The sequence below is a fragment of the Salvia splendens genome, chromosome 1, assembly GCF_004379255.2.
Source record: "Salvia splendens isolate huo1 chromosome 1, SspV2, whole genome shotgun sequence".
NCBI classification, from domain to species: Eukaryota; Viridiplantae; Streptophyta; class Magnoliopsida; order Lamiales; family Lamiaceae; genus Salvia; species Salvia splendens.
Genome location: NC_056032.1, coordinates 3,589,120 through 3,712,468, shown reverse-complemented (window position 1 = coordinate 3,712,468; position 123,349 = coordinate 3,589,120). Strand labels below are relative to the sequence as shown.

At 36.5% G+C, this 123,349-nt stretch overlaps 14 protein-coding genes, 1 long non-coding RNA gene and 2 pseudogenes across 23 annotated transcripts; 5 read left to right on the top strand and 12 right to left on the bottom strand.

Moving 5' to 3' along the window:
* Positions 1-10,128: 10,128 nt before the first annotated feature.
* Positions 10,129-12,800, bottom strand: LOC121808888 (annotated as a pseudogene).
* Positions 12,801-15,105: 2,305 nt separating this feature from the next.
* On the top strand, positions 15,106-15,610 carry LOC121808884 (annotated as a pseudogene).
* A 74-nt stretch (positions 15,611-15,684) lies between these two features.
* On the bottom strand, positions 15,685-22,757 carry LOC121808872 (dymeclin-like). Of its 2 annotated transcripts, XM_042209440.1 has the most exons (18): positions 22,419-22,757; positions 21,168-21,407; positions 20,372-20,435; positions 20,166-20,295; positions 19,945-20,089; positions 19,479-19,721; positions 19,294-19,378; positions 18,760-18,862; positions 18,158-18,283; positions 17,972-18,085; positions 17,206-17,324; positions 17,023-17,107; positions 16,845-16,937; positions 16,649-16,738; positions 16,376-16,495; positions 16,202-16,293; positions 16,038-16,089; positions 15,685-15,925 (listed from the first exon to the last, which is right to left on the bottom strand). In XM_042209440.1, the coding sequence occupies exons 1-18, from the start codon at positions 22,606-22,608 to the stop codon at positions 15,845-15,847; spliced, it is 2,172 nt and encodes a 723-aa protein (XP_042065374.1). In that variant the 5' UTR covers positions 22,609-22,757; the 3' UTR covers positions 15,685-15,844. The 2 variants fall into 2 exon arrangements, with proteins under 2 accessions (XP_042065374.1, XP_042065376.1); XM_042209442.1 differs by lacking the exon at positions 19,479-19,721.
* A 6,247-nt stretch (positions 22,758-29,004) lies between these two features.
* On the bottom strand, positions 29,005-30,497 carry LOC121800945 (heat stress transcription factor A-2b-like). Its single transcript, XM_042200435.1, has 2 exons — positions 30,173-30,497; positions 29,005-29,836 (listed from the first exon to the last, which is right to left on the bottom strand). Exons 1-2 carry the CDS (start codon positions 30,413-30,415, stop codon positions 29,126-29,128), a joined length of 954 nt encoding a protein of 317 aa, XP_042056369.1. The 5' UTR covers positions 30,416-30,497; the 3' UTR covers positions 29,005-29,125.
* Positions 30,498-35,551: 5,054 nt separating this feature from the next.
* Positions 35,552-38,434, bottom strand: LOC121794118 (1,2-dihydroxy-3-keto-5-methylthiopentene dioxygenase 2-like). The gene is made up of 7 exons (XM_042192143.1): positions 38,345-38,434; positions 36,992-37,103; positions 36,536-36,630; positions 36,339-36,453; positions 36,126-36,250; positions 35,934-36,004; positions 35,552-35,838 (listed from the first exon to the last, which is right to left on the bottom strand). The coding sequence occupies exons 1-7, from the start codon at positions 38,360-38,362 to the stop codon at positions 35,769-35,771; spliced, it is 606 nt and encodes a 201-aa protein (XP_042048077.1). The 5' UTR covers positions 38,363-38,434; the 3' UTR covers positions 35,552-35,768.
* A 603-nt stretch (positions 38,435-39,037) lies between these two features.
* LOC121804794 lies at positions 39,038-39,748 on the bottom strand. Its single transcript, XR_006051215.1, has 3 exons — positions 39,634-39,748; positions 39,355-39,541; positions 39,038-39,266 (listed from the first exon to the last, which is right to left on the bottom strand). It is a non-coding gene; the product is annotated as an uncharacterized LOC121804794 (long non-coding RNA).
* Positions 39,749-47,600: 7,852 nt separating this feature from the next.
* LOC121808860 (EPIDERMAL PATTERNING FACTOR-like protein 4) lies at positions 47,601-48,167 on the top strand. Its single transcript, XM_042209434.1, has 2 exons — positions 47,601-47,809; positions 47,882-48,167. Exons 1-2 carry the CDS (start codon positions 47,692-47,694, stop codon positions 48,064-48,066), a joined length of 303 nt encoding a protein of 100 aa, XP_042065368.1. The 5' UTR covers positions 47,601-47,691; the 3' UTR covers positions 48,067-48,167.
* A 506-nt stretch (positions 48,168-48,673) lies between these two features.
* LOC121808852 (putative E3 ubiquitin-protein ligase RING1a) lies at positions 48,674-51,448 on the bottom strand. Of its 2 annotated transcripts, none has more exons than XM_042209427.1 (5): positions 51,227-51,448; positions 50,547-51,066; positions 50,339-50,456; positions 50,115-50,267; positions 48,674-49,068 (listed from the first exon to the last, which is right to left on the bottom strand). In XM_042209427.1, the coding sequence occupies exons 2-5, from the start codon at positions 50,552-50,554 to the stop codon at positions 48,859-48,861; spliced, it is 489 nt and encodes a 162-aa protein (XP_042065361.1). In that variant the 5' UTR covers positions 50,555-51,066; positions 51,227-51,448; the 3' UTR covers positions 48,674-48,858. The 2 variants fall into 2 exon arrangements, with proteins under 2 accessions (XP_042065361.1, XP_042065359.1); XM_042209425.1 differs by having other exon boundaries at positions 50,547-50,915.
* A 4,768-nt stretch (positions 51,449-56,216) lies between these two features.
* On the top strand, positions 56,217-57,420 carry LOC121794108 (protein SLOW GREEN 1, chloroplastic-like). The gene has a single exon (XM_042192133.1). The coding sequence runs from the start codon at positions 56,258-56,260 to the stop codon at positions 57,245-57,247; it is 990 nt and encodes a 329-aa protein (XP_042048067.1). The 5' UTR covers positions 56,217-56,257; the 3' UTR covers positions 57,248-57,420.
* A 45-nt stretch (positions 57,421-57,465) lies between these two features.
* On the bottom strand, positions 57,466-59,279 carry LOC121804958 (slit homolog 2 protein-like). Of its 2 annotated transcripts, none has more exons than XM_042204693.1 (6): positions 59,153-59,279; positions 58,514-58,672; positions 58,154-58,237; positions 57,954-58,079; positions 57,761-57,871; positions 57,466-57,689 (listed from the first exon to the last, which is right to left on the bottom strand). In XM_042204693.1, the coding sequence occupies exons 1-6, from the start codon at positions 59,247-59,249 to the stop codon at positions 57,610-57,612; spliced, it is 657 nt and encodes a 218-aa protein (XP_042060627.1). In that variant the 5' UTR covers positions 59,250-59,279; the 3' UTR covers positions 57,466-57,609. The 2 variants fall into 2 exon arrangements, with proteins under 2 accessions (XP_042060627.1, XP_042060636.1); XM_042204702.1 differs by having other exon boundaries at positions 57,466-57,686.
* A 2,638-nt stretch (positions 59,280-61,917) lies between these two features.
* LOC121800977 (protein IQ-DOMAIN 19-like) lies at positions 61,918-64,129 on the bottom strand. The gene is made up of 4 exons (XM_042200462.1): positions 63,652-64,129; positions 63,291-63,533; positions 62,271-62,825; positions 61,918-62,188 (listed from the first exon to the last, which is right to left on the bottom strand). The coding sequence occupies exons 1-4, from the start codon at positions 63,958-63,960 to the stop codon at positions 62,168-62,170; spliced, it is 1,128 nt and encodes a 375-aa protein (XP_042056396.1). The 5' UTR covers positions 63,961-64,129; the 3' UTR covers positions 61,918-62,167.
* Positions 64,130-67,726: 3,597 nt separating this feature from the next.
* On the bottom strand, positions 67,727-69,592 carry LOC121757696 (the record flags this gene model as incomplete). The annotated part of the gene is made up of 1 exon (XM_042153202.1): positions 67,727-69,592. A coding segment is annotated over exon 1 (1,866 nt), but the record flags the coding sequence as incomplete, so codon positions are not given.
* Positions 69,593-78,877: 9,285 nt separating this feature from the next.
* LOC121808834 (sulfate transporter 3.1-like) lies at positions 78,878-82,060 on the top strand. The gene is made up of 12 exons (XM_042209411.1): positions 78,878-79,322; positions 79,399-79,606; positions 79,680-79,851; positions 79,932-79,997; positions 80,064-80,177; positions 80,260-80,382; positions 80,468-80,594; positions 80,685-80,971; positions 81,049-81,239; positions 81,331-81,416; positions 81,492-81,568; positions 81,651-82,060. The coding sequence occupies exons 1-12, from the start codon at positions 78,998-79,000 to the stop codon at positions 81,837-81,839; spliced, it is 1,965 nt and encodes a 654-aa protein (XP_042065345.1). The 5' UTR covers positions 78,878-78,997; the 3' UTR covers positions 81,840-82,060.
* A 919-nt stretch (positions 82,061-82,979) lies between these two features.
* LOC121808842 (serine/threonine-protein phosphatase 5-like) lies at positions 82,980-86,872 on the bottom strand. The gene is made up of 8 exons (XM_042209416.1): positions 86,619-86,872; positions 85,731-85,824; positions 85,592-85,642; positions 85,343-85,516; positions 84,835-85,014; positions 84,620-84,739; positions 83,894-84,027; positions 82,980-83,386 (listed from the first exon to the last, which is right to left on the bottom strand). The coding sequence occupies exons 1-8, from the start codon at positions 86,762-86,764 to the stop codon at positions 83,323-83,325; spliced, it is 963 nt and encodes a 320-aa protein (XP_042065350.1). The 5' UTR covers positions 86,765-86,872; the 3' UTR covers positions 82,980-83,322.
* A 4,500-nt stretch (positions 86,873-91,372) lies between these two features.
* LOC121801061 (leucine-rich repeat extensin-like protein 6) lies at positions 91,373-92,816 on the top strand. Its single transcript, XM_042200530.1, has one exon. It carries the CDS (start codon positions 91,436-91,438, stop codon positions 92,597-92,599), a length of 1,164 nt encoding a protein of 387 aa, XP_042056464.1. The 5' UTR covers positions 91,373-91,435; the 3' UTR covers positions 92,600-92,816.
* A 572-nt stretch (positions 92,817-93,388) lies between these two features.
* On the bottom strand, positions 93,389-100,518 carry LOC121808809 (protein NETWORKED 1A-like). 6 transcript variants are annotated; one of them, XM_042209395.1, is made up of 5 exons: positions 100,175-100,518; positions 99,359-99,427; positions 99,096-99,265; positions 94,879-98,879; positions 93,389-94,763 (listed from the first exon to the last, which is right to left on the bottom strand). In XM_042209395.1, the coding sequence occupies exons 3-5, from the start codon at positions 99,196-99,198 to the stop codon at positions 93,579-93,581; spliced, it is 5,289 nt and encodes a 1,762-aa protein (XP_042065329.1). In that variant the 5' UTR covers positions 99,199-99,265; positions 99,359-99,427; positions 100,175-100,518; the 3' UTR covers positions 93,389-93,578. The 6 variants fall into 6 exon arrangements, with proteins under 6 accessions (XP_042065329.1, XP_042065339.1, XP_042065320.1 ...); XM_042209405.1 differs by having other exon boundaries at positions 99,363-99,427; XM_042209386.1 differs by having other exon boundaries at positions 100,223-100,518.
* Positions 100,519-111,772: 11,254 nt separating this feature from the next.
* Positions 111,773-116,149, bottom strand: LOC121794104 (protein tesmin/TSO1-like CXC 2). Its single transcript, XM_042192121.1, has 10 exons — positions 115,828-116,149; positions 114,789-114,949; positions 114,063-114,702; positions 113,510-113,982; positions 113,361-113,435; positions 113,045-113,225; positions 112,869-112,964; positions 112,720-112,786; positions 112,470-112,635; positions 111,773-112,316 (listed from the first exon to the last, which is right to left on the bottom strand). Exons 1-10 carry the CDS (start codon positions 115,942-115,944, stop codon positions 111,971-111,973), a joined length of 2,322 nt encoding a protein of 773 aa, XP_042048055.1. The 5' UTR covers positions 115,945-116,149; the 3' UTR covers positions 111,773-111,970.
* Between the last annotated feature and the right edge of the window lie 7,200 nt (positions 116,150-123,349).

The following is a 123,349-nucleotide window of genomic DNA, read 5'->3' as shown; positions in this document are numbered from 1 at the left end:
TCCGAACTCTTGGAGGCACTTGTCGGCCTTCGCTGCCGAACCCGTAGGTTAGGAAGGGATTTGTCTTTGAAGGCGATCCTTAAATTCTTTCAATTTAAGAGGAAGGGGTCTTGGTTTTACTTGATCCCTTTACAGCCTTTTAGGGCCTTTTGTAAAACGAAGTGGCCGAAGTGGCAAAATCGCTTCTTTTACTATAATAGGACCGCGGCTCCTAGTTTTCCCTGGAGAGGGCCGGAGTCCGTTATCCGTCACCCCGGCCTGGCCTGACCGTTGGACGAGCTCGACGGCGAGCTCAACAAGATTCCCATAGTTAGGAAACAATACACGGAGTCTGAGCTCGTCAAGGGCGACGTCGTGTTCGACAATCTCGTCTTCGGACGAAGAGGCCGAGGGTGAGGATTTCTCTTTTCTCTTTAGCTCTACTGCTTTAACGAAGAAAATCTGACTTTGCTTTCTTGCTTTTTGGCAGTGTTCATGTTGAATAAGGCTATCAGAAAGTCCTCCGAGCTTGTGAGCGGAGAGAGAGAGGCTACCAGCTCGGCGCCTGATGCCGAGAAGAATCCGAAGAGGCAAAAGACCTCTTCGGGTCAAAGAAGCCGGAGTCGACTTCGGCAAATAGGAAGGGGAAGACCCAGAAGCCCCCGAGAGCGCCAGAGAAAGACATGGTCTTGGCGCCTCCTTCGGAGCATATCTGTGAGCCATTTCTATGGCCCACGGACTTCGCCGAGGTGAATTGTCTTCTTGATTCCTTGGCTTGGCTTCTGTCCTGTATTTTTGGTGCCCTCTGTTAACTTTTTCCTTATCCATTTTCAGAGGAATGATATGCTCTCCAAGCTCGTCGCCGTCGAACTCTCCAAAGCGTCCAACGACTATGCCGAGATGCAGAGGAATTGGCGGCTGCTTGTCACCGGGCCGAGCAGGCTGAGGCAAACTTTGAGAAAGCCAGGGCTGCTAGGATTTCGGCCCAGGATGAAGCTCAGTTTGCCAAAAACCAGCTCGTCATCCAGCGAGAGCAGACGAAACAGAGGGATGCTGCGCCGTGGTTGCCCAAGGAGAGGTCTCCGTGCCTACACGGAGAGACTCTTTTTGAGCAGCCAGTTCTCGGCCTTTGTCGGTAGTCTGGTAAGGCTAATTGCCGATAAGGGCGAGCAGGGGGCCGACGTCGTGCTGCCTCTGTCAGCCGCCGAGAGATAGCTCTCGGCTTCAGAATCTGCCGCTCCTTGAGGAGCTCGCTTCATCTTCGGTCCTGCTTTCTGCAGACCGAGTCCGGAGTTGTCGAGCTGATCGGGACGAGAACCTGGAGGCTATCTTTGCCTCCGTGGGACCCGTTTCACCCGCTTCGACTTACAACGGAGAGGGTGAGGCGAGCCGCTGGAGCGGAGGCCGAAGTCGATCAGGCCGGCATCCGGAGAAGGAAGCCGAGTCGAGCGGGCCGGGCATCCGGAGAAGGAGGCCGATCAGGAGGCGGAGGCGAGGCCGGCAGGAGGCGAGGCTGAGGCTGAGGTAGCCCAGGAGAAAGAAGCTGTACCAGACCGAGGAGCCGGAGACGAAGCTGGCGGAGTATGATTTCGTCTCCCTTCTCTTAGTCTAGTTTCTTCCTTGTAAAATGGCCTTGAAGCCTCCTAGTGTAAAAATTTTCCTTGTGAATGAAAAATTCTCTACACTTGTCTTCGTATAGCTTTTCGTACTCGCCTTTATTCCTGTTGTATTTTACTATCTGCTCGGTACAACTGCCGAACTAATATAGCTGCTTTGTACCCAAGGAGATGGAGATACTTCACTGGAAACGGCTGTACTCTTCGGCTTGGACGAAGCTGAGAGAAGAGCTATAGCCGATCAGACGAAGAATGACGAGCTTCTGGCTCGTTTAGTGAAGCTGGAGGCCGATATCAAGGACTTAGAGTCCGATAAGAAAGATCTGGAGGCCGAGCTGAATACGACCATTGCTGAGAGGACTGCGTACGAGGATTACATCCGTGTGCGCGGGGGATTGACCATATCAGATGTTCAGAGTCGAGTTGACGAACTGTGGGAGGAATATCTTGTACTCCGGAGGAACAATGCGCTGGAGAGCTCGGCTTGCCAACAAGTTGTGAAATCACTACGGCGTTGGGCTTCTCGGTACAACATTGTTCTTTCTCGGCGCCCCTCCATAGAAAGATTCCTTCGGCATATCGTGCCAACAGATGCTCGCACTCCAGATCAAACCTCTGGTTCCCTTGTTCAAAATCCTACTCCAAGTCAACAACGAACTCCGGAACAGCCGGAAACGTCTAGACGAGAACGGGCTCAGGAGCAACCGGAATCGTCAAGACAGGGACGGACTGAAATTCGCCGAGGAGTTGTGACTATGAGCGAGCAAGATCAGCAGATGCTTATTGCAGAGACTCTTCATCGCCGAGGTGTTAGGACTTCTCGGGCTCGGGGAAGAGGCGTTGGGTCGAGGATAGCATCTCGTCGACCTGCTTATTCTTCATCTGCTCGGAACGACCGAACTCGGCTTCCAGAGGATTTTGTGAATAGGTGGCTCAACTTTAGCAACCCCGGACAGTAGAATAGTCCTTTGTAATAGTAGGGTAGCGGAGTTGTATGCTGAACAAGATTTGAAAAATGAAATTTTGTTTCCACCTCTAACACTGTATTTACAGCTTAGCGAAAAAATTTCATCGTACTTGTCCTCGGTCTTATGAAGTATACTTCTTTGATCGGACTTGGTCCTTGGTCTTATGAAATAAACTTCTTTGACCGGACTCGTCATTGGTCTGATGAAATAAACATCTTTGACCGGACTCGTCTTTGGTCTGATGAAATAAACATCTTTGACCGGACTCGTCTTTGGTCTGATGAAATAAACATCTTTGACCGGACTTGGTTTGTGTTCTAATTTGGCGATTTTTGTCGCCGGGATCGAACTTTCCCTTGTCCTAATTCGGCGAGTTTTATCGCGTGGATCGGACTTTCCCAGTTAACCGAAGTGGTCTTATGCAGTAAACCTCTTTGACTAGACATGGTCGTCTCCGGTCTTATGAGGTAAACTTCTTTGACCGAACTTGGTCGTCCTAATTCGGCGAGGTTTATCGCGTGGATCGGACTTTCCCTTATTGCAGTTCGTTTCAGACGAAGTGCTTATTAAGCTGAATTGCGGTCTTGTATCCTCCTTGGAAGCTTGGACGCACAATCGTTGGCTTATTGCAGTTCGTTTCAGACGGACTGCTTGTTAAGCTGAATTGTGGTCTTATATCCTCCTTAGAAGCTTGACTCACAATAGTCTTTAATAATCGATCTAAAAAGGGGATCAGTCTTTAAAGAACGATATACCTTGGTACCATTTGTAAGAGACGACAAGCACATAGAGACAAAACACATAGAAAAAAATGAAAAAGACGAAAAAAAAAAAAAAAAACTTTAAACTTTTATAAAACGACAAGTAAAAGATACAAGTAAAAAAAACAACAAATAAAAACATGTACCCCTATGACCGAACTAGACACAAGACAGACTGACCGGACTTTGTCTCTTACAAGTGGAACTTCTTGAGGTTGGAGACGTGCCATGTTCGGGGTACTTGTTCTCCTGACATGTGAGTCAATTTATAAGACCCTTTGCCGAGGACTTCTGACACCCGATATGGACCCTCCCATGTGGGCTCGAGTTTGCCCAGCTTTTCTGCTCGGCTTACTTCGTTGTTTCTCAAGACGAGATCTCCCACTTGAAATTGAAGCTTTTTCACCCTTTGGTTATAATACCGGGCTACTTGCTCCTTATACTTGGCTGCTTTTATGCACGCCAATTCTCTTCTTTCTTCGGCGAGATCTAGTTCTGCTCTCAGTCCGTCGTCATTCATTTCTGAGGAGAAATTTAGAGTTCGGGGACTGGGTACGCCGATCTCCACCGGAATTACGGCTTCAGTGCCGTACACCAGACTATACGGAGTTTCACCGTTGGAGGTTTTGGGTGTAGTTCGGTAGGACCATAGGACTTGAGGGAGATTTTCTACCCATTGTCCTTTGGCTTGTTCTAACCGAGCTTTTAACCCTTTCACCAGAATCCGGTTCGTTACTTCCGTTTGTCCGTTTGCTTGGGGATGGGAGACCGAAGTGAACCGCTGTTGAATGTTCAGCTCTTGGCACCAATTCTTGAACGTCTTGTCGGTGAACTGAGTCCCATTATCCGAGATGAGGATGTGGGGTATGCCAAATCGGCACACTATGTTCTTCCAGACGAAGTCCAATGCCTTTGAGCTCGTTATCGTAGCTAATGGTTCAGCCTCCACCCACTTCGTGAAGTAGTCCACGGCAACGATAAGGAATTTCAGTTGCCGAGGAGCTTGAGGAAGTGGGCCCACTTATGTCTATGCCCCATTGCATGAAGAGGCCAAGGGCTTTGCATAGTGTACAGATCGTCTGGCGGCATCCTTGGGACATTTGCATGAATTTGTGCACTTCGTACACTTCTTGACGAGCTGCACTGCCTCTTGTACCATGGTTGGCCAATAATATCCCCATCTCAGAACTTTTTTAGCTAAAGCTCTGGCTCCGATGTGGCTACCGCACGATCCTTCATGAACTTCTCTGAGGATGTAGTCCGTCTCTTCTGGTCCTACGCACCGCAATAACGGCTGGAGGTAAGACTTTCTAAAGAGGACTCCTTCATGAAGTTCGTACCGAAGAGCTCGGCACGTGATCTTCCGAGCTTCTCTCTTATCCTCGGGCAATTGTCCTTGATCCAGATACTGCAAGATCGGCGTCATCCAGTTCGGCGAGCTGGATACTGAATGTACCTCGGCTTCATCAATGCTTCGATGCATTAATTCTTCCGCCTTTGAGCTCGGATCTGAGGCCAACTTACTTAAGATATCTGCTCGGCTATTTTCCGCTCTGGGAATACGGATTATCCGAAAATAGGAGAAACTTCTTCGGCTGATGCTTTGCGCTTTGTCCAAATACTTCTTCATTCTCTCGTCGTCACGGGCTCACTTGTACCCAACATGTGATTTACTATGACTTGTGAATCACAATGGACTTTGAGAGATTTGACGAGCAGACTTTGCGCTAACTGGAGTCCGGCCAGGAGGGCTTCGTACTCGGCTTCATTATTAGTAGTGGGGAATAGGAACCGAAGTGAGTAGGTTACCTCGTGTCCGTCGGGAGCGACAAGTAGAATACCAGCTCCACTTCCCATCTTGTTTGAAGCTCCATCTTACGAATCCGCTCCAGCAGTCAGCTGCGGTTCTACTTCGGATTCCAAGGGCTGTGCTAGTTCGGCATTGGCAGAATTCTTCTGTTCGGCAATAACAGGACTTGCTTGATCGAACTTGCTTCTGCAAGAAAATCTGCCAAGGCTTGTCCCTTGATGGCTTCCGAGGTAGATATTCAATTGTGTGCTCTCCCAACTCTATAGCCCACTTGGCGATTCTGCCTGATGCTTCCGGTTTGGTCAACACTTGCCGAAGTGGCAGATCAGTTAAGACGCATACCTTGTGAGCATAGAAGTATGGCCGCAGTCTCCTTGCCTGCATTTACTAATGCCAGAGCAATCTTTTCCAGTGGTTGATACCCTTGTTTCTGGACCTCTTAATGCTCGGCTTGTAAAGTAGATGGGAAGCTGCTTTAGGCCTTCTTCTCGTACAAGCACCGCGCTGATGGTTTGATCCGATGCCGCTAAGTATAGAATATTACTACTTCGGCTTCGGTTGGAGCAGAGAGCATAGGAAGCTCGGCTAGATAACTTTTGAGCTCGTCAAAGGCCTTTTTCTGCTCGGCTCCCCACTCGAACTTTGGTGCCTTTTTCAACACCGTGAAGAACGGCAGTTGCTTTTCGGCTGCTTGAGAAAGGAATCGATTCAGTGCGGCTAGGCATCCGGTTAGCCTTTGCACGTCATGTATGGACTTCGGCATTGCCATGTTTTTGAACAACTTGAACTTTTGAGGGGTTTGCCTTGAGTCCGTCCTTTGAAACCCAACAACCCAGAAACTTTCCCGAATCTACCAAAAGGTACACTTTTGGGGATTAAGTTGAGGGTTGGCTTTCTTGAGCAACGTTGAGAGTGGACTTGAGGTTGTGCTCGTACTCCGAAGTGCTTTTGCTTTTGACGACTATATCGTCAACATACACTTCGACCTCCTTTCCAATCAGGTGCCGAAAAAGCTTGTCTACCATCCTTTGATAAGTGGCTCCGGCATTCTTTAAAACCGAATGGCATCTTTTTTATAAGCGAAAATGCCGAAATCAGTAATGAAGGCCGTTTTTGGAAGCGTCAATCTCATCCATTAAAACTTTGATGGTATCCTTTGTACAGATCAGAAAACAAAAAATTTCAAAGCCTATCAAAGCTTCTACTTTTTTATCTATGTTCGGAAGGGGATAAGCAATCTTTGGGACAGTGCTTATTTAGATCGGTGAAATCTATGCACATCCGCCATCCTCCTTCCTTTTCTTGATCATGACAGGATTGGCTACCCACGAAGGGTACTTCACTTCGAATAACACATCCGCCTTCAATAATTGACGGACTTTCGTCATGGATGACTTGATTTCGTTCTGCCGCAAAGAGTCTTTGCTTCTGTTTAATATCGGCCGGACTGAAGGATCAATATTTAATACCGATGAGTGATTACTTCGGGGGGCACTCCGGTCATGTCCACGGAGACCATGCAAAGACGTCTTTAACTCCTTGAGGAGCTGGATGGTTTTTTTCCCGAAGTAGGGGGCGTTCCGCGAAGCCGATCTAACCGTTCGGGATGGATCTTCTTCGTACAGCTGAACTGTCATCGAGTTCGGCTCCGGTATGACTTCGGTCATCGCCTCTGACTCCGGCTGGCTGTGATTGCTTATGCTTGGTGGTGCCGATCTGACTGCTCGGCACTTCTAATCGCAATTTGCAGTACATTCCTTTGCTCTCTTTTGGTCACCTCGGATGACCGCTATCCCTCCTTAGTGGGGATCTTGATGGTGAGGTGATAGGTGGAGCAAAACGGCCCGAGACTGTGTTGAGCCAGTCTCTTCCCCAGGATGACGTTGTACGGGGACCGGCTTTCAAACCACGAAAAATACTCCAATCAGCGTACTGGAGCTAGTAGGCGCTTTCCCCACCGGGATCGGAAGGCTGATAATACCTTCAGGGCCGGTGTCCTCCTGGGTGAAGCTCTTCAGGGGAAGCGGAGCCGGACTGAGCCGAAGCTGGGTCCCTTCTATTGTCGAAGCACTCTTTAAAAAGAATGCTAACCGACGCTCCTGTACTCCACAAACACCACCCTGTGGATCAGTTTGGTTTGCCACTCCGGCTTGGATGACAATGGCGTCTTGGTGAGGAGAGATGGCCGGGACGGGATCAGCAGCCGAGAACGTAATCACTTCGTCCTGCTTCACGCCTTTTAATTTGCGTTGTGCTCCTCTCGATGGGAGCCTCTGGCGTTCTGACTTTAGGGGACGACTTGGTCTTCCCGGCAGGGGAGCGCGTCAATAGTCTGGATTACTCCATCATATTGCGGCTCGTCATCGTCTTCGGGATCCGGCTGCCTTTCGGATCCTGAGGGGCGCAGTTCGCACCACTCTGCTTTTTATTCTTCTTTGGCTGCTTACTTCGGTATTTTTTTCAATGTCCCTGCCTTCACAAGAACATCGATACCTGCAGCCAAGTTTCTGCACTCCTCAGTATCGTGACCGTGGTCTTGATGGTAGGAGCAGTAGTTATCCTGTGGTCGGCGCGCGGCTGATTTCGTCATCCGCTTTGGCTTTTCGAATAGGTCAGAGTGCAGTTCGAAAATTTCCGCTCTCGGCTTGTTCAGCGGTACGAACTGAGCGGGCGGCTTCTCGGGATTGAGACGAGGTCCCAATCTGTCTTGCAACCGGAGCCCTTTGAATTCTTTCAAATGGAGTCCGGCGAGGATGCCCCTGATCGCTATGATCGGGCTTCCTTCTGTCTCCTCGGGACGATGAGCTGTCTAACGACCGTTTACGACGGTCTGCCTCATCGGCCCGGGAGTACTGGTCCGCAATGTCCCACATTTCCTGAGCTGTCTGCGGACCGCACTCAACGAGCTTCCTGTAGAGAGCTCCGGGCAGGATTCCATTTTGGAATGCCGAGATGACAAGCAGATCGTTGAGATCGTCTACTTGCAGGCATTCCTTGTGGAATCTTGTCATAAAGTCGCTAATTTTTTCGTCGCGACCTTGACGAATGGAAAGCAGCTGAGCCGAAGTGATTCGGGCTTCCGCTTTCTGAAAGAACCTCCTGTGGAAGGCATCCATTAGATCTCGGTAAGATCTGATGCTGCCCTGGGGGAGGCTATCGAACCACCTTCTCGCGTTCCCGATGAGCAGCTCGGGAAACAGCTTGCACATGTGGACCTCGTTGAGACCCTGGTTCGCCATGTTATATTGATAGCGCCCCAAGAAATCGTGAGGGTCCACGAGCCCGTCGTAAGTCATCGACGGAGTTCGGTAGTTCTGTGGTAGGGGAGTTCGGGTGATGTCGTCCGAGAACGGAGTCTTCAGTGCTCCGTACACGGCGAATCCGATATCTCGTCGGTATGGAGGAGATTGAGTTCTCCTGTGATTCCGGTACCGAGGAGGAGCTGGAATATGTCGGGGTTGAGGATTCTTTCTCCTGGGAGATGCGACACTACTGCGGTAGTGACTTTCTTGTGCGGAGGGAGAAGGAGAATCCGTCGTTTTCGTCTCCGGCTGCTTTTGGCTTTTCGCAGGAAGGTTAAGAATTCCTCCTGCTTTTCAGCCAAAAACTGCTTAACAGCCTCATTCAAATCGGGCTGCTGGGAAGACTCAGTGGGACGATTTTTGGAGCGGCTTGTTCCTTCGCCATGAGAACTGGTGGTGGATTTATCCCTAGGCTGTTTTCCCGACCTATGGGATGGATTGGCTTCCTCCTGGTTCTCACGGGCTGGAATACGGGTATTCTGCGATCTGGTATGCATTTTTGGGTGGAAAAAATGGATCAAAAATTCGCTTTATCACAAATTTTGTTCTCTGTTTCCCACAGACGGCGCCAGTGATGGATCCGCGAATTATTGATGTTAGTAAATGCTGGTAGAGAATTATGACACAATGAATTTACGTGGTTCGATTTACTGAGGTAAATCTACGTCCACGGGGAGAAATGAGGGCAGGGTTTGTATTGCTTGATCTGCGAAAATACAGCTTACAACACAGACTTGCTATATGCTATTTTATCTCTAGAGAGCTTAACCCTTTTCTATCAGATCTAAGTTCTATTTATACATTGAACTAGGATCGTGGTTTGCAGCCCACTAACAAGATCGTGGGTGAGCAATAACTGCTCAATAACTGCTTCATACCACTAAATAGATCGTGGGTATAGTGGAGGTCGTGGAGGCCTTTCGTGAGTCCACCAACTCCTAGTTCGGTCGAATGCTGAGACCGAACTGCTGGACTTTACCGATCAGCTCTTGCCGATCTGAGAGGAGAGCTTGACTGGTCGGCTTTTACCGAGCTGTAGGCCTGAGTCCGAACTCTTTGGTCGTGCCGAACTCTTTGGTCGTGCCGAACTCTTTGGTGCCGAACAGATACTCTTTCTTGGGCTCTGGGCTGATGGGCCGTCACTGTTATTGGGCTTGCCATTAGGGTTTAGTTCGTACCCCAAATATTATAAATTTAAATTTTACTATAAGAATCGAACGTGTTTCTTCCTTAATTAAAACGAAGGCTAATTATAATAAATGCGAATTTGCTTAAAATGGAGTAAATCTTTCACACTACGCTATAAATAAAATGATAAAATTATCCAATTATGTGTGATAAAATCATTACTCTACTTTGTCTTGATCCTTGATTGTAACAGTGGAAAAGGAAATACATGATAAAAAATATAATGTGTCACGCAGAAGTTGGTGGTTTTGTCAAGATCTCAGTATAACTGCTTCACTACAGTATAGGACAAACAACAATCATTCGGCAACTAAATAAAATAAATTACATTAATAAAGATCCTCTAACCAAATCACGTATAACTAACGAGTTTGCTCAGTGATTTCAAACAACAAGGGCAGTTAAATAAAAAGACCATTTCTGTTATACAAGCCTCACTAATCACCATCTTCTTCCCCAGCTCAACAATCAAACCAGATTTGAGGAGAGGAAAGTAGTTTAGCGGTTTGATCAAACACGGTTGTATGCAACAGATTTACTGAACAATTGACGTATGTAGACGACCTGAAGTCCGCTTACTAGTGCAAGCAAGAGGTATTCCGCAACCGTGTAAATATAACACGTCTTCTCGTGCTCTCATTTGCTGCAGGAGGAACACAGACCGTATTATGCATAGAAAGTAGGCATAAGAACACAGTTGGGATTCACAAAAACACGATAAGTTCCACAATAAGTTATCCCATAAAGACCTCTAAGAAGGAAGCTTATGCAATTACTACTATAGTTTGTTCCACATTTGAGTATCGAAAATATGGCGTGTAATGATATGACTTTAAGGACTTCGGCAAGGGGTGATTTTTTTGGTTTATTTCATAAATTTAAAGGAAAACATTGAGACACGTGCCAAAAAAAAAACACAAACACACAAAAGGAAAGCAAGCATCCTAAGATAGATAAGATTTTATTGCTGCTATTGTCTCTATATTTTCAGTAGCATGGCCCAAACACTATCACCACCAAATTTTAGTGAATTACACAGTTACTAGGCATTTGTTAATTATCTGAAAAGTTCAGCAGAGTTTTAATCACTAGGGATAAAAAGAAAGCAGGAGAAAAATAAATAAGTAGTTTAAAAATAATAGAAGAATCATACTATGGCGATGGCGAGTATCACGAGCTTTCAAATACTTCTGCTCCGCAGTCACAGATTCCAAAGCTTCCTTTAGTTCAGCAAGTTTGACATTGATGGGATCCAAATGTTCTGTTAAGATTAGGGGAAAGGAGAAGGAACAATAAGGTGATTGAAAGTAAAGAGGAACTACCAATAGTGTGAAACTAATATATAAAGTTAAGTAAGATCAGACAAACCATCCTTCGCAAGGTCATGTTCAGTGGGAATATGGCCAACATGAATGTAGAAAGAGACTGTCTCTGGTGTAGAATAGGGATTGTGGAAACAAAATTTGTACATTCCACTTTTAGGGGCCTTAAACTCAAACTTGTCCCCAGATGTTCCTTTCAAAGTGTGCACAATATTACCTGCTGGTGATGTTGCCTACATCAAGAAGCATCATCAATATTGTGCACCTGATGTCGAGTACTTATTTATTAAAAGCTTCCACCAACATTCCTCTAAGAAAAACATCCACGTTCATTTAATGTGTTCATGAGTGAAGCTATGCAATAACCTTAAAACATGGCTATGCAATACATAGTAGTAGTTCTCTACGGATATGGAGTCCCAAATAAAACAGAAATCCACAATCTTACTGAATAAGCAATTCAAACTAACAAAATTATTTTTTCATATTCAAGCCCATCTTAGAGTATAACCACTTTTGTCTTTATTCAGTTTACTTACTCCTCTATGCCAATGAGCGAATACGATTTTAAACAATTGGAACACACTACACAGTGGCAGAATTTCGATAGAACCGATTAAGATCCATATGTAAGCCTTGTAATCTTCAAGTTCATGATTTTGTTAAGAATGTTGCTTTACTTGCTTATACTTTTGGTTAAATACCATCAGTCATGGTCGTGTAAGGGTTGAAAAGAGTTGAAAGTTGGTATCTTTTTTTTATAAACTTTTCTAGGTTGTCAAGTGACAGTGTCCAATGTTAACAGCCAGTGTAGGACTCTAGAGGCCTCCAAGTAACAAGAATGGGAAAGAACTTTTACTTCCCAGACACAGACCTAACAAAGATTGCTCAAGCATTACCAAACAAATTAATCATCTTCTTCATAATTAGGGACATGAGATCAAGTTGAGAGTGACTTATAGTATACAAAATGAAGTCGACTTTCATAGAATCATAGTCAATAATAGAACTGGATCTAGAACTCTACTTGATGGCAGCTCAACTAACAAGCAGGAAACGCTCAAAGAATGTTACTAGATTTTATCAAGTCTCAAACTTTTTCTATACTTGTAATTAATGCAGGCCAGGTTATTGAGATCGCATTTATAGAAAATCATAGAAAAATTAATCACTACGACATAATGGAAAATAACCAAAACACAATCATAGAAAGATTAATCACAAATTAATGTTAGCAAACACAATTTTAATATCTGAATCAATGAAAATCTTCAATCATTTGTTAAGGCTTCACTATACTAGGACTAATCACTACTTACATAATGGAAAATAACCAAAATAACAAAATCAAAGCTCCAACTGCCACCTCCAATTCACTCAAACGATGAACAACTACAACAACAATGAATAAAAATCCTTTCTTTCAGCACAAGTTTTCAAACCTAGATCGAAACTCCCACTATTGAATCCAATTTCACAGATCAACAGAAAAATTAGGGGAAATTAAAAAAAGCGTAAAATAATACCGTGAAGTCGATGCCGGGATGATCGGAGCTCCAGAAGATATCGTGATCGACGACGACGAAATTGCCGGAAACGGTGTCGCCTTCGTACAAGACGTACTCGTATATGCATTCGACGTCGTTTACGGTGACCGATAGCGCAGAGATACGGGTCAGTGTGGCGAGAAGAAGGAGGCCTAAAAGGGCGTAGGATGCCCCGCCGCACCTGATAATTCCTCCCGTCGTCTCCATTGAACTACGATCAAACGATTCGACCCTCGCTTTTAAGTTTTTGAATGCGATATTTTGACTCGACTCGCCTGAGTTGGAATAGTAATATTGGGGGAGATACTGATGCGTCGTCGTTTCAAGGAATACGTGGAGGAATGTTGTTTGATGGAACAACGCAGTGTCCAATTATTAGGTTCTTAATTAATAATTAGGGTGTCCACAGTGGTAATAGCCCAGCAATAGCCCAGTCATAGCCCAGCCACAAACTCCTCCTGCCACGTCATCAATACTAAAAATCCTCCTCCACATCAGAAATAGCCCAGCCATAGCCTAGCCATATCATAAATAACCCAGCCACATCACTAATAACACAATATACGGAATTTAATTTACGAGACATATACGGGAAACATTAATAATACTATTTTAATTTTAAAAAAAATACAATATATTAAAAAAGTACAATAAATTTAGAAAAGCACTAAAATTTTAAAAAAGTACATTAATAATAAAATTTACATTAGGGTTCAGTACAATATACGGATTGCCGCAGTGCACTTTTGAATTGGTGTGTGGCCGGGTTTGCCAGCAGCATCGTGCCTGAAGCGGAAATACAGATATCGCTGCTCCAAGGCGTTAACAATACGCATAAACATGGCTCTGCTCATCCTAAAACGTCGCCTGAAAATGTTGGCGTTGAACCGCGGCTCCTCTGCGAAGTAGTCTTCGTATAGGCGCTGATGTGCAGCTACGTGATCACGATCAATCGCTTGTCGGCGATGGACAACTGGCCGAGGTCGAGGTACCGCCGGCTGCAAGGCTCTTTGCATCCATTGGTCTATCCCGCGGTTGGTATATGCCTCAAACGCTTCGGCCATTCTACGTTCGTACTCCTCAGCGTCCCCCCACTACCTCCACTACCATCACCCGCGTTACTCATTTCTCGGTGTTGATCTTGTATAGAAATTAAGATAGAGAGAGTACTCGTTAATACAAGTGGTGCGAATGAAAATGAAGTGCAAATCGTGTATATATAGTGTCGGGAAAATTAAAAAAAAAAAAAACGTTGGGCGATCCCGACGCTGCAATGGCGCCGAGCGGATCGCCCAGCGCCCGTCGACCGCCTAGCGCTAGGCGATTTTTAATTCCGAAAAACCGCTCGGCGGTTTTCGGAGGCGCAATGGTTCGCCTAGCGACCGCCTAACGCCGGCGCTCGGCTAGGCGGTGCGCTAGGCGCCATTGTGGATAGCATTAGAGAACTGATTTTCAATTCTGGTGCATTAAATTGATTTTGTTTCACACTTGTGATTAGAAATCAGCGTGGAATTAATCATTGTCCAACTATTCCTAGTCTTTTTTTTCTTTTAATTACCGTGAATCAGTGACTATTTCTTGCGTTAATTTGTAGGCATCTAGGGGTGTGCATTCGGGTTTCGGTTCGGTTTTTTGCTAAAACCGAATCAAAACTGAAAAACCGAATTTAGTTCAAAATCAAAACCGAACCGAACCCGAAAAACCGAAACCGAAAAACCGAAAACCGAACTTAAAAAACCGAAAAACCCGAACAAAACCGAAAAACCTGAAAAAAAATAAATATAATATAAATATATATTTATATATGTATATTTTATTTTATTTTATATATACTAATAGAATATTTATATTTAATATAAAATTAATAATACATATAATATATATATATTATATAGTAGAATATATTAAATTAATAGAATATATATATAATTCGGTTTTTCGGTTTTTCGATTTTTTTCTTCGCCCAAACCGAACCGAAAAATCAAAAAAATTTTATTTTTAAAACCGAACCGAACCGAAAAATCGAAAAAACCGAAGTGTGAAATAATGATATAATTATGTGGATTATTCTTTTAATTGGTTGGTCCAATTGAATTAAAATGAGGCCCAACACTCGGCCAGTCCCATTACTTGCCTTGGAGTCGCCTAATTGAATTAAAATGAGGCCCATTACTCGGCCAGAAAGATTATATAGTAGTCGTAATAATGAATTAAGGAATGAGCATAGCAGCAGGCATCCAATTTAAGAGCGGGTGGTCCACTAAGTAATTAAAATTAAACCACAATAAGGATCTGACTACTACTAGTAAACTCAATTTGACTCCATCATTAGTTAACACTCGATTCGTGCAGTAAATTAGTCACATGACTCCTTCTCATGGTCTAGAAAGTTCCACCCCTCTCTCTTACTCTCTTCCCCCTCCATTTGCAGTAGAAGTGTCCTGGCCAAAAGCATCCACGTGAGTGACAAAAAATTGAACGGGCCATAGATGAATTACGTGGACGCTAAAATATCCACCCCTTTTGTCTTCTTCACATTCGCATGCACTATTTATAATTCCCATGCCAATGCAGTACTTCCTTCTACTACCATTCATTAATCCACCAACCCATATACTATATGTTCTATAGTGTCTGATTGGTTGGTCATATTTGTGCAGGTGAGCACGGACTTCTTCGACGTGTTGGCCTTTAGTGGACCGGGCCCAGAGCGGATCAACGGGCGGCTGGCGATGACCGGGTTTGTGGCGGCCATTGCGGTGGAGTTGGTTCGCGCAGGTGCACAACGGCGGATTCCCGTGGTTTGTCTTCACCAGCGCGCTACTCTCGGTGGCTTCCCTCGTCCCTTTGTTCAGCGGCCAGACGCCCGAATCCAAAGCCGAGGCTGTCATGACCTCCGACGCTGAGCTCTGGAATGGGAGGTTGTTCGCCATGCTCGGCCTCCTCGCTTTGGCCCTTACTGAGTATATCAAAGGTGGCGCCCTTGTGTCTCTCTAAGCTCATGTATCATTGTTGGTGTTACCAATATGTTATGTCATCATGTTTTGTACATACTTTATGTAATAGTATGATTTTAGATGCTTGCCAGTAATATGATGAATTTCATCCTGTTCTTCACTTCCTTGAATCATTACGAATCAAAATCACATGATTACTGAAAAAATAAATATAACATTTGTGAACAATGTGGATGAGTACTTTGTACAAAACGGGGTAGCATTAGAATTTAGAAGTATCCATTTTCAAAAAACATGAGATATATATACAAAGTGATTATATAAACAGCAATGGATTGAGATTCCTACAATTTTCATGTACACAAGTTTGTTCGAGCCTAGTTATAAAACTGGACTATACAAGTGTGTCAACTTGAAGGGCGTGTACCTTCAGCTCGTCGGTATGGGGCTTCTCCGCCTCCGGTGAATTTACATCCTGCAGTTCAATTTGCATAATCCATCAATATCATTACCTTAATTCCCAACTCTATAGTTCAATACCGAGTTTGAGCAGAATGGAGCTAAAAGAAGCAGGATAGTACGCTTACTTTGACAGGCACTGGGAATAAGTTTATGCTGCTTGCAGTAAAAGCGAATCCACTGCATACGAGATAGAACTAAACTCAATTCACAGAGAGGCAGGCGGAATGAAATGAAATGAAATTGATAAAGATCAATGATGGGACATCTTTATGATGTTGAGGAAATATACCTGTGAGATACAACCATTTGCCACACATATGGAATGAAGAATTCCTCAGGGTTACTCTCTTGTTCGTAGGTGAAACGTAATTGTGTAAATGTCTTTCAAGGAAAGAGGGTTATGTTAGACACACGGAAGTAACAACAAGAACTTTGAACTGATTACGGAAGTGTTCATTAATACCTTCATTCCATCACCTCTCCAAGCACGAGAGTAGTCTATTATGAGTTGAAGCACTTTTTCAACCGACCACTCTCCATCTAATTTCTGTGCATCAATGCGGCTATTAAAGAAATCCAAAACCTGGAACAAGAAAAGAATCATAATGTGATTGTAAGTTTGTAGATAACAGAAAGGACGAGAGCATAACACTTCCATCGTAGTAGATGATACAGTTTGTAAATCAGTTGAAGTACATTTGCTTATGTAAAGGAAAACGCTCTTTTCTGTACTTACATTGTATACGTTTTCCAACAGTTCATTAAAAGGTGGATGAGTTTTGAAAGGTAGAAAAACTTCCTGCCTGTGCATAATTGCATAAACAACCTGAAAGTAGCATTTAAAATAAGGACATGTAATGACAAAACACCCAGAAAAGTTGCAGTTTGGCAATAATTTGCTTGAGTAATCAATGACATTACAGATTTAGTACCTCGGGATTCCGGGGCAATGCATAAGTAAGGATTGCATTTAGTATTTCCAGCACAATCCTCAGGAAATCAGTATATATATGCAGTTCAACAGACTGCATAAAAAATGAAGGCACCGTAATCATAAAAAACTTTTGGAGGACTGCAATTGCAAAAATAATCGAGGATGGGTTTTCTTACAGGATCCTCTGCAAGGCTGTCTCCTCTTAGAGCACCATCTCCTGAATTTATCTTTTCATTTGTAATCTCGGCTAATTTATTGTACCTAAAGAATTAGATGAAATCAAATATCATATCCAAAACCTTCATTATTAATGACCGAAAACAATCAAATACGACAATAACAAATAACATGAGACATACTTGCGTGAAAGCATATCAAAAAGGCTAACCAACCGCTGCGATGCATACGCACTCAGTTTGTAAACATGTGGTGCCATATTTGCCAAAGTTGCAAGACAATTTGTATGGAGATAGACATCCTGTTTCCAAGAGAAAGTGAAAATATTAAATAACCAAGCAAAACTTCGTAGTAGTAAGTATATTATGGTTCATGTAATCTGACAAGATATACAAGTAGAAATGATGATCTATAATATTCCCTCCGTCCCGGAAACGTATGAACTATTTCCTTTTTAGTTCGTCCCGGAAAAGTAGTATGAGCCTTCTAATTTTGGAAACTCCTTTCTCTCTAATGAGGTGAGACCCATTATCTACTAACAATACTTTGAAAACTTTTTCTTTCTCTCTCTTACTTTTCCAATTATGCATACAACCCGTGCCGAACCAAATGTTCATACTCTTTGGGGACGGAGGGAGTATAAAAAAGCGGATGTATTTGTGGCACAAGCAGAATTTATAATTCATCATCGTGATGTATCATTTGATCTGTTAATGAAAAGATGTCAAAATGGGATGTTTTCGTGGCACAAGTTAGTAGTTTTCTGCAGTTTTTTAATTGGCACATAAGGCAGCAATTTTGCACTTCGAGATTCCAGGAATCTCATTAAAGCACATTTCAGTAACATTTCATGAATTCACAAGCACTGGTGAGCATCTTGGAGGAAATTACAGAACAGAGAAACATAATGGAAAAGAAAAGGCACCATAGAAAAACATCAAATCTTACCCGTAGCTTAGAGAGATTGTATTTCACGGTTCTAATTAAAATAACCACCATGAGAGATCCAAGTGAAGATTGATTCAGGATACGCTCTTTATACCAGGGAACATTAGGAAGCATCTGGAAGAATAAATAATAATCAACTGCCACTCAAAGTAATTAACAGAAGATACAGATCAATAAAATCATTACCAGTCTGTGGATGCTGGCATTAAAAGTGGAATCTTGACTTAGTATGAGAAAGATAACAAGGACCATATAGATATGATTTGATGTCCTGTTCGAAGCATTGTATAGTGTCTCCAACATAGGCATTAACTGCCAATCACAACATGTCATCATCAAATATCAAAAGGAATAAGAAATAGAACTGGGGGGAAATACTAGAGACAAAAAAATTAAAATAAAGAAGTAAGAAGATCAATGACCAGAAAAATATCAATAGTCTATCACAAACAAGTAGTTACACTCATATTTTACTAAAGAGGAATTGGTGAAATTAGTCAGGTGCTTTCAACCTTTCTAATGCAAAAACACCAGGGACATCTTCTTTCATAATTCTAACGAGCATAAAAAATAAAATGAAACAAAACCTCATTTCACATCTAATTTTATCAATGCATCTCCTCTAGTGAGTGCACTACAAATTTCTTTATTAAGTGGATGACCTGACAAAGGCTTCATGAGCCAATATTCATTGCTGATAATTCCTAGATCTTTGGGCTTTGATTATCTAGGATTAGAGACATTACAAAGAAAGCTGGGGTTATCAAGTGAAAGATTCTGATATCTACCAGTGTATCAGCATCTGTTCGCACCAATACATACTCCAAAAACTTCGAATTTCCGTGCACCAAAGAATAAAGCAACAAGACAGAAGCTTCATTAGCCAAGCTCCTGGGAGAAAAGAACACATTACATGTGAGAGTGTGCATATATGTATTTGTGTGTGTGTCCAACTGTGAGTGTCTGTGTGTGTGTGTGTGAGAGAGAGAGAGAGATTAAGTTATGACAACCTACAAAACGGATATTATGTAAAAAAAAGAAATCAAAAGTTCACAAAATAGAAACCTAAAATCATAAAAGGGCAGCAAAGCCCTTTTATCCTTACGTGTTGATATTGTGAATCTCTTACTAGTTACAGCTAAATAAACAGATTAACAATAATGCCATTGAAACCACATACTATAAGTCTTTCAAATTGATTCGATTTCTAGCAGAGCAGTTATTGTTTTAACTATAGCAGTTCGAGGATCCAAAAAGGATAAGCACTGTACAACAACACAACCCGTTTCCAGTATCACGCAGAAGGTAAAGAGAAGACTTACATTCCAAGAGTATCAAAAAGTGAAGCAAAAGGTAGTCTCGTGACTGGTTCACTGTGTGCATTCCCTTCAACATCAACACGATCAACTGCAGGCATACTTGTCAGACTTGAGCACTATTACTATTAGAGGATATGCAAACAAGCAAACAAACAAACAATAGATCTGGAATGCAGAAGATCTCATACATTCAACATCCATGACATTCTGTAATGCTTTGCAGAAAGGGTTTTCAGAAAAGTATGTTTCTTCCTTTTGAAGAGATTCTGAATTGTTATTAAGACTGTTATCCTTTGCATAGTCCACTGATACACATTTACGGTAATAACTGAGAATGAGTAGGACATGAAGACTGTCTTCTGCTAATGAACGTCTTGAGGCTTCACCAGTTGAGCTGACTAAATAATTGATGGGAAACAGCACCAAGCTTGCTGCAGGTTTGAATTATGTTTGAAGTTAGAAAAAAAAACCCATGTTTTTAAGAATTGCGAACCTATATTTCACAGGGAAAAAAGAAAGATGAAATCCATTTAAAAACTGTCATTTCCAAAAAAAGTTAAAGAGTGTAAAGTTCAAACAAATAAGAGAATACACTATATCTACACCACACAGATGACTTTTAAATTAGACTAAAGTGTGTAATAAAAGTGATACCTGCTGCAGAGCTAACTCTCCTTAGAACTCCTGGCTGATTTCCTTCCGAAAATAGTATAGAAGATGAAGTATTAACAGAAAACTGTGGGCGTGTAATGTAATTTAGCAACAACCTGTGCACGACCATATTGACCAAAGAGCTTTCCTGCAAAAGAGGCACCCTTTTAATCAGAAGAAGAAGTTGAGAACCTCATAGATACTAGAAAAAGTAACTTACTCACCTGTGTCATTGCTGCATCAGTGAATGGGTGTATATCATTTGGTCCTGGTGTTGGCCCAGAGAGAAGTTGAGTTGACGATGCTATCACTATGAAGTTAAGGACCTCCTGATGCAGATGGTCTGTTCCAGGTCTGTAGAGAAAAGAGGTTATGGACATGACTCTTTAAAGCAGAACATCAACCGGGTAACACACAACTCACTCCATACCTGACATCAACTTTGCCAATAAAATTGAGAGCACTGAACATGATTAAGCTTCCAACATGTTGACCTGTTTCATAATTGAAAGAAATGACACAAAAAATTAAGTAAATCAGTTTAATTGAGAATTACTACAACTAAGAGGGATAACAATCATGAGTAAATCAGCATGGTCTACACATGTACTTACAATAATCACTGGAGACTCTTGGAGGAAAAAGCTAAGTGCAGACGACTTGATGGGAAACTTACTACTTGACACTTAATAGTAACAAGGCCTATCATCTACTCTGTTGTTAGTTTGGTAAGCCATATTATGGATAAGCCTAAGTACCAGCGTGGCTAAGCTTATAGGCACCTTGAAACAACTTATAAGCTCGTGAAATGTGTTTGGCAAAAGAAGCTCCTAAACATTCTATAAGCTGTGAAAATAAGCTCGGGCTGCTTGTAAACTCCCCAAAAAAATACTTTTGCGGATTAGCCTAGATAGATAAAAATACTATAGTCTCCATTGTTTACTAGTAGCACTATTTTTAACCTATCTATGAATATATTCAGAAGTAAACGTCCTCCCATATTCATGCTCTATGCCAGAGATAGTAATGGAGACATAGGATACATTTTTACTAATCATTCAAAGCTACTCTATCTACTTTCCTGCATCTAACACAGCAATAATGTAACATTATTCCAAAAATTTGAAAGCAATAATTTGATTACACAAATAAAAAAGTACTACTACTAATTAACAACATCAAGGAAGAAAAGAAATAAAATCTGGTACAGACATAGCAAGTTGAACCTTTTGAGAAATTATTCGGCACAGGATCAGTTTCATCCAGCGACAGGTACAGTTCTTCAAAGTTGTCACTCCTAGTATTCTCAATGAGATACTTCAGGAAAACAGAAGATATGAATAATGCATTTGGAGCTTTTGAGAAAGCAGTGGACTCCATATCAGAGGCTGAAACACACTCTTGCAAACACCATGCCAGGTTAATCAAAATCTTCACGAGGTGCCTTGTCTTACAATTATTCATGGCTGCACACATATCGAAGAATAACTGGATCAGCCATAAGAAATGAACCTTAAAAATCTGGCAGATAGTATTTAATATTCACAGACATTTGTGTGAGTAAATTTCCCTAATTTGCAATCGTTCAATGGACATAAACCATCATCCTCGAGAAATAATGGATTGGTTGCTACTAGTTTTACTATGCAAAATTGAAAAGTATAAGATGAGAACTCTCGTGTTTCAGTTAACAGCACACTTTCTACAGTATTCTGGCTTCCAAAACCTAAATAACAACTCCAAAGCCTCTCAGAAGTACCAGAAATCATGATCTTGTAATATTTCAACTTTGCACTAGAATGATTTGCACCAGATTTCTTAAAAGATGCATCTTTGTGGGGGAAGCTACCAGAGACATACAAACTCTCATTAAGGAATGAGGATTGGCACTACACCATAAGTACATATTTACAAAAGATGTACTACTAAAAGATGCATAATCTTTATTGCTATAGAAGATATGCATAAATGCTCATACATCAAAAATATCTCAAGAGTCAATTTTATCACAGATGACTATGTAATGAAATATAAAGAGGACAACTCCGTCTTTCCATAACATGAATGTAGTGAGTAGTGACTTTGTGGAGGACACCATACGTATTCTGAACAAAGATCAGCTTGCAGAAATAGATGCACTCATTTCTAAAACGGTGTTCCTAAGACATCCACAAAGCCTTATTATTAAACTCATCACTCTCTCAAACTGCGTAAGTCTGGCTACAATTTAGGTTTGCGACACATCTCCGGATAAGACTCACTAGTTGCTGCATTTCTCTAAAACATTCTGTGGCGCTATCATCAAACCATAACTAGAAAGCGAAGAAACATAACAGAGGATAAATCACACTCGTGAGACCCAGTTCACACAATCTCTGAACAGATATTGGCAATGCAACCAACAAGGACGCGAAATAGTACACGAATAGCAAATTGCAGGCACGAGGAAAGCGTAGACAGATTGAGAATTTACAGACCGAAGAGCTGACAAGCTCGGCGAACGCGATGAGCAGGCCAGCGAAGATCGAGAGGAAGCTCGAGAAGCTTCTGCCAGTAATCGGAAGTGAGGGGAAACGACTTCTCACCAACGAATTCCCCAATTAAATACTCAGCCGTCTCCTGCGGCCGCGCTTCGCCGCCTCGCGGCGTGGATGGTAGTCCCCCCATCGATCGTTACGGAGATCTCCTAGCAGTGGAAATCACAGCAATTCTTCAATTGTGTGTGTGAGGGTTGAGGATTAACAATGTAAGTAGATCTGGAAACAGAAATAGTGCCTTGCTTATGAAGGTTTATAGCTGGAAATTTCTATGGGTGACTTTCGGATTTACGGTATTTATAGTTAGAACCAGCCAAAGACCAAAACAATTAAAATATGGCAGTAAGTTAGTAACAATAAATTATTTTATTTTCCATTATCTTACTTTATTTATAACGTCAATTGTGAGAACGTTGACCACTTTACGTTATAGTAACTATAATAATTATATTTTTGTTAAAACATATTGTATTTTGTTGGTGTTAAAATATTAGTATATCGTTAAAACATCTAATTATATGACTACTATATTTAGCAATCTAAAGAATAAATTCTTTTTTGGGTACATAACTGTGGGCAGCGCCCGAAAAGAGAAACTAACGAATATAAGAAACACCTGATCTATCATGAAGGAACCAACTGCTAATATCCACCCGTGGATTTTCTAAAACATGAACTCTTTTAGAAAAGCTATATGCATAGTGCGATAAAAAATCAGCTACAAAGTTACCTTCTATGTGCACATGACGGGGACCATAACAGACTCGGAATTTTGGAGTAGGTCCCGTACCTTGTGTACTATGGAGCGACAATTGACAGAAATATCAAAATTTCGTAGAACCAATCTGTATTCATTTTAAGAGTGTCATCACTCAATGGAGGTCTCCAACTTATCAATATATACTGAGCCATATTGATAATCTGTCTCATAATCACTTCTGGGCATACTTTTTCCTCTTTGAAAACAAATCCACATCGTTTCTTCCAGATATACCAGTAGCCAAGTACACCACTTAAGAATTTATTATATTAGAAAAGAAAATTAATTATCGAGAGGATTTTACTTATTTTGGACTGAAACACACGTTTTGAACGGATTTTGAGATTAAAATTTAAATAGTGTTATGTATTGTACCAAATAAGTTGGCGTTCGAGATTTGATTTGTATTAGAAATTTGGGAGAAAATTAATTTTTGGACTTTTCAACTAGTAATCATAGATAATTCACTTAACTTAATGATTTGATTTTGGGTGCAAGGAACCTTTATTAACTGTATTCTTCTTGTTTTATGGATTGTAATCGTTGGCCGATAAGAACGTAATCAAATCTTCCTTTGCGTTTAGATCACAAACTTTTTTATCGCTTAGTTACTTGCTTGCTATTTCTAACACTTAAACTACTACAATGTGGGTGAAGGAAAGATCGAAGATTATTGCAACTAGATGATGAAGCTGTCACAATTATGACAACGCTAAGCTCTGCTTTGCTTGATATGAGCTTGGGAACTTTACACAGGGCTTAGATCTAGGGCAATATATGGGTGAACTCAACTAGTAGAATCTTGATTTCCTTTTGGTTATGATGTTGTCAGATAGCTTGAAAGTTTGAGCATTTTGAGCGTCTGAAGTGCTTTTCGTTTGAATTTCCTTGTTTGTTGCCGACCTGATCACTTTTGCCGTCTACAGCCTTGTACGCGATCTCTACAAAACTATAGGCTGAAATATCAAACTATGAAATCCTTTTTTATTGTCTAATATTTAGTTTATTTTCATAATCTTGATCCTAGCTGTATATCCTTCGTCGTTTCTTTAAAGCTGTGTATTCAAAGACTGAGATACTATGTAGACTAGTTCTTTTGACTGAATCATTCTTAACTTAAGAAGACTTAACTTAGCATTTGAGTTATTACCTATTAGAGCGTCCGCTATCGTCCGCCCGATGCCTCGGGCGCGCCATCGTCCGCCCACTGTGGGTGCGCGGACGATGCCCGATGCATCGTCCGCGCCCTATAGATCGTCTGCGGACGATGCAACGCATTTTTGTTTTTTTTTTTTAATTCCGAAAAATTTATTTATATAAATACCCCCTACCCCACATTCATTTGTAACATTTCCATTCACTTTTCCACACTTAAATTACACTATAAAATGGATTCCAGTGAATACCCAAGTTCGAATAGTCTGATGTTTGGGGTGGTGCACGTTGGCCGGGTACAAACCCTGACGAATATCGACCGTTCGACTCCAACACGCAGTACGATCCCGAATTCAATACGGATTCGTACGGTCTGTCTAACATGGAGTCGTCTCCAACTCGCCCAGCCGCCCCCTCCGCCGCCGCCGCCCCCGCAAGAAAGAAGCGGAACCGGCACCGGGCGTACAAGGTGCCATCTCCGGAAACGAATGAAGAGTACGCCCCCGGGAGGACAAACTACCAACCGGATGAAACCCTCGTCTTGGCGAGGTGTTGAGTGGATATTTCGGAGGACCCGTTATTCGCGAACAACCAAAAGCAGGTTGCGTAATGGGAGCGCATCGCCGAGCGCTACAATGAGGCGAAGCCGCCGAGCGCGTACAAGCGCCATAGGGAGCAGCTCCGCAAGCAATGGGATCAGGTGAAGAAGCTAGTCAACCTGTTCTCGGCGGAGTACAAGAAGTTCTCGAGGGAGCAGGGAAGCGGCGAGAGCTTGAGCAATGTGCGCGATAGAGCGCTGTTGTCGTACCAGTCAATGTACGGCGACTTCAAGCATTTCAACATCTGGGCGCTCTTGAAGGACAAACAGAAGTTCCAGGGCAGGATTCTGCCATCGGCTGTGCCAAAGAGGACGAGGACTACCGAAGCCGGTGCTTACACAAGCAACGAAAGCGGCGCATATCCGGTGGACCTCAACCAGACGATGTATGGGGAAGAGGAGAGTTCCGGCACACCGGTGTCTTCCCGACGTCCCATTGGTGTCAAGGCTGCAAAGAACAAAGGGAAGGCGAAGGCGACATCCTCCTCGCAAGCCGCGGCCCGCCCCCTCGCCGATCCCGACCCCGACCCCGATCCCGGCGGCACTTGCCTACACGGAGTTGGCAGCGGCCGCCAACCGGATGACGTTGTTGGACACGCACAACGCCCTCATGAAATGTCAGGACCCAGCCAAAGCCGAATACCTCTAGGGGATGATAGATGAGCTGCGCCGCAAGTTGAGACTTTTGTAGAATAGTTAACTTTTTTTTTCATTTCTAACTCGTGTAAAACTTTTTTTTAATCAATGTAGGATTTGTCATTTTTAATTAATCGTGGTATTTTTTAATTATTTTGCATTGACATATTTGAAAACATTTAAATTAATTAACAAAACAATAGTGAAACCTAAAGGGCGGCCTTTAGGGTGGTTTATTAGGCGCCTCACTGCAGGTGGAAGGGTAGGAGGATAAAATGCTGACGTGACGGTGCGTAGGGCGGGCTTTAGGGCGCTCTTAGGGCGCCCCATTGCTAATTGCTCTTAGAGCATCCGCAATGGGGCGGACGATAGGCCGCCCGATGCATCGTTCGCGCCCTATAGATCGTCGGCGGACAATACGCGGACGATAGGGCATCGTCAGCGCCATCGTCCGCCCACTGTGGGCGACGCGGACGGTGCAATGTGTTTTTTTTTAATTCCGAAAAATTTATTTATATAAATACCTCCTACCCCATTGATACATGTCTTGTTGTTTGAACCGATCTTTGATATATGTCTTGTTTGAACCGATCTTTGATATATGTCTTGTTGTTTGAACCGATCTTTTCTTTATTACTTTTCATGATCTATAAGATATAGAATTGGGTATTTTAGTTTCTATTACCTTTTCAGTTGTATAGTGTAATTTAAGAAAATTTACCTCAAATGAAATGAATCATCAAGAGCCTTAGAATATTTCAGAACTTTCCTTTAAATAAAAAAAATTGGCATGTAGGAGAGTATCATTTTTATTTATCTAGACTAAACTAAAAAATAACTTTCAATAACAAGCGCTATAGATAAAATTACTTTTTCCACTCACAATCCATACTTTCCACACATCTAAAAGGAATTATAGGGACATGCCATTAATAAATTGCGTAAGAAAAAGTTAGCATAAATCAACACTATAATGATTTAAGTTATGGTAGTCGGTAGATACAATGTCACAATGATTCATTATATCAACACAAATAGAGGTGTCAAGTGGACTGGGCCGGGCCGTCACGGCCCGGGTCCCGTGAGACCCGACGAGATTTAGGCCCAGCCCAGCCCAGACCCATGTCTGTGCCGGGCCAGGGTTTTAGTTTACATAGTAGGCCTAGTCCGAGCACAGTTGCTAAGTGGGCCGGCCCGGGCCGGACCAAGTTCAAAATTTTTATATCCAAAGGAGATGGCACTATATGTACAAAGAAAACAAATGACATTTACATAAGTTCATATCCAAAGATTTACAAATTTGCGTATCATATAATTACACACATAGTATAACATATACACGCATAATTCCACAAAATTAGGAATTATATATCCTATAATTATGGAACAATTTTTAGTAGAGATAAATCAATGAACAACTAATATCTCTACTTATGCAAATCAATTAATGATTGATATCTATAATCATGCAAATCAAATGAAATTATGGAAATCAAATTTATTATAAGTTTTAATTTTGATTGAGTAATTGGATTAATAGAATATTTGTGCATCATATTATTATTAAAATCTATAATTATCTAGTACTATTATATTAGAAATGGATATGTATGAAATAATTTCCAATCTCCATACCCATGTACAAACACGTAAGCTTAGGATTAATGCATATATATAAAATTCATACACATACATAACTAATCCATCACTATATATAGAACTATTTATATAAATCAATAACTACTAATCTATCTCTATATGCAATCAAAGTAATTATAACACAATTAATTCTAGGTTATAGAAATACTATTTTAAAAAAAGAGAATTAGTTAACAATTAATCTCTATAATTATAGAAATTAAATTTATTGTAAGTTTTGATTTAGATTGATTAACTACATTCATTTAATGATAAATAAAAAGAATATTGATAATTTATATACATACATAAAATAAATTTATTAAAAATTTAAGAATATAGTAATACTAATTACATAAATGAGATTCTGCCAGGCCTGGTTTTATAACTACTTTTTGAGTATATATAATTTTTTGATAGGTTGTTTGGTTTGCAAATTTATTATTACATGAAAAAAGCTCGAGCCTAAGGTCGTTTCGAGGGCTCACAAAAAATTGTAACTTGCAAAATAAACACACGTGAAATCAATGTAAAAATTATTTTCTTGAAATAACTTGTAAAGTAACTAGAAAAAAAATTATTTATGTCCCGTTTTGCAAAATCTAACGACGGATTGATGAGATAATCTTGTCGGAACTTCGGTGAAAGGGTTTAAAAATTATGATTTTTTCCTAAAAAAATACTAGTATTTATTATACGTGATACGTATTCTAGTAAGTAGTACTCCGTAGTATATAATATAGACCTTGTGCATATAAAATAACATTAACTGGGCCTAAGCTGGGATGGACTTAGAGATACGTATAAAAAAGTTCGGCCCAACCCATTTCAGACGGGACCCTGGGATGGACCTCTGTGGGCTTGGGTTGGCCCAACTTATTTGACCACTATAGTTGAGGACACAAAATGCTTCCTAATGTTAAACATCATTATTAATCCCAGGTGGTTTAGTTAATTTCCAATGTAATTGCAATATGAAAGATTTGGCAAAGTGGGAAAAGTTAAGACTTATCTGAGTGACATAGCATGTGCAAAGTATTGCAGAGCTGACAGACATATAGCATCATCTCTTGTGATCTTTATTCAATTTCAAATCTAGCACTTTCCATTTTATCTGAAAATAGTCTTGTGAAAGACAATCTAGTTATAATCATAGTTCATATATATATTATAAAATATATGAGGGTTGAAATCACTTTTTTTTATTTCATTTGGTAAGTTGACAGTGAACTTAAGACAAGATTTCACTTTTATGAAATGGGTGCACAAACAATTGAGACGATATCAAATTATAGTCCCTTTCATTTTAATTAGAATATGATACCATACTCTATTTCTCATTTTAATCTTTCAAATTCTTTTTATGTACCAAAAATTGTACTCCTACGAGTGCTATTTTCTATAAGTTTGTTGTTCACGAGAAAGAAGACATTCTAGTGTTCAAGATGTATTATTTTTAATATTTCTTGTGCGTGATTATTTGGTGTACAACTCGCACCCCTAGATAAAAAATCTTTGATTCGTCATTACAACCTAGATTGATCCGATTCAAAACCAATGCCCCTTGAGTATATTGAATTGTGTCTCACTATCAAATTTAATAAGTATAATTAATTACTACTATATGGTGGAATCACAAATTCACGATGATCTTAGATTTGAACATCATTGGCATCCATATGCAGAAAAAATAAAGATGTTCTTGAACATGAAATAACAATCAAAGTCATGGCTCTTTAGCTTAAAGATAGTTCATTTTACACTTGAATTCAGTCGCACAAATTTCCAAGACTCCTTTAATCAATCTTGATCCATCAATCTGCAAATAATTAAACTCATCAATCATAACCACTTACTCATCTAAGGATCATCCAAAACAAAGTTATCAATCTCATCTTCAAATGCTCCATTGATCAAATCTCCCCAAAACCCTTCATCAAGTGGCTTCTCCACATCAAGATTATGATGATCATCATGATCATCTCTATATTGAATCTGTCCTTGCTCCATTGGCAAAGCCTCAAACTCCAAATCTTCAAATCCACCAAATTCTTGAGGCTCCAACTTCACATACAAGTTCTCATCAGCAACAAACTCACCACCAATATTATCAACCTGATCATCTAGGCCTAGCTCTTCGACTCCGAATGCTGCACCATCGATTCTCTTAACCTTCTTCATCTTCCTCTTACCCATTGCCTCCTTCATCTGCTGCAGGAAGGCGGGGCTCTTGATCGCCCTCACCAAGAAGGTCATCGTCTGCTGCTGCTTCGCCTCGTGCCCCTTGAGCCTCAGCTCCATCTCCCTAAGATTCGAGCTTGTCTGCTGCTGCAGCTGCCTCAGCTTCACCACCTCCATGCTCAACACATGCTTGTCCCTCTTCAACCGCTCGATCTCACCATCTAATCCGAAGCTTCCCACCTCCAAACAACTGCCAATGCTAGTGTTATTACTAGTACTAGTAGTTGTTGTTGTTTTCCTCCTCTTGATGTTCTTCAAGAGATGCCTTTGCCCCTTCAAAAACCCTTCATGGGCAAACTCCCACTTGTCTGGATCCACTTTTCTGAATCCCTGCAACAGATTTTAAATACACACCAACTTTTCACTAATAATTAGCCCTAAAAATAAAATCAAGATTTTGGTAGAAACCTCCAGAAAAAGGGCTGAGGCATTAATTAATGAGAACAGATGAATTCTCTAGAAAATGCAACAGACAAAAGCCCACAACTTGAGATAAATAAAGCTTTAACAAGTCTGCAACTTGACTGCCAATATACAAACAAAACAAAACTATTTTTCCACATAAAATAATGTAGAAAAATCTAGGGCATTCTAGCTAGATTCAACAAATCTTGATGATCCTATTTATTTCGTGTACACAAAACAAGAATTCAAACACACACTTACATAGGTATTGAGCTGCCTGACAAAGCTAGAGAAATTGTTGTGTTTGAAGCATCTGGGAAGAAGATTGACGGCAAAGGTCTGAGGATCCCAGACAATGAAACTGTTGTTACCTCGACTCCATGAAACTATCTCATTTGTGTCATTATCTTCTACCAAGTCGTAGGTTTTGCTCAGAAATGGTGGGGGCCCATTTTCATGAAGCCCCTCTATTGGTTGAGGAATTTCTGCTACATCTGAATACATTTAGTTTGGGCATACAGCTGCAAAAAATTCGAGGAAGAGAGCGTTTTCTTTTTTCTTTTCTTGGGAGATTTGGAGAAGAAGAAGCGAGAAAGAACATAGAAGAAGAAGAATAAGAAGAATAATAATAATAATAATAATAATAATAATAATAATAATAATAAGAATAATAATAATAATAATAATAATAATAATAATAATAATAATAAATAATAATAATAATAATAATAATAATAAGAATAATAATAAGAAGATAATAAGAAGAAGAATAATAAGAAGAAGAAGAAGAAGAAGAATAAGAAGAAGAAGAAGAAGAAGAAGAAGAAGAAGAAGAAGAAGAAGAAGAAGAAAGAAGAAGAAGAAGAAGAATAATAATAATAAAATAAGAATAAGAAGAAATAATAATAATAATAATAATAATAATAATAATAATAATAAGAAGAAGAAGAATAAGAATAATAAGAATAATAATAATAATATAAAATAAGAAGAAAATAATAAGAATAATAAAAATAAAAGAAGAAGAATAAGAATAAGAAGAAGAAGAAGAAGAAGAAGAAGAAGAAGAAATAATAAGAATAAGAAGAATAATAAGAAGAAATAATAAGAAGAAGAAGAAGAAGAGATAATAAGAAGAAGAAGAATAAGAAGAATAAGAAGAAGAAGAATAAGAAGAATAATAATAATAAGAATAATAATAAAATAATAAAAGAATAATAAAAATAAGAATAATAAGAAAATAATAAGAATAAGAAAAATAATAATAATAAAATAATAAAGAAGAATAAGAAAGAATAATAATAATAAGAATAAGAATAATAGAATAATAATAATAATAAGAATAATAAGAAGAATAATAATAAGAATAAGAATAAGAAGAATAATAAATAATAAGAATAATAATAATAAGAATAAAATAATAATAATAATAATAATAATAATAATAATAATAATAATAATAATAATAATAATAATAATAATAATAATAATAATATAATAATAATAATAATAATAATAATAATAATAATAATAATAATAATAATAATAATAATAATAATAAATAATAATAATAATAATAATAATAATAACAGTGGGTGATTGTGTGAGAGTGATGAGGCGTTTGTTAATAGAGGGACATGAGAAAATATTTTTTTATAGGTTGCGGAAGAAATTTATTGCAATCATAATGTTGGGTTTTGACTTTTGAGGAGGTGTAAAGTTGATGATGGAAGAGGGAAGTGGACATTATGGTGTGGTAATCAAAGATATTCCATTATTTTTCATTTTTTAATTTAGTTAGTAGTAACACATTTCTTATTTGCATTACGGTGTATCAAAGATATTGGTATCATAAGCATATTTATTCATATATTAGGATGAATTTGAACTAAGACAAATAAAGTTAAGTATACTAATTAAGTAGATTCAGCGTGATGGATTTGAATTAAAATGTGTAACACGAATCCTCCATGTACAAAATGATCTTTCTCGTCGGCTTAGCGGAAAAGTCACTTTAGTTATTTTATCATTCATGTTTTTGTTCTAAAATAATCTTTCATGTCTTTATTACAATTTTAAAAAGCATGCTTTAGCTGTTGACCAGTAAATGCGTTGAGTAACATTACCTATACGGCAATATACATATAATAGTATATTAGTAATATATAGTGTAAGTTTTTTATAAAATAATAAGTATTACATTAAATATAGTGTTCTGGAATGCAAAAATATTTACTGTTAGATTTATATAATACGTCGTATGAATATAATCTTGCAAGATTTGTTTGGACTTATTGCCTAATAAAAGGAGGTATAAACGTTATGGAGTTGGCCTTTTGTTTTAAATTATTAATTTAAATCATGAAACACATTCTTCCACGTCTTGAGATTAACATGTGGACATATGTGCATAGCAAGTGGGACAATCTTGATTATAAAATGGATTTCTAGGGTGCCCTTAATTTTTGGTCAACCACTTCAATTTCTTTAGATACATCATAGATCATACAAGTAAATGCTTGTGACATATAGTCATTATAAAGCACTGCAGTGCAGCACATATAGACGAGGAAATTTTTGCTATGGCGCCCGATGCCACTGTAATTTTTGCTAGGGCATCCGCGGCGGGGCGGACGATAGTCCGCCCGATGCCACTGTAGCCATGCGGACAATGACACATCCATCGTCCGCGGACGATAGGGCTTCGACCACGCATCATCCGCGGTATCGTCCACCCCACTGCGGGTCACGTGGACGATAACGCGGACGATGCAACGCGTTTTCCTTTTATTTTTTTAATTCTTCAAAATTTATTATATATATACAACCCAACTTCACTCTTCCATTCACTCCACTCTTCCATTCTCACTCTTCCATACACTAAAAATGAATCCAGGTGATTACCCAAGTCCGAATAGTCCGATGTTCAGTGGTGGTGCACGGTGGCCGGGTACAGACCCTGATGAATATCGGCCCATTTGACTCCAACCAATGGCGGACCCAGGAATAAAAAATCGTGGGGTCGAACGAGATAATAAATATAATATTTAAATATAATTTTTTAAATAAAAATACATTATAAATGAAATATATTTTTTTAATAAAAATATATTATAAATGAAATATATTTATCTTAGGTTAAACACGATATTTGGCTCTTATGAACAATTCAGAATATTTACATCAATAAACTTTCGTAATTTGAGATAACAATTAATTTCTTTTTCATCATTTCAATCTTGTTTGAATTATTATCAACTATCTCACGATCTTCTAGTCGCAATTCTTGTTCAACATTACCTAGAACAACTAACAATAATTTGACGTCTTTTCAAGAAAGTTTATCCATCAATCTAAATGGAAAGGTAATTTAAATCAAATAATAAAAAAATAAAAATAATGATCATATTAATTAAAATCAGGGAAAAAATATTACCAAGTATAATTTGATATATTGTTATGTTCGGTTTTTAAAATTCCAATTTCACAAAATAAAACAGTGGAACAAAATTTCAAAAATTTTACTTTAATCTGAAATTTGTAAGAAATTATTACAAATAATGCTCACATAAAATATAATCTCATACTGTATGTACTCCTTTTTTAATGCGTCGCATAGCATTATATTTATAAGATATTCAAGATATTCAAGAGTAGTAATTTATTTTATCTCTTTTGATAAATGCTCCTCTTCCCCTATTTTTAACGGAAGTCTAATTATATTAAGTAGAACACAAGGCCCAAGCCCAACTGTAGTCTTCTTCCCCAATTATCCCATTCTCATACGCGTATTACAAATTTACAGTCAATGGCAGAATTCCAGACACAGATTCACGAAATCAAGGGCCGAATGCCGATCACCGTGGGGTCGGGAACCAGTAAGAGGATTTTTCTGGCTATTCTCCGGGGACAGCGGTGGGGTCGGCCGACCCCATTCGACCCCACCTCCATCCGCCGCTGACTCCAACACCCAGTACCATCCCGATTTCAGTACGGATTCGTACGGGCTGTCAGACATGGAGCCGTCTCCCACCTGCGCCCACGCCCCACGCCGCGGGCTCCGCCACCAAGAAGAAGCGGAACAGGCAAAGGGCCCAGAAGTTGTCGCCTTCGGAGAAGAATGAAGAGTTCGCCCCAGAGAGGACGAACTACAACCCGGATGAAACCATCGTCTTGGTTAGGTGTTGGATTGATATTTCGGAGGACCCGGTGTTTGCCAACAACCAAAAACAAATCGCGTACCGGGAGCGCATCGCTGATCGCTACAACGAGGCCAAGCCTGCGGCCGCCTACAAGCGCCATAGGGAGCAGCTCCGCAAGCACTGGGATCAGGTGAAGAAGCAGGTCAATTTGTTCTCGGCTGAGTACGAGAAGTGCTTGAGGGAGCAGGGCAGCGGCGAGAGTTTGACTTATGTACGCGATAAAGTGCTTGCGTCGTACATTTCATTGTACGGCGATTTCAGGCATTACAACTCTTGGCTCTTCTTGAAGGATAAGCAGATGTTCCAACGAGGGATTATGCTCCTATCGGCTGCGGCAAAGAGGACGAAGAACACCGTCGCCGGTGATTATACGAGCAGCGACAGCGGCGCACCTCCGATGGACCTCAACCAGCTGATGTACGAGGATGAGAGTTCCGGCACACCGATGTCCTCCCGGCGTCCCATTGGCGTCAATGCTGCCAAGAACAAGGGCAAGGTGAAGGCGACATCCTCATAGACCGCGGCCCCGGACCCGACCCCGACCTCGATCGCGACCCCGGCCCCGACTTCGGCTGCAGGACATGCCTACGCGGAGTTGGTGGCGGCCGCCAACCGGAGGACGTTGTTGGACACGCACCACGTCCTCATGTAGTGCGAGGACCCGGGCAAAGCCGAATACCTCAAGTGGATGATCGATGATCTGCGCCGCAAACTGGGAATGAAGGATTAATAATGTAGGATTTAGTGAACTTGTTTTTTATTTCTAACTCTTGTAAAAAAAATTTAATTAGTAATGTAGGATTTGCCTTTAATCGTAGTGTTTTTTTTTTTTTTTTTTGCATGACATATTTGAAAACATAAAAAATTAATTAACAAAATAGTAGTGAAAACTATGAGGCTGACTTTAGGGCGTCCCACTGCAGTGGAAGGATAGGAGGATAGAATGCTGATGTGGCGGAGCATAGAACGCCCTATAGGGCGGACTTTAGGGTGCCCTACCGTGGATGTTGTTAAGAACAACTCTCACTAAGGATAAATTTTTAGCTGACTTAGTATTGGAGTACTAGTAGGAGTAATATTTAAGTGGGGCTTCATTGATGATCAACCAAATATTATACTGCAGTATTCCATAGCAATTCAAATTTTCTTAATTAGATATATACACATATTTATCCCATTAATCTAAACCTGATGTTTATCTCTTCAAATTTCCTATTGCAGCTACAATTATGGCATCAACAAACATGGGTGCACATATTCAAAATGGTGAATGCCAGTCTACTGACAAATCTCGCACGTGCATATCAGGTCAGGTCGTAATCGTGTCAACACAATAATAGACACGTACAAATTGTGTTAGTCCACATCATAAAGCGACCTTCATAAACCACAAATTGATCAAGTTATATAAATACTAGGATACACATGGCATTCCGTATGATAAATAACGTTTCATTTTATAGATGTTGCAAAACACACACAACAATTGTACAAACGCAGCATTCATATCCCTATGTAGGATCATCCACTCAACCATTCGTCTTCTTAAAAACTTTAGCCTCAGAATACATACCCCATTATTTCAAGCTCATTTATATCACATGAAAGCGATGGCAGAGCAACCACACATTCAAAGATTTAGACAGTTTGGGGTTTTAAGCTGCTGTAGCATCAACTGCTGGACCACAGCCAGCCTTGTTCACAAAGTTATCAACATATTCTTGCCTGCACATAAAAAGAGACAGTATTGCTTATATTTGGTACTAATGGTTAGAGCTGTACGACCCTTTATGATGGGCGGTTATAGGAACAAGGCGCACCTTGCAGGGAGATGATCGTGAGGTCGATTGAAAGGAGTCCATACAGGGTCACCAACAAATAGCCTCATTGCCTGCATACGCAGATTTTACGTTCAAGGGATGGGTATCAGTCAGTACTAGACAATTGCACAATATTATAGTGATAAAAATTTAAACAAGAAAGGGTGAATGTGACTGTTATTCTGAACCTACCTTGATGTAATTGTCTGAATCAAGAGTAAAGCGGTGATAAATTCCAGCTGGAAGGACAATCATTGCCCCCTTTTTTACCCAGACGCGGATCCAAGCTTCATCACGATCGCGCACATCAAAATAACCTTCATGACCAAGAATCTTTCTATTAGGCACTAGGGTAATCTAATAGAATAGAGTTACAAACCAGATGGAGTCGATCATAAAACTTACCGCTTCCAGCAACACAATAGCGGATCTCCTCATCAGTGTGGAGATGTTCTTCATAAAAGTTCTTGATTTTCTCTTCATAATTTGGCAGCTTTTCTGGGCAAACTTCACAAAAATCCTAAGCAAATTTTATTCTGTTATGCTAATGTTGAAAATGAGAAGTAACATACTGTAAGACATGACTATGAAACTAAAGATACCATATAAGAATATCCACGGTCTTCACGAATTTTCTTCAACTCTGGGTCAGTTTCATAATTATCAGCATCAAGCCTCCAGCTAAGCACTCCTAGCTCTGAAAATGACAATGAAACTATCTTAGAAGCTGAAAAAATGAGAAAACGGGTAACATAGAATGCATGGTGTACAGACTAAGCTAAAAAAATTATGCTGTAACTGTGAAACCTACTCGATAAGCTAGGTAGGGCAGATTAGAAGGCATGGTTTTAGATGAGCTGATACAGACTAAGCTAAAAAAATTACGCTGTAACTGTGAAACCTACTCGATAAACTAGGTAGGGAAAATTAGAAGGCATGGTTTTAGATGAGCTCTGTGAGACGATGTTTTGCAAAACATGGTAGCTATTAAACCTACTTATAACGGAAAGAGTGGTTGAACATCTAATTATATAGTGGGAAATGCAAAGACTGAATACCATCAAGTTTCTCAAATGACACAAATTCCTGTGGATCTCTGTGATGGGGAAGCCTCTGGTCTGCATCACTGTCATCCATGTACCATGCCTGAATAACCTCCTCCCTCGGATCCTGCATCAAATATATGTTTAGGAAGGTGAGCATACTTGGGGTGACTTGGTAATTTTTACTCTTTCAATATTCACACAGTCTACTTATGGAGAGGGGAAATAACAATAGCAATGGAAAGAAGATAATCAATCACAATATTGAATTACTGAAACAAACGAACAGTTAATCGACAAGTCAAAGCAAGCCAGGAAAAATAATGTACTACTAAAGTCTAAAGACATGAAGTTGAAATAAAGTTTTGGATCAACATGAAAATTTGTAGGGGACATAGCTAAAACTGAAGAACTTTTTTATGACCTTAACAAGGAAATATCTCTGTCTATATATATAGATGTATGTAAAACAATAGAGAGACAAACTAAGTGAGTCACGCAGTAGCTGCATGTAAATACAGAATATTTTTAAGCATAAAATCAAAAACTATTTAGGATATGTTGTTCTCATTGCACCACAATTTTATATCATCCACTGAAATAAAGAACATGTTTGCACAAATAGACTGAATTATAGGTCTAATCCTCTGTTCTTTGCACCGATTCGAATTCCAAGCATATGTATTTGCTAGGCCTCCCGTAGGACCACGCTAACAACATAAGCCTTACTGGGAACAGCCATCAAATCAGGGATTGGAGATGACATTTTTACACAGTTGTACTACGGAGTACTATTTTTATATAACAACCAGTTTCACTTGATTACGACAGTTTCTTGAAAAAACACAGTTCCAATCTTTAAATCCACCAACTGATTGCTTCTCTCACCAAATAGTATTAAATTATTAGTTCAATGTCATATTTTGATAAGCAACAAGATGAATGCCAAAAGAAATAGTATAAGCTTGAGATATTATCAAAGTTCAGCTTCCAAAATAATCCAACGCAACATATGATCATACATCATAATTGAAGTTTGAGAAGCAAACCAAAAAACAATGTACAATAAAAAAAGAGATCAGGGATAACGCAGAACACTTGATCGAGATTTATACTACTTAATTAGATCCTCCTACTACCCGTCCGAGAAATTATACAACCAACTACAATCTGATAGCATCGACAAGAAAAACAGAAAAAAGAGGCTTTATCATCATCCGAGCAAATAAAAATGCAATTTTACATAATTAAGTACCCCAATATCAATCACATCCTCCAATATCAATCACATCCACTCCAATAGCAATCACATACTCCAATATCACAGCTTTGCGAAGAAGAAAAGTTAAAATTAAAGAAATTTCTTACCTTGCTTTCAGAACCCATTCTATCTCTCGCTTGCTCAAACCCTTTCAGCAAAGGAATTCAGCTTTTTGAGAAACGCCTAAATTGGAAAATTCTTAATTGTGGAATGTCGAATGGGAATATATATTCAAATTTCTCTTGTAAGGACTAAAATATCCCTTGGGTGATAACATTTCTGTGTAGATTTTAATTGAAATACGGAAAGTCACTGTGGGCATTTTGGTCATTTTTTAAAATTTGGTTACAAAATTGGAATGGGTGGATGATACGATTTTTCATTGAATTTCTGATATTCCATTTGATTTTTCAATGGTCCAGTAATTTTCTTTATGTTAATAGGAAATATTTCCGCATTTATATTCACATACTTGGACAAAGTTCATAAATCAAAACTTAAATTACAAGCTGATTTCGTATTTTGTTGTGCTTAACTTGTAAATTATTCGGTCCTAAATTAAGAAGTTATTATTCGTTTAAAAAAATCGAGCTTGTTTTCTCCAACTATTCTTTATTCAAACATTTTTTCTCACCGAATATTTATTTTCAAATATATATCTCAATTTTCACATTAAACATTCATTTCCATTATGGATTCAACTGACCCATTTTTATACTCTCTTTCATTTCTTTGTATGGCCATATGATAGACATTTACTCATTTCATAACTTTTTTTATCATATATTTATTCGGTAATCAATAGAATCTCATACAGCACGATGGGATAGCCGGAAATTCAATGAATAAAGATAATGGCCAAAAATTAAACTATCAATTATCGTGAATAAAAAATACTATCTCCTCACATCGGTCACTCCCTTTCAGACAATAACGAATCTCCTCATCACCATGGATGTGTTCAGTGTAAAACCTCTTCAGCTTCTCATCATAATTCTCCACTTTCTCGGGGAACAAGTCAAGCATATCCTTCACCAAATTAAATAACTCATGTTAACGGATCCAGTAAACAAAACTCGTGGGTTCAGACACAATGCTAAGTACATTGTAGTAGTACCATATAACTATATATATCCTCTGTCTTGTCGGATCTTGTTCGAATCTGGGTCATTCTCATACTTATTCGGATCCAAATTCCAGTAGAGAACTCCAAGATTCGCTAACTGCTCCAATGAAACGTATTCGGGTGGGTTCTTGTGATGTGGGAGTCTTTGATCATCATCATTTTCTTGCATAAACCATGCCTATATACATATACACCACCAAAATTAATATTCTACTTATATTTAAAGCGAAAGAAAATGGGTTTTCTTCAAGCTGAATGTGCAAAACATACCTCAATCGCCGTGGGAGTAGATGTAATTTCAAGATAGAGTAGAATTTAGGTCAAGGTTTGGTAAGGAGGAAAGTGAATTCACAATTGTTTGGATTTTTATTTGAGGGAATTTGCTTGGTATTTTTCCATGTGGGGCATTATTGTCCATTGGATTTTGGTGGGATTGATTTATTTAACCTTTTCTTATGATTCTAAAAAATCCATAAGATGATTTTTGAGAATCAAAGTTCTAGAGCAAGGTACAAAATGACAACCATTCTACATCTTCAAGATATACACGTGGAAACCAAAAGCCCACAATTGAATTTCAGCCCAATAATAAGCCCACAATTGAATTATGGCATTGATACAATTGTTAGAGCAAAACATGAAATTGCACTCTACAATTATTGTGATATGAGCATCATAGTCTTGCTAGCATTAATATGTCACATTTATTGAACTAGGTAGATCTCATAAAATTCTTAAATTTGAATACCTTTTTTAACTGTACATTTGGCAATTTCGCCTGGCCTGCATTCATACAATTGGGATCATGTTTTAGCCATCATACCACAGGCCTAAAAATAGTTTGTAAGCAGCTGGTGAAAAATCAATACCACTCATCTGTCACATCTATTAAATAACTACTCCTACTATGAATTCAATGAATATCGATACTTTTAAAATAGAGTAAATAACATTTTTGGCGCGTCAATTTTGGCATAATATGCCTCTATATTTAAAAACATATATCCACACAATTCTATACTTTCATGTAATATTACAAGGAACGAATTTTGCATTTTTTTAAAAAAAATTTAGTCTAAAATACCTCAAGTCCCTAAAAGATATTTTTGCATTTCAGTCCAAAAAAATTTGATATTATGATAAAGTTTAGCTACTAAAAATATAGTTCACTGAAACCAAGTAAATAAATTATTAAAATGAATTTCACATAACGGATATTAAAATTATTTTACACTTGAACCACAACAAAAGGCAACTATGTATTAAAAATTGAATATATAAATAAAACATGATTCTCTCTAAATTTATTTTTTATAAATTATTGATTTAACTGTGGACACTATATAAATTTTATCCCATCTAAGTAGTATTCTCTTAAAAATATACAACAATTTTCATAATTTAAGTAATAATTTACTTTATGAGAATAGTATATATGTATAGGTTTAATGGTTATGGAGTAATTATTAAGAGTTAATTTAATTATAAATTACAGTTTCTTTCCTACAATAATGACGTGCCATTTTAAGATATGCGAAAAATATCTCAATATTTCTGCAAAAAGTACGAATATGGCCCCAATAAATTTCAAAGTACAGAAAATATGTGCTGGCTGTCCAATGAAAAATGTTTTGAATACGACATGAATTTATTTGCTATATTTGTGCCATAATTTTTTTTCTATAATAAATTTAGTGTTCAATTATCAATTATTAAAGTTTGTATAATTCATAAAACAGTTACATTTTGCCATTTCAATCGTCTATCATATTTTTTCATTTTAATTTGTATGTCTTTTTACATATTTAGGACTTGTTTGGTGGACTAATTATATTTCGACTAGATAGGGTATAAGTATGATATATATTCTCATTTTATTTGGTAATTTAAGTTAAACAATCTTTTTATTATAAATTCATGTTTGGTGAAGAAGTTATAATAATTAAGTTAAATCTTGCGTTGACTAATATGTCGTCCTTTCATCCAAAACAATTTGTTAACAACTCATCTAAATAAAATGACAAATTTCAATATACGAAAATCCAAAATTCAAAAGTGTCTAATGGTCTTAGACCAAACATGTCTTACTTCGTAATCTTTTATAGATACAACGTAACTCAATGAAACGTTTAGTTTTTAGTCTTGTCATAATTAGAAATCAACGCGTGCTAGGTTTCAGTAGCTTCTCTTTCAATGGTGCGCATGTCTAATAATCTTATACATAAAGGGGATTTTCGGTTTGTAAGATTATATACAGGATTAAATTAGTAGTGTGTTTGGTTCATGAGATTTAGTTCCTCAACTCAATCCTAGATGGATAATCATGGGATAATTAGTCATACCTAATCCCCTATGACTAAAATAATCTCACAACTCAATCCTAGATTATATCTTGGTATTATTTTATCTAAGAAACCGAACACTACCAAAATGTCATAGTTAATCTTTTATGGATACAACTCACATGAATAGTTAGAGGATAGCATGCGGTCAAGATTGCACATCTAGTAGTCTTAGACCAAATATATCATACTCTCCCATCCCTAAAAAATAGAGTAGTTTTACCATTTTTTTATCATCCTTCAGAATTAGACTAAGTCTAAATACGAAAAATTTTCAACAAATAATAATCACACACATAATTTTTAATGTGAACTCCATAATCCACTAACACTCATTCCACTACCTTTTCCCCCTCAATCTCTACTTTTTTTCCTACATGTCTCTTACTCTCTCCGTCCTACCGAAGATGACCCACTTTTTTTTTTAGTTTGTCTCAACCAATATGGCTCATTACCTAAAATGGAAACACTTTTATCTCTACTTTATTCCCCTCTCTTACTTTACTCTCTCACACAAAATAAAACTACATAAAATTCCGTGTCGCCCAAGGAAGGGTCATCTTCCTCGGAACGGAGGGAGTACTTGCTAATTACACATTAAAAGTCGTGTCATTTACAAATTTGTCTATTTTTTAAGAACAGATGAAGTACTTCCCAATCTCTTATAGATACAATAAAGTGATTAATTTTCAATTTTCTCGTAATTAAAAAATAGCACTTGGATGCGACTAATTTGTAGCGACTTCTCTTTCAGCACTACATCAATATTCTTCTTTAGACTTTACTGCATGAGTACATCAATAGTAGTAGTACTAAATTTCATATATGCTTTAATTATCAATATAGATTCAATTCATCAAAATTAAAAATAAAAATATCAAAAAAAAACACCATGGGTGAAAGATGGAGTAAAAAAACAAATACTCCAACTAGAAAGAAGTGTGATTATATGTGGCATCGTGAATGTAGCCTTGAAAAATTTGCAGGCACAGAAAGACTGAGAAAAAAGAGTGAAAAAATCCAATTTTACGTCTGCAAAATATGAGCGACGCACACGAGCAGCATTAAATCCTCACTGCAGTTTGCTCAGTCACAGACCACTCTCACTTTTATAGATACGACATCAACAACTATTATTAAATGCACAATTTTATATTTTTATTTATTTTCACCATCAATACATATCATTATTTTCATCCTATTCGGTGGACAAAGATTAAACCACTTTTGCGTGTCGTAATTAAAGTAATTTTATTTTATCTTTTTTAGAACTACATTTTACTAAAAAGGATAAAATAAATTTACTTTAAATTTGAAGTAGGAGTATAATTTTGCACGGTGGCTATTTTGGTCAAGTAATGCTGACAAGGTTAGACTTCTGAAAAAAAAAGCTGACAAAATAAGAGGTATATAAAGCTGTGTATGATTTATCTTTCTATTTCGATTAAATATTCATTTATGATGTAGTTTAATTTAATAACTTGAAATTGAAACTTACTTATGTATCTCATTCATTACTATATACTGTGATCTATGTAAAGTATCAATGGGTTCAGATTATAAGTTGAAGGGTTCATTAATCTGTCATTTATACATATTTATACACTTGTTTGCCTTGAAAAGTTGAAGATTTAAATGAAAAATTGACTAATTAATCCATGTCGAATAAGTAGCTTCTAAATAAAATAGGATTTGGACTAGGATTATGCAATCAGCCCAATTAAATATCCACAATAATACTAGTAATGTTCATTTTGACCCACCCTTGATTTTTAATCTTATTTCCTAAATATCAAATAAAATAAATACTGTTATTTTTTTTCTTAATTATATTTTGGCTTATCTTAAAGGTATATCTTAACATTAACGGTCCAAACGGGCTCTAATATTTTTTCAAACATAAGGAATAAAATTATTGCACAAAATTTTTCTCATTAACAAAAATGAAGACATTCACTAAAAAATGGGAGTATAAATGTATAATATAATTAACACTCCATAGCTTTAATTAATTTGATCAATTTCAAATTTTAATTCTACAATTCGAACATATCACATCTGATTTCCTTATTTATAAAAAGTAAGGTGCATGTAATATATAAAAGCATTATTAAATATCCAGTAAATGTTTCTAATTTCTTTTGACTATATTCGTTTTTTCATATAGATAAAAGAAGAATGGAAGTGAAGTGACGAATCGATTATTTTTCCTTTTGATAAATTCATATAATTTTTTTTAAACAAATCACACATAACGATGTTTTTTTATAGTATATTTTATGAATGTATTTTAATTACTATTTCTTTATGGTCTGAGTAGGAACCATAGATCAATTCATGACTGGTTTTATTCAATGTCGCTATGGATGTGACGTGTGTTACGTTTTTACTAGTAAAAATCAACTCTATTTACCATTCCTATTTTTCTTTTTTCCTTCCCTATTTTTTAAAATTTATTTAAATAATATTTCACTTAAATCGACAATATTTTATACTTAAAGGCTATCGGTTAGCTATAATTGTCGTCCATTTCTTTTTATCCTAGCTCATCGCGAGTGATTTATAAATTCTTCTGGTTTTAATTTTTTTTATTGAAAAAAATACATAATGAAGCATTTGCAGCTTTTCCGCAATGTGGATCACATAAATCTTTGTCTCTTAATCGTATGATGTGTTTATTCTAACATTTAACTATAACAATAAGGACACGTTAAATACACTCGTTGTAGATCACCTTAGTAATTGTTCATGCTATATACATACCATATATAATTATATTACTCCATATCACAAATTGCATTGGTATCATTGTTCCTTTTAACTTCAAAAAAGATATGACAAACATTAAATCAAGCTCTGATTAATATGTTTTAGTAAAGTTAATCACGTTTATAATAATTTTTTAGTGTAACAGAATGAATACTAGTATAATCCAAAAGGATATCAATTCAATCATATATTGAATAATTTATCTACACATACCCTACATATAAGTAATAAACATGTTATTGACTGTCATAATATAATTGCCTCGACTCCTGACTAGACCGAAACTGGAAACATGTTTCTTCACGTGATCACCATCCCATTCTAACATGCTTTTTTTAAAATTTATTTAATTTTATAAGAACAGTAGTTATAATTAATAAATAAATAAAATACTACTCCATATACCATTATTCTGAATGGTTGAATCTCCTAATATAAGCACCAATGTTACAGACATTAATTTCAAATCACTAATGTGTGTACTCACTTATTTCTGTTTTTATGTATTCGTCAACTATTTTTTCTTATCGTGTGATTCAGGATAGAGCATTTACTTATGTTTAATACATTGGCTTCATAAATTTTGTTGCTACTTATATTCTAAACTGGTTATGTTGCTCCTCGATTTTTTACAATCAAATGTATTCTGTATTCCTATGTGGAAAACAGTCATTTTATCTTTTTTATTTATTTTATTTTATTAAATTTGTGTTAAAACATGTGCTAGCATTTTGTATCAAGAAAACAAGAATGGGTTGGCAACCAAATAGCCACTAAGGTAACTTTGATTTTATTTTCACCACATTGAATTTTATATATTTCCTAAAAAATGTGACATGAAAGTAAGGTAAAATAACGTGGATGGATAGCACTGGTTGCTTTTGCATACATCATACATAAAGGTCTGAATATGCATGCTGTAACCACTGCATAAATCTATTAAAATTTTGATATCTCTGTTTTCAAAGTCCAATTCCATGTGTTTTTTGGTATTCACACATAATATTTGTCGTATATAAATGCAAACATTCACTTTCCTTACAACTTTTCCAAATAAATAATTAAATAAAATTGAATAAAATTTTGTACTAAAAATACTCCTTCATTTAGAGTTCTCATGAGATGTAATGGGTCTCAGCTTATTTATATTTAAAATGTTGATTTATGTAAAACTTTTATTGTGTAGGTTTAGCCAAGTTCAATGAAATTATATTTTTTTACTTTATTAGTAAATCGTAAATTGTAATATAAAATTAAGTAAAATGATAGTATATGATAGTAAAAGGGTTTAGCGTATGTATTTTGATTTAAGTGTTTTTATGTACATACATGGTCGCAGATAGTTTGAGAAGCATGTAGATAATGTAAGTATTTAAGATTTAAGTGTTCACTTTTTGTGTGTATTGAGCTGAGAGTATATCCAACTATTTACACTAAATTCAAACCAATTTTAGTGTAAATGTCACATCAAATATGATTTTACTCTAACCATTTATACGAAACTTAAACTTTAAAGAATATTCCCTGTATTATGCATTTTTTTTACTCACAAAATTTGAAAAAAGTTTTAATTTTGGTTTAGTGTAAGCCGAAAAAGAAGTTCTATTTTTTTCTCAAAAATCAAAATGGGATTGATTTTGGAGTACCTTTAGAGTTAATTGTTTATCTCATTTTAAGTTTTAGTATACCATTGGAAATAGTATTAGTACTCAGTGTAAAAAACAAATACTAACAAACTTACTTCAAAGGGACAAAGTGATTAATTGATTAAAATTAGAACTTTCTTAATAAAAACTAATTTGTACACGTAAAGTTAATTTATGGCACATATACTTGATTTCTGAATTGAATATAAAAGGTGTTGTATATCTCACCGTAAGACGTTTGAACCTATTATATAGTACAAATCTCTAATTATGGCTTGGATTAATGTTTATTGATTCAAACTGAGGTTTATTGATCTTATCAGTTAATTTAGTAATTTCGATAAATAATCATCAATAGTAATTAAAATTTAGATCATTATATCTTCTACTGTATAAGATTATAAAAATTGAAGAGAAATATCACCCATACATCTAAATAAAATGACGAAATATTAGTTTTTAGTCAAGATGGAAAAAAATATTGTTTGGTCCTTGTCAATTTATATTCATACTGTAAAATAACAAAATCTATATTTTAAATTGTTTAAACAGACGATCACTGATCATTTGATAGGATACATTACCTTATGTGGTAGGGCCGGGATTGATTATTACCAAAGAGGCCTACGTTAATCTTATCATATAATAATGTAAGTATGTAACATCACTTTGATTAGACTTCTAATTTCTAAATGCATTACACAATGAATCGAATCGATAGTAACGATTAATTACTCCAATATATTTTATTGTTTTTTTATGCCTAAATGTGCTCTTATTTTCTTAACTTTTTCAAAGTATTCGCACAAATAATAAATTAAAATAAATGAAATTCTTATTAATAGATTTAAAAAAGATATTCGTTGCCAATTACATCGACGACTAATTTTTTTCAGAAGTTACATCATATGTACTATTTCCTCCCTATAACATGACTCGCAAAAACATGATATTTCAAAAATTATTTCTTCCTATGTTTATTTTCATTCACTTTTTCTTTTCATAAAGGAAAATAACATACAGACCATAAAAAGATTAAGCAGCCACATTTAATTTTGCATATTTAAATTATGATTTGTTTTTCCAATATTTATGAAAATTTCAATATTTTTCTAATCAAACATTTTCAAGCGTCACTAAAAAGCTGAAATAACCATACATACTAAGCAAGAAAAATTGACTACATTTCGACATCAAAGGTAAAAAAAAAGTGTATTCTAAAATTAGCTGCATGAGTCAGCGACAGCCGCTCCACCGTCTCTATCTTTCGACCCATGGATGCGTTACTGTTTCCGACTCCACGAGTTCTAAGTACTTAAAAAAAGAGAAGGTTGCTATATCCATTCCATACATACCTATTCACACACAGTTGAATGTAGTAAAATGTGTGTTTGACTTGGACTTACTCGCACGCTTACACGCAACGCTCTCTCATTTCATTTCATTTCATTTCACCAATAATACATTTCCTATTTTTTCCCTTATTATAGTACTAATATTATTCCCACTCTCACTCCCAATAATTCTTCCTCTTCTCCTACTGCTGCTGGATCTTCACTCAAACTCCGGCGATGGCCGTGCTCCGCCGCCGCCGCCGCCGCCAGCTAGCCCTCTACTTCGCCACCCTCGCTCTTTTCGCCCTTCTCTCCTCCGCCTCAGCTCTAGGCCTCACCCCTCCTCGCCAATTAAGTAAGTAAATTTATATGTATAGTATTTTTCAACAATTTTTTTTTTTAATTTATTTAAAATTTTCGAACGCAGCGGAGGTGGAGCGGCGGAGGCTGGGGGGGCCGGGGTCGTGGCCGCCGTCGTGCAGATCGAAATGCGGGAGGTGCACGCCGTGCAAGGCGGTGCACGTGCCGATTCAGCCGGGGATGAGTATGCCGTTGGAGTACTATCCAGAGGCATGGAGATGCAAGTGTGGAAATAAGCTCTTCATGTCTTAGTACTATTTTTCTTTTCTTTTTTTTGGATGTGTATATAAAAAAAAAATAGAACAAATGTTGAATGACTGATTGAATATGATGTTGGAATTTGGTCTGTCTAACAACAACCTGCATAGATTTTAGCTCAATCTTTTTTTCAAGTTACTGAATTTGTTGCTTTTGTATTTTTTGCAATTTTTTTAGCAGCAGAGAAGGGTCTTGGGAATGTAATTTATGAGTTACGACTGTTAAAAAGGGAGCTTTAATTCCATTTTTCTCTGCAAATATCTGTTTTTGTTTGAGTTTTTCTTTTTTAACTCTCTTTTGCTACATGATTTTTGTGAGGTGTTATTGCAGTGATAAGATTTATGAGTAGCATTTATTCACGATACCTTTTATGGGACAAAAGGAGGTGACAGATGGACTTCTTAAAAAAAGAAACAAGAACAAGATACAACCAATTGCGCTTAATTCGGGCCTAATCAGCAAAATTTGGTCCGTCCAGCCCGAAACCCAAACTATCCTAAAATGAAATCAAATTTGTAGCAAGAGTGTGACAAATTTGAGATATTTTCTTTTTGTAGTATAATTATTATTGTGCAAAACTTAGAAAAAAGAAATCACTAGCTTTACAAAAGCACAAAAAAATAATAACTTGACATTGCTGTAGTAATTGGCTCTTGAGAGTTCAGTTGTTAATTTGATTAGTCACTTTGCAAAATTTCACACTATCATCTTCCTTCTTACACTAACTAGAATTCATGGCTAATGCTCTAAAGAAATTAAGCAGAGGTAGTAAAAGAAGTAGTATGGTTAAGGCTCGGTCTCTTCTTCTTCTTCTTGCCCTTCCCCATCCCCTTCCCCTTCAGCAGCCTGTTCAGGCTCGGTCTCTTCTTCTTCCCCCTCAGCAGCTTCCTCATTTGCTTCATCCACCTGAGACGGATGAGGTGGCAAAATCCTTGTGATGGTCTCTACAAGCTCTTCAGCCTTATCTTCCATACGCGACTCGCACTCCTCGATGAGCTGGCGAAAGGAACAATAAACAAAATGAACAAGCAAGAATATGTTAGACCATTACCAGTGCTCAGAACGTATGATATTGGACTTCTAAGACTGTATGTTAAAGAAGAGCCCAAGATAACAACACCACGGCACAAATTATTCAAACATTGTCTTGTTATATTCCAAAAGAAACTAACTCATAAAATTACCAAAGTATGTCCTAATCCCCCATCATTGTTGTGAAAGTTTTCTAGAGGTGAGGAACAGAAATGGACAGCCCAACTTCAATGTTTTTCGTTTACATTTCCTCCATTTCTATTGAGAATTACTATATGAATCCGAATCCTGATATAGACTTACTGATGGCTAAAAACCGCACCTAAATATATCACTATCTAGTGATCAGGAATACAATTACAGAAAAGAATTTAACAGTTCACCAGCTTACCACTTGGTATTTGAATCTACAAGTTATCCTAACGTTTGAATAAGAAATGCTAAGCTGATTCAGTTTCAAGAGCCCTCCTGAACTTCCTTTGACTGCTCATAAGTGAACATAACACTGTATGCACACAGGTGGGTATAAATCTACTTTACAAAATTCAACATCTTTTTTAGCAATACCCTTTTCTTGACGTAATAATTCGGTGGAGCTAGTCAATGTGAATTAAAAGTTCAAGTGTAAACACCCGAAACAAATCTCCAAACCCCTGATTTCCCTCAAAATTTAACTGAGATAGATGTAAAATTTGCAATAGTGATTTAACTGCATGTATGGAAAACAGAGTAACCTAAACAACAACAAACAGACATGCTACCAGATCATCTTAAACTAATTCAGAAATAACAATTTCAACTAGTATTTGAACCACTTTTCAGCATAACTTGGATAGGAAAACTCAACATAAGTGGACATACAGCTAAATATAATGATGTGGATGGTTCTTTAAACTAAAATATTCAAAAAATCTGGAAAAACAAATTACGAATGTCAATTAAACTACACAACAAGGATTAAAAACATACCAAATAAAAGGAAATTAATAACAAGAAATGACAGAGATTACCGGGAAAAGCTCAGGTTCATTTCTTGGTCTTATATTCACAATATTAAGAATCTCTGCCTTTGCAAGGTCAAATTTTTGGCACTCAGCAACAAAGTTATCGATAATTTCCCTTGTTTGATTGCAAGCAACCGTCCCCTCTAAATAATCAAAAACCTAAATGAAAAACAAAAGATATGAGAGAAGCAATAAAGATAAGTTGATGATCATTACTAGGAATCCCCAACCTTGAACTCAGATTGAGATACGGTTGCAATAGCTCGAGAGGCATCCTTTCCAGCACCTCTTGATCTCAAGAGGTCAAGCAATTCAAAATTAGTGAGAGCGCCGGCGCTGGCCTCAATTCTGAAATAAAGTAGAGAAAAAGGTAACTGCTTCATATGTTAATTCTCACTATGTAAAAAGCGGAAATGTGTAGAAACTCTCTCTACGTACATTTTCATCGATAGGATGCTCACTGCTTTGAGAGCTAAAACTTGTTTCAGTATATTATGAGCTGTGATTTGGTCGAACGGATTTGTGATGGTGGCTGCAGTCGCCGGAGCGGAGGGGTTGCGGTCGCGGTGGCGGACGAGGGTTTTGGATTTGGGGGTCAAGTGTGAATTTGTGTATGTTTTGATTGTTTAATTTATTGCGGAAAAGATGCAATCTATACTAATCTAAAGTGCCGAAATGACACTTTTACGGGAAAATGCAGAGCTATTTTGTTTACCTTTTTGGTCATTTAAAAAATGGCAACATTGGAAAAAAATTGGTCCAATAAAACCAACTAAGCTTTGGAACAATTAAAAAGCAACATTGAATCTGCAAAAAGAGAGAGAAGGGTGAGAAGAAGAAAGATGAAGGAGAAAGAGTGCAAAAAAAGAGGGGGGCCCTTAGCTACTGGTCGACGGGTGGTTATATCTTCAGTGGCAATGAAGAGGTACATCATTCCCCTCCTGAATCAACCTCTTCCCTAACATTTACGACAGGGCACTAAAAATCTAACAGAGAACCTTTTTGGGGAAGCATGATGATTATTTGTTAAAAAAGTCAAAAGTAATACAAATAGCACTACGTGATCCCATACAGACTATATAGATATCACAATAGCACAATATAACACAGAACCTTACCTGATTTCATATCCACTCTGTCGACCCTCCCATATTTTCTGAAGAGGCGTCCGACACGGTGGTGGTCGGCGATGGTGACGGGAAATTGCGGCGGCGGTGGAGCTTGGGTTTCGCCGATCCTCAATTTTGGGGAGGAATGGATTGTGGAGAAGAGAAGAGAAGAGAAGAGAAGAGAGAGAGTCACGGATGGGAGTATATTTTTAAAATTGGGGGAGAGAGCAATGATTTAGGGTTTCATAGAATAGTAGGTATTGTATAATAATTGGGCTCTAATTTGGGCTTTTAATGTAGCATATAATTTGGATTTTAATAGTGTAATGTAATGTAGTGTAGTGTAGTGTAGTGTAGTGTAGTGGAGTAGAATTTATGTTAAACTCTATTATTATTATTATTATTATTATTATTATTATTATTATTATTATTATTATTATTATTACACAATAAAGCTAGGTTCTAATTTAGACTTTAAATTTCTTGTACTTTGTATATATTTTTTAAATCAAATTAAATATGTATATTAATTTCTTGAATACTTTTTATTACTTTTTCGTATATTAAATATATTTTTAGAATTTGAAATGTTTCATTTATTAGGAAGGAGAAAATTATTGATTTAGAGTATGACAAGATAAGTACATTATTATTTTGTTAATCTTTCCGTTGTTTTGAATTTTTTTTCTTATAGTTTCATTAATAGTATAGAATTTTATAGTTGATATTATTTCAAATCAAATAGAGTTTTAATTTGGTGTTGGACCATGTGTACATATTTGAAAATTAATTATCATAAATTAAGTAATTAAATTGATATATTAATTTACTAAATATTTTTTATTATTGTTTAGTATATTAAAATTATTTATAATAAATATAAATTATATTTATATTTAAATTACTAAAGATAGTATATATAGTAAGAATGAGTTGACTTTGATTTATTATATAACATAGTACTCCACTATATTGTTATTCAAGATACTTACTCATATTTTAAATTTTAGGCTTATCATAATATTGGGATATGTGTGTATAAATATTATTTATTGAATTTAAATTTGACTAAAGCGAATATATTAATTGTGAAAATTTGAATGTATTTCATTTTTGCTTGCTTATGTTGGCCTATTTCTAAAAACACATGTTTTTAGTCATGGGCAACTGTATGTTGTATTTTAAAGAGCCACAAAATGTTATTATAAAGTGATGATGTTGATGTTTGATTCTATTATTATGATGTTTACTAAAACATTTTCTATGATTAAAGTATAGTTGATTTTACTATATTGATTTCAAGTACTTTAATCTTTTTTTTAAAATACAAATTGATTTATAATTAGGATAATGTTAGTATTATTCTATTAATTTGATTTGTTGATAATCTCAAGTTAGTGTGAAGAAATCACTTGCAACACATAAGGTTTGACACATAATAAAGAACATTATAAATTTTTCATTGTATATAATTTATGTCGGGGATGTATTTTAATTGGTTAAAAAAACATTTTGCATATCTCCAATAATATGCATTTGACCTTTGGACATGCATCCTAAGTTGCGTAACTATAAGGAATTATATTAATTACTGTATGACATATACTCATTATCCCCTGCTATTAGTGTCATCTTCATGCTGATAAGCTTCATCCTTCTATCTATATCCAATAATATGCATTTGGCCTTATAACGTTTTTTCAAATACATACTTCCTTCGTTAGCGAAATGTTATCCAATTTTACCATTTTGGTCAGTCCGCAGAAAGTTGTTCACTTTGTTTTTTTATTTAGAGTAAAGGCCAAAATTGGTCCTGAACATATAGTCATTTTACGTTTTTGGTCCTAAACATTATCTTTTGGATTTTTTGGTCCTGCACATATGAAAATTTGATCATTTTGGTCCTCCGTCAACATTTCCGTTAAAAACTAACGGTCAACAGGTTTAATCCCGATTTTGACCAAATTAAACTTTTAATTCTGATTTTTTACTCCCTAATTAATTCTCTAATTATTTTTATAAATATTCTAAACCCATCATCACCACCCCCAATCCACTCTTTATTTGGGAATTTATTTTTTGAAATCCCTAGCCCCAATTTTTTCAATTTTGTGAAACCGAGCGAAGGGGTATTTGAAATTGAAGGGGAGATTGAGGATAAGGTTTTATGGTGGGAATTATAGATCGATAAATTGAGATTAAATTGAAATTGGGGGACGAGGATGGGAGGGGAGGTGGAGTACCTCACTGTGGGGGAAGGAAGGGTGTGATGAGGGGAAAATAGCGGTGGCAGAGAGGAATTATTCGGCGCCGTCGGTGGGTTCGATTTTGTTGGGTTCTTGATTTTGTTTGGTTTGCAGATTTGAGGTTCTCCCATTTTTGTTGGGTTTTTCAATTTTGGGATTCTTCGATTTTGTTGGATCTTGATTATGTTAGGTATTTGAAGATTAATTTCGATTTTAGAATTTTTGAATGAATGGAGAATTTGAAGTTCTGTAGATTAGAATTTTGAGATGAATGAAAATGGATGAAAAAGATGAGAGGAAGGAAGAAGATAGAAATTGAAGGGAAACACTCCAAATAAGAACCCTAATCATATTATTTAATTGAAGTGAAACACTCCCTAAACATATTATTTAATTCTAATTTTAAAAGAATATTTATAAAAATAATTAGGGAATTTATGGAGTAAAAAATTCAGAATTAAAAGTTTAATTTAGTCAAAATCGGGATTAAACCCGTTGACCGTTAGTTTTTAACGAAAATGTTGACGGATGACCAAAATGATCAAATTTCCATATGTGTAGGACCAAAAAATCCAAAAGATAATGTTTAGGACCAAAAATGTAAAATGACTATATGTTCAGGACCAATTTTGGCCTTTACTCTTTTATTTATTTTTTATTTTAATTTTTGGTGAATAGACCCCACTAATTTCCACTAAATCTTTACACTCACATTCTATTATTAAACTAATGTATAGATGTGGGACCCTCATTCCATGGACGGATTGGTGTATAATTTAATTTAATTTAAATGTTAGTAATGTTTATTAGAAATATACAATATGCATATTAAATTACCAATAATTAGGCCTCTCTCCGTCCCAAAGAGTATGAACTTTGAATATTTTAATTAATGAAAGAAAATGGGTAAAAGAAAACAAGGCTGGCAATTTTTTTATCCGAAACGAATTTGCACAAAGTTAACTCGATACGAACACGTACGTGTAGGGTTTAGGACCTTATAGGGGTCGACCCAATAAGAACTCCAAGATTTCGGTCGAGTTAGGGTCGGGTGAAGGTCAGATTTCTTACGTCCCGTGCATAGCATTGGTAATACATGGTTCATTTATTTATTTTATTTTACTCCACTTAAGGTTTTTTTGTCCATCTCTATTTTTATATACTCCACTTTCATAAATTAAAGTTGTAGGCATCGTTTGTCGAATATGAAATATTTCATTTAGAGTGAGTTGGGAGGAGTGTATTTTTCTTTTTGTTATTGTTATTAATGTTATTAATTGTTTATATTATTATGAATACTTAATTTAATTAACACATATTCTTAATTATAAATCTCATTATATTCTTATCATCCTCTTTTTTAATCTATTTACTTCCAATTTTTTCTTCATTATTTGAAAATCATTTGTCCCATGCATAGCATGGGTGTTGACACTAGTTTGTACCAAAACTGATATTAATATATGCCCATTTTACGATTTTAGTCATATACTTATTTTTTGAATTTTTCATCCTAAACATTTCAACTCGGATCACAATTAGTACTATACTAACAATTTTGCCAATATTTAAACGGTTTTAACCTGATTTTGACCAATTTTTATGGTTTTAACAGTCTCCTTCGAGTTAAAACCGTTTAAAAATCGGTCAAAATCTATTTAAAACTGTTAAAAAATTGACGGAATTGTTAGTATATAACTAATTGCGATCTGAGTTGAAATGTTCAGGACGCAAAAATTCAAAAGATAAAATATATTATCAAAATCATAAAATGAACATATGATCAAGACCAGTTTTGGTCTGTGCTCTTTTATATATATTCATCAACAAATATGTATATATTCATCAACAAATATAAAAATTGATTTTATTTTCTTAACATACTTTTTTTTATTTACGATATTGTGTGACAACGTTTTCAACTTCGATTGTATCCTCTAAATCTATTGCGGTATTTTGTTTTCAAAATGTATAGTGGACTTCATATAGTATGATGATTTGATTGATTTCTTTTGAATGTTGCTTTATAAAGATATTGGAAATAGACAAAGAAACAAATTTAAATTATCAGCCCGTTTATTTAGATGGGTCAAGGCCAAAAATAGAAGCATAGAAATATGATAAGGCTAGTGGTCCTCTCCAATTTTAATACGAGTATTATAATAATGGGAATTTTGTTTTCATTCCTCTTTTATTAAACGAAGTGTTCCTTTTGTTTTTAGGATTGTGAAGTCTGCGGTATTAAAATATAAAAAATAAATGCAATTCTTTTCTGGGGCTCCATTTTACCTATTATAACCTCTGCTTGAATAAATATAGATAAATAATTAAATTATTTATTATATCTTAGAGTTCAACACTATTATTATTGTTTGAATGAAGTCTATTGTGAGTGAAATAAAGGTTGTGAATCGAATTACCCTATATTTTCATACTATTTGGGAATTATTAAATGAACACTTCCTTTATTATATATTTTAATACTCCAATACCTAATACATATAGGTATTATTATAATTAACACCTATATATACAGTAGTATTTCTTACAGTATATTTTAACAAAATTCATAATATTTCATTGCTTATAAACAGAGATCAAATTTGTTAATTAAATATTAAAAATAATTTTATTTTAAAAGAGAGTAGTGTATCCCCGACCCACAAAATGATAACGGGTCGGTTTTAGGGAATAAACATTAATTCAAATATTTAACTGTAAATGATAAATCCTTCTTCTTCCACTTTCAACATTTTACCCAAATCCCAAAACCCTAAAAATCTCATCTCCAAAAATGAACTCCACTCTCTCAGCCTCCGCTCCTCTATCTCCGTCGCCTCTCTCCGCCCAGAGCCCCACCGCGACCGCCCCCATTCTCCTCCCCGCCTCCATCATATCCTCACACAAGAAGAATTTCGCTATCAAAGCCTCCTTCTCCTCCTCAACCAACCCCTCTCCACCCAATCAGCAGATCCCCTTCATTCCCCATCTGAAGGCCGCCGCCTGCGCCGTCGTAATCGCTGCCGCGACATTCTCGAAGTTCCATTCCCCAGCCAGGGCGGAGCTTCCGAAGCCATCCGAAACCATAACTGCAACCGTAGGCCGCGAAGACATCCAACAGGAAGAAGACGACATCGCCGCGAATTCACCTCTGACGCAGCTCCTAGAATCCAGCTCCGAAGCGATCGACGCGCTGAAGAAGCTGCTCCAGGAGAAGCTCGACGCCGGCGAGGACGGCGAGAGCCTCTCGATCCTACGGAAGCTCTCCGCCGCGCAGCCGGAAAATCAGGAGTGGAAGTTCATGATCGCGAGGCTCCTGAGCGAGATCGGGAGAATCGAAGAGGCGCGCGAGGCGTTTGAGGAGATTCTATCGCGAAATCCGCTCAATTTCGAGGCTCTGTTTGAAAACGCATTGCTGATGGATCGATCAGGGGAGAGGGAGGAGGTGATGCGGCGGCTGCAGAAGGCGCTAGGGGTGGCGGAGAGCGAGATGAAGGCGAAGGAGGCGAGAGACGTGAGGCTTATCATGGCGCAGATGCAGTTCCTTCACAAGGATGTGGAGGAGGCGCTGCGGAGCTACGATGAGCTGGCGATGGAGGATCCCTCCGATTTCCGCCCCTATTTCTGTAAAGGTATGATTTACAGCTTGCTGGATAAGAACGACGAGGCAAAGCAGCAATTCGCCAAGTATAAACAGCTTTCCCCCAAAAATTTTGAAGTGGAAGGCTATCTCCGGTCGCCATTGTCGAGAATGAAGCTTTTTGGTACGGATGAGGCCAATTAATCAATTTTGATATCAGAAAATTGAGATTTTGTGGTTATTCACATACGAATTCTGATGTTTCTAACATTATTCACAAATAAATTCAATGCTACTTATTTTGAGATCAGAGGCAATGTAATCAGTCAATTGTTGCACTTATTCTTTAATCAAAGTATTTAGTTTCATTGCGTTTAGTTGATTATTCCTTGAATATCTAAATCGATGAAAGATTCAAGACCTTGGGGTAAAAACTTGATCTTTAAGTCAAAACTAAAAAAATGTAATCTTACAATAACCAAATAATACTGTAATTATACAATAGATAGACTATGATGACAAATTATGAAACAAACTGCTAATCTTGGAAAAGATTAGTGCCTCTTTCAAGTGTAGTTCCACAGAAATGGAGCTAATGTTGCCACTATGGTAATCAGCCAACTGAAGGCGATCAAGCTTGATGCTGCTGCAACGAATCGAAAACAGTCAATATATGACGACACAGAACGTAACTACGTTGCTAGAAAATTTTCTCACCGTGGCTTGAATTGTCTCCAACAACACTGGAGCTTCCTGGCCCCGAGGGTGTCGGATTTGATAAATTCCCCATGGCGATTCCCAGATTCGGGCAGTCCCCTCTCATTGCGCCTAATAACAAAATACTCATGCTTCAGGATTTCGATTTTGCAACTTTATGTGCTAGAGTTTGTTTGCAGGCTGTTGAACTTACATTCTTTGTAGCACGGAAAGGAAGAGGAATTGAACAAGTTGTAGTAGGCCTCCTCGCACGTACATGAGTGTGTGAACATGGAGGTGTTGTTGCACGAGCCCCCTCCGCAATCAGTCCACGAGCAGGCTGCAAACACGAAAAAATAGATGGATTGAGAGATGAGCAAAAGAATATTAGTAATTGAAGAGTTGGTTTCATACGATCAAAGACTGATTGGTTTGCATTCTTGAGATTGGGTGCAGGAGCAGGAGCAGGAGGCATATCACAGTTGAAACTGACATTACCTGCAGAGAGAAATTCAACCTTAGACAGTATCACACTTGTCTCAAACTACAATCTTGCAAATTTACTATCAACCTCAAATCAAACATTATCTCTAAATTTTTAATGATAATGGTAATCTATACACGTTTGTTTGGTTTAGTATCTGTCCCTTTTCCAGCAAAACCTTGTTGGATTTTGATTGGAGATCATTTCCACAAGTCAAATTTGATCTAACTTGATTAAATGAGTTCACAACGATACAATCAAGAAAAAAAAATGGAGAACAAAGAACTGACAGTTGGGAACGACGCAAGGCAGGAACTTGAAGAACTGATCATTCTCAGGGCGAGACTGTTTCCAGCCTTGCTGGCATTGACACTCGAATCCGAAAACACTATTATTCCAAGGCACGCAGCTCCCCTTTCCACAAATATTTGTTTTGCAAGCTTCATCACCTAATCATCAACAGTCCCATCTCAAGAATCACATAATTACATAAAGAAATAAGTATGGCATAGGAACACACACACCTTGTTTCAAGAATCACATAAATATGAAGAAAAATTAAGCATGCCATCATCAGACACATACATATCAACAAACACTCTCATAATTTTCAATAATCACTTGGAAATGAAAGAAATAACACTTCATATACTCCCATTACATACAAACAGTTTCAGTAAATCAATGAATGACAGAATTTCAATTCAAGAAACACACCCAAATACGAAAAAATTAGTTACCATTTTGCGAAAACAGTCAGCCAAATAAGATCCCATCACTATACACATAATTAATCAACCACATCTCCCCAACACAGAATAGAAAAAAAAAACTAAATACAAAAGGCCAAGCACTAGATTGCTGAAAATGGAAAAAGACAGAAACTTCGTGGAGTTTAAGAAAAGAGATTGCATCGGGTTAAGACAAACCAAATGAGGAGATAAATGGGAAGGTGAAGTTGGCGGAGGCGCAGGCAGATCCCAGAGCCAGTGTAATAGCAAGAAATACAACTGTAGCTGTAGCCATATTCGAAATTCGATAGAAAATAGAGTAGAACTAGAAAGAAATGTGGTGAAATTGAATAAAGAAAAAAAGCGAGTGATATAGGTAAGATAATTAATTATCAATCCAGATTTTTGAAAAAATATGGGATTTTGATTTTTTTTTTTTTTATGTAGAAATTGTCGACGTGGTTCAGACCATCAAAGGTCAAGGTATAAATGTGATTCGGCGGCAGTTAGGCGATGGATAGTCGGCGTTCGTTGTATTGTGTGCGGCTCTAGCCCAATAATAGTCTGCCACGTTTGTTATTAATACTGTTAATATGATCGCAACCTATTATGCGAATCTCTGCAATTGCAATCTTATTTTTGATAATATTTTTTGAAAAATTAAAAATATTACTATTTTGTGTCATCCACTAAAATCAGATTAATTCTAAATATGGAAAATATAAAACTAATATTCTAAACGTGGAGCTCAACTAACACTATTTCCACCATTTTTTTTACTTTATCAATTGCATATTAAAACTCGTGACTTTATTATTATTTTTATAGACAGATGTTAGTATTTAAGTTTTTTTAGATATAATAAGCACTTCTTTTCTTTTCTTTATTTTTTCTCATATCTAGCGAATTTAAATTATTAACAAAATTTAAAAAATTAGATCTATTAGAGCAGATTTAGATTGATTAGAATTATATTATAATTAATAAAATACTCTTTCCGTCCCAATAAATATGACACATTTACTTTTCGGGACGATATTTTATGTACTGTTGTTTTGTAAGATAATGAAGTAGTAAGAGAATGAAAAAGGTAGAAATGTTATCTTTTCATTTTAGAAAATATTTCCTTTTTAATTTAACGAATAATCCTAAAAGAAAAACGTTTAATTTATAATGGAATACATATAGTAACAATTAATAAAATGACATCATCTGCCTTATAAAATTGAATTTTTATAAGAAGACCAATCATTATAATATCTCTCACTCACACATAAATACTTTTTAATGGGTGTAGATTAGAGACTAAACATATTTATGGCCGGCGACGCTCACAAAATATAAGACCATATAAAAAAGGCACGCTAAAGTAAGACATTCCTTATATTAGCTTACAAAGATTAAGTCTATAGAGATTAGGAAATAATGTAAATAAGCAGTAGAATACATTATCAAAAATATTAAGCAGAAAGAGAACTATATAATTAAAATTCTAAAAATAATATTTATGAAACAAAATAAGTACATTTTCTCTATAGAATCTCTTGTAACAAGAATTCTGTAAAAATATAAGTAATTTACTTTGTTGTTACTTTTGAAACAAGATTTATACTTTACCTATTTTAATAGTATTATTTAATTATAAGTAAAATGAAGCAAAAAAAAATCTAACTTTGTTAAATTAAACGTATTAAAAGATTTAAATTTAGTAGAGGTGGCTTATGCTTATATCGTTTAACGTACTTTGAGAAAAAGAAATAAAAGAAAAAAAGTAAATGTAAATCTAAATATGCCAAATAAAACGTATTTCTTACATCAAGTACCTAGTACTAGTCGAATACTAAAACACGAATAAAAAACCTATTATTACATAAAATCTAAAATATTTTTAACTGGCTTAGGAGGATCTAAAAAATTAGGAGTAAAAAATATGACAAGAATATCATACAGGAGTAAAGAATATGACAAAGAATATTAGGAAGATCTAAAAAGTAGGAGTAAAAAATATGACAAAGAATATCATACAGGATTATACTCTTAAGTTTATTAAAAACTAATAAATTTTTCTAAAAACATATGCAAACTAACTAGTTTGAATATATTTATGGAATCACTCTATATCATATCATTATCAGTTAAAACATTACGACATTCAACCCAAAATTGTTTATTAACAAATAGCATTCACTTCAAATAAATAACCTATATTCAACCCAAAATCCTCACATAAAATTTTTCTGAGTCCAAGATAAAAAAGGCAATATATCGCCTATTATATAAATATAAAGTTCATTTCAAGAAACAAATAAATAATCCATGATTAGATCTCGACTATTTAGTTAGTAGTATCATCGAACTTTATTCTTTGTAAAATGAAACGGTTGGAAAATTAGACCACTCAAGAATTTGTATACTCCATCCGTCCCAAGATAAACAACTCACATTCCTTTTTGGGACGTCCTAAGATAAGTGGACAATTTCCATTTTTGGCATTCTATGTCTTATTTTTCTCTCTACTTTATTAACTTTCTTGCTTTATTCACTTTTCACTTTAATAACAAAACCTCACTTTCTTAAATCTCGTGCGGAAAAGTTTTGGCTCACTTATTTTAGGACGGAGGAATATTATAGAATGTTTTAATATTCCCCCATTGAACTCTGGCAGAGACAGTATACCCACATTTAGTAGTACTCCCTCCGTCCCACGTTACTTGAGGCGTTTCTTTTCGACATGAGATTTAAGAAAGTTGTGTTAATGAGTTAAATGAAGTAGAGCAGGGAATAAAGTAAGAGAAAAAAGAGAGAGTAAAGTAAAAGAAAGAATAAAGTAGGTGTGATTAGATGTTTTGTTTTTAGCCAAAAAGAGAAATGACTCAAGTAACTTGGGACAACCCAAAAAGGAATACGACTCAAGTAACTTGAGACGGAGGGAGTATATAATATTTCTCAGGCTTATGAAAACATAATCAAATACAACTCTCTCTATATTGATTCTGGGTAGCAAACGTACCCATAAAAACAATAGTACTAATAACAAGTAGAAAGATACAATAACTTCTTCACATTAACAAATATAAATAAATTAAGCAAACTGTTACCCTAGAATTGAAATGATCCCACCTTTATGATCTTGAAACCAAGAACAAATTAACCAAAATCATTACAAGATCAATTCCAACTCTCATGCTTTCTCCTCCTCAGATTTCTCTCAGTTCAATACCTACCTCCATGCACCTGAATCCAAAACAAACCAATACTCATCATAAACTTGCACATACAAAAAAAAATAGAACAAAAAAAAGGTAATTAAAGTAACCTCAAATCCAACCAATGATCTACAATAGTTGGTGTTAGTAAGCACAGTGCTGGATGATCCACACTCACTATCCTTGAGTGAAACTGATGATCTATCAAGCTTCACTGACCAAGGATAGGGAGCCACGTGCGACGACGACCTCTGCATCCTGACCGCCCTAGGCACGTTGCGCCCCTCTATGGAGGGGCGCCGCCTGCTCTCCAGCACAGGGGGGCCCTCAGGGGGCCTCTGCCTGGGGGCGCTGTGGGACCGGACTTTAGCCCTAGACGACTGCGTGTTGGCCATGTAGCCGGGGCAGTCATTGCAGAGGGACTCTGCGTACTCTGACCTCGGGTATGAGAACGGGAGGCGGGCCTCCTCGGCCTTGGATAGGACGGCCGAGTAGCACTGCAGGGGGCTGCTCTCTGCCGTCGCTAGCGAGCTTGTTATGTCTGACTCGTGATGATCTTGCTTGCTCCACGTGTGGTTTGAGTAGCTGTTTCGGGCTCTTGTTGTGGGCTTGTAGTCGCCTTGATCCATCTCCACGATCTTCACGTTCTCTTCCAGCCCGAAATCCTGTTTGATGGCAACAAATTAGGTTATGATACAAATATGGGATGCCTGGTTCAAACCAGCGGTTCCGGTTTAGAACCGGAATCAGTATATCGGTTCTACTGGTCCGGTCCCAATTCAAGTTTTTTGGAATCGTAACTAGCGGTTAACCCTCGGCTTTTATCCAAAAACAAGAAAATTTGTAATAAGTTGTGAAAATAGGAAAATAAATAAATAAATAACATTGGCAAACGATAAAAAAAACGGCTGGCTTGAACCTGAGACCACCATTTCCTTTGTGGGGTTGGTTACGGTTCCAAAATTTTCAGAACTAGAACCGCCAATTCTTGACTTTGGCATATTAAATCAAGCAAATAAAACAAGCTAAAACAGAGTACTCATTTGCAACCACATTCTTGAATCTTGATAGTTTGTGATGATGTATGTTGAAGTAATTAATTTGTTGAAAGAAAAGAAAGAAAAACTTACTTGATAGTTGGAATTCCTAAACATATTATCATGGGTAGATATTCTGTGAGTATAGTTGGTTTGATCAAGAAATTGGGAATCTTGAGCAGCCATCTTCAGCCTCTGGGCTCTGGCTCTGGTCTGCACGGCCACCAGCGCCTTCATACACCGCAGCGTCGCCGTCGCTTGCTTCCTCACCAAATGCCCCCTCACCAACGCCTGCAGCTTCACCAATCCTCTCAACGCATTCAAAGCTTTTCTCGCCTTCACCCAAAAGAATAGAAAAATATTATAGTAAATGTTATCGAAAAAGAGAGCCCATTTGGTCTATAAACCAATATCAGTATCCCTTTATGGTAGTATGTAACAATACGAAACACACCAAATAGCCGCGAAAAACAGCTTGGATCTTGGTCGCGGCCGCGGCCTCTTCCTCGGCCTTGTGATCGGTGGGCGGGGTGGGCAATGCGGGTTCATTTTCGATTGGGATGGGATCGTGGTGCTTGGGCGGGGCGGAGGCGGAGGAGCGGCGGAAGCTCCAGCGGCGCTTCTCTTTAGGAGTGGTGGTGGAGGAGGAGATGGGAGATGAGGGGCGGTGGTCGGTGCCTGAGATTTGGTCGATTTCTCTCTCTTTTACCTTTTCTTTCTTGGTAGTCAAGATGTTTCTTAGCCATCTTCCTGTTTTCCCCATCTCTCTCTCTGTCTGAATCTTTGGAGTTGAATTCAGACAAAACTAGCTTTGCATATGTATGATAATTGTAAGCTTATAATATATGATTACTGTAGTAATGACATCGGTGGGAGAAGAAACAGGGAGGAAACAGCCCCATGCTTGTATGTTCTAACTCATTTTTCTCATTATAAATTTATACACGTAGATAATGGGATTGAATCTTGATTTGTTGGCACTAGCTAAATAGTAAACCATACTAATTTAAATTACTCGGAAATGCAAACAAGCTCCCAATTTCTTCTAATTATGTGATCATTGTCGCATGTTTTAATAAATTCAATAACTAACCAATATGAATTAGTAGAAAATGAGATGAGGCATGACTTCATAATAGAGGAATTTCATTTTACTAATATTCTAAAAAAAATTATTCATTTCTTGTAGCTTTTATAACTTCACTTTCATCACTTTTGAGGTTTTTTTGTGCATCTTGATGAGATGGATTCTAACACTAACTAATTTTCATTCACTTTTTTTCTAAAGCCGGCTCTGGTCTGTTACTTAATGGAAAAGATTATTCCCTAAAATAAAGATGCGAAAAATATGAAAATGTATGGTTAATTGCTAAAAAAATCATCAGTTTTGATTTTAATTTTAGCACGTTTTAAAAAATGCTTCAATAATATCAACACATTTTGATTACTAGCAAAATTATCATGCCCTATAAAACTTCAACATTTCTTTTAAGATCTAAGTATCTAACGGTTTGTTTTCCGATAATTTCATGTCATAAATGAAAATTTTATGCTACGCCTTTTTTCTATTGTCAGAAAATTTGGGCCATATTCTACTTTTGCTACCAACCAAAATGTACATTCATTATTGATCCCTAATGTAAAAGTTGGATTAAAAACACTTACAAATTACAGAAGAAATTAAATATAATTAATTTATACAGTATATTTTTTTAAAGTATGGTGAACAACAAAATAGCTACATTAGAGGGATTAAATTTAGTAGGACTAAAAAATTGATTAAAATTAAATCATTGGGGAGAGTGGGTTTTTTGGGATCTAGCACATGGTCACGTCTCCAATGCCCAGCTGGGGTGATCTATAATTACTCTTTTTAGGCACATTGCCCTATTAATTACCCTATCTATTTCATACTATTATTAATGTACTTTGATACTGATACATGCATTTATTCTTCACGTACAAGCATTTATTTTATGCACATAATTTACACGAAACCAAGATATGTGTAAGTTTTTGGTGGCAAATTATTAATCATGCCCAACCACAAAGCTGCAAATTATTCAATTCTATTATGTCTTGAATTAAATTCAGACATTATTTCATCTCAAATAATTTTCAGTTTCACTTAGTTGCCACTTAAAATATTAACTTAGATTAGCATGAATAATCTACTAATTTTCAGTTTCTATTTATATGTTCTCTCAATTGTGAAAAGTAAGTAATATGAGGATCATAGGCAAAATAGAAGCTGAAAATTAGTAAGTGAAAAGTAAGTGAATTAGTGAGTTATAGTATGAGTTAATCATATTTGGTCTGCAATATTTGTACATTCATTGATAGCTTAAATGATTAGGATCAAGTGGTGGCTTGTGGAAGATGGTTGTGCCAACATGCATGACCATGATCAACAAAGACATTTGGAAGTCAACTCTCGTGACAACAAGAATTCAGAGTGGCGTCTGCCGAAGAATCATTAGCGACCAACATGCCACATTTGGGAGCCATCTCGGAGTGGTGGCTTGTCAAATAATCAGTCGTGATCAACGTGTGTTCGTGAGAAATGACTTTAAAGACTTTAATGTCCCACATTGATTATAAATGATAATAGTATAAGATTTGTAGATCAAATAGATTCTTTCTGCTATAATAAATGATTCATTTTTGTCTTACAGTCTTCTGTTTAAGATCTACTACTATAACATATCACTTGTTTATTTACTTAATCTTTCTATTAAGGCACAACAATATTATCAATATTCAAATTAAATATCGCAAATTTGGGTACTTTGATTCACTTTCGTATTTAATTAATCTCTATAAGTAACAGCAGTCTAACTAATATTATGAATATCCAAATATCGCAAACTTGGGTACATTGATTCTCTCACGACATTTTTTTATTACCAGTCTCAACTATATATATATATATACTAGTACTACTATGTGGCAAATTTTTGTTATTTTGATGAGTCGTAACTAATGACCAATAATTTGTCTATGTGCTCTCAATTTAGACTCGAATTGTCATCTGGTATTAATAATAGGTATTTGGAATTAATGATTAAATAGCTATAATTAGTTGTGAATCACATGGATTGATTGTTTGATTGTTTCCCCTTTGACTTGATTGGTTTGTCGTTAAGAAGCCGCTAAATTCAATAAATTACTTCTTGGCATTTGGAATTTCGGATTACAATTAATGATATAAAATTCAACCTTTAGTATATACGATGATTTTTAAATTTATATTAATTCAACTTTAAATTATCTTTTATTTGATATATGTTGTACGAAAAAATAATTTAAATCGAGAAAGTTATATGTGTTTTAAAACTATAAGATATTTTTCAAAAGTTAGTTGCAACTAATTTGTTGTAAATTGACCTTAATACGCTTATTGACGATTTTTGTAATTATTTTAAAAATATTTTTTGTTGATCGTATTGTCATTCCTGAGCTGATGATCTAGGCCCTTGATTTGAATATCTAATGACTATTATTTAATTGTAGTTAGCAATTAAGTATTGAGTTACCAATATAACACTCCCCTCACAACACATCTATATCAAATTTTACTTGGGGGTTGCGTTAGTGTGCTAACTGATTTACAGTAATAACTAATAACTTTCAATTCTGTAGATTAAAATCATCAACAGAAGGGCATAATTATATCAATACAACATGTAAATTTAAATATCAACACAAAAATATAAGTTTATCAACACAAGAAGATTGATAAATTTATGTATTTGTGTTGATATTTTTAACATACAAAATTGATATAAGTTATTAGATATTACTGTAACTTAGTTAGTATTTGATCACGCACATTTTACTTGATATATAATTGCTTTTCCCCGGTTCTACGTCTCTACCATAGAGCTTACTCAGTTTCTTTCCTCATTAATGAATTTAGTTAGAGCTAATTAACCGTGGAATAAAAATCAAGTTTCGGATATTACTTATTAGTATGTACATTATTGCATAATTTGCCATCATCACAATGAGAATAAGATGTTTGGACGTATTGTTCTTCTATTGATGAAAAGAGCTCGTATGATAGCAATTAATTTTTGAGAAAACAATGTCAAATTTGCAAAAGCTAGTTCTCCAATCCCAAATATCCCAATGATATATAGTACCTATTTTTCTAGAAATGGTATGCTCACGTAATCAGTAATTATTATATAGTTTTCAATTTCCATATACTTAGAAGAAACATTCTCCACTCGTGCAGTGAACATAGTAATTTATTTATACAACACTGTGATACGACCCTACGTCGTATCCCGTTCTCCGGCGTCCTAGCGAAGGATCGGCGGTAGCAAAGAACCGGCTGTGCGCGGGAATTCCTCTCCGTCGGGCAGCGCGAGATCTTAGTAAAAGAGAATTTCTCAACACGTTATTGGACCAACAATGATTTTATTGATTTATTGAATGAATGCAAATAATAACCATTTATCCCTATTTATAATACTCAAATACTATACCCTAACTTATTGACCAAGATAACAAATATATGGAAGGATTTGGTGAATCAAAAGATATAATAAGATATAGGATCGTATCAACTCCCCCACGGTTAAAATCCACCTTGTCCTCAAGGTGGAAACCACGAAGCAACGAAGAGAGTTGAAAGCCGACTTTGGCGAGACATCTCCTCCTGGATCAAACACACACCGAACAACTAAACGTCTCACTTCATCTCCTCCATCATTAAACAACAAAGGACACCCAATGTGGGCGGCAAAATTCCATCCCAAAACGAAAAGCTTGTCCATGCTTCCAAGAGTGCTCAAACATGACGTGTCATTGCGCCTTTTTTCTCCACCGCTGAAACCTTCATTCACATATCTGTTTAAAAAATCGGTCTTCATATTGATGAGCTCAAGCTTAGGTGCCACGTAGCCATAAAACTCAATTGGACCAAGCTCTGGTAATCCAAGTTCCCTCCTCCTAGCATTGTAAGCCATATTTAAGAAGTCAATATTGCTTACACCTGGAATTTCAACTGATGATTGAAAGCTCATAAATAATCCAACAGTAGCTCTTTCCTCAGATTCCATCTCACGCAGATCAAACCCTTTGTACATTACACTTCCTCCTGTAACCTCATAATCTGGATGACCAGCAAGGGCCTTTGCAAATGTACTTTTCCCTGAGTCGTTCTTCCCCATCACAGCATGAACCTCTCCATGGCGGACGGTAAGATTAACCTCTTTGAGGATAGGCTGCTTGGACTCGGCGATGACAACAGAGAGGTCTTTGGCTTGAAGCAATAGGTCAGTGGTCGAGGATGAAGGGGCCTCGATGGCGACGGAAGCTGATGGCTGCTTGCCGCGATCCCCGTCGCCCTTGACCGTGTATCTGGCCCCTGAAGATGCACCAGGTTGGGTTGCCTGTTGTGGCCCATGAATTGAAGAATCGTCGCCAAACCCTAATCGCGGTATTGACGCTACCGCCGGCGCCGGTGGTTGTGCGATGGCCGCACGCCGTTCCGACGCGTCGATCCTCCGCGGCGGGTCCGAATAGCGATCGTCCTCATGTCTGCCCCTTGCCGTCTCCCACGTTGGCGCCAGTCTCCCGGTATGGTCGTCGACCCTTTGCGGCGGGTTGTCCCATGCTGTCGGGCGTCTCCCCCGAACTCCCTCGCCGCCGGATCCGTAACGATCCCACCACAACGCCTCAGAACTTAGCGGCTGATGCGTAGCCCTAGACGACCGCCCGTTGAACCCTAACAGGGGCTGTGAAGCCACAGTAGTTGCTGTCGACAACAGCGGACTTTGTCTTCCTGAATCGCCTCGCCCCCAAGGGCTGTCCCATGTCGTCGAGTGTCTTCCCCCGTGATCCTCGTTGAAGGGGTGTTGCCTTGGTGTCTCTCGATAGGCAGGTGGGTCCCAACAGGTACGAGTCCATGGTGGGTCCCAGCAAGACCCCGGACGGCCCCTGCCTCCGCGGCTTCCCCGCCCTGCCTGTTGGCTGTCCCGAAATCCCCCACTAGGGTTTCGAAAATTATTTCCCCTGTCACCATAACGTGTACGTCTAAAACCCTTATCCCCCCAATCATCTCCATCCTCGAAAACCGACGGCGGTTCTGCATCGCGAGAGATTACCGGTTCCAGAGATTGGAAGCGGCGATCTGTGTCGGCCCTCCACACCTCAAACTTGTCGAGGCGATCCAATAAACGATCCAACTTACCACTCACCGAGTCATCAAGATGTAACTCCTCCGGTTGACGAACTTCGAACTCCCCATCTTCCAACTGTGATTGATGCGAGTTCCCAAAATTGCGACGATCAACAGGCTGTTGACGGCGCGATGCACCATTCGGGAACGAATCTGGGCGTGAAGAACCCCCGACCGCCTTTCCGTTGTTGTTAAATCGTTTCATGAGCACACAGGATGAAAGCACCAATTGATACGACCCTACGTCGTATCCCGTTCTCCGGCGTCCTAGCGAAGGATCGGCGGTAGCAAAGAACCGGCTGTGCGCGGGAATTCCTCTCCGTCGGGCAGCGCGAGATCTTAGTAAAAGAGAATTTCTCAACACGTTATTGGACCAACAATGATTTTATTGATTTACTGAATGAATGCAAATAATAACCATTTATCCCTATTTATAATACTCAAATACTATACCCTAACTTATTGACCAAGATAACAAATATATGGAAGGATTTGGTGAATCAAAAGATATAATAAGATATAGGATCGTATCACACTGTGATTAAATGAGAATCCATTTTAATACTATTCCATAAAATGGTCTGTTTACTTTAAATGACTAGGTAAATATTGATAGGTTTTATAATTATGTTTGGAGCATATAAATTTATATTTTTGTTGAAAAATGTTAACTATGAATTAGTATATGAACAGTTTGATTGAATAAATTGATGGTAAAGATATTATCCCGATAATCACACGACGTAATCTAACTAATGCGTGTTCCTTTTTACCGAGTTGACATATTACCCATTCTTGATAGTGTAATATTCAATCATGCCCTCAACCATTTAATTTGTAAATAGTTAGTACTCTCCCCCCACCCCCAAAATAAGTATTTCCTCGCATAAAATATCTCATTTTTATTTGTTCAATTTATTTACAACTTATACCATTAGTATTCACCATTAGACACTACTCTGTAATAATAATGTGGATGTACTATCCATTAACACTATTTTTACTACAATTCTCATTATCCCTCTTGCTTTATCATTTATGCATTAATTTTCGTGTAGTCCAAAATGTCATTATTTATGGATGGAGAGACTATTAGGTAGCATTTAATTAATTTATATTTATTCAGTGTACTGGCTTGACTTGATAGGCTGATACCTACTCGCTTATACATTGAAACCGATTTTGCATGTGGCATTGTGGATATTGCTGGTTGAAATTTACATGTATTATTCGAGTCTCAATTATTTAATTTATGATGATTTTTAAGGCATTTTGTTTGGGACTACAATCTGCATGTGCACATGGTTGGTTTGTTTTCATTACAATTACAATTTACAATCTTAATTATGTCTGTTTGTCTGTATTGATGCAATTAGTGTTTGGGGTCTGTATTTGAGTGTTGCTATGAGTATGGCCTTTTCTGACGCACCAGATAAATCATCGCCCCACAATATATTTATTTAACTACACAACACAGCATATCTGAAATTAACATTTCATATAATTTTTTTTAAATAATGAGTAATAAAGGTATATGTCGAAATTGAATGTGGCTGAAGGCTGATACAAAATTGAAGCCCATATTTAGCGATCAAGTAGGCCCGTCTCGTATAACAGGCCGGGCTTGGATTGAATTATTTTTTAATTTAGACCTCTAAGCACAACCGATTTGGGCCCATTATGAGCTACAGAAGTTGGTATAACAAAATCCATGTAGATATAATGTTTATTTATTTACTTTTATGAGGTTTGATTGAAAGATATCATCCTTTATTATATTTTGGGAAAATCAATTGGTTTCCTAGTGACTTTATGACATAAACTTAACGAAATCAAATTTATAATTTTGCCTAAGTTTAGGTCATAAAGTGCAAGAAAACAACATTTAACAAAATGCAGATAGGATTTTTTATAAAAAAAAATAGATATTAAGTAGTAGTATGATTTATGGATACTAGTACATATTCATTAATTACTTTCCACATTTATTTTCCCTCAAATGTAGGAATAAACAATGTTTTATATGATAATTTCTTAGAGTTTAATGATACTATTCATCATTATACGGAATAAATTCTTGAACATCACATTTCTCATAGTTTAATGATATTGTTCATTATGAGGAATATGGTATGAGGTACTAACTGAAACCTCGACTAAAAGAAATATAAATAAATCCTTTTGGTGAAAATATCTAAATTAAATTGTATTTATAACCGTAGGCTTAAAAGAACTAGAGATTCTCAAATAATTAAAGAAAAGGGTAGAATTTGAATTTCTTTCGTTTAAAATATATGGATTAAATGTAGTTTTTACTTAGAAAATGGGTGAGGGTCGAGCTTCGTTGTCGGCCACCACCAATATTTTAATTTCTTTCACTGAATATATTTTCTATGTATCAATTACTTTTGGATCGTAAAATCATTATATTTCAGTATTCGATTAATTTAGAATAATATTCTCGCTGCAAAATTTTATGGAGTTTTTAAAATTATATTTTAGTTTAACATATTGTTCGACTATATCCAAAAGACCAAAACCATTCGAGCATCTTAGAGCATCTCCAATGGGCGGATGTCCCACTCGGACATCCACTAGGACATCCCAAAAACACCTCCTGCCACGTCACTAGGACTTCCCATCCCACTGCCACGTCACTAGGACATCCCCTGCACAATCCGCTCTTCCCATCGCCCTTCCCACTAGGACTTCCAGCAATAAAAAAATCACAATAATGTAATTACGTAAAAACAGAATTATAATTTTGACACGGAATACGGGAAAGCAAAATACGGGCAAAAATACATAGTCATAAAACATAAAAAAAACATAGTTAGAAAAAAAACAAAATATATAGTCATTCAAAAAAAGAAAAATACATAGTCCAATATCCCCTGCTCACTCCGCGCTGTCCTCGTCGCCCGTGCCGCCCCCGTGGCCCGTGCCGGCCCCGTCGTCCCCGCCGCTAATCTCGGCGCCATCATCTCCAATGGGTGGCATCCCCAAATCGCGCCGACATCCATCGATGACATCCTTCAACATCCTCTTGTACACCGGATCGGTCGTGCTATGCCACCTATGCATGGTCCGGACCAAACTAGTCGTTAACTGCGCGCGGGCGAGTCGGTCGATATCTTATGGGGGAGCAGGGGCCTCCGATTGGACCTCGAACGACCCGCTGCTGCTTCCCCTAGCCCTCCGCTGCGCAGCCTTTTGCCCAACCGGGCGACGACGGCGGCGAGAGTCTGATTGAGGTAGCGGGGACACTTCGTCGGCTTCTGGGAGCTCGTGCGAACCAGCACTGCTGCTGTATTCACCAGAAGCGTTGATCTTCGTCTGCTTCGCCCAGCCCGATTCGACTCCCCCACAAAACTTTGGGGAATCCTTCACCACGAGAAAGGCCTCCCACTGATCGAATTGTTTGAACTTCAAGGCTCTGTCGGGGTACTGAGCAAAGGCACGGTTCCGGACATCCTCCTCGGACATACCGCTGCTTGCCTGGCGGAGATTGTTTTGGTAGAGGCCCGCAAATCGACTAAGCTTAGGCCTCAACCGCTCCCACTGTTTCCGGCACTGTTCGGGAACGCGACGCTTCGCCCCAGCCGGTTTGTGTGTGTGGTAGGCTTCAGCGATGCGATACCACAGTCTGTCAATATGTTGGTTGGCACCGACATAGGGATCCTCGACTACTGAAACCCAAGCCTTCGCAAGCGCGACATTTTCCCACGGGCTCCATACTGTCCTCTTTCCCGTCTCATCCTCATCCTCCTCCTCTGCCACCGTTCGCGAGGAAGAGCCCGGGGCTTTCCCCTTGCCCTTGCCACGTCCCTTCCCCTTGCCTGGAGTCTCCCTGACTGGAGATAGCCCCAACTCCTCTAAAGAGAAAGTTTCCAAGCTGGTGAACTGAGTCTCCGGAACAAAAGTAGATGGGGTATCAGTAGACATCATATCGATAACTGGCCGATAGACATCGTCCGCTTGTGGGCCCCTGCCACCCCCTCCTGCCGGCATCATCCCCGCCATCATCCCCGGCATCATCCCACCCATCCCCATCATATTTGGGGTCATGCCCCCCATCCCCATCCCCGGCCCCGACATCATCATAATGCCCCCCCATCCCCATCCCCGGCCCCGACATCATCATATTTGGGGTCATGCCCCCCATCCCCATCCCTGGCCCCGACATCAACATATTTGGGGTCATGCCCCCCATCCCCATCCCCGGCATCATCATATTTGGGGTCATGCCCCCATCCCCGCAGCCCTGGGCATCATACCACTCATCCCACCCATCCAATTGTACATATAAGGGGACATCATCTCACCCATTCCACCCATCCCCGACATTGTCGGAACTGTTGTCACATTTCCGCTAACGTTTCCCTCCAGGTCGATGGGAAACGCCGGAGTCTACGACTCGTTCGTGGCAGGGGAGTTCCTATCGTTCTCCATTAAGTAGAAATGAAATTTGTAGTAAAAGAAGAGAGAAACTTGTTAACACAAGTGGTGCGAATGAAATGAAGTTCAACAAGCCGTATATATAGAGTTTTTAAAAAAAATTTAATTACCGGACGTCCGACCCACTCCACAATGGCGGACGTCCGCCCGCCCGTCGCCCGCATGTCCGAGGACACCCGACGTCCTCACGGGACGTCCGTATCCGACCTTCGACGCTACAATGGCGGACGTCCCGGTCGCCCGTCGTCCGCCATTAGAGATGCTCTTACTTAAAATTTGCTATGCTTTTATTCTTTTGATTTTATTTAATCTATATAAAACATTCAAAGTTACGTAAGTACATAGTTTATTAGACTTACAACCTTAAAATTGACGCGACACTTGTTCAATCTATATAAAACATTCAAAGTTACGTAAGTACATAGTTTATTATACTTACAACCTTAAAATGACACGATCTTCAAAGTCTAAAACATAAAATTCTTTCATTTCACTAAATTTTTTAATAAATATATATGGCCGAAACTTTGATACGGAGGTTGCAAATCATCGGTCGTTTTATTTCTAAATTTCTTATACTATCTTTTTGTTCATCTATTGAATTTGCAAATGGTATCATATTTACATAATTCCATACTCATATGTTATATCATATTTACTTAATTAATTTGTTAATATTATATAAATTAACAATAACTATAAATTTGAAGTGGTATCATATCATATTTACTTAATAAATTTGTTATATTATAAATGATTCTTTTTTGGTAGCAAAAGAGACATTACCCCAAATAATTTAATGTCAAAACTCCAAATAATTGCGCTATGCATGTTTATGTAGCAACACATCAAATAATAGTGTGAATATACTTGTCTTAGACTTTTGTCATTATGAATAATAGGGTAAGATTCTTCAGCATCATTATTCATATATGGAATCTCAAAAGTCCAAACTAGAACAGTAAAGTAGGGGCCCTAAGTCTCACTTCCACATTCAATTAATTTCAAATTTAAATAGTTCTCCCACATATAAATGGCCTAGCTATTATAAGGAGTATATTTTTCCATGAAATTATTACTTACCACAGTGATGGGCATAGTAATTGCTGTAATAAAGTAAAATTAGACACTTTATCTACTTAATTGAGTTCCATTCTGCATGAAAAATCTAAAATTAAAATTCTATCTCACTAATTTATTTTATGGTTACAAAAATATGGGTTAGATTTCTGTCACAATAGCAAATATTGTAATCTGCCAATATATGATGTTATATCAGTTTTTTATATCAAAATTTCTTTGGCCTTAATTAGGTGGTATTGAGTGGAAAAAGGGGGCGATAATAAATAAATAAATCTAGATAATTAATATAGGAAGTGCTATAATAATTTACCTGCCACCGTTTTTAATTTGATTTTTTTATTCGCATTTAGTGGAAGATAGAAAACTTTAAACGAAGTTGTGATATGCAATTTTCCAATAAATCAGGAGTCACTAGCTAGAGAAATTATTCTCGACTAGCTAGGCTTTGAACATTGGAATAAATTTAATGCTTCATCTCATTTTAAAGTAGTGGTTTTTTATTTCAGGTCCTCGTATCATAACTCTCCTATGCTACCAAGAATCCAAGATACGATAAACACCATATATATACTAAGATTTGTATACATACAAAAGAATGACTATAAAGTTAAATATATTCTCAACTATAACAAAATTTCAATTTTAGTTTAAAAATGGACTTATGAAATGGATATAGCAAGATAGCGTACTTGAGATAGAATAACTACAAGGTTTTTAATTTTTTATGTTGTTGTTTGGTTAATATATATAGTCTTAAAATTGATATAGATAGAACGTGAAATGACGAAAATTTCAATATTACTAATATTTCATATTTTTAATTTATTCACTGTAAAGAGAATAATTATAGTTTTAAGATTTGTAGTATGGTCCGATCTTCCCTATATATATGTTGCCTCGTCGTGATTTATCTTATTGAAGTGATCAACTATATCAATAACATCTTATTAGTTGCATAAAAGATATTCCAAGTCCTAGACTCATAGTAACTAATTTTACCAACCATATATTAGCATCACATTTAAACATATGTATAAAGTTCCATTTTTTTAGTAGTATATTTTTCATACAAATATCAAACCCTTTAACCAACACCATTGTCACGGTAGTCTCTAGAACATTGCAAGTGGTGTAATTTGGCTACTAATTAAACTTAAAATGATATGTGTATGAATTATTATATTAAGATATAATTTATACACATTTATGTGCATTTAATGATTATAGTTTCCACTATGTTAATTGGACGAAAAATGTCTTATAAACTAAATTAAGCTGCGTCATTAGTGTGTATGAATTAATTATAAGCAACAAGATTCATGCATATCAATTATACATTTGTGAGAATATATTGGTAGGCTCTCACAATGCTAGATGGAATCAATGCAAATTCCGGAAAAATACAAAAGTGCGTGGCCAAAAAGTCTGGTGCTCTTTTTATGGGTAAAAAGACGATGTCACCATATCTTGTTTAAAGTTTATATTTAATTATTTATTTTAAATATGTGTTTAGACTCAAATAGTAATGGTTCCTTCTCTAAAATCAATAATGCAACATTAAACCATGCCTTTTCCCCAAATTCCCCACTTTGCCCTACTCACCAGCCACTGCCACCTTTTTTAACCATAATTATATTATTATTATTATTATTATTATTTAATAATTTTTAGGTGTCATATGGCAAGTGTCTAGCGAGTGTAAGGTGTAAATATTTTTATATATAAAAAAATGATGATTAAACTACTCAATGTGTATAATTATTCACATAAAAATATTCAAGCCAGTTCAGCTGAATTTAATCCTTTGAAACCAATTCGCGAGTCAAAAGGGAAATTATCAAAGTATTGTTATTATTGACATTTAAAAAAATAATATTGCGGTTTCCCAATATCCCAATCCATTATTAAAATGAGAAAATTTGCAATAATTGCCCATTCAAAAAAGTAAATTTACAATTTTGAAAAAAGAAATTAATTACACTTAAATGATACGGACTCCATATAGATGCAACTTAACTTTAATCTACATATATTTACTAATTTATTTAATATTATTGGAAATTCGAAATCATCATTTAAAAACTAGATAACACTAAATGATCATGATCAAAGTCTTGATATTAGTATTAGGCAGAATGATTCAATGTGAACATGATATAAAGTCGATTAATGCATTATTGATTATTATATTTTACTTGCACACTTGCTTGATATATAGAGGCTCTGATGTTACTTAAAATTTTGGTATTTACGTAAATAATAGCACCAAATCTACCTGTGATGTGCGCTGACTTGTTTATTCATGGTTGACTACTTGTATTTTACATAAATATCAGAGTGGTCAAATGCGATCTTAACTATCTTGTTTTTTTTAATCTTAATATAATTACAACCGTTATTAGTGATATTAATTTGATTTCAAAACACATTTCAGATGGTAACCCAGATCTTAACGATGGCTCAGTCGAACAACTCTTGGGAAATCTCCAAATTTATCATGCTTAATTTTTATATTATTTTAATTATTTAATTAAGGTGATGTCATCTTGCTTAAATAATCCACTCATGTATATTACACACTAAAGATACATTTGTTTCAGATTATTTATTTCCATATTTTATTTTCTCACTTTGTTAGGCCCAGGTAATGTATTGGTAGATAAAGATACGTAAGCGGAAAATCAATTTTGATGTTTGGAATATACATAATATTCAAAATAATGTGTAAAAGAACTTTTCGTGTTACTATACTTTACTTTACCTAATTGTGACATATATTCTCTCTGTTTGCCATTTCATATTTCGCTTTTTTTTTATTTTCTGTTAAATATTTCATTTCAGTTTTACTATTTTTGATAAATTTACCTCACATTTCACTAACTTAATGTACTCAAATTCTGTTATTAAAGTATGATCAATAGTCCCTAACTTTTTTTTTACATATTTTTTTATACATGCTTTTTAGTTGCATTTTAAGCTTAGTAAAGAGAAACCAATTTAATTATGATGTCAGTCAATTTACTTGTTTTATTAACATATTTAAATTGATGAGAACACCGATAAAAAAAATCTATCAAAAAAAAAAAATCTACCAAAACAATGAAGAGTTGTAGAAAGAAAAAAAAATAAAAAAAATGAGTCAAAATTAGGCTCGTATTAAAGAATTAAATCATAACGACATAACAAAAATCGAATATAAACGAAGTCTTAAAAAATCGCCATCATATCTACAGGTGAACCAAATTCCAAGAGAAACCTTAACCAAATCCAATGTCAATAACGACAGCTATCACACCAATCTAACACGATTCCATATCATGAAAAAGAATCAGTTTAGGGTTTTGGGTTTTGAGACCACACATATCACTAAATTTGGCTACCAAACTACTCCATTAAAGCCTAATAATTTTGCTATCTTGGACTTATCAACACTAGCAAACACGCCCTTAATATATACACCCTCCATCTCATATTAGATAGGCACACTTATGCCTTAGGAAATGATATGGGATTTTAGGCCTTAGGAAATGATATGGGATTTTAGGAAATGTTATTTGTATGTTAAACTCAGAAAAAAATAGTATATTTATATTAATGTCAGAGAACTTTTTCAAAAAAGAAAAGGGAAAGTGTGACATATATTATGAGACAAAGTGAGTAGTATATAGATAAACCTTGTAAAGTTAAATTGACATGGACAAAATTACAATGGATGCAAGGTAAATTAGACGAGATACACAACAAGCATTTATTACTCGTTTAAGTATGTGCAATTGTTAGGTTTAGTTTCAACTTTCCAAAAGTATCAATTCCACATATTAGCACTTAATTAAATTTGATAATAACCGTATATTAGACACAAATAGTAAAGGAAATGAAAAGAAAAAAAATAAAGAAAAAGTAAACCAAACTTTTGTCGCTGCATCCAATATACATGCATATATATATATGCACATCCACCTCCCCCGGTATCCACACACTCAAACATACTTCCAATCTCTCAACTCCTATAAAACCACCATCTCTCTCTGCAAATTCTTTCACACTACTAACTCATCCAAAACAAACAATGGGAAACGCAGAGTGCGAAGTTGAGCTGCAGCGTGTGGAGGTACAGTTACCTCCAACCAAGCCCTTTCTCCAAACCCTCAAATCATCTCTCAAAGAAACACTCTTCCCCGATGATCCCTTCAAGCAGTTCAACAACCAGCCTCTCTCCAGGAAGCTCGTGCTCGGGTTCCAGTACTTCGTCCCCATCCTCGAGTGGGCCCCCACCTACACCTTCCACTTCTTCAAAGCCGACTTCATCGCTGGGATCACCATTGCTAGCCTTGCAGTCCCTCAGGGCATCAGCTACGCCGGTTTGGCCAGCTTGCCCCCGGTTATAGGCTTATGTAAGTTCGTCTCTGTTTGAATCCTACCCATCGTCCCCTTAAAAGGCTTATGCGAGTCTGTCTTTATGGTATGCAGATTCGAGCTTTGTTCCACCATTGATATACGCAATGCTGGGGAGCTCGAGGGATTTGGCTGTTGGGACCGTGGCAGTGCCGTCGCTACTGATCACATCAATGGTGGGGAAGGAGGTTAATCCTCATGAAAACCCTAAGCTCTATGTGCAGCTGGTTTTTGCTGCAACTTTCTTTGCTGGAGTTTTCCAAGCCTCATTAGGCTTGTTAAGGTCAGTGTTTTTTGTTTTTTTTTGGGTGACCACTGAATTTAGTGACAGTGATTGACTTTGTGAGTTCCTGTAGGCTGGGACTTATTGTGGATTTTCTATCACATGCCACCATTGTGGGATTCATGGGTGGGGCAGCCACAGTTGTGTGTTTGCAGCAACTGAAGGGCATTCTTGGATTAGTACACTTCACTCATGAAGCTGATCTTGTCTCAGTCATGAGATCTGTGTTTTCTCAGATACATATGGTGAGGATTAGAATCAGATACTACTATTAATCTTCCTCTTCTTCCTATTAATATTAACTAAAGAGAATATGTTGGTGCAGTGGAGATGGGAGAGTGGAGTGCTAGGCTGCTGTTTCCTTTTCTTCCTATTCATCACTAGATACTTTGTAAGTATTCCCACTTTGCACTTTAAATATATATGACTCTTCTTTACTGATTCTGGACAATAACAGAGCAAGAAAAAAGCTGCATTTTTCTGGATAAATGCTTTGGCTCCTCTCACGTCTGTTATATTGGGGAGTGTTTTGGTTTATTTCACACACGCTGAGAAACATGGTGTGGAAATAGTAAGTAAAAGCAATTTATCTTTCACATACAACTACAAGCTCATCACATAAGCCTAACTAGCTAGTTTGATGGTGGTGGCAGATCGGACATCTGAAGCAGGGGCTGAACCCGCAATCAGTGTCTGAGCTGATGTCCACGTTCGGCTCCACACATCTCATGATCGCGATTAAGACAGGAATTGTCGTTGGTGTCATCGCCCTTGCTGTAAGTAGCGACTATACATGTCTCCGTTTACTACTAATGCCTGCTATACTACTTCCACATACGTTGATTGTAATCATTCGTACAGGAAGGAATAGCAGTAGGAAGAAGTTTTGCAGCATTCAAAAGCTACCACATAGACGGAAACAAAGAGATGATCGCGATTGGAATGATGAACATCGCAGGTTCCTGCACATCTTGCTACTTAACAACTGGTACCTAACCTTCTCCACAAAGTAAAAAATCTAAGGGATGGATTCTCCGACGTTAGCTAGAATCTAACTTGTGCCATTCCTTCCTGCTAGGTCCGTTCTCTAGGACAGCGGTGAATTTTAATGCAGGATGCAAGACGGCGGTCTCCAACATTGTCATGGCGACCGCAGTGATGATAACCTTACTATTTCTAACACCTTTGTTCTACTACACACCTATTGTTGTGCTATCTGCCATCATTATGTCGGCAATGATCACCCTTATAGACTATCAAGCTGCCATCCACTTGTGGGGAATCGACAAGTTCGATTTTATCATCTGCATAAGCGCATATGTAGGAGTTGTCTTTGGCAGCGTGGAAACTGGACTAGTTATCGCGGTATGTGCGAGCTAAATTCAGCTACCCTTAATCAATTGTAATAGTTGATACCTAAGGGATGCATGCATTTGTGATAGGTGGCAATATCCCTACTTCGTGTACTATTGTTTGTAGCAAGGCCAAGGACTTCTCTCATGGGTAATATTCCTAATTCCATGGCGTACAGAAGCATTGAACAATACCCAAAAGCAATTTACATTCCAGGGATTCTAGTACTCAATATCAGTGCCCCAATCTACTTTGCCAATGCAAATTACTTAAGAGAAAGGTACCTGTAGAAAGATTGTGTTCATTGACATCACCTTAAGTCTAAAACCATCTGTTCTCATCTGACTTGACTGTTTGTCTGTGTTGTTCAGGATCTCAAGATGGATGGATGAAGAGGAGGAAAAGCTAAAGTGTTCACAGAAGCATGACCTGCAATACGTAATACTAGATATGAGTGGTGAGTACTCATCCCAAAACAGGCATCCTGAACTTAAGTTACAAAGATTTACTAATGAACATGAACATGTAACAGCTGTAGGAAGTATCGATACAAGTGGAATCAGCATGCTCGAAGAAGTAAAGAAAATTGCTAACACTAGAAGCATTAAGGTAAGCGATTCTCATAGAAACTTGCACTTATATAGCTAATGCTCACATGCAAAAATGATCAGCTAATTGTGCTCGTATCCAGCTTGTGTTAGCTAATCCCGGAGGAGAAGTGATTAAGAAGTTACACAAATCAAAGATAATTGATACAATTGGGCAAGAATGGATCTACCTGACAGTTGGAGAAGCTGTAAGCGACTGCAACATCATGCTTCAAGCATGCAAGCCGAAAACTAAGGCAGTTGAATGTGAGGCAGCAGATGATCAAGTTTGATGTCACAGAAACTAGTTTCCTTCTACAACAAGAGGGACAGTTTCTGCAGAAGAAGCTCCGAATGTTTTCAATAAATTTGGAAGCATCAACAACTAAATGATTGTATCATAGCATGATTGCCAAGTTGGGGATGTGATAGAGCAAGTAGACATTAGATAATTATTGTGGTTTATCATTTCCTTGAAGCATTTCAGGAGAAATATTCTTCATTCCAAATGCTATATGCTTAGTTCTTCAATCACAATCTAAGCTGATGCTGAGCAAAGCATCCTCACAGTGCAGTATATTGTGAATACACACAGCAATGCATATATATTAGAAAAAATCGCAGTCGAAGCTTTGAACTCTTCGCTTACACGGAAAAAAACTATTCTCATATGGTGACACTGTGAATAGACACAGCCATTGACACAGTACTGAGAATTTGTACTATATTAAGCTGTGAGAAACAAGGATTAATTAAATGCAAATTCCAACAAGATAGCTTAATTCAAACCATCATAAACTTATGACTAAGTTAGGTAATTAGGTAACTCTAAATGCAGCTGGGGGTGAGTATTTTTTCCTGACATTCTTCCATTTCAAAAGATACAGTAGCACGAGTGTGAACCCAAGTCCAACATACCAGTCCACAAGCCTAATACACACCCAATCAAGATCTGCTCAGACATGACTACTTATGTTTCATATCACGGTTGGACAATTATCATTCTTTGCAGAAGCATATGCATTGCATGGATCAATTATTTGAACTAGGGAATATCATGAGCCAATGAGAACCATACGGGGGGTGGTAACATCATAATTTCTACTGAAAATAAGATAGCCCATCATCTGCATTTATCATTTATTAGCTAGAAATCAAAATATTTGAAGTTCAGACTTCAGAGGAGAAGACCCAAGAGTTTTCATGCATAACTTAGGAGACTCAATAGTTTTCATGCACATTCTATACAGCCCATCTTCAGATAACAAAGCACCAACATCATACCATGGAATTGATCTCGAACATGATGTCCCAACAATCAGTGACAGCTGCTGATATTACATATGTGTAGGTAATGTCAAAAATGATGACCATATCAGGTACTGTACTATTCTATCTACTGCGGAGAGATTATTATATAAACAACTCAGAAGTAGGAACAAGAAAACTAATCCAATAAGGGAAAACTTCAATGTCAGCCAACATTATCAAATAAAACAATAGAATCATACAAGCGACAATACCAACAGTATGGAATCTGTTTCTTCTACAACCAAGACCTCAACTGGTGCAATCATACCCAGTGATACAGAAATCTCACCTCACCCAATAAAAAAACACCTCAATTCGGATGCTTCTTAGATATAATTTTGGTAAACCCAAGAAACTGACAACATGCACCATCACATCTCATGATACAATTCCATCCAACAAGAGGCTCTATGTTTTCGGCATGTGTTTCCTCAGATGAATCTTCATCCACATGGCAGAATAAGTCTATGCTTGCTTGAACAAACGAGGGAAAATTTCATGCAAACCAATGTCTAAAGTCACAGGGTCCCTGGAGAAATATAGGATCGATCACAATGGTTTCATATACAAAATAGCTCAAGTTTCTCAAGTATAAAGGTGAACTGCTAGATAATGCAACATATAAGGATAAGACAGTGTGTTTTTCTAATAGTTCAACTTCATCTCGATCATACAAATTCAGGTTTCACAACCTCAAAAGTGAAACTTTTTAGGATAGATGTTGATTGTGTACTGTGCAGTGGACCACTAATTAACCAAGAAAAATATCATGAATGAAAAAAGGATCGTTTCATTGGCTGCAACTACTAGGTGTATGTGTAAAGCATAAATGCATGAAAATAAGGATAGTCATATATTATGCATGAAAATATGGATAGTCATATATTATGCATGAAAATATGGATAGTCATATATTATGCATGAAAATATGGATAGTCATATATTATGCATTTTGAGGTGTTAGCACGTGCGCCTGATACTGATTGAGATTCAGGGAACATATATGGGATCATGGATATTGTGTAGTGGAGAGTACCTGCACAAGGTTTGACCCTTCTCACTAGAACAGGGGATAAACCATATTTTCTGAACTAGTGGTGATTCAAATTGGAAAAAGAAACCGTCACTCTGCCCATGCTTCCATTTTCTTGATCCTTGGCCTTTCCATACCTACATGTCCAATACATGGAGTAACAGATATTTTATACTATTTCTGAGTGTGTACATTGCAAGATAACAAAAATCAGATCATAAACCATATTTCCTAACTCAATACTAGAAGGAAGTCTGAGGCCAACTACCCCAACAACTGAAGTACCAGACTGAAACCACTATTGATCAATTGATTCAATTTAACTGGTAAGGAACTGATCAGACACATAATTAAATTGCACTATAATCTCCAATGCATCTTTTTTTGGGAGCACTTTTTATTCCTGGTCAACACAAGAAAAAAACAGCATTCAAGCAAATATGAACCAGTGAAGACTAAGGATCCCTGGAAACAAACACCTCATGCGTAATACTTAAGAAAATGAGGATCTTCAAAAGCTTTCACTGGAAAGTGACTGAATTTGGTTTTTTAAACTTGCCAAGCTCAAGACTACAGAGAGGTGAAAAGTTCCTACTAGATGCTGAATATTTCAAAGACTTCCACTCGTTCAAATCAAGCAGATAGATTATCACAAAAACACAGAAACATATCTGCCGTTTTGGCAATTAAGGTGCAACAAGCAGCTGGACTAGGAAAGTTTGCCATTACCTGAGGATAAGATATTATATTTTTGGGCACAACCAAGCAAGCAGCTTTTGAGAGAGAATCTTCTGCATACTGCCTGAGGAATGAGAAACAATTGTTGTGCGTGTGTGGAGATTCAAATGCCTGGCACAGAAGGTGAAGTGTACATATTACTCATAACTATCGAGTATTGAAAAATGAGAATTGCTGCAGTTATTTTATGGGAGAGGGTAAAATACCTTATCAATATTAACCATCGGAGCATATTTTTCAGTGTCCGTTTTATCCTTGTCAATCAGGAAATAGGTTCTTGGATCCAGGGTCGAATTTTGATGCCATGATTTTACTGCAGTCTCCAATGTTTCAACAACAAATGAGAAGATTTCTTTCCAAGAATCTTCATCTCCATACTTTCCAGACTGATAAAAATACATATATATTTAGTGACTCTTGTAAGGCAGTCGTGCACCTTATGGTAATCAAACCATCACCCAAAAGAATCTGAACATTTGAGGGGCATAATTAAGTTGCCAATCCTACACTGAAGACATAGGTACCTTCATTGTGATCCCAGTAGATGGAATGAAGAATAATGGAAGGTTGATGATAACATACTAATATAGCATTTCATGATTCACAAGAACAAATATAATGACAGATGTGAATATCCCTGGCAACAGAGAGAGCTTCAAAATATGTGTTGCTCTGAGATATTTCGAATCACAGATACAGAAAATGCAAACTTACTAGCTCGGTTTTCAGAGAATCCAAATGTTTTTTCATATCAACATTTGATCTTGTAGCTTCCACTTCTGCAGCTCGTCTTTTATCGCTTGCCAATTGCGTAAGCCTCTTGATTTTTTTGGACACCTCAGAACTTTGCGTGTTGTACTTCAATGCAACTTGGAAAGCAGCTAAAGCCTGCACATTAACAGATAATTCAATATTACCAATCTGTCTTACCAAAATTATGTGCATGCAAAATAGGCCATGTACATCATCGTATCGTTCCAAAGCCTCTAAAACACATCCCTTCCTGAAATAACCCTGCAGATGTAACCAGCAATATTTAGAGCATAAAATCTTGGAGCATGGAATTTATAAGTATCTAGTCATGAGTATATAGAAAAGGCACCTTTTCCCAATCTGGTTTTAAACTGATTGTCATTTCTGCATCAACTAGAGCTTTGTTAAGTTTTACCAAATGCAGAAACGCAGCAGCACGATTGCTGGTAAGAAACACAGTGAAAGTTGTTGAAAACAGTTCAGACCTCAAGAAAATACATAACATAGTATACTCTCCATGAACCAAATAAGCATTGGCATGAACTAAATTCTACAGCTAAGAACAACACCGGAAAATGGATAGAGATGGCAGGTTACGATAGAACAAATCTAAATCCTTAATCTTCCAAAAGCTACCTATATTGTCTCAGAGAGTGTGGAAATTGTCTTTTTTCTTTATGTTTCATTGGAAAAGTATCATTATTTACTTCTTGGGGATGGTGTCTGGTTTATCTTTCAGTAGGATTTACAATGTGCTTTCACATTTTATGCCCCTTCTGAAAAAGACAAGATGCCAATCATCCATGTACAAAACTTATCGGAATTGATTAAATCCATTTGAACTCAGCTACATTGTTTGAAGCAAACTCAGTATAACCGAGGTACATTCTAGTTAGAACTTAGAAGCTTGTATTGTAACAGAAGCTCCAACAGAACAAATGAATATACCAAATCATTTCAATAGCTAAAAGGAACTCACTAGATATAATCTTGATGAAAATTAATAGCTAAAAGGCACTATACTTTCAATACTAACAATGCAAGCTTGAAAACCACCAACTAGCTAAACTTACCCAACACGTGAAAAATGATACTAACAAAAATCAAACGCGAAGTGCTGCGGCATATGTTGACAAATTAACACTTGAATAATAAACCTCGAAAGCAAAACAGATCGCTTGAGCCAATCATTCACTATACAAACACCGAAAAAAGAATGGATTTTTGCAATAAAAACCTGTAAAGAGTTGGATTAGATGGATCCTTCTTAATAGCCTGAGTGTAGAGAGCTGCCGCTTTGAGATAGTTCCCTGCTTTGAAGAACTCATTGCCCTGATCTTTCAGTGAAATCTCTGCTGCAGTATTTCCTCCAGATTCTCCCATTTTTCGTCTGCCTTCACGATTCAATACCGATTGATTCTGTTTCTTTTTATGAACTGATGGTATGATTTTTGGTTAGGGTTTCTGAGATTTATGATTTCTTCATTTATTTTGCTATACTATTAAATTTTTGGCACGGTAAAAACGTCAACTATCATATAAATCGTCAAATTATAGCAAAAAGCGTGGCGCTTAAATGCAAACGAAATCTCAAAATATTATCCTCTTATGTTTTCAACAATAATACTCAAAAGTGACAAAAAAAGGATCAATTTTTCCATATTCCTGAATTAATGAACATATAACTATCCCAAATTTTAAATTCATCATGCTAAAACTAGATAATAAATTTTAGCATTATATATACTCCTTATAAAGAGGAAAATAATTTAATCATTGTCAAAAGAGTTTATCATAAAAATGAGTGTACTCCCTCCGTTACATTATTCTCTCTCTTACTTTACTCACTTTTCACTTTAAATATATTTTTTTCAAAGATGAAAAAGAAATGTTCCAACACTAATGAAACGGAGAGAATATCAACTATGAACATTTACTATTGTGAGATTGTGCAATTATAAAAGTGACCATGTACTAGAGATTTTCTCAATCTACTCCCTACTAAGTTAAACCTGCCATTTTTATCTAAATATAAATAAAAAAGTTGCCAATAAGAATTTCACACATTACATTTTGGTTAGGTTCGTTCAACAACCAATTAACTCCATTGCAAGCGTATATGCTTTCGCCGACTAATAAATTTGATTTAGTAGTATATTCTAAATTTTTATTTCAAAATTTTGATATAATAATTTGTTTATGATTTGTAATGATGATATGAATTTTTTTTACAACAATTTAAGTAATGTATTAAAAATTCGACGGTATTATATGAATAACAAAATAAATTTATTTAGCTGGGAAGAGGCTTGAGTCCGCTAATGATTTATGTACTTCAATCATACTACCATTTTAATAGGCCATCTTATCTTGGATGTTTATTTCAATGGATTATTATCTTAATATGAATGCAATACATAAAATGGGACGGAGAAATAATAATAATAATAATAATAATAATAATAATAATAATAATAATAATAATAATAATAATAATAATAATAATAATAATAATAATAATAATAATAATAATAATAATAATAATGTTGTATATGTTGCAAATAGTATATAAATTAAGCTGTGAAGACCATGTTTTCTTTATGTACGTATATGCTAATGTTTTTGTTACATTACAGTGAAAGTTTGGGTTTGTTGTCAATAATATTGGAATGTGTTCCATTTTGCCAACAAAAGTTTGGTGGATTACGGTTGGCAAAGTCATGAGGAATTCAGAAGCTAAAAGTAGAGAGTGATAGCCTTGTTGGAATCGTTTATGATTGCAGAATGTTTTGATATGGTGGATTACAGTTGGCAAAGTCATGAGGAATTCAGAAGCTAAAAGTAGAGAGTGATAGCCTTGTTGGAATCGTTTATGATTGTAGAATGTTTTGATAGCTCTGTCAGTTGTTGCTCCATAGTGCAGAAGGTATGTGACCTACTCCTTAATTTCGAGTTTGTTGTGGTTTGTCATGTGCACCGACAAAGTAACTTAGCAGCTGATTTTTTATCGCATTATGCATATAACTTTCCTAGAGGAGTTCATATTTTAGAAAATCCGCCGGTGAGTGTTAGTAATTGGTTGCTTCATGATAGGGTATGTGTTTCTTATGTTCGTTAGTTTCTCTTTCCGGACGCTGCCCATGCCTTTGTACCAAATAAAACAACTCTATTGATTGAATTATAGATATCTTTAAATTAATTAGCTATGGAGTAACTTATAAACAAAAAAATCGTCTCATTAGCAATCAAAACTATCCAAGCATTTAATTAGTCCACCTTTATATAATTAGTGCATCTGCTGATGAAATCATTTGAATATTAATTAGATATTATTTTCTATATCGCTAATGTCGCAGTTGACTTTCAAGTTTTAATTCATCAACTGCATTTTTATTATTTTTTGTGATAGATAATATATACATTGCATAATGCATATAGTAATTTCCAATTAATATAATTAACTCATCAAACAGTGGTCATAATTACGATTTTGTGTTTCTGGTGTGCTTGGCATTTCCTCAGTTTAACATGGACAGTTTGCTGCATTAAAATGATGAAGTGTCTTAAAATAAATTTGAAGCCTTTCTGCAATGAAATTGACTACTCTTTTATGGAGTACTATAATAACATTTTTATACACGAGCCAGTTTTTATTTATTGTTTCATAAGATGCCAAATTTTTTCTTGTAAATATGCATGTATGTTTTATATAAAATTTTGTTGTTCATGCATGTAGAAAATGGTGCAACACGAGTGAAGAAATTAGATTATAACTCAAGTTGTATTTGTAGTTTCTTATATGGATCATAATAAATTTAATTTCTCATAATCTTCTTATATAATTACACATACCATACCATCCTTATTTTATTATGCATTTCATTTTCTTTTGTAGCTTTTCTTGAAATATTCCAACCTAACTCCACAAGATTGACTTCGACAAGTTTCCACATGCAAGTGGGCTTAAAATAAACATGTTTTTAGGGTCACAAGAGCAAAATTATAGTTAACACAATTAAATACATACAAAACCAATTTGAGCATGCTATTTTGATCATGGTAAATTGACTCTTTCCAGCTATGAAATTCACTTGCCAGGCTGTCTTCAAGTTTCAACACGACCATTTCTATTGTCTTCTGCAATCCCTATCAATGTATCAAATTTATATTCACAAATTCACATCCAACGACTAACTATTAAAGAAAATATAACTCGACAAAGTTCAATTTTCTAGAACAATTTGAAATCAAATATGGATTTCATATTATTGACTGCAAACGTAAATTATATATACTGATAGTTGGTGAAGCCATTTGAGCCAATGAAATTTACTTCTGCAGTGACTTGATCAACCCAACACTTCAACAAAATGATCTTCCATTATTTAAAATTTTAACATTTATAAAGTCCAATAGTTTTAGTGCATGATCAGTTGCATAATAATTTACCAATTATACATGAAAAATAGCGATCTCAATCGGTTAATTTTATAGTACTATTTGGTAATATATTTACATCATAACCATGTACGACCTCAGTCATTTAAAACTACTAACAACTATATCCATTTTAGTATGTCACTTAAAATTATGTACACCTTTTATTTTAACAAACTAAAACACTACTAGTGATCCCATAATCTACTAACATTATTTCTATTACATTTTATATTATTTTTTATAGACTTTGTTCAAGTCTTCCAAAAGGTTTTTTATCAAATGAGCAATTAGTAGATTTAACATTTTTACATTCAGGTTTTACTTATTGTACTTATATATTTAATGTAGAAATAATAAAAACTAAAAGTTACATAGTAAACATATGAGTAAGCTTCTCATTAATCATAACATAAAAATACAACGACAATTTTTTCTTTGTCGATGAAGGCAAGAAATTAGGATATGTTTAAATAGTAGTATATAATAATAGAGAGAAACCAAACTTCATTGCTTGATTATTTATGGCAACATTAAAATTCTCAACTAACATATTATTCTAGGTGAAGGCATGAAGCCTGTACTTATCATTTATCACACATGTAATTATAAATTGTACAAATTAGCTACTTGGGTATTTTTAACCCAAAGACATTTTTAAGTTTCGACTACACGACGGTGTTTTATCTTATTCATATATATTCATGTAATTAAAATATTAAACGAAAAATGTCATGTTGATCTATAGTGAATTACTATATTTCAAACCACATTTTTTTGTATTTGATATCCTCTCGTTTTTTGTAATCATACACGGCAGTTTCTCACTTCTAATTTCATTTTAGTGTGATTTAGCTTAAGTTTTTTAATTATCAATCAGGATTTTGGTTACCCAACTAGGTTGTTTTATGGGGTAATATTAGTTCAATTTCAAAAAATAAATTTGACAGTGTAACACGTGAGACATAATGTAGGTGTTGGAAGAACATAGTAATAAGATTCCTGCATATACATTTTTGGCTTCTTTGGCATCTAGTGAGAGACCATTGTTAGAACAAGTCGTCCAAAAATTGTTTCGTTTCGATTTTAACGTAATTAAAAAGCTCCAAAATCACAAATCAATTTACTAATTAAGTAACTAATTAATAGCCACCGAAACTAAACATCGTGTTTCTGGTGAAATCATAATCCAATCTTCATCCGATTTTTGCCTTTTCAATATTGCTAACACCCATTATTAATTAAATAATCTACGTAATAACTTCCAAAACAACTATCCCTTCTTTCTCATCACCTTCTGATGAAGTCAAGCATATACTATTTTAATCCACTAGCTACATATTCCCATTAATTATTTCTAAATTAGAAGTAGTACAAAACATTCAATTTGCTAAAAGATGAGCTACTATTACAAAAATCACCAACAACAGATGATTTTAAAAATAGTTAAACCACAATTTCCATCACAAACATACACTACAAATTTTATACTAGGAAACTAAGATATGTTTGATTCATTTGCAAACCTAATTTAATCATCTAATCTTGAACAACACACTACTATATAAACTCCTCACAATCTCAACTCTCCAAAATCATCACAACCAAAAAACAACAATGAAAATCCCATCACCATTACTACTAATCATCCTCACACTAATCCTCTGCATCACTAATCCATCTCACCAACAAAAACCCTACTTCCCAAACCCTAGACTCTCCAATGCCTTGATAGCCCTCCAAGCTTGGAAGCACACCATCACCGATGACCCCAAAAACATCACCGCCACGTGGCACGGCCACGACGTCTGCACCTACACCGGCGTCTACTGCGCCCCCGCCCCCGACGACCCCCACACCACCACCGTCGCCGGCATAGACCTCAACCACGCCCGACTCTCCGGCACACTCCCCGAGGAGCTCGGCCTACTAACCGACCTCGCGCTCTTCCACCTCAACTCCAACCGGTTCACGGGCACCCTCCCCGCCTCCTTCCGCCACCTCCGCCTCCTCTTCGAGCTCGACGTCAGCAACAACTTATTTTCCGGCGACTTTCCGGCGGTCGTCCTCTGCCTCCCGGAGCTCAAATTCCTCGACATCCGGTACAATCAATTCTCCGGCGACGTCCCCGACGACCTATTCGATCTAAAACTCGACGCGCTCTTCATAAACAACAACCGCTTCAAGCTCAATCTGCCTAAAAACCTCGGCAACTCGACGGTTTCCGTCTTGGTTATCGCGAACAACGACATCCGGGGGTGCCTGCCCGCGGGGATTGGGGAGATGGCGGCGACGCTCAACGAGATAATCCTGATGAACGCCGGCCTCCGCGGCTGCTTGCCGGAGGAGATCGGGATGCTGACGAAGCTGACGGTATTCGACGTCAGCGAGAACGACCTTGTCGGGAGCCTGCCGGAGTCGATGGGGAACATGAAGAGCCTCGAGCAGCTCAACGTCGCCGGAAACAGACTATCCGGCCAGATTCCGGCGAGCATCTGCTCGCTGCCGCGCCTCGAGAACTTCACTTACTCCGATAACTACTTCTGCGGCGAGGATCACTCTTGCTTGAAGCTCAAGGATAAAGATGATACCAAAAATTGCATTCCTTATCGACCTAATCAACGCTCTTCACAAGAATGTCATGATTTCTATTCACACCCCGTCGATTGCGGCTCCTTCGGCTGTTCACGGCGTAGTCCTCCGCCACCACCACCGCCGCCACCGCCACCTCCACCGCCGCCGCCGCCACCTCCACCGCCGCCATACCACTATTATCCTTGATCGAGTTGTTAATTTTTTTTACTGTTTTTTATAAATAATTTGACAAGAAAAGAACAATCAATAACGTGATTATTGGAATGTTAAATTGTTAATCATTTGTGACATGTAAGATATGATTGATTTGGTTTAATTGTAATACTCCCTACGTCCAAGATAAGCGAGTCGTATTGCTTTTTGGGATGTCCCGCTATAAGTGAGTCATTTTCTTTAGCAAAAATCATCTCTTACTTTATTCTTTCTCAACTTCTCTACTTTTCTCTCTCTCTCGTATTTTACTCTCTCCACTCTAACTTATTTAAATATAACTCCTTAAATCTCATGCCCAAAAGAAGTGTTTCGCTTATTTGGGACGGAGGGAGTACAAATTTTGTGTTGGTAAGTGATGTTTGCAAGATTACTGGCTTCTGTTTTATTCCATTTCTTTATTAGTGTTTGTTGTGCAGATTATCTACATAATTTAAGAGATCAAGCTTTTCAAAGATTTTCCCTCTAGCAGCCAATTATGAATTCCTTGTAATGAATCAGTCAAGTAGCTAATTTGAATTGTTTTTGTTGCCTTTTACTATTTGAAGGCAAAAATATAATTAGGTCAACTTCAAGAAAATGAGAAGAGAGCTATTGGTGATAAATGATACTTAGACACTAGTTTCACAAATTATCCATTTGATAGCATGTGAATACTAAGTTAGGATGAAGTACTCTTGTAAATATACTTTAAATTTAAGTATAGCTTAATTATTGTTAATTTAATCCAAGGCCATTAAGTTAGAGCCCAAAAAAACACAAAAATGAAACACAATAGACATTCTCCTACTCAACTCACATATAGTATGTGATAGCAGAAGCAGTTTATTCAAAACATTAGACATCATCTACAATAAGGAGATCAGTTCTTCTCCAGCTAATCAAAGAGAAGATAAAATACATGTAGCAAACTTCTATTCAATCCAAAGGGTAAAAAAAAAAGAATAATAAAAAACTAAGGGCTGCTTCCACTCCTACTACTTGAACTTGAAGGCCTAAAACACCCACACAGAGGGCCCTTCTTGCGCCTCCCGCTGTTCCGTCTTCCATTGTAGATGAAGTCTCTCAGGATGATGGTTTTGCTCTTCAGAAACTTGTTCCTAGATTTGTTCTTCTCATCCTCCACCTTCAGCAGGATGTACTGGATTTTCTGAAGCTCGAGCTGCAGCCTTCCGATCCTTTCAGACCCCTTTCGCGCCTGCTCTGTCACCTTCCTTCTCCGAGTCTTGACAGCCTCTTTCTTCTGTGGTGACGCCTTCCCATCCGGGGAAGGGCATTCCTCGATGCTCCTCACAAGCCGGCCGTTCAAATCCACTAGATTCACCACTGTTTCCTCTGCTTCCAGCAGCTGTTCTTGAACTGTTTCAAGATCAACATTCTTGGCCTTCCTATAACCTTTTCTGTTGGTCTCCAGCTTGCCTCTTAGGTTCTGCACTGTCGTCTGAAGGCTCTCGAGTTTCTGGGCATCGGAGGTGAGCCTCTCAAGGACTCTCCTGCCACTCACTTCTCTGTTCAGCTCGCTGCTGCTGCCGCTGCTTCTCGAAACCTCGCGCTTGTCCACGCCCAGCTCTTTCTCCGCATCAGAATCAGTGAAGGGGGGATCAGACATGCGTTTCGCGTTCTCAAAATCATCGTACACTATGTCCTTATCAGTCGTCTTGAACGACCTCCTAAGCGACTCGCCAATTGTTAGGTCTCCTCTTTTCCCCACGGAAGTTTCCCACAGCTCAAGCATCTGATCGTCTACCCTCCCACTGCCTTTCTTGCGGATTGCTTTTAGTGAGGCGCTCGTGACTTGATCAAGTGGAATGTCTTTTATCAGCATTCCATTCTTTGTTTCAGAGGCTTTGGTTTTTATCTTCTGCAGCTTGGGAGTGTTGCTTGTCTCGCTTCCAGGCCCTTTCCTCCGGCTGTGCTCGTGCTTGTCCCTGCCCGAGAAACAACGTGACTTCACCTGCTCCAGCTCACCCGATGTAGATTCTTGCTTGCTTCTGGAAATTGATCTTCTGAGGGCTGCCGGCTTGTTCATCTCTTCCATCAACTTCCCAACCCCATTCACTCTCATCTGCAAGCTCTGTAAGCCAACAAGGGATGAATCTTCAACAACTGTCTCAGAGTCATCTGCAACGAATTCGAGAATCTGAAAGATGCAAATGTATTATTAACAAGCATCAATATTTTTTCACCACAATTTCATAACTATAAAAAAAATAAATGAATTGATCTACTAACGAGAGAGAGAAAGAGTTCGATACCTCTGTCTCGTGTCTACGGGATGCTTTCAGCTTCATCTGAAGAAGTGCATTGTGCTCAAGAAGCATTATATCATCTCTTAGAGCAGCTATAACTGGATAATATGCATATAGTTGTGATTTCAACCCAGTAATTTCATTCTCCATCGAGCTAATCTGACCTTTCATTTGCTCCATCTCAGATGTTTTTGAAGCATTCTCATTCTTAAGTTTCCTGCATACTCCACTAAGCTCCTGCACTTTGTTCTTGAACAGAACTTCATGGATAGAAGAGATCTGAAAGTCAAAATAAAACGCAGTTGCTTCAGCTTCCCAGAGTTCAAACTCGGTGCTCTTCTCCTTGAGATCTGAACACAAAGCCCGTTCTCTAATGGTGTTCTCTTCCATCTGCTCACGGAGTTGGGAAAGCTCGCTCTCAAAGTTCATCTTCATCACCTTTAGGCTCTCCATTTCCTCCCTCTGGGCTGAATTAGCTTCGAACAGCCGGGTGATGTCCTTCTCGAGAGTCTCCTTCATCTGCACTGACTCTTGGACATCAGTCATCAGCTCATCCACCGTTCTGCACAACTGTAGGTTGAAATTTTCAACAGTTTGAAGCTTCGTTTCTGCATCCAGGAGCTTTCCCTCTGTTTGAAGCAAACTATGTTTACCACTTAGAATCTCCTTCTTCATCTCAACATTGTGCTCTCTCATCCCTTGCACCTCTCCTTCCAATTCACGAACAGTATCTTTCAAGAGTTCGTTTTCTGCGTTTTGCAGCTCCAGCTTCTCTACCAATGCAGACATCTTTCTTTCAAGGCCACAATTGATATCATGCTGTCTATTCAGATCACTGAGAAGTAACTTTACTTGTGAAGCCTTCTCATGAACAAAGCTCCTAAAAACAACTGATTCATTAGCTGTTGCTAGGCATTCAAGTAGAGCAGCATTGCTATGCTGATCTACCTTATATTTCTCCTCCTTTAGATCAGAAAACTTGTTAAGTAAGTTTGTATTATCTCGATTCACTTGCAAGTACGCCTCCTCTAAAGCATCATATGATTTATGCAAATCAGCTTGTTTAATAATAAGACTCTCCAATTCAGCTTCAAGCATAGCAGCATGCTGGCGGCTCTCACTTACATCGGATTTTAATATCGCGTTCAGCTCTTGGAGTTTGTCCTTTTCAGTTGTCGCCATAGCGCCCATTGTTTTGAACTCTTGTTGCAATGTCTTCCTCTGCAACTCAAATTCCATCCCCTTGGACTCCAACTGCTCGAGGAGAGTCAGGAGAACCGAGTTCTCGACCAAGAGCAGCTCCTTTTCATTCTCATGGCTCAAGATGGAACATTTCATATCTTCGATAGCTCCTAGAATATGGAGGACAGCACCCTCAATCTTTTCCTCGGGGTGACAGTCAGAGTCAGCTTCAAGAGCCCTGAACACCTGGTATATGTTCAATCTCAGCCTCTCGATTTCATCCAACAAGACTTCAGCTTCCGCTTGTTGCTCGAGGCTCTCATTCTCCAGCTCCGAGATCAATTTCTCAGCCAATTTGGACGCCTCATCATGTTTCTGACACTCAATGATGATGGAGCAATTCTTCTCTTCCATGTCTTTCATGAATTTGTGCAAGATAGATATCTCAAACTGAGCTTTTAGTGATTTCTCGAGTTCCTCCTCGTATTCCTTCTTCTTCCAGCCATTTTCTTGCTTCAGGAAACGAATTTGGTCTTCAAGTCCGGCCAATCTGGTATTGCTCTGGAGCTGGGAGGAACTTCGTCCTTGCTTCTCCATAAGCAATGAAATTTTGAATTCTTCGACTTGACAATGCACTGCCTCCTTTTCTCTCTCAAGGCTCACACACTTGTCTTCCAGCCCCGTATATCTTTTCTCCAAGGTTTCCAGTCTACTCTCGACGTTAGCCAACCTACTCGCCAAGCTACTCCTTTCCTCCAAAAGATGTGATCTTTCATTCTTAAGCAAATCACACATCTCTTCCAATCCCTTGGATTTCTCCCTCAAACCTTCGAGTTCTACTCTTGCATTGCAGAGGGTATTCTCAAGGACTGCGTTTCTCTCCAATAGGTTGTGCATATTATCCGTCATAGCCTTCAACTGAGACAGAAGAGAAGCTTTCTCAGACACAAATGTGGCATTTTCTCCTTGGAGAAACCAGGAAGATTCTTGCAATGCTTTAACCGTGTCTTGTGAGCTCTCCAGCTCACTCTGCAAGCGCGAGAGGGAGCTTTCTAGGACCACCTTTTTATCCAGAAGTTCTTGCATGCCCTTCAGCTTATCCGACAGGATTTGTCTCTCGTCGCTTGCCTCTTCATTTATCTCTCTCAGCATTGAGTTCTCATTCTGCAAGCTCTTTATTGAACTCACCACACACTTCTGGCTCAGACCTGCTGCTTCAACTTGTTCGATTAAAGCCTGGTATCTCCTATTCAGCCCCTCAACTTCCTCTTCCAGGCGCGTTATCTCCTGCTTGAGAGAATTACTTAGGACAGTGTGGCGTGAAACTTCCTTCTCAAGCCTCTCCTTGATCTCCCTCAAGGTAAGGATTTCCTTCTGCATATTCTCCATCGAATATGATTTTGCTTCACTCAGGCTTTGATTTTCTTCCCGAACCTGACAAATCTCTACTTCAAGTCTCAGTTTCCTTGCTTCCAAGTCCTTGAGAGTGCAAAGCACGTTCTCCAGCTCCTGCCTCAGAGCTCTCTGATCATCTCGAGATTGAGAATGCAGGTCCTGAAGAGTGGCCTCAACACTTGCACGACGTATGTGTTCATCTTGCAAACATGTTTGGAGGTTCTCCAACTCCTCCTGCTTACGGGATAGCTCTTCATCCTTGGCAGCAATCTTCTTTTCCAGTTTCTCTGCCTCAGTTTGCAGTGAAAGATTTGACATCTCCAACAGGATAGACTTGTCTTCAGCAGTCCTAAGCTTCAGATTTCTGATCAAAACATCATTGTTGAGGCGCTTGACTTCCTCTTTCGCACTCACCAAGTCCTTCTTGAGCTTGGAAATCGTCTCTAAGCAGCTTTTGTAGCGCAGTGCAGAATCTTCTTTCTCCTTGTTGAGATCTGCAAGGGACCGCTGAAGCTCAGAGACTTGGTTTTCTGCTGTCTCAGCTTGTTTCTTGAGCAGTCGAGCCTCGTTCTCAAGAATGGTGATCAGATTCTCAAGAATCGATATCTTTTCCAGGCATTGTTTATAATCTTCTTTGCTTTCACGCTCTAATCTAGAGATTTTGTCTCCCAGTTCCCTGCGATTCTCTTCCAAATTTGTTATCTTTTCTAAGTACATCTGGTGTTTAATGAGTCCAGCATTCTTCTCGACCTCTAACTGAACAAGAGCTTCCTTCAGCGTCTGGACTTCTATCTCAGCTCTGCTAGCTCTCTCATTGAGCTCGACAGAGTCATCCTTGGCATTGTTTAGCTCCCTCTCGGCACTGGATAGCTCTGCCAGACACTGTTGATACTGGACGAGAACACTCTCCTTTTCAGCTTGGATATCAGCAAGGGCCCGTCTCAAGTTCTCAACTTCACTCTCAGCTTCTCCAGCTCTTCCAGTCTCCTTCGCAACAACGTCTTTGAGATGTTGATTCTCATTTGAAAGTTTCTGCACTTGATCATTGAAAGTTGTGCTTTGCTCAATATATTTAAAATCTTCTTCATCTCCCATTTGTTGATCCTCTTTAATCCCATGCATGTCGTCCGTGCCAAACAATGCACGGACTATTCTTGTTTCAGGTGTGCCAGGAGGTTTTGAAGGGGAATCTTCGATCAGATCGACAGGTACTTGGTCAGGAAATGCCTTTGCTAGGGTCCGATGGGCATGGCGCAGCTCCCCTGTCGCGTGATTGTACCTTTCAGCCAGTGCACGATACGCCCTGTAGAATTCCTCAACTAGCTTCATCAACTCAGGCCGTTTTTTGTAGTACATTTCGGCCCTTCTTGCAAACGAGTCTGCATCCTCTTCGAGTAGCTTGATCATAAATTTGACTTTGGAATCAATATCTGATACATCATGAAACATAGATCAGTAGATACACAAGAGAAGAAAAACAGCTACCAAAACCATCATTTCAGTGAAGATGTATATCACATTGCTACTATATAGGGAAAATGATCTCCATTTCACGTGCAGATATAGAAACTTACATGAAAACATACACAAATGCTGTAATCTTGAATACTAAAATTATTCACAAACATGCATAACAAAAAATGTACCTGTTAGATTGTCTTGGAGCCATTTAGAGTTCTTAGGGCTGTTGTGGCTATCCCACCACCAAGAATATAACCGCCTCGATTCTGAACGTGATAAGGCTGCCATAACTGCAGCAGAGAGCAAGTAATGCTCTAGTTTAGCCTCAAAAAATCTGCTCGTTGTATGTTAGACTCTGCAATCCCAAAAATGACTTATTGTAAAAAACCAAAATTTTCGTATAACATCCAAGATGCATAATTTTAACGAGCAAGGGGATCTGGATTACCTACTTGATCAGGAACTGGTAAATGAAGTTCACTATAGTGACCAATAAGCAAAATTTGTGGAAGAAATCCTGAGCCAAAGAATTAAATATGACAAATTTTAGACCTCACATGCATAAAGCAAACTACAGGTGTAGACTTCATTCATATAAAGATCAAATAAAGCAAAATAATTTACAACCCACTCGTTGATCTTCCCACAACCAGTGAATCAGAAATTGATCATAAATTTTAGTAGAAAAGATAATATACCTAATAACACCAATAACTTCAAACCACTTCCTCAGGAACAAATGCCAAAACACAACTGAGAATTCCATAATAGAAGTGAAGTTCTTAATAGCAAAAACATTCTAAGAAATCCTATGCAGAACCAAGGGCTGCAAATTTGGATGTTTCATCCACAAAAATATGCTTTTGGAGCACAAAAAACAACCGATATCCATGAACAAGCAATGAAGCTACAAAGATAAAGTGCAATGAAAAGAAGCAGTTGATCACAGAAGGAAAATATGCAATTTTAGAAACAAAATATGTTGAACTCAAAACTCAATTTGAGGAAATGTTTTGACAAAGAAAATGGCTTTTTCATGGCAATGAGCTTCATCGTTACTGTAAACAGACACAAGTCATCCCTGACAACACAGATCAACAACTTCCTGAACTAAGACACATGATTTATTACCGTAACAAAACTAACACAAAGCATTTAACTAAAAAACAAAAAATCAGAGCATCCAATCAAATGGGTACAGTATCAAGCCATTCATGAAAATGGGACTCTCAGAAAACTCCAAGATTGAATCTTTTGAACTAACCTTGATCCGAAATAAAACAAAGATCAAATTTTTATAACCAAAACTCACAAAATTAAGAAACTTGAACAGCAGCTGTTGTCACGACAATCACACCCCAGCCGCAAGATTTCACATTCACCCCATTGCTTTCTTCTCTCTCTATCTCTCACACCAACTTCTGCAACTTTATTCTCTCTCTCTGCCTCTCCTTTCTCTCACTTTATCTTTGAAGGATCATTAGCATTATCAGTCTTTGGTTTTTTGTCAGTGTGAAGGAGTTCTGTAAAGGACGGTGGTGATAAAACTTTTTAAGCCTATCACTTGCTACTATAAAGCTTTACATACAGATACCGTGTATCTACACATTAAAAACAATCCGAAAAATTAGCAATAATATGATTTTGATAACGGATATATTTATGGAGTATTACTTCCCTTTTTAACTATATAACCAAATGGTTTTTAAGCAGTATGTAATTCTTGGAAGATAAAACAATTTGAACTAGTCAAAAAACAATTACCAATGCGTCGGTTAGTAATAGACCTTTGAATTGGGTTATTCATGTTGCGTTGATTTATATAATTACCGATATTGTGGGAAAAATGCAATAATGTGCATTGATTCAATTTAATCACAACCTTGTTTCTTTATATAGAAGTAGTAAATTATACTAAGTTAATAACGATATGAAGATGATTCAATTAAATCAGCACTGATTCTAGCAAAAATTCCTTAAAAAGTGTTGTTGATAAATCAATATAAATGTAACTATTCCAAACAGTGGCACACCGAATTTAAAAAAAATAAAGAATTTTATATCCGTTTAGAATTTTATATTATTGAAAAGATCTATTACTAAGAGGGAAAAGGACGCATAATATACAAAAAGTCTCTTTTAAGACAAAATTCCTTATTTTTGTTCTTTTTTCTTCCGTGTAAAAAGTAATGATATTGATAGTTAAACAAACTGAAAATAAAATATTAGTTTTTATTTAGAAAGAAAATTGTAGTAGTATCACTTTTTAGGGGGAAATTGCATCACTCTTTTATAAGTTTATATTTCTGCTGGAAATTTCTGAAAAATAAAACAATTCCATCGCCTTATTATAATCGCATTGGTCTGAAATTTATTAAGAAATAGTACTACTATGTAGAGGTAACTAATTGATTCCAAATGGTAGTTATCTACCCAAAACAATTTCAACATGTAATTAGATTATACGATAAGTATTGAATATGAAATATTAGGCCAAATTATGTAGGTTTCACAAAAATATGGAACTAATTGTTTATTTCAACGGGCATGAACAATTTTTTTTTATATACGTACTTTATGTCTTTGTGTAAGTTTTAGGCAATTTATAGTACATTTAAATGAGTTGATCACGTGATTTTAGATGTATACTACTACAATATATTCTAGTTCTAGACTTCTAGTACTATAATATAATTAAGATTTAATTTGAACAAGTCCGTAATTCTAATTGAATAAATCTGAATCTAATTAACGTAAATTGCAACATATACTATATTATACAGTACTATTATAATTATTTGAGAGATGAATTTTTTTTGGTCGCATGTAATATCACTAGCTATCCACCTATTTGCCGACTAATGTATAAAAAGGAGAACAGAAGAGAAAAAGGAAATGAAACCAGTAGAGACTAGAGATTGAATAAAAGGCCACAAAAGTAGATGAGTTGGTTAATTATACGTAACATTAATTGTAAATAAATTAGCATAGACTTAGGTATGAATTTTGGGCACCAAAAATTAAATAAGGAGGCAATGGACCGCCATATCTTTAAAACTAATTAATAATTATACAGTTGCGAACAAGGCAAAAAGAGCACCACCCAAGATGGAAAAAGTCTCAATTTATTGAACCCTCAATTTATTAACTAAGCTACAAAATTTGATGATTCATATTGGCCAATATTAATCATCAGACTAGTTGATGAGTCAAAATTTGTTAAATGGGTCAAATAGCGCGAAATAAATTGTGTGTTTTAGACATTCCAGCTCCAGATTTTATTACATCAAACGGAGATTCTTTATCAATAATTGATTTTGTGCGAGCTTGGAAGTTATGAAATCAAATTATATTCTGACAAACTATATATATCCCATATCACTATCGGATTTGGATCCTCTACTGCACCTAATAAAATAATTTTTTAATAATAAAAAAAAAAATATTTTTTTAATGTGTTGTGAGGTGCACAGCATGCACCGTAGAGGATCCAAATCCTCATATCACTATCTTTTCATGTGTTTGAAAGTCGATTTATATATTCTGACAAACTTACCCATACTACGATGTATTGCAATGCTTTCAATATACACTTTACACTATCATTTATTAATTTTTTAAGATGATGTGATTGATGAACTATAATGATAAGCTAGAGATGAATGATCATAAGCTAAGTAAGTTATAGTCATACTAATTCTTAACCAGACTAATCAATATACGTCAATGGCGGATTACGGGAGCGAGAGGGGCGATCGCCCCCCTCTGTGCGACTGGTTTCTCCTTATCTGGATGTTAAATTGGTACGTTTGTTCCATCAGTTTGCCTCCGACATCACTCTAAAGATCGAAAATAATAGTCATGTTCGTCCTAAACCAAGCTAGTGGAGTAATATATACTTGTTCTGCCTCCTTCATTTCCAAATTCTGGATCGGCCACTAATATACAATCTTATGCTTTGATGGCAATCTTTCATGGGTGATTAATATTTGGAGTTGAGATGTCTAATTAGTGCCTGTCGAACTGGAAATTAGCATACTACTATTAATTTTGAGTGGACTTAAATTATAATATAATCAAACATTAATCCTCTCTAGCTAGCAGATTCACATTATACTTCTTCTTCTCACAAGAATATATATTCTTAATTGAACACGCGTTTTACTGCACAATTGATAGAGTAAGAAAGATATAGCAAGAAAAAGTAATTGAAGTATTGTTAATGAAGAATATGTCTCACGTAATTAGAGAGAAAATTTTTTCCAAAATTAAAAAATGTATATTCTTGTAGGACGGACTAAAAGAAAATAGTCCTTACTCTTATAGAATAGATGAAGTAATATAATCAATCATTAATCCTCTCTACGGATGTACATGCATCCTAAAGGGGGCAAATGCCCCACCTAAAAAAAAATCATTTGTGCTATTTTGATCATTATTTTTAAATTTTTTTTTGAAATACCTTTATAAATGCCACTTCTAAAATCCTTAAAATGTCTTTGTACAGAATTTTGCCCCACCTATATAGAATTTCTAGCTCCATCCCTGCTCTCTAGCTAGTTCTTTTAAGAGTAAAGGCCAAAATTGGTCCTGAACATATAGCCATTTTACGATTTTGGTCCTAAACATTATCTTTTGGATTTTTTGGTCCTGCACATATGGACATTTGATCATTTTGGTCCTCCGTCAATATTTCCGTTAAAAACTAACGGTCAACATTATCTTTTGGATTTTTTGGTCCTGCACATATGGACATTTGATCATTTTGGTCCTGCACATATGGAATTTTGATCATTTTGGTCCTCCGTCAACATTTTCGTTAAAAACTAACGGTCAACGACCGATTTTTTACTAAAACAATGGGTTGGGTCGGGTCGTGTTTGGGTCGGGTTTGGGTTATACGTTAAGAAAAAAATAATATTTTCTTAAAATCTAAGCATAATATTTTCGTTAAAATCTAAGCATAATATTCTTAAAAAATTAATTAATATTTTTTAATTAATAAAATTAAAGTATAGTATTTTTTAATTAATTTTTTCATGAATTTGAAGAAAATATTATGCTTAGATTTTATTAAAAATAATTTTTTAATTATTTAATTTTATTATATAGATTTAATATTAATATACTTTAATTTTATTATTTTGATTAAAAAATGATTATTTTAATTTGGTAATATTTTATTTTATTGTGTAATATCATGTTTAAATCGTATAATAACATCATGTTTTAGTCGTTATAATATTTTTAATCAACAAAAATAACTAAAAATTAAAGTTTTATAATTTTTTAATTAATAAAAAATAATTATTTTTTTTCTTAACGTGTAACCCAAACCCGACCCAAACACGACCCGACCCAACCCATTGTTTTAGTCAAAAATCGGTCGTTGACCGTTAGTTTTTAACGAAAATGTTGACAGAGGACCAAAATGATCAAAATTCCATATGTGCAGGACCAAAATGATCAAATATCCATATGTGCAGGACCAAAAAATCCAAAAGATAATGTTGACCGTTAGTTTTTAACGAAAATGTTGACGGGGGACCAAAATGATCAAATTTCCATATGTGCAAGACCAAAATGATCAAATGTCCATATGTGCAGGACCAAAAAATCCAAAAGATAATGTTTAGGACCAAAATCGTAAAATGGCTATATGTTTAGGACCAATTTTGGCCTTTACTCTTCTTTTAAATCACCTTTTTCATAAAATAAATTGAAGAACATGGCCGGAAATCTGACCTTCTGCCCTCTCATTAAAGCTTCACGTTCTCTTCTTACGCCTTCTGTTTTTCTATGAAAAGAAATTTATCAAACTAATAAAGAAGCTCATTAAATTAGCTAGCGAGCTGGAAATATCTTCCATACTATAAAGAACAAATAAAAAACATCTAAATTTATTACTATTATCTATCTATAAGAATTTTATTTGGTTTCTTCCTCAACATTCTTATTCAAAATAGTGGAAATCTTTTATTGTAAATTTATTACTATTATCTATCTATATTCTACTGCATTAGAATAAAATATCACATGTAATCTACCATAACACGTAATATAAAATTGGTGTACTAAAATTTAGAATAAAATATTATATTTTCTCTATCCTATAAAAATAATTATTTTTTTATTTTAGTCCGTCCCATAAAAATAGTATTTTTTCTATTTTTTGTAAATCTTTTCTTTCTTAAAAGGTGAGTAATATTATCAACTAACAATATTGCAATCACTTTTTCTTTTTACATTTTTCTTATTTTACCACTTTCGCTTTCGAATTAAAATATGTACCGCTCCAAAATTCTTATTTTTTGTGAGACGGAGGGAGTATATATAAATCCCTAAATAAGAGGAATCATCGCAAGTATACTTTAATTATGATTCTTTCATGTATTGAGTTTTTAAGTTTAATTGATATGAACATTCATCATCTATATGTCCAGTATATATGCTTAACCCATAGGAATAGCCATAATTATGTATAAATAAAAGGAGGGTGGTGATATAATGAAAACCATATATTTAATACAAATTTAAAACTTTAATCTTAGTCACCAATTATTGATCAACGCTTATTATGTTTCCATATTAAAATTTCAATAACTTCTATGAATCTATCAACAGAGGGTATATTAGACACTTTCATAATACGGTGAATCATTTAATTATAAAATAATTGAGTAATCTCGATTTCGTCGTTCTCTCTCCTTCCACTATCCACGCTAATTAAACCGTTTCAATTACTCCCCCTCATTCCAACATTTTATCCTTTCGTCGTTCTCTCTTCTTTTCGTAAAAAAAATTGCTTGAAGTTTGCGTTGATTCTTTGTTGGGGTTGAATTTTGTGTTGAAATCGTGTTGATTCTATGTTGATTCTAAAATCTGTGTTAATTTTATGAAGATTTTTTGTTGAATTTGTGTTGAATCGACCGTGTTGCTTTTTTGTTAAATTCTGAAATCTGTGTTGATTTTTTGCGCTGAAATTCCGTTCATTCTTTTGTTCTGCTGATGTTGAATATTTTGTTGAAATCGTATTGATTCTAAAATATGTGTTGTTTTTTGTAGTTTTTTTGTTGAATTTGTGTTGAATCGATCATGTTGCTTTTTTGTTGAATTCTGAAATATGTGTTGATTTTTTGCGCTGAAATTTCGTTGATTCTTTTGTTCAGTTGTTGGTGATTTTTTGCGTTGAAATTGCGTTGGTTCTTTTGTTCTGCTGATGTTGAATATTTTGTTGAAATCGTATTGATTCTATGTTGATTCTAAAATCTATGTTGATTTTTGTAGATTTTTTGTTGAATTTGTGTCCATTGTTTTAATCGTGCTGAATCACTTCTGGAATGATTGAGGCCGATACACAAAGCAACCAAATATCAACAGAGAATTAAAAAAATGGACTCGCACAACAGCTATATATACATATATATCGATATAGAATCAACAAAAATTTCAATAGAATTGCAACGTAGAATCAACCGTAGCTTACAAATGACAACATAGGATCAGCCATGTGATACGACATATCAACAAAAATTCCAATAATTTCAACACAGGTTCAACGGAAAAATAAACACAATCTGAATAACAAATTGTATTCGCAATCGACTCAACATACGGACATCTACATCCTAAGAATCTGAAAGTCACAAACTTGGAAATGAAAGATCTTTAAAATATGGAAATCACGAATCGCGAATGCGTTAATCTTCAACGTATGGAAATTATGAATCACGAATGTGTCAATCTTCGACATATGGAAAATACGAATCTGGAAATGAAAAATCAAAAATCTTTTGCGGCATTAAGATTAACCTATAATTCTCATTACCCTAAAATTACCTTTATCAGCGTTAGAACCCTCCATATAATAAAAAATTGTGGTGACACAGAATACGCCGGAATTGATTTTATGAAATATGAGATTCAGTCGGATAATATTACGCTGGTGACGATACAGTCATAAAATAAATTCTTGAATACACCAGCAAAGAAACCAATTTAAGTCTTCAGAATAAAGTTTTGATGTCAATTACAGTGGTGATCCTTTTGAAGATGTGAATTTTTTCGGTTTTGGAAGGTGGGAGAGAAATTAGGAACGCAAGAACCGTTCAGAAACTTAACTTACAAAAATACCTTCTGTTGAGAAAATACATGCTCTTGTTGAGATGGAAATTCTACGCACTATTAACCACAGATCTATTATAATTAATGGCTAAAATTAAAGTTTTGAGTTTGTATTACATATATGGTTTGCATTTGATCACGTCCCAATAAAAGGATGTAAAATTATTAAGTAATACCAATTCGCATGACCTAAATGTCACTAAAATTGAATTTGCTTTGATCTTCTCTTCTTGTTTAGGCGTGCTATATCATATGGAGTCTATTGTAATCAAATTTATTTATTTTTATTTGAGAGAACATTTTTTTGCCGCAAACTTTGCCAATGTATCAATTTTGATCGGTAACATTTGAAAATATCTTCTGAGATCCATTAACTTCGATGCAATAATGTTTGAACTATCTTGTGAGATCCGTTAAATTTTGGCTCAAATTTTACGAACCAAAATTGATACATCGGCAAAATTCGTGGACAAAAAAAAAATATTCCCTCTTCTATTTTATTTCATTTATCAAACGAGGCAAGCAAATCTGCTACATTTTGCTCGGATAATATTATGGCGATCGACATCAAATTAATTAAAGCAGTAGAAACTTATGGTGTGCACATGCTCATGAATATGCACTCTGGCTTTGTAAATATATCCACGGCCCACCACTTATATCATGTGGATGATTCAGAACAATTTATTTATCCGAATTATTCATATTTATATATTTTCCTTTTTGTCAAAAAATAATTCGATACACATTCGTATTGGAACATATATAATGATTCATTACACTAGGTTGATGTGTTTATCATCACATGCAAGAAAGTGGACGGATAGTTTCTTGGTTATTCTTTTTTCTTAAATTTACATACTATACATTTATATATATAGCTGTAATAAAAAAAATGAACAACATCTTGTAGAACTAAGACCAAAATCACTTTCAGAAATGCAATACTATCAAACAATTAAGATTGATGTTACATGACAATCAAATTTAAGTATAAGGATCAATCTAATTGTGTCAACAATAATGATAATACATTCACTCTTGTGAGAATTGAGGATGATCTTGGCATGGGACAGTCACACGTAACATTTCAATAAACAAAAGACAACATATATAAATCCCATCATTACACAAGGTGCATAAATAAATTACTATACATGATAATTGATTGTCGAATGTTTGACTATATTCAAAGAACCTAGCACATTTTACTATATAGATTTGCTTCGGTCGTAAGATCCTAACTGTATAATTATTAATTAACAGAGCAAATTGCATATTTAAAGCTAAACAATTAATACCTCTAAAGAAGTCGATACGTGTCCGCAAACTTAATAATATACGAGAATCTGATTTTTTTTTCTGATTATAGATTAATAATAAATAAATAAGTTTTTACAATGTAATATAAGTACATTAAACATGATAAATTGTACAGTAGTAGTATAATTTTTCGTATAAAGTCACCACAATTAGGTTAAAATCACAATGAACGCTTCCTTTCTATTTTAGGGCTTCTTTAGCAAGTTTAATCATTGAACTTTTGATTTGAAGTGGGGATATAAAATTAAAAGACTATCTTGATTAAAAAAAATCATAACGATTGTTGTGAAATAAGCTAATGGGACATCATCATTTAACACATGTCTTCTGCATAGTATCCATGTTCCCACTTGTGATTACTAAACAATTCAAAACAAATCAATAATCATCATTAATTAACAATCCTAAACAACAAGGTGTGAGAGATTAATCAATCATCAAATTGGTTTATCATTTGTTTGATGATAAAGACAAGGAGGATACCATTTCCTTACTTTAAGTAACCATTATTGCCCCCACTTTCAACTGTGTAAACATTAAGACATGTACAAATCAAGAAAGATCCTCTAATTTCTCATTAGAAATCTTTTGCATAATAAGATTAATGGCATAAATAATACTCTTACTCATAGATATTTAATTATCATGCTCCACTCTATGTTTATTTACCATCATGAATTAAAAGAAAGATTATAGATTACATATGGCCCCTACTCCTTTAATTGTTGCTTCACCAAAATTTGCCTAACTATCTAGATTTTAATGTTTCAATGAATTTCATGTTTTGAACTAACCCAAAAAAAATACTAATGTTACATTATTTATGCAAGAAAGAAAGAAAATAGTATAGAATTATAAGTATTACATCGGCATAACAATAGAGATTGGGATTTATATCGATATCCTTAACCATAATAATTACATAAAATAAGCGGATTTGATAACAACAAGATAGCTCATTATCCAACAAACTTGAATAATACTACTAAAGAAAATATTGAAAGCATAGTATTTACCTTTCTTTCTTTTTTATTACAATGTTACATCAATTCCTACAAAGGAAAAAGACAATAAAAGATCATTTATAATTCGGTGGTTCTGTGCTAAACTGAGTTGTACAGTCTACTGGTATTGATGTTTGCGCTCCACCGGCTTGTACCATCCTCTTGAAGCTGGCATATAATGTCTTTTTCTCTCTATTCAATAATACTTATATTACTTAAATGTCAAATTTGGATGGGGCCCATCTTTTTTGGACCTTATAGAAGAGAATGGCCAATTGGAATTCACCAATTCCAAAATATAATTTTATTAATCACCAAATAAAATTTATTATCTCATGGTTTATCATTATTAAACAACTCATATGACAAGGTGCATATTTAGAGTAGATTTTCATATATTGACTTGATTTGTTTGTTGTATGAGTGATGACAAATTTCAAATCAATATAATAGATGATTCAAAATCTTATCATTATTAATCACACCATATATTTTATAAACAAAACATATCTAAGTGTAATGTCCTTCAATCAAAGTATATTGCACTTGTGTGGCAAGAAATCAAGAGAAAGGCCATTTTGTGATGGAAGAAAAAGCAAGACATTGGGACCTAATTGCTTAGATTCATATTGTGGTTTTGTTTGTTAGTGAATTGGACAGCTATACGCATTCATGTCCCCCATCAACACTTCCAACCAAGTTTTTGTCAAATTCCATGGATTTTGTAGATCGATTGAAATCTAATAACTAATTATTTTGTTAATATGTAAGTATTTATTCAAATGACATTACCCGTTAAAGAATACGAAGATCCAAGCCCACAAGACAAGGCCCACTTCACATTTGACTAATCTTGGTATTGGGAGCCAACCCATGTGCTAGTGTTTTGTTCACATAAAATGCCAAAGTTTTTTAGAGCTTTTTTTAAATTCAAATAAGATAATAACATCCTTCCAAAGGAAACTAAGATTGTAGCCCTCAACATTGAATGTATTCTAGGTGATGGAATCATAATTTAGTTGGTAAGATAACGTTAATCAGGCTAGTTTATAGGTCGACCTTGTTTGGGTACTAGCTTATTGACTGAATTTTATCGGTTTAGAGATTTCTATACTTAACACTAAATGTTCGTGTTTCGTGTTCAACCAGATCGGATAAAAAGCTAACGATGAAAATTAATGAGCGATACATGATCTGTCCAATGCTTAATAACAAAATATTCATATTTATCGAATGTAGAACATTTCATTAAAGGAATTTTATTAAAAAGGACACAATGAAATACTACTAATAAAAAAAAAATTGTCATCGAATGAGAAAGACGTTTAATAATCTTGAGTTGAACAATTTAATACTACTATTTAAAAATATGTTTACGATGAGATCTTGACATTGCAATGTCATACTGATTTTTAGTTGAAATATTATCTATAGTGAACTTAATTTTTCAATTTCATTGATTATTAGTGTTAATAAAAATTTAAATTATAAATACAGTACATAAATTGAAGAATTAATTTTATTTCTCTTTATGTAGTTATTTGTTTTATCAAAATTATTATTGCAATGGTAAACCAATTACCAAACAACCTAAAAGTGTATTAAAGGATTAATTTTATTTTATTTTTACACAATTAATCAAAATTATTATTGTAGTATCTCAAACTAGTTCCCAATTCCCAAACTAGCGAGACAATAATTAAATCTATTGCGATCCCATCGGGCCTGCGGCCAGCCCAATCATTGCATTACTTGCCTATGTATCAAAAGATTCAAAAGAGTCCTAATTGTATAGACAAATTATTAAATCTATTTACTTAAAATATTTTAAAATGAATCAAAAGTAAATCAATTTAAAAACTAGGATTATGAACCTGTTTTTCGTAAATTAAATTTCTTACAGAGACTAAAATTCAATTTAAAAAGAGTTTAAATTAAAACACACAATGTTTGATCCATAGCCCAATAGAAACCAGAAATGAGCCCAATTGAACTAAAATGAGCCTAAATGGGCCAAGATCCATAATCTCAGCCCGCCTCACCAAGTAGTAACTATTTTCAAAAAGAATAAAGCTATGCGGCAACATTATGGCCAGCCATAAATTAAGTAAATAACAAAAAAAATTGATTTTTTTTTCAAATTTTTGGTTTAATACTATTTGATTTTACTTTTATATCATCTTCCTTATATGTTATTCAACATGTTAGTGTTGTTCTTTCGTAGTTTTTGCTCAACTTATTACTATTGTCATTTCTTGATTGTTGCTCAACGTATACAGTAATTCGTGATATTAATGTGTTTTACGTAATGGAATTCAAAGATAAGTATCAACTCACAAGTCCATTCACACACATATAAGTTTATATCGATAATTCTAATTTTTTTATACATGTAAATGGACTAAAATAACTTTTTATGGCCGGCCACATTATGGCCATTTAGCATCACTCTTTCAAAAAATGTACAGAATCAAATATAATGTATACAAGCAAGTTTTATTATGGTACAAAACAAAACTATTTTACAAACATGAAAATGCAACTAAAAGTACATATATCTTACAGAACTACAATGGAGAGCTGGCCTGGGCTTGGAGGAGAGAGAGGATTCACTGGTTCGGAGTGAGAGACGGGAACGATGGTATTGACTCAAGGATGAGCTTCCGGCTGCTCCTGAGGCCAGGGGACATTCCGCCACCTGCATTGTGAGGCGGAGACACTCTCTTCCGGTTAGGCGAGGCTGTCTGGACGCCTCCATCAGAAGACCCTCCTTCGCCTTGGAGAAAGTAGGGAATCTCGTCTTCTCTGATGGTCTCGAACTTTGGTGGTGGCGGGAGGAAGCTCGATTTCCCGAATCTTTGCCTAGGAATGAAGCTCGAGGAGGAGGAGCCAATGGAAGGGAGCGAGGATCGTGGTGGTTTCTTCTTTGAGGAAAACGGGAGCTGAGCCGATGGCCTAGGAGACGGAACGAGAATAAATGTTATGGTTCGATATATAAAAATCATACAGGCTAGTCTACCATAGTCCATATACGTTTATTTATATCATATAATCCTTTAAATACTCAATCCTACGTGTGTTCACGAGAATCGGTTAGCATAGTTTTACCTTCCTCCCCTTAGAGGGGTTGCAGGAGGCACGGACTCCATGTTCTGTTCCACATCGTTCTCCATTGCAATCTTCTGCAAACTTTTGTCGGGCACGCTCTTCTCAGATGCGTCTGTTTCTTCTTCTTCTTCTTCTTCTTCTTCTTGCTCGGCTTCAGCTTCCATGCCTATCATTACACCGAAACCATAGTCAGAAAATGTAAAGGATTGGCACCTTGTTAGTTGAAACGCTTAAATAAATATACACTCACCGTCTTTTCTACCGAATGCGTTCTTACACCCTTCGCATCTGCAGTTGATGGAGCAGCCGACGCCACCCTGTGGGAAGCCGGAGTTCACCAATCAGCTAACGAGATAAGACAAGGGGTTTGTTCCTACAGGAAGAGGAGGAGAAACAAACCTGATAGCATTCACAGTATTTCTTTAGGCAGCCCGATTTCTTGCAGTTGCATCCTCGCTTGTGACGAGCAGAAGCAGGAGTCTTGCTGGAGTCATCCTGAGACACGTATTCACGAGTATATCGATGAGCAAGAGCAATCACAACGTCTCTGAAGGCAACTTAACTAGTTTAATTACCCCGATCTCTAATGGTGGATCTGATCCTCTGATCACTTTGGGAGCAAAGGCGAGAGGATTTCTTGATTCGATTTGCTTGCGCGTTGCAAGGACGGTTTCTTCATGGATAGGTTTATTGAAGCAATCTATACAAGCACATGGCTCCACACAGTACACCCCGGCAGCAAAGCATTCACAGTAGCTGCACGTAAAAGTTCAAACCAGAGGTTACCTTATGTTACTGAAACGAAAGGCACACATCCAACCTAATTAAACGCCAATCATGACAAGTTTTCGCCCTGAAACGATATCTATGAAGAAGCGCAAAAGTACTCACAGTTTTAGACATTTTGATCTCTTGCAGTTGCATCGCTTACACGATTCTCCTTCTCCAGATTGTTCAGCCCTACGTCTGATCGAGCAACAAGTTAAAAAGTTGATCTTGAAACTAGCTGTTGCTGGGAAAACATAAACAAACACGAATACCTCTTTTTCTTTGGACTGCTCTGATTGATCTCTTCATTTGCTGCTGTTGCAGATGGCGGACAAGCATCCTCAACAGCCATTTCCAAGCCATCGACATCTCTGTCAGATGTGGCAACGACTAAAATGTTGTCCAGCAGTCCTTGACCGCCATTTGATGGGTGGAGATTGACAACTGAGCTAGGACCAATCAATAACCGTGCAGACGATGAAGAATCAAGGTTAACAATATTATAGTCCTTAGGTGTTGTTGCAAGAGCATTTAGATGCAAGCCAATGCCAGGCATAAGACGACGTGAAGACTCGTTCCCCCTGTTTAACAGGACAAGCTTCTGGTCATTGGAGGCCATATTACCATCAGAAGGAATCCACGCGGAAGAATCAGAGATGGAATTCTCTTCCAAATGTTTCCTACGAGCTCCTCCCATCTCAAAAACCAGACAGCGCCTTCTCATGCCATGGTAGAAACCAAGTTGCTAGAAAAATCGTTCAAATATTTGGATTAAAAACTTTTAACAGATAGCAAAGAACATGTTGAAATTAGAAACTATTTTACCTCACAATCCACTTGTTCATCAGAATTGTTCAATGATGCAGCATTGTCCACCTCGTCTCCTTCTCCGGGCTGAGTAGACATAACTTCAGCTTCATTTCCTTCGACAACATGCTCACCAGAATCCACTGCACTAATTAAGTGCAAGTTCTGCATGTCACTTTTAATGCCAGTATAGAAACTCGCCCCGGGATCAACTGATTTGCTGAAAGAAACTCTAACATCCGGAGATTCAAAAATCAGCAGCTCAGACGTATCAGATAACATATGCTCCCAATCACAGGGAGCACCTTCTGTAGTTTGATTTACCCCGTCAATATTCACTTCACCCCTCTGAGGGTGTTCATGCATTAACGGAACAAGGGCTGAAGAAGTGCAGCCATAATCTGCCATGTCTTTGTCTTCACGATCACAACCCTTTCTTAAGTTGGAGTTTGGGCTAGCACATTCATATTCTTTGGCAAAATCCACCACAAACTTGGAGCAATCACCGAAAGATGGCTCAGCAGCCATATCACCACCATCACCATTTTCCTTTTGCTCATCCATTTGGTCGGTAGCATCTGCATTGGCCTTATTTGCATCAAGTTTGGTCCCATCATCAGAAGAAAACTCAGGTTTTGATGGATCGGAAAGCTGATGCCTGAAATAATGCAAAACTGTTAAAACACAACGAAAACTCAGGTCTTGAACAGGGTGACATGGCACTGCAAGCAGTAGATGAATTACCTTCGGAGAAACCTGGATTCCCGTATAGAACTAACATGAGGCGAAGTGAAGACTGATGGAATGGATGCGAAACTAAGAGGGTTGATCGTCTGAGTGATGTGTGTGGATTTAACAGGCTTTATAGGGGAAAGACTATTGAGGAAGGTAAAAACCGGGGAATCCTGCACGCGAATACGATAAAGACCACTGTAAGAACACGAATTACAGTAAAAATAACACCAACTAATGATCAATCAAGAATGTTTGAAACCTCCACAGCCTCAATCAACCAAAAAAATAGCAACACCGTGTTCACATCACGAAAATAAAAAGAAAACAACGCTCCTTCTGCTGAATGAAAGTGTCGGTTATATAATAGATTAACTTGAACACAACAGCAAATTAGTAAATATGTTCATAAATGGTTTTAGAGACAGAAATGCTAATGAGAGTATAATAAATAGGCACATGATTTGTGAAAATGACTTTTGGTGACATTTTACTTAAGATTCTTTTACAGTTGGTTCTTCAAATCTGAAGAGAGAGGAAGAGAGAGTTTTCTGCAGCATGCACAACAAAGGAAGACATTGCAAAACCATTGAGGTTCTAAAAGAGAAGGAGCAATTCTAAAAATGTGTTTTATGCATCAAATTGCTCCACATACTTCTTCCCCATTTTTCCTTAAACAATTGAAGAAAAAAAAATCAAAGACAATAATTGAAGAAACCAAGTCAAACCAAGTTGACCAAGATCTATCTGGGATTAACTTTGTGCAGCAGAACAAAAACCAAAAATTCATACTCCTACGCCCAAATCCCCCAAATGATGAAATGCAATAAAAATAATAATGAAAAAAAAAAACCACCTTCGGACAAAACTAAGAACACCAAATCCAAGATGGGAAAGAGAGAAAGGTAAGAAAAGGCTCAAAACCCACTTCTCAGACACTTAAAAGCAGCCAAAAAAACACAAAAATAAGAACCCTAACAAGATGGCTAAGTTTAACCCCAAACAATGCCAATAAAAATGCAAACTTGACGCTCAAGAGACCAAATTAAACCTCAAATTTGGCAAGAGAAGCTGAGATCTGACTGTTCTTGCTCCTCTCCGGAGTATCCATCACCTCAAGCACTTCTCTGTTACTCTCTTTTGCAGAAATGTCAAGTCTATCCTCCATCCCTTGTTTGTATGGAGGATAGCTCCCTCTATCTCTCTATCTCAACTCCGTTTGCTCCACGCCACACCTCCAGAGAGAGAGAGGGAAGAGGTGGGTCAAATAAAGAGAGAATGAAATTCAAGAAGAAGCGGGAAACGCAGTGCAGTGAATGAGAGTGGAGTCTTGAAAAAAAGAGTGGATTTTTCTTGTGCTGACAAAAGCAATGTCCCCACAAATACACTCTCCCTGCACAGCTGTTGCCCATGTGTAGTATTTATATGCAATGCAAAAATAAGGCAACCTTAAAGTTGTTGTCGTGGAAATATAATAGCATCCACACTGCCGCGCCATAAGGGGAGCCCTAAAGCCCGCCTTCTGCATCGCCACATCAGCATTTTATCCTCCTCCCCTTCCATCTATAATGGGGCGCCCTAAGACGCGCCCTAAGCATTTTACTATTGTTTTGTTAATTAATTTAAATGTTTTCAAATATATAAATGTAAACTTAGAAAAACAAAACGATTAACTAAGAACGGCGAAAAATTTATTGATTATAAAAAAAAGTTGACTATCCTACAAAAGTCCCAACTTCCGGCTCAACTCATCGATCAACCTCTGGAGGAATTCGGCTCTGGCCGGATTCGTACACTTCATAAGGGCGTTGTGCGTATCCAACAACGTCCGTGACATCGAGGCCGTTGCCAAATCCGCGTAGGCAAGTGTCGCCGGGGTCGGGGTCGAACAGTTAATATGAGAGTTAATTTTATACCGTAATTTGAGAGTTTAAAAGTTAATCGAAAAGTTATAAATGAAAAGTGAAGCTGGGGTATATATATAACAAAATTTTCGAATTTTAAAAATAAAATAAAATAAACTAAACGCGTTGCATCGTCCGCGCCATCGTCCGCGTCGCCCACAATGAGCGGACGATGGCGCGGACGATGCCCTGTTGTCGGCGCTTCGTCCGCAGACTAAGCGTCGGGCGCGGACGACGCATCGTCCGTCGTCCGCAGAGCCACAGTAGCGGACGATAGCGCGCCCAATGCATCGGGCGCGCTATCGTCAGCCCCACTGTGGATGGCCTAATCACGGATCAAACAAATAAGAGAGAGAAGATAGAGAGATGGAACTTACAGTTGGGCAAAATAAATTAGGCTGTGACAGTAATATTTTTTTGCCTAAACTGTAATTTCCTATTATAGACACTCTTTATTTTCTCCTATCTGATTCTTGACCATATTTTCACATATTCCATGATTTTTTATTTATTCATTTAGTTATGCATTTTTATGAGTTTTTTGTTGAATGGGAGTCTGTTTCAATGGAGGCTAAATCATTTTCTACTTATACTAATATTAGTCAATTTATTGACTTGGAGGCAAATGAATTTCCTTTCGAATTTAATTAATAGTATAACAATTTCTTTTCTGGTCTAGTAATAATTTTAATTTGGACTTGGGCATAATTTGTCATATTTTTTCGTATAAATTGTGTTATAATGGTTGTAGATTTTGGGTATTTTTTCTAATATTTACGTTAAATCTTGTTAGGAATGATATGTTAATGTTTTGTCATCATTTTGCAACACTTTTTTCTTAATAAAATTTGACAGGTACATAATTGATTTTGATAGAAAATATTCTGCCAACTTCGATTCCAAATATGAAAACACTATGTTATGCAAGAAAATCATGAAAACTGTATTAGTGTTGCTAAAATCAATCACCTTATGTTTATTAAAAAAAAAACTCATCCCCTAACCCCACAAACAAAAAACATCACCCACTATTCCACCAACTAACCTAAAATCAAGGAAAATTTAAGGTCTAATTCAAGGGGAAAATAGAGCACTAGGACCACACTAAATTATACTAATGGATGATTGATAGATTTTTATATATCCTAATTGAGTGTGATTAGTGATTACTGCACATTGTTACATGTAACTTTGTCATAATTATTTTGGTATACTATCAATGAGAATATTTAGAGCTTCGCGTAGTGAGAAAATAAGGCATAGTAGTATTATTTTTATTATACATTATAGGGCGCTCCTACATTATACTATACCCCAACTTCATACAAGTATATAAAGAAGCAAGGATAAACCCACATTAATATAGATGTATCACGAGTTTTTCAAATTGGTAAATTTATTTTTTCTCTAGTGTAATAAGTAGTAAATAAAAGTCAACTATAACGTGCTACCTCCGATATCGGTGTAATGATTAACAAATCATGCTATGGTAATAGGATAGGGTAGAATGGATGTTCTACCTCGGCAATATTCGATTTAGCTGGCTAACGATTTGATTGAATTATTTGTATATTTAATGAGTCATAGTGATTATGGGTGATTAATTGATTAATCGGTTATCAACTAACCAATAATCGTAATGAAAAGATCAACTATTAATTAATTTCGATTATATTTATGAAAAAATTCAGTTATTAGTATAGCGTTGGTAATAACTTATTGTTTTCGATTATCTCTTCTCTTTTATGAATAGAGGGAATACTTATATGTTAGTTTTAATGATCCATATATAGTTGAGTGGTAGTATATTTTTTGTCTCCTTGACTATAAGCGAGTTTAAATCTCACATTCTGCTTTAATTTTCATTTTATTCACTTTTCTTTTCATCTTCTTCCACTTTATTTTGTCAACTCTTTCATTGTTATTCTTCACAAAATTTATGGCATTTTATAGGTCTATATGCAGGGACCGTTGTAGAAAAGTACAAATATTATTTTAATGTAAAGAAAAGTCACACCTTTCCTCGTTACCGTAGTGATTAACCCAAAAATAACCAGATAAGTCTAGATGTGATTTACAATTTCACGATAAATTTTTAGTTCTTTTCTCTTGAAAAAAAAAATCGCATCTTTAAAATATCTCATAGGAGTACATGATTATAGATTTTTGTGGGACATGACACTACGCATTAATCTGTCACGGTAGTACTTTCAAATCATTTTTGATTAATAATTGAATGACAGTGACTGGGCTGTGAGTCGCCTAACTCGCTACGGTTTTTATAATATTTCTAACAAAATTATCTCTTGTATAAAAACACAGGTAAACTGAGGATACTATATTAAATTATCTCAATCATTCGATATAAATTGATAATTGTGGAAATGATGATTGTGTGTTGGCATTGTCGTAAATACAAACAACTTAAAGAATTGTTGTGCTATTTTAGTAGTAGATACTATTGTGGCAAAAATACTCAAAAATAATGTATCTAATTATTTATGTTTTTTACGTTGTTTAAGAGCATCCAATAATGTATATAATTATTTATGTTTTTACGTTGTTTAATAGCATTCCCAAGTGGGCCCGGACCCACTTTTATTCATTTTTTACTCCATTCTCTTCCCCAAGAGCACAACACTCACATCCATGCTCTTCCGCAAGAATATGCTCAAGGGTTCCACCATTCTATTATTCAATTTAAATAAAAACATTTTCACAATATTAGAATGCATTAAAAATACCCGGAATACTATTACAAATTACTAAAAAATTAAAAATTACATAATTCAAATCCTAAAAATTAAAAATTACATAATTAAAGTCCAAAAAATTAAAAATTACATAATTAAATTCATAAAATTAAAAAGCCCACTACTCGTCGCCGAATTTCGCCCAAATGTGTTTGATTAGGTCTTCTTTTGGCTCAATGTGGGCTTTGATATCACGCATTGTGTGTCTTGTTTCGATCCTCTCTCGCACCGTCGTATGCACACCTCGGCGTGGGTGAGACATTGCGGTTGAGCTTCCGGCTTCATCCTCGTCGTAAAAGTTAGCCGCTCTCGGTCCTTCGTCAGCTATAATCATGTCGTGTAAGATAATACACGTGTACATGATGTCGGTAATATTCTTAGAGTACCACAGCCGAGATGGGACCTTCACAATGTTGAATCGGCCTTTAAGGACCCCAAAAGCTATTTCGACGTCTTTCTAAGCAGACTCTTGACGCTTCGCAAAAAGAACCCATCTCGGGTCTTGCGGAATGCTGAGCGTCTTCACGAAAGTCGACCACCTTGGATAGATACCATCGACGAGATAATAACTCATACGGTATGGATTTCCGTTGACGGTGAAGTCGACCACCGGTGCCACACCATTCAAAACATCATTGAAGAGTGGTGAAGAATAGAGCACGTTCAAGTCGTTGTTGGATCCGGCAACAACGAAATATGCATGTCAAATCCATAGGCGGTAGTTGGCGACCGCTTCAAGGATAAGCGTTGGGCCGCCGCCATTTTGGCCGCTTAAGTGTTGCCCCCTCCAAGCATTCGGGCAATTCTTCCACTTTCAATGCATGCAGTCAATGCTGCCAACCATATCGGGAAAACCGTGGACTGTTTCGTGAAGATGAAGCAACCGTTGACAATCTTCGGTGGTGGGTGCTCGAAGGAATTCCTCACCGAAAGCAGAACGAATGCCGTCGCAAAATTTTTTGAGGCATAGGATTCCAGTTGACTCACCCACATGCAAATACTCGTCGAAGAGGTCCGTCGTTTGCCCAGTAGCAAGTTGTCTGAGGGCACAAGTACACTTCTGCAGCGCCGAGAGACTTTGCCGACCGGTTGCGTCTCTACGTGATTGAAAGTATTCAACACGGGCGGACAATGTGTTGGCAATACGCATAAACAACCGTTTTGACATGCGAAAACGGCACCAGAAGTAATCTTCCGGAAACCGTGGCGTGTCGGAAAAATAGTCGGCAACGAGCCTTTCATGGGTTCCCTCCCGGTCACGAGGAATGTAGTGGCATTTTGATCTAGTTGGTTGAAGAGGAGGGGCGGGGGTGGCGACGGCGACATAGGTTTCATAGACGGCACGATATTGTTCACAGTATTCTTGTTCTTCGCGCTCCGCTTCAGCCATGATATCGGTGAAATCCATTTTTGAATTTTTAGAGAGGGTTTGAGTAAGAGAGGAAGATGGATGATGAATGTGTGTATTTATAGATGATTTTGGGATTTAAAAAAATTCAAAAAAATTTCAAAAAAATGGTAATAAACGGATATATTTTTTGGGAATTCGATTTTTTTTTTAATTTTTGGTATTATTTTTTAAAAAAAGAAAATTACAACGGTATTGTCGTTGGCCAATCGCACGCTGCCACGTGGACATGCTCAGCGGCATGGACGTGCTCTTATTATCGAGCAGCACCGTGCCGTTGGCGCGAGCACAACGGCGGACGGGGCTGTGTTGCGCCGCTGGCACGGACGCCGTCCGCTCCGGAGAGTAGCGATGGGGATGCTCTAAACTTATATTCAAAATATGTATTCATTTTTAATGGTTATTGGTTGCTAGTGTTACGAACTAAATTTTGGATTTTTCATAAAACTTATAATTTGGTCGTAAAGATTACGAATGTTGCGTGTCTATGAAAATTTTCACAATTGACGAATTTGGGGAAATCGAATCTTATTTAAGGCTCCTAGAAATTCAAGACAAGAAAATTACTAAAACAAACTTTATGATTTAAAAATCAACTATGAAATACATAGATGACTAACCAAATTTATATCCAAAAGACATTCAAATGCAGGATTCTCTATTCTTTGGCCACCACAATTATCTGATGAATTATGTTGCATGTGGTGAGGCTTCGACTGACAATAGTGAGAGTAACGGTCTAGGATAATATCACGATTTAATAGTGGATTCAATTTTGTCATATGAACATGAGCCACAACGGACAATCATGAAATTTATTAACGATCACTACTAGAAAATTGGCTTGTAACGACACTTAAAATTATCACTAGAAAATTACTGTGCTGACACTTCATCTATAATGACACTTATGCAAGTGCAGCACCGGGTACCTGTAGTAAGAGGTAGTGTGTAGATAGTACATCTATGATGGCACTTTTTATGTTGAAGTGCAGTAACAATATAGTATTATAAAGTGCAGTGAAAAGCTAGTGTGTAGATAGTACATCTATGCTGGCACTTTTTATAAAGTGTGATAAAAAAAGTGTAGTGAGAAGCAATTTTTCTAGTAGTGGATTTAGGATAATACCATGACTTAACATCGGATTTAATTTTGTCTTCCGAACATAAACCATACTAGTATATGGGCAACAGTCTCACCATCGGAACAATGCTATATGCATTGTGTCTATGGTTATTTGCTTGATTTAAAAGAAAATGCTCAGACCATGAGTGATGAGCATAAGTTGACAAGGCGTACAAAAGCTATCCAAGTTAGCAAACTCTCTTAGTGGCAACAACAAAAGGCAACTAACGGTCACCCAAAAGCTAACAAGGTCATTACACTAAGGCATAAGAAACTAGGAGAATGCCAACTTAAAAAACAAACAACCCAAAAGGAAAAATAGCTCTAGATTGGGATGATTTCTTTTTTTGTTAATACTCTCACATTTAATGTTTAGAGTTTTACTTAAATTAGCTTGGTAGTTTTAATGTTAAGCTTTAAGGCTATTGATTGGATTAACTATTTGGATTTTATAAATTATTTTTAGTCATGGACTTCAATGAATATTTACTATAATTTAGAGACATATTATCTTAGAATTTAAATTTGCTATTATCTTGTGTGTCATGTTATCATGTAACTCCATACATAATGAACAAATATACAATCTTGAATTTTAGTATTGAAATATTTTGAATTTGAACTGCATATTAAGACCATGCATGTTGGAAAAAATCTAAAATATGACATGGATAGACTATCATGATCTTTGTCACATCATTTTTTACTCATGATCCAAATGAATAGAATACACAACAAAACATATATCTTAAATATAAGTATATTTGAACTTGGTTTGTTGGGCAGCTCGGAATTAAGTATACTATATTGCAGAGATGGAACTTCACACCAAGAAGGTGGCCCCGTTTCAGTTTTAGACTCATTATGACTCATATCTTCAATTATTGATACTTCATGACTATCATCTTTATATATAAGTATTCATTTATTTATTTTATTTAAGGGTCATTAATTAGGGCTTAATTGTGGGGTTCTGTACATCAGGGTTTGGAAGTATATGGTCAGATATGATTTTGGAATAGTTGTTTAATTGGGCATATGATTTTGGAATAGTAAGAGCATCTCCAATGCACGGAGATCCCACTCGGACATCCACTAGGACTTCCCAAAAACACCTCCTGCCACGTCACTAGGACTTCCCATCCCACTGCCACGTCACTAGAACTTCCCCTGCACAATCCGCCTTTCCCATCGCCCTTCCCACTAGGATTTCCCGCAATAAAAAAATCACAAATTCACAAATAAAGCAATTTACGTTTACGGAAATAAAATTTCAATACGAATACGAACGGGAAAAATTAACAACTTTATTAAAAAAACATACATGATTCGAAAAAAAATTACATAGTAATAAAATAAAAAAAATTAATCACATCAACGTC

Coding starts and splice junctions, on each gene's coding strand:
- LOC121794108 (XM_042192133.1), top strand. CDS start 56,258: ATGAACTCCACTCTCTCAGCCTCCGCTCCTCTATCTCCGTCGCCTCTC.
- LOC121801061 (XM_042200530.1), top strand. CDS start 91,436: ATGAAAATCCCATCACCATTACTACTAATCATCCTCACACTAATCCTC.
- LOC121808852 (XM_042209427.1), bottom strand. Junction 50,268..50,338: donor TATCTCAATCTGAGTTCAAG/GTTGGGGATTCC, acceptor TTTTTCATTTAG/GTTTTTGATTATTTAGAGGG. Junction 49,069..50,114: donor ATGAACCTGAGCTTTTCCCG/GTAATCTCTGTC, acceptor TCCTTTCGCCAG/CTCATCGAGGAGTGCGAGTC.
- LOC121800945 (XM_042200435.1), bottom strand. CDS start 30,415: ATGTATTCAGATGTAGCAGAAATTCCTCAACCAATAGAGGGGCTTCAT. Junction 29,837..30,172: donor TCAGGCAGCTCAATACCTAT/GTAAGTGTGTGT, acceptor AATCTGTTGCAG/GGATTCAGAAAAGTGGATCC.
- LOC121808809 (XM_042209395.1), bottom strand. CDS start 99,198: ATGGCAGCCTTATCACGTTCAGAATCGAGGCGGTTATATTCTTGGTGG. Junction 98,880..99,095: donor GCTCCAAGACAATCTAACAG/GTACATTTTTTG, acceptor ATGATGTATCAG/ATATTGATTCCAAAGTCAAA. Junction 94,764..94,878: donor CCCGTAGACACGAGACAGAG/GTATCGAACTCT, acceptor TGCATCTTTCAG/ATTCTCGAATTCGTTGCAGA.
- LOC121800977 (XM_042200462.1), bottom strand. CDS start 63,960: ATGGGGAAAACAGGAAGATGGCTAAGAAACATCTTGACTACCAAGAAA. Junction 62,826..63,290: donor TTAGGAATTCCAACTATCAA/GTAAGTTTTTCT, acceptor GCCATCAAACAG/GATTTCGGGCTGGAAGAGAA. Junction 62,189..62,270: donor GATCATTGGTTGGATTTGAG/GTTACTTTAATT, acceptor TTTTGGATTCAG/GTGCATGGAGGTAGGTATTG.
- LOC121808842 (XM_042209416.1), bottom strand. CDS start 86,764: ATGGGAGAATCTGGAGGAAATACTGCAGCAGAGATTTCACTGAAAGAT. Junction 84,740..84,834: donor CGATGGTTAATATTGATAAG/GTATTTTACCCT, acceptor CTTCTGTGCCAG/GCATTTGAATCTCCACACAC. Junction 84,028..84,619: donor ATATAATATCTTATCCTCAG/GTAATGGCAAAC, acceptor TTGGACATGTAG/GTATGGAAAGGCCAAGGATC.
- LOC121794118 (XM_042192143.1), bottom strand. Junction 36,454..36,535: donor ACCGTGGATATTCTTATATG/GTATCTTTAGTT, acceptor AAATTTGCTTAG/GATTTTTGTGAAGTTTGCCC. Junction 35,839..35,933: donor CACGATCATCTCCCTGCAAG/GTGCGCCTTGTT, acceptor TTTTATGTGCAG/GCAAGAATATGTTGATAACT.
- LOC121804958 (XM_042204693.1), bottom strand. CDS start 59,249: ATGGCTACAGCTACAGTTGTATTTCTTGCTATTACACTGGCTCTGGGA. Junction 57,872..57,953: donor CTTTCCGTGCTACAAAGAAT/GTAAGTTCAACA, acceptor TTTTGTTATTAG/GCGCAATGAGAGGGGACTGC. Junction 57,690..57,760: donor TGGAGACAATTCAAGCCACG/GTGAGAAAATTT, acceptor GATTCGTTGCAG/CAGCATCAAGCTTGATCGCC.
- LOC121808860 (XM_042209434.1), top strand. CDS start 47,692: ATGGCCGTGCTCCGCCGCCGCCGCCGCCGCCAGCTAGCCCTCTACTTC. Junction 47,810..47,881: donor CACCCCTCCTCGCCAATTAA/GTAAGTAAATTT, acceptor TTTCGAACGCAG/CGGAGGTGGAGCGGCGGAGG.
- LOC121794104 (XM_042192121.1), bottom strand. CDS start 115,944: ATGGAGGATAGACTTGACATTTCTGCAAAAGAGAGTAACAGAGAAGTG. Junction 113,983..114,062: donor ATGAACAAGTGGATTGTGAG/GTAAAATAGTTT, acceptor CGATTTTTCTAG/CAACTTGGTTTCTACCATGG. Junction 113,226..113,360: donor AGATCAAAATGTCTAAAACT/GTGAGTACTTTT, acceptor TTTTACGTGCAG/CTACTGTGAATGCTTTGCTG.
- LOC121808872 (XM_042209440.1), bottom strand. CDS start 22,608: ATGGGGGGACTACCATCCACGCCGCGAGGCGGCGAAGCGCGGCCGCAG. Junction 21,408..22,418: donor CCGAGCTTGTCAGCTCTTCG/GTCTGTAAATTC, acceptor ATATGTGTGCAG/CCATGAATAATTGTAAGACA. Junction 19,722..19,944: donor GAGAGTTAGCTCTGCAGCAG/GTATCACTTTTA, acceptor TCAAACCTGCAG/CAAGCTTGGTGCTGTTTCCC.
- LOC121808834 (XM_042209411.1), top strand. CDS start 78,998: ATGGGAAACGCAGAGTGCGAAGTTGAGCTGCAGCGTGTGGAGGTACAG. Junction 79,323..79,398: donor GCCCCCGGTTATAGGCTTAT/GTAAGTTCGTCT, acceptor TATGGTATGCAG/ATTCGAGCTTTGTTCCACCA. Junction 81,569..81,650: donor CTAACACTAGAAGCATTAAG/GTAAGCGATTCT, acceptor GCTCGTATCCAG/CTTGTGTTAGCTAATCCCGG.